The sequence below is a fragment of the Tursiops truncatus genome, chromosome 5 (genome assembly GCF_011762595.2).
Source record: "Tursiops truncatus isolate mTurTru1 chromosome 5, mTurTru1.mat.Y, whole genome shotgun sequence".
Taxonomy (NCBI): Eukaryota; Metazoa; Chordata; class Mammalia; order Artiodactyla; family Delphinidae; genus Tursiops; species Tursiops truncatus.
This window is the reverse complement of record NC_047038.1, coordinates 25,785,699-25,929,877: the sequence shown is the minus strand read 5'-3', so window position 1 is coordinate 25,929,877 and position 144,179 is coordinate 25,785,699. Positions and strand designations below refer to the sequence as shown.

At 38.7% G+C, this 144,179-nt stretch overlaps 1 protein-coding gene and 1 pseudogene across 4 annotated transcripts; both read left to right on the top strand.

Annotated features, from left to right (window-relative positions):
* Positions 1-167: 167 nt before the first annotated feature.
* On the top strand, positions 168-5,672 carry LOC101331108 (lysosome-associated membrane glycoprotein 1 pseudogene; annotated as a pseudogene).
* A 28,081-nt stretch (positions 5,673-33,753) lies between these two features.
* Positions 33,754-127,810, top strand: UGT8 (UDP glycosyltransferase 8). 4 transcript variants are annotated; one of them, XM_073804921.1, is made up of 9 exons: positions 33,754-33,922; positions 49,732-49,894; positions 55,910-56,044; positions 65,153-65,181; positions 66,377-67,200; positions 116,056-116,198; positions 117,878-117,954; positions 120,477-120,696; positions 125,166-127,810. In XM_073804921.1, the coding sequence occupies exons 5-9, from the start codon at positions 66,379-66,381 to the stop codon at positions 125,527-125,529; spliced, it is 1,626 nt and encodes a 541-aa protein (XP_073661022.1). In that variant the 5' UTR covers positions 33,754-33,922; positions 49,732-49,894; positions 55,910-56,044; positions 65,153-65,181; positions 66,377-66,378; the 3' UTR covers positions 125,530-127,810. The 4 variants fall into 4 exon arrangements, with proteins under 4 accessions (XP_073661022.1, XP_019783415.1, XP_019783417.1 ...); XM_073804920.1 differs by lacking the exon at positions 55,910-56,044 and having other exon boundaries at positions 33,755-33,922; XM_019927856.3 differs by lacking the exons at positions 49,732-49,894; positions 55,910-56,044.
* Positions 127,811-144,179: the final 16,369 nt, after the last annotated feature.

The following is a 144,179-nucleotide window of genomic DNA, read 5'->3' as shown; positions in this document are numbered from 1 at the left end:
CCGCATTAGAAACATAAGGGGAAAAAGTGAACACTTATTATCAAACTATAAAACCGAAAATATGTCTAGGAAAGTGTGGGCTATTTAAAATCATTAGATAGTTTTGAACTGAAATCCCTTAAAACTATACAACAAAAAAGTATTTTCCAGATGTCCCTTATACCGATATGGAGAACGTAAAATATACTTCCCTTACAATTTGGATTTTTAAACATTTATTTATAATCATATTAAAATGTGAAGTTTTACTCATTGTTTTAGATATTTAGTCAGGTGAATATCTGACTAATGAATAACACATGGTACAGGAAAAATATATATACATTTTAATTTTAGGTCTTCTGAAGCCCATTGTTCATTTCAGGCTGCCTTACTGAGAGTCCTTGCACCAAACGCCTCTGGTTGCATTCCATTCAAGACAAAGGCATATTTTAGGGATGTACCTCTCACAAAGAGGTATTGATGGACCAGGAATCAGAGTTTGGACAAATGAACATTTCATTATAACACAGCCTAATTGTTAAAGCTCTTCTTATTGAAAAGAATAAAAATTTCATTAGTCATCACAGTAGCTCAGCATGAACTCCTCCTCTTTTTCCCCACAATGCACAGTAAGAATGGCAGTTTTAAGCTTATCATTGAACATTTTGGAAATGTTGATTCTTCCTTCCTTTTGCTCTAAATACGCTAAGAAGTATTTTAGTAACAATTATGAAAAAAATTGGTAATAATTTTAAGCTAAACTTTATACGTGGAATTGTGAAAAAAAATATCAGCGATCACAAGAAAATGCAATTTAAGAGCTGCCTGGAAGGCCTGCTTTTTTCATTTTAGGGCCCTGGCATCGTTTTATGGGATAATAAGTATTCCTAGGACCACCCAAAAACTCAAATAAGATGAAGACATAAGTACTTTAGAAACTATAAAGGTTTTATAGAGCTAAGGGAATAAAATTTGCATTGGTAATTCTTATCTCTATACAGCTTTTAAGTTTAGTATCTTTTCAGCTTCTCCAGGAAAGATATCTATTGATCACTGCCCTAAGTGTAAAAACTGAAACAGGGAAGGACCAAGATACAGTGAAGATCACTAATCTGGCACTCAGAATTCCTGTTATTAATTAGATGATAATGTTGAGTATGTCATGTAAACAACTGACAGCTTAGTGTGTCCCAGTGGTGAAAATGCGGTGGGTAGACTAGATGAAGAACACAAATGCATGGCAACCAATAGCCCTCACACCTGAGTGTGCATTGCTAATTGATCATAGAAGTGGTCTGGCTAAGACAGTGTGGTCTCAGAATCTTTGTTGACAGTACGCCAATCAAAGCTGGCTCTCCAGGAGCTAGACAGTCTCTAAGAGTTTCCTTTTCCAGGTCTAAGAACCTATCGTTGTCACCTGTGAATGTAGATCAATCGTATTATCCATTCTCACCTTTATTGCTGCTCCGCCCTCATCTCCTACCTCTCTCTCTCACTCTGCCTGTGCCAGCCACACTGGAGGTGTGTCTTTGTCTCACAAACTTTGCAATGACTATACCCTCTGCCTTCAATACTCTACTCCCAAGTGTCCACGTGCTCACTCTGTTATCTTCCCCAAGTCTTCACTAATCTCAGCCTTTCAATGGTGTTCACAGGAGTTGGTAAACTATAAGCCATGGGCTGAATCTGGCCCCCTGTCTGTGTTTGTATGGCCCACAAAGTAAGAATGGCGTTTACATTTTCAGTTGAGAAATACATAAGTCAGAAGAATTATATGCTGTGGCACATGGAAATTACATGAAATTCAAATTTCGGTGTTCATAAATAAAGTTTTATTGAGACACAGGCTGCGTTTGTGCTAAAATGGTCGAGTTGAATGGTTATGGCAGAGACCACATGGTCCACAAAGTGTAAAGTATTTACTATCTGGTCATTTACAGAATAAGTTTGCCTACCCCTAGGATACACTTAACATTTTGTTAATTACTGGAAGTACTCACCGGCAATCCTGATGCCCTCTCTTTCCCTCTCAATTTTTAAAAATAACATTTATCACATTGTACCCTACACTGTCCTTGTATATTATGTATACTGTCTCTCCATAAGAGCACAAATTCCATGAAGTCAGAGGATTTTGCCCACTTTATTATCTGATATATTCCCAGTGCCCTGAACAGTATCTGGTACATATTCAATAAATATAATTCTGGAACGAATGAATTATATGGAAGATACCTGCATTACATAGAAATATATTAGATGGAGTTGTCACAGGAGACTTCAGGAGAAGATGATATTTTAGTGTTAAAGGGTACAAAAGACTTAGGGAACATTTTTCCTAGAAAGGGGTACTGGATGAAAGAACATGTGTGTAGGGTAGCCTAGATGTAATGCAGATCCCGGGAGGTAGAGAGGAGGTGGAAAGTAGGCTGAGCCCAGGTTATGGAAGACTTGGAATGTCTGATTAAGATGCTTGGGTATAATCTTATAAAAAATAGATATTTCAGGAAGATCTGTCTGATAATGATATGATATATACAGTATGAGTTGGAGCGGGTAAATTCATGTGAGAATTGTAATAGCCTGGGTTCAGGCTTCTAAGATTGGACAGTGGCAGATGAAGTGAAAGAGAAAGGACACAGGGAGAAAGGAAGGAGTAACCAATGGTACTTCATTATTGTGACCTTTGGTGAAAAAATGTTTTTGTCAAAAATTGAAAGGCAGCAGAAAAGAGAAAGCATTAAAAAATAAAAACCAGTCTGCTTCAGTTCTTTGTAGTTTATCGGATACATATGCATACAGTTCCCAGTTTAAGACTTCTGTAGATTTTTTGCCTCAGAGAAGGCATATATGATGATAAACCTGACAATATAAACTAAACCAATTAGATTTTAGTAGAGTTAGATTAGTTGAACTACTTCAGAATGAAGTCAGAATGGGTTTCACTCAGGTAGCTTAGTGAAAAGCATCAGGGCACACCAAAGCACATAGTTTTAGATGCTGAACTTTCACTGGGGAGGTGGCCTGATTTACCTTTAGTTGTGCCATTTGTGTTAAACAGATAAAAATCCAAATATACATGATAGTGCCTAGATTTTTTTTGTAAAAGTAATAGCATGACATAATTCTAAGTGAAAGACAAGAAAATATCACATACAATTTGATTCAGTTTATGTAAAATTTTATATATACTTTAGATGGAATTTTAGGCTGTATTCTCTTCTCCATATTTTCTGTATTATTTGAGCTTTTTTATCTGCAATGACTATATTATTATTTTTTACAATCACGAAAGAGCTATTTTTATATTAAACTATTAAAAATGACAGGTTGGATGTATAGCAAAAACCTGCATAGATTTGTTTAGATATTAAGAACAGATTCATGCTACAAACTATTTATTTGCTATGAAGAGAATTAGGAAGTATTTAGCAAAGTTTGAGATAATAATTAATGTTCAAATAAGCTGACTGTCAAGTACATTTGAAATGTTTTTAGTCTAGTAAGAACAGGCAATTGACTAAACTAAGATTATGAATTTTGGAAACTAGACCTCGGTCCAACAGCAAAGAATCACTTGTTGCTTGAGTCATCTTTAAAATGGATTATGGTAATCTTTCCTTAAAGGGTTATTTAAAAGAATTAATATAAAGGATATAAAACACCTGTCTAGTGAGTAGCTGTTCCAAAAATGATAGCTATTATTATTAAGAATTGGATAAGTAATAAATAAAATAAATCAGAGTTTGAGAGTCAAGCTACATTTACTTAATCCTTTACTTAATTTGTTCCACTTAATGCCATGAAGTCCTGTGCTAAGTACAGGTGAATACATGTATTATCAAGGGCCTGCCCTGTCTTTAAGATATAAACAATACGTTTAATAAGGTGTTACAGATGCTATGACTCAAGTTCCTATACGACAGAGAATTTAAATCAGGCCACCTCCCCGGTGAAAGTTCAGCATCTAAAACTATGTGCTTTGGTGTGCCCTGATGCTTTTCACTAAAAATATATGTAACAGCACTTCTATTTGGAAGCTGTTCTTTTATTCATCCATTCATTGAACAGTTATATATTGAGCATCTTCCATTTTCAAACATTCTTCTTGTAGCTGGCCCTATACCAACAAAGACAAACAAGATTTCTTCTCCCACAGAAGTTTCAATCTAATGACGGCAGAAAAATAAACTAGGAAAAAAACAGAGAAGATAAATTCAGTCAATACTATAAAGAAAATCAAACATGGTGGTGTGATGGACTAGGCTAATTTAGCTTAGTTAAGTAAGGCTTTTCTGAGCAAGGAGTATCTGACCTGAAACCTGAATGATGAAGCTCCTGTCATGTAGAGAGAGAAAATTTGACAGGAGGGAATTCCAGACTCAGGAAATAGCTAGTACAAATCACCTAAGGCGGGACCAAACTTAACCAGTTCAATAAACAGAACTGTTTAAAACTATGGTTGAAGAAACAGGGGAAAGAGAAGGAAGCTGTGAGGTCAGAGAAGTGTTCTCAACTATAAGCTTGAATATGAACTCCCCTATGTAGCAGAAAGTTACAAAGAATCCTGACATTTCAAAATCAAGGATTTAATTCAATATTCTAGAACACTTGAGGTCATCTACTCTACCTAAGCGTGTAATTCATTTATTTATTCGATCAACAAGTATTTGGGGACTTCCCTGGTGGTGCAGTGGTTAAGAATCCGCCTGCCCAAAGGGAACGCTTCTGTCTCCAGTCTCCTGATGGCTTTTGGAAGAGGCCATATGCTGACCCTCCCAAGTTTCACAAGAAATGCAACACGTTAGTGTCCAGCTGATGCGTTTTGTTTATAACTTGTCAGATACAGGGATTTTCTCCAATTCGAGCTCCAGGGCAACCAAGACTGTGGAATCCGTAACCGACACCAAGGCAGACGTAAATAAAAGGTACAGGTGTGTGAGCAGCAACCAGATCCGCATGCGCAACGTGACCATCGGGCTCCGTGACGCCACCCTCCAGGCCTACCTCTCCAACAACAGCTTCTGCAGGGAGGAGACGCGCTGTAAGACTGGCCCTTCCCGCCCACCCCAGCGGCGCCGCCCCAGTCCTCGCCCAAGAGACCCTCGGGGTCCAAGTACAACGTGAGCGTCACCAGCGGGACCTGCCTGCTGGCCAGCATGGGGCTGCAGCTGAACGTCACCTGCAGGACGAGGGACAACACAACGGTGACCAGAGAGTTCAGCATCAACCCCAACAAGACCACCTTTGTGGGGAGCTGCACAGCTCAGCTGGTGACCCTGGAGCTCCGCAGCAGGAACCAGCTCCTGGCGCTCCAGTTTGCGATTAACGCAAGTTGCAGCCGGGTTTTCCTGCACAGAGTTCAGCAGACGCTGACTCCGCCCGATGCCGGAGACCCCGCCTTCAAGGCCGCCCACCGCCCGCTGAGCGCGCTGCAGGCAGCCGCCGGGAACTCCTACGAGGGCAACGCTGAGGAGCGCGTGCAGGTCACCTAGACCTATTCAGGGTGTGGGTCGGCGTTCCGCGTGGACGGGGACAAGTTTGGGCCTGTGGAGGAGTGTCAGCTGCGTGAGAACAGCATGCTGATCCCCATCGCCGTGGGCGGCGCCCTAGCAGGGCTGGTCCTCAGCGTCCTCATCGCCTACCTTATTGGCCGGAAAAGGAGCCACGCGGGCTGCCAGACCGTCTAGCCGGCCGCCCCCACCCGCCTCGGATCAGCAGCAGCCGCAGGGCCTCGGGCCGGTTCCCTGGGCTTAGATTGTTGTTGAGGGAGGCACCCTTTCTTGCAAACTGGTTTTCACATCTGCTTTATCCAATGTGAAGTTCATCCGGCCACAGTTACTATTCACAAAAGAGCAACTATGGAAATGTCGGTGTTAATTTTGCTAACTGGATTAAATATTTTGCTAACTGGTTAAACATTAATATTTACCAAAGTAGGACTGGAAGGGGGTGGAGGGTAAGAGCTTTTCTAAATGGGCACTGGCTCCACTGTCATTTGGCTTTTTAAGATTCTGGTGTTTGATCGCTTCACTCTTTACTCAGGTGTAAGCCTTGCAAAGGGAGAGTCTCTGGCCTTAATGCTTTGATGGAGGCTGGTAGCTGTGAGCCTGACGCGCTGAAGAAATCAGTAGGAACGAGAATCGTAGAGCAAGCAGTAGTACGAAGAAGATCTGAGAGGCTGGCCCCTCGAGCATCGGTACTCCAGGACGCCGGGTCCTCGGGCTTTCCACTCTCTGCCACTCGAGAGCTTGCACCTTTTAAAATAGAAAAACGGGCGTTGTTTTTATTTACTTTTTTGTAAAGTAGTTTTCCTTCTGTTGGAGGTTTGGGGTGATCCTTTGTCTGCACTGTGTACAATAATCGTTTCACTCTGATTCATCACTTGCAGCTGGGTGGCCTGTGTGCCGAGGAGCATCCCCTCCTGCGACGCGTTGCCCTAAGGATGCTGATAAAAAAGTCTTTTTGTTAAAAAAAAAAGAAAGAAGGAAATCCGCTTGCCAATGCAGGTGACACGGGTTCGAGCCCTGGTCGGGGAAGAAGTTGCCGCGGAGCAACTAAGCCCGTGTGCCACAACTACTGAGCCTGTGTTATAGAGCCCGCGAGCCACAGCTACTGAAGCCCTTGTGCCTAGAACCCATGCTCTGCAACAAGAGAAGCCACCGCAATCAGAAGCCTGCGCACTGCAAGGAAGAGTAGCCCCCACTTGCGGCAACAGAGAAAGCCCGCAGGCAGCAACGAAGACCCAATGCAGCCATAAATAAATAAATTTATTTATTTATATTTTTGCGGTACATGGGCCTCTCACTGTTGTGGCCTCTCCCGTTGCGGAGCACAGGCTCCAGGCGCGCAGGCTCAGCGGCCATGGCTCACGGGCCCAGCCGCTCCGTGGCATGTGGGATCTTCCCGGACCGGGGCACGAACCCGCGTCCCCTGCATCGGCAGGCAGACTCTCAACCACTGTGCCACCAGGGAAGCCCATAAATTTATTTTTTTTTTAAAAGAAATATTTGTAAACACCTACCAAATACAAAACCTTCGAGAAATTTAACCCATAGGAAAGCTCAGGTGTATACACTTTGTGTCAGAAGTTAAGGTCTCATACAGACAGGGAGAGATCACTTCTTGCTGGGCAAATCTGAGATTTTGTGGTTGAGTTGGCATTTGAGCTAGGGTAGGTGGGTAGGATTTAAACATAAAATACAATGATGCTGAGGGACACAAGAAGGCATTCTAGGAAACAACATGAGTAAAAGCATAGAGATAAGTTGTTTAGGTAATAATAGCATGCTGTTTGAAATTCCTCTTATAAAACATCTTTGAGTTTTAAAATTCAACAGATCATTGTGAAACCTAAACTTGACCTTTTCACATTTCTGTCTCCCACTTTCCTTTGCAAGAAATTATGTGTGTGTGTCAATCAGAATCCTGTGAGCTACATCACAGGTGTTCTACATGCATTGAGCAGTAGAATGAGATGAGATGGATAGGCCTTTCCTCCTAACTTTAAAATATAGTCATGCTGGGTCTTCTGCTAAACAGTGAAGTGCAGGAGGAAAGGCCCAAAGTGTGAGGGTCATCAACTACAGAATTCCACAAGGTCTGGCGATCACCAAGGCTATGAGTCACTGGCTAGCCCAGTGCCCACCAGGCCTGGTAAACCAAGAAGTGATGTTAAAGAAGTGGAAGCTGGCTGATTTGTATGAATTTGTTTAATCTGTTCTCAACCAATAACATGATTTACATCAGGTGATATGTTTATGACACCTGGATTCAGAAAGGCAGTCATTTGGTTATGAACTCATTGTTTCCTTTTCAGAAAAATTGACCTCACCCATTAGCCCTTTTATGTAGTCTTCCTAAAGCTTACCACTATCTCCATAATGCCTCCTCAACTGTTCACAAATGTTATTTCACAAGTACCGATGCTTCTCAGATGTCAGGTTTGCAGGGGTTTTATTGCCACATTTCAGGTTGATTAATGTAAGAACAAATAAATAAGGGCTTAAACTGTTGATGCCTCATGGACAGGTAGGGCTGAAGATGGCTACCAGTAGATAAAATAGTTGGCGATAGAACAAGATTATATTTATAATAAAGACACAGGTCTTAGGTCCTAAGTAGTAACTCCTTTACACCTATCCATTTATACAACTTGCAATCTTCTCCCCTCTTGCAGTTGTCAGGCACCTGACATATATCAAACAATTAATACAAATAGGGTTGATGTTTGGGCAAATTGGACAAGAGAAAGATTTTAAGATTTAATTCTAGGGGTCAGTGGTAAAAGGCAGAGTTTTCATGAACATGAATTCCCTAGAATTTCTTCAGCTCTGTCAGTGTCAGCAGTACTTCCATGTATTGATTCAGGGAATGTTTATTGAGGGCTTACTCTGTAACAGTCACTGTGCTAGAAGGTAAAGATCCAATGTGACAAAAGAGAGTCCCTGCATCGCAGAATTACAGAAAAGGAAACTAAAAGGACAATACAACTGATGAGGAAACTTCAGAGGACACAGAAGTAGCAAACCTAGGCTTTGAGTCTCAGGGCTGTCTCCTTGGAAGAAGTACCATATAGGCTGGCATAGATGAGCAGGTGTTAGTGGGTTGATGGACAAGAGGGTCGCAGAGGTGTGAAGACATAGCTCTTTCAGGAAAGCTACGGCTGGAATGTCAGGATTGGGGTCCCTGCGTAACGTCACGTAATATAAATTACGTTACTCTCTCATACTCTCTCAATGTGCCCTCTACTTTTCCTACATAATACTTAACATGACGTGCAATTCTATATTTATATAATTTTAAAAAATGTCTATCATTCCTCTGCTTGTTCTGTTACCCCACTTTTGGGCACGTAGTAAGGCACTCATTTGTTGAATCAACAAGTAGCTGAGAGGTGAGGGAGGGAATAGCAGAAAAGATGCTCGAGAGACAACCAGGAGACAAATTAAGCAGGGCTTTCTTGACTGTATTAAGGAGTCCTGAACCTTCATTCTAAGAGAAGTAAGAGATAAAGAGCTTTGAGCTACTCTTTGCATTTCAGAAAGATCACTTTGACTGCAATGTAAAAAAACAGATTGGAAAAGAGCCAGGACTCAGTCTGTCAGTTACCTGAGCCAGCTGAAATTATATCACTGGGAGTGGACTTAAAAGAGAGTTAGGATGAGAAATTGAAGAGGTTTTGTGATTGGTTAGATAAGGAAGGGGAGAAGAATGGAGTTCTCCAAAATGACTCATAGGTTTCTGGATGGGGCAGCTAAGTGAATCATGAAGTAAAGCAGTGTTTTGTTTTTGTTTTCGGTGATGGAGAAATGAGATTCAGTTGTGAGCATATTAAGTTTAAAATGCCTGTAACGTCATCTAAGAGATGTTCAGGAGGGAGTTGGATGGATATCGGTCTCTGAAGCTCATGAGAGAAATTTTGGCTGGGGTTAGATATTTGTGAGCCATCAGAAGATAAAAACATGAAAGTTGTCCTTTGCTGATGCAGCTGAAAGGATTCTTGCAAGTCCTGCTTCCATGGACAGTCTCTTAAGGGTCCTCTTCTAGGCTGACTCCAGCCAGTCCACGCACAGAGAAATAAATCACAGAAGAAGATTTATAACTTTGGGAAAAATCACATGGTCTTTCTCAGACACTGTAGAGGCCATTATGATGGCAGAGCCAACAAAGTGACAGCTGGACTCTATAGGTCTCTACATCGCAGTTCAAAGTCCATCCTTTCATCTCCTTGCTAAGTAGTGATCCTGTGTTGCTAGTTTTCTTTGAGCCTCTTTGAGTAAGAGACACATACATCAGGAAATCTGTCGGGGCACTGTTATCCTACAATGCCACGCTGAATTAATCATGTCATTCTATTTACACATGTAATTCCCTTTGACCAGAAATTGAAATTGCTTTTCTTATTTGCTACTTCTCAACGTGGACCTCTCATTTCATAACTGCTGTGACCTGTGTAGCGAAAGACTCCATGTGCCTTGGATGTGTTTTGTTTGATTTGTTACACCAACAATGTTTAAAAGAGCAGTTTAACTTGTAGGTGTTATACTTAGGTACAATACAAGTACCATGAAGTTCTTTCATCCTACCTATCTCTGGCATTTATTTTAAATGCACACCTTCTGCAGATATTTGGTTTGTGACCCTTACCCTAAAGTGTTAAGATCAACAACAAAAGCACATACGTAATACAAAAGTAGGCTAACAGAGGAAAAGATGAGCTAACGCGTGGTGGGCATGGGAAGGAGGAATAGTTTATCAAAACCTCCCTACATTTTGCAGAACAAAAATGAATTTGCCATTTTTCCAGGTAGACCTGACAGAGGAAAGTACACCATAAAAGGCATAACATGAAAGAATGAAGCATTTTCAAGGATGTATAGGTAGTAAGGTGTTAATGGTATAAAATGTTTGCAGGCAGTAAAGAAGCATCCTGAATGCCATGGTAAGGGTTTTGGGATTTCCTTAGACAGAAGGGAGTGAGGAAAGTATTTGATGCCACAAAAGAAAATGATCATTCCTTTTAAAAAGAGCTCCTTGGCAGCATTATAGATCATGGATTTGAAGGAAGTAAAGCCAGAAGAACTATTAGGTCATTTTCCATGGCATTCATGTCGACACAAATTCGAAATCCACGCTACTAGTGAAACCTTGATCTCTGAAATCATTTACTATAACTGCCTGCTCTTTAAGTCTCCCAGTAAACACACCCTCATTATTTTTTAGGACTAATAGCCCCTTAATCTTTCTTCCTTGTCCAAGCCTATTCTCCCTTCTTGGCTTCACTCCTATCCCTATTCAGCCTGCAATGTAGGGATCAACGTTTTGGTCTGCACTCTCACCAACACTTCTGATTCCTTTCGCCCCTCGACCTGAGCCCAACCTTTATCTTCCAATCCTCTTACTCACTCTTAGTTAACTTCCTCTCTCTGTTGTTTCTAGTTTCCCACAGCTGGAAGCTAGAAAAATCTCTCTAGAGACCTGTTAAAAATTTTAGAACCTCAACCCAGGCCCAGAGAAACAATCTCCAATGAAAACTGGCTTTTAAAATAATATTCTAGTTGATTCTTTTAATCTGGTAAGTTTAGAAAACAATGCATAGATAAGTCCATAATTCCCCAATAGCAACTCCTCTGAATTTATTCCAGAGCCTTAAAGCTGCAGCTCAGCTCTCCTCCCTAATTTGCCTAAATTTAATGCCGAAAGAATGAAACGACTTAATTATTCTTTATTCTCTTGCAAGGATTCTTTACCCTTCCTGTCCCTCTTATTTCACAGCCTAACCCATCTGTTATAAACTGAACGTTTGTGTTCCTCCCCCCATGTCCCATCCCCCAATCCATATGTTGAAGCCCTAGCTACCAATGTGACTGTATTTGGAGACACGATGTTTATAAATGTAATTAAGGTTAAATGAGGTCATAAGGCTGAGGCCCTGATCTGTTAAAATTAATGATTTCCTAAGAAGAGACATCAGAGAGGGATCTCTGAATCTCTGAGAGACTCCCCTCACCCCGACCCTGGCTTCTGTCTCTTTCCAAAGAAAGGCCAAGTGAGCACACAGCAAGATGGCAACTGCCTACAAGCCTGAAAAAGAGCTCTTACCAGAACCTGACCATACTGGCGCCCTGAGCTCAGACTTCCAGCCTCCAGAACTGTGAGAAAGTAAATTTCTGCTGTCTAAGGCCTCCAGTCTTTGCTACTCTGTTATGGCAACCTGAGCAGTCTCGTAGACCATCCTTTCCTTATTTATGACCCAGGCCCCTCTTATCTCCTCTGAGACAAGCATCTATTTAATTCCTACTAAGTGCACAGCAAGAGAAATTTGGTTCTTGTCCTCATGAAGCTGAGCCTGGGTGGAGAGGATAAGATATTACAAGGTTCACTCTTCCTTTTAGTACTTCTCTTTCTCTCTCTCTCTTTCCTATATTTAATCTCCTTCCCTCCATCTGTCTTCCTTCTCCTCTCTCTCTCTCTCACTCCTCCATGCACAACTCCCTCTTTTTTGGTAGTACTCCCTTCTCCTTGATCCCTGGGCCCTCTCTCTCTCTCCCTTTGAACTCATTCTCAAAAAAAAAAAAAAAGAATAAAAAAGAGAAAAGAAAAAGAATCTCTCCCTCTTTTTAACCTCTCAAGTTACTTGTCGATTCCCTTCTTTCTATAATATTCAGGATACTAAAAGAATTAGTGATCCTATCTTAATATAATCATGTATTTATATTGTAATTTTGCAAATATTTTCAGTAAAATAAACATTTATCTGAGCTGCACACACACACAGAAAGAATAGTCTTCAAAATACATTCACCTTCCTCACTGGCTCTGTCATAAAGAAAGATCTTCTACTCTTATTGTTTTTGTCTTGTTTTATAACCTATTGAAATGTTGACCTCTCCCCACTTGGGTTCATTTCCCTCAGTTCTGATCACTACTCTCCACTCCCTACCAGATAAAGTCTCAAGTCGGACTCCAATTGGCACCTTCCACCATTTCTATCTCAAACCAAGGAATTCACTGTCATCTTTCATACTGTCTGCTTTCCTTTGACCTGACATGCTTTTCCCACCTCTGTTTCCACATGAAAAAGAAACTCTTGCTAACCTATAAGACCAAGCTGACAAACCCTTTTGAAGAAGCCTTACTTGGCCCTTCCATGGCTTATCTCCTCTTGGGTTCCCAAAACACTGGAAATAATTTTAATGACATGTTTATAGGTTTAGTAGACAGGCAGTCCCCTGGTTTTTATATTCCTAGTTCCAGGTACTTATTTAATATTTACTAAATATCTAATGAATGAATAAATTAAAACAAGCTACCTTTTCAGTTCTATCTTGTACCATATAATCCTGTGTTCCATTCAAATCAAACTAGCATTAACATTTGTTTCTTAATACTTTCCCAAATTCATCCCAGAACATACTGACCCCCTCCCCCACCCTGAGACTTGCTTGCCTAACTCCAAAGGCAGTACCTTCTTTACCCATTAAATGAAATTTAAAATGAATATTTTTGCTGTGACAGATAATGCTGTTTTACTGAACCTAAATCACCAGCGCTGGATTTAAAGGTAGAAATGGTAGAAAGATGTAAAATCAGAATTAAACTGTTTCTACATTTCAACTTCAACACTACTGTTGAACAACAACAATTTTTTTGAACAATTAGTGTAACACCAAACACTATTATAACTGTTTTTCATGTGTCACTAATTTCATCTTCAAAAAAACTCTATGAAGTAGAAATTATTATCATTTTACAGATCAGGAAATTAAGAGACAGATGCTCAATAACTTGTGTAGTAAAATGATCTAGGCTCTAGAAAACTAAGATTTGGATCCAGACATCCTAATTCTAGAGCCTGAGTTTTTGACCAGGAAGATTTATTCCATCACCATTTGCTCAGTCTGTATAATCAAATTTCATACATAATCAAACTGCCCTCAAGCAATACAAAATGTTAATTTAATGAGATGTCATGTGATAACTGTAAGACAGGACTGTCTTATTCACTTAAAGATCAGTATTATGGCGAATATGAAATGCATTGAAATATAGTATCTTATCTGATGATTGCTGGGATACAGAACATAAAAATTATTTTTTGCCACATTACTTATAGGTGAAGTAATTCTGCAAGATGTTTACAGAGCATGATGGAGGAAAAATATAGATGTTTTCCTGAAATGAGTTGTTTTGCACAAAGAAGTGGCTACAAACCAACAAACTACCAATTACAATAAAAATAGAGTCTGATTGCCACAGAGTCTGTCCTGCCATGTGTTCTGTAATGACTTAGTTATCCTCCCACTTTTCTTTACTTGAACTACAGTAAGTTCCCTACATACGGACCTTCAAGGTGCAAACTTTCAAAGATGCGAACGTGAGTTCACATGTCCAATCACGTAAGTTAGTTCACGTGTCTGGCATACATTGTCACGTTCGTGCATCCTCTACAAGTGGTTGTACTTTTGTGTACTTTACTGTGCAGTACTGCATAGAGTACAATATCTTTATTTCGAGCCCAGGATGTCCGGAAGCAAGCATAAAAGCAGCGGTGATGTATTTGGTACTGCTAAGGAGTGCCAAGCAACAACAACGGAAACAAAAGCGAAGATAATTGAGAGGGTAGAACGAGGTGAAAAAGAGGTAGATGTCACTCGTTCATATAACATGAATCATTCAACCATCGGCATAGTTCTAAAGAACAAGGACAAGATCATGGAACATGTGAAGTCTGCTGTGCCAATGATGTCGACAATAAAACTGAAGAAGCATGGAAAAGTGATGAAGGAGATGGAGAAACTTCTCAGTGTGTGGATGCAAGATCAGCATAAGCATCAGGTTCTGCTCAACTTAATGCTGATTCAAGAGAAAGGTAAAAGCCTTTATGAAGACCTGAAGTAGAAACACGGTGAAGAATCAGAGGGCGCATCTTTTAATGCCAGCCATGGCTGGTTTCATCAGATCAAGGCTAGAGCCAACCTTCACAATGTAAAAGTAAGTGGTGAGGCAGTGAGTACAAATAAGGTAGCTGCCTGGGAATTTCCTGAAATGCATTGAGAAATTATTGATGCAGGTGCCTATTTACCCTAGCAGGGTTTTAATGTGGATGAGACAGGATTGTATGGAAGAGGATGCCAGACTGAAGTTATATCAGTAAAGAGGAAAAGTTGATGCCAGGCTATAAAGCAACAAATGATAGGCTAACTCTGTTGTTTTGTGGCAATGCTTCCAGCGATATGGAGCTGAAGCCTCTCTTAGTTTATCATCCAGAGAACCCAAGAGCCCTTATAAATGTAACCAAGGGCTCTTCCTGTTGTGTGGAAGAGTAACCCCAAAGCCTGGGTTACACAGGCCATTTTCCAGGACTGGTTTTTCCACCACTTTATCCCGGAGGTACAGAAATACTGCTTAGAGAAGGATGTCCCATTCAACATTCTTTTGCTCCTCGACAGTGCTCCGGGCCACCCTCCATTCATGGACAACTTTCATCCCAACGTCAAAGTACTGCATCTACCACCGAATACTAATGTCGCTCATCCAACCTATGGACCAGGGAGTTATAGTGATTTTCAAGAAATATTATTTATGTCACACTTTTCATCAGGCAGTAAAGGTGAGTGACAAATCTGGAACAACCTTGTGACAATTTTGGAAGCACTATAACATCTACAAGGCCATAAAAAACATTGATTTTGCTTGGCGTGAAGTTATGGCCATCGTCATGGATAGGGTTTGGAAGAACTTTTGCCCGCAGTTTGTTCACGATTTTCATGGATTTGAGAAGGTGGATGAGGAGTCCAAAGAGGTCTTCAGCAACTTAGTGACCCTCAGCGAGAAGCTGAAGCTAGACCTGCAAGAAGACGACTTCACTGAACTTCTTGCTGTGCAACACGAGGAGCTGACTAATGAAGACCTGATAGAATTGGAGGCCCAGAGACAGGATGAAGAGAGACAAGAGGAAGAAGAAGTAACTGAAGAAGTGAAGAGATTCATGACGCAGGAAATGACAAGGGGATTTTCTTTATTTGAGGAGACACTGTTAGTTTTTGAGGCAAAGGACCTGAAGGTAGAACCGTACACGAGGGTTGCAGCAGCCATTCAGAATGCAATCCAGTGCTACCATGTCATCTATGATGAGAAAAAAGAGCTACTACACAGACATCACTGGATCGTTTTTCCAAGAGGGTAGATAGAATTGAATCCAGCAAGGAACCAGAACCTGTGCCATCCACGTCAGGTGTGAGTGAAATTGCAGCTTGCCCTCCGTCTCCTGTTGCTGACGATCCTTCAGCTCTACCATCTCCCACGTCTTCTCCCTCCTCCAGTCAGTAACTCTTCTTTCCTGTTCACTCAGTGCCAGCCCCTGTATGCCAGCTGTTGTACTGTCCTACTATACTTTTCAAGGTACTGTACTGTAAGATTAAACATGTTCTCTTTATTTTTCGTGTTTGTTTTTTATGTATTATTTGTGTGAAAAATATTATAAACCTATTACAGTACAGTACTATATAGCCAATTATGTTAGTTGGGTACCTAGGCTAACTTTGTTGTACTTACAAACAAATTGGACTTATGAACGTGCTCTTGGAACAGAACCCATTTGTATGTAGGGAACTTACTGTACTGCAAAACTTTCCTTCCTATAGCATCCTGTGCTGTTATTTGGGCTTTATTTGATGAGAACACACCTCTGAACACAACAGAAATGTGAGCACTAGGATAAAAGCTTCCAAAAGCTACAGAATGCACTCAAGTTAATTTTAATTTCTCACAGAGAATTCTGGGATGCCAAAGAATACATACCAGTTGGAGAAATTCTGGCCTAAATGAAAAACAGGCCATTTCCAGGAACACATACCCTGTTCATGAGATCTTACCATCACAGAGGCTACAGTAGAAGATGAGCAGAAACAAGGGTCAAAAGAAAGTGAAATCTCCGTAAAGACTAGAACACAGCTTAATAAATTGCTCATGTATTTATCTTCCTGACTCAGGCCTTGCTCTTACCCCTAAAAGACTCAAGGGAATGGAAAGATAGAAAACCTATTGAAAGGGCACAACACAAAGGCTTTTAAAGCCCTCTGAATCACAGCCAAAGCTCCATCCTCCTAGCAGACTAGTGTTTGCCTTTTTACTCCTCAGAGGTGAAGGAGAAGGAGTGTTAGATCCCCCCTAAATTACTAGAGTTTAGACTGCTTGTCTAAAGGTGAGTTAGGAAACAATGTGGGGGGCAGTTAAGAGCCCTGGGCTTCAGTTCGGGAGGCATGGAAACCAGGCATTAACTCCTGGTGTTGACTGGAGGCAAATTATTTCATTTCTTTGTTCATCATTTTCCTTTTCTTTCAAACTTGGCAGTTGGACTAGACCAGAGGTCTCTGTTGTCTAGTTCAGATTTGAGGTCTTATGATTCTGTGAGATGGCTGCAGAACATGATGGAGGAAATCACAGTCAGGATTTCACGGGACGTCCCTGGTGGTGCAGTGGTTAAGAATCCGCCTGCCAATGCAGGGGACACGGGTTCGAGCCCTGGTCCAGGAAGATCCCACATGCTGCAGAGCAACTAAGCCCGTGCACCACAACTACTGAGCCTGTGCTCTAGAGCCCGCATACCACAACTACTGAAGCCCACGTGCCTAGAGCCCATGCTCCACAACAAGAGAAGCCACCACAATGAGAAGCCCATGCACCGCAACAAAGAGTAGCCCCCGCTCGCCACAACTAGAGAAAGCCCGCACGCAGCAACGAAGACCCAACGCAGCCAAAAATAAATAAATAAATAAAATAAATTTATTAAAAAAAAAAAGATTTCATCAACTCAAGCCACAGTGCTACCCTGATGTCTGAGTTGTAGGATATCATTGAGGTATTTTAATAAGTAACCTTCTGCCCTCTTGGGTAGAGTTTAAGACATACCCTCTGGTCTGCTGTACTCAGTGGGACATACATTGTGTTCCAGTTTAAGTTTTTGGAAGGTGGGTGGAATCTTTTCTTCTTGGGAGCAAGTTGTTCCACTTTGACTTCTAAAGGGCTTCGTGGAAATGAATGTTAAGTTTAAATCAGGAAAAGCAATTTTAACACCACACCCTAAAAAAACAAAAATCATCTTTCAGGGAGGTAATGTTTCATCACGTTAGTCAAAAAGCAAATCTTATTAAGATAATAACTTGTCATCTGTGTGTTTAGTCCTTATTTCACAATATAAGGGTAAAAATGCTACAGTGTGTGTGTGTGTGTGTGTGTGTGTGTGTGTGTGTGTGTGTGTGTGCATTTAATGCAGTTGTCAGTGAAAACTAAAAGTAGGCATTTTGACCCAGGAAATGTCAGAATCATCAATCCCAAATTACTGTCATTCAAGACGCTCATCTGAAGTTCTACAAACCTGCCTGATGATCAGGGAACTTTGGGGAACTTTGTGAAGCAGATCATTCCTGGCTTTGTCTCCTAGGGCAGTCTTTCCCAACTTCTCATGCTCTGTAGAAGCACCTGGGGAACCTTTAAAGCTCCAGATATCCAGGCCACGTGATAAAATCTCTAGGGCTTGGCCTGGGTGTGAGTATTTTTTTGTACTTATTTCTGAAATATAATTGACATATAACATTATATTAGTTTCAGGTGTACAATGTAATGATTCGGTATTTGTATATACTGTGACTTGATAACCACAATAGGTCTAGTTAACAATCATCACCATGCATGGTTAACAAATGATGTTTTTCTTGTGAGGAGAACTTGTAAGATCTACTCTCTCAGCAGCTTTCAAACATACAATAGAGTACTAGTAACTATAGACACCATGCTCTACGTTACATTCCCATGACTTATTTTATAACTGGAAGTTTGTACCTTTTGACATGCTTCACCTATTTCGCCTCACCCCCTACCCTCGCCTCTGACCTCAGGCAACCACCAATCTGTTCTTTATATCTATGAGCTCTTTTGTGTTTGTTTGTCGTTTAGATTCCACATATAAGTGAGATCATATGGCATTTGCCTTTTTCTGTCTGACTTATTTCAAGGGCATGAGTATTTTTTAAAGCTCCCCAGTGATTTCAACGTGTAGCCAAGGTTGGAGTGATTAGAGAATGATCCCAGAAATCAAGGGTCAAAGTCCTGACCAAGAATCAGTATTTTTAGCAGTAGCTTACAGGTAATTCTTATGAACACAAAGTTTGGAAGTTATTAAATTTGATATACAAGGATATATTTCAAGTTATTTAAAGAAATAAGTATCCACATTTGACTAACTTTAAAATATATAGTTCGTAATATATATAATATAAAGTTTCTCTTATTTGGGATAAGAGATGTTTTCAGAACCCATGTGGGGTTTAATTGACATTATGTTCCGGATCCTGACCCCATATCACACCTGTCTTCTGGTTCACTCTCACTCTGGTGCACCTAATTAATATTCTAAGCAATGATTCTGTTACATCAGAGCTTCCCAACTGGCAGTTGTTCTTGAAAATGCAGTGAGCCACACCCTAGACCTTTGAGTGGGAATCTCTGAAGGTGGTGTTCAAAAATGTGCATTTCTAACCCTTCAGAAATTTGTATTTCTAAACCTCCTGGGTGGTACCTGGGTACAGCAAAAGTTACAGACTGCGAGAGCCAGAGAAGACAATGAATGGTGCGAGCACAGGAGGCAGATACTAATATCCTGCTCTCACTTCCTCCAGGCAGGGCACCTTTCATAGAGGCAAACTAAGCCACTCTGTGGTAACACTAAAGGAAGCTTTTGAAAGTGTTTGGCTTGTGGACCATGAGCACTGTACATATGAAAGGTAAATATGACTCACAAGTCAATGAAATCGCACCTTGTTACTCCACAAACATACTTAACTCTGTGTAGACACTTAAGTGGGAACATGGCCTAAAATTAGGGAAAGTAGGGTTATCAATACACACTCACTTTGTAGCTCCTTGTTCTTGCGAGGTTTCTGTGTAGCGCAGACTTGAGATGATAAATTCATCTTCTAGAAAAAAAATCTTAAAATTTTGATTATCATCATCCGGTTGTATATTGAGGTATTTTCTTATGTTCACCAAAGATGCCCCCCGCCAAAAGAAAACCCCTCAGGAATAAGTGACCTAAAGTTAAATACTTTTTATAAAATACCCACTTGTTTAACATGTCTACCCCCGTAGAATGTGGGGCAGTGCAGGAACTGTATATTCTGTCTTGTTTGCCATTGTGTAACTAGCCCTTGGCGCTCTACCTAGCGTATACGTGATTGAAAGATTTGATTATTTGAAGAGCAAATGAAGGCTATATATATCACTTGTTGAAAATTCTCCAAATAAGACAAGTTTATAAAAAATTTTCACTTAAACTTATAACTAGAATGGTGTGGAAAACAATAACAGCAGCAGCAGTGACAATCTAGTAACTTTAAACTTGGAAATACAAAGTAAACTCACAGATTTCCTTATGGGATATATTCTGGATAGGAAGTACAGACATTCTAATTATCTATTTTAGATGTGAAAAGTGATGATTCTTAACTCCCTCAGCAAACATCTCAAAGCCCAAATTAGGAGTTGGACTAGTTGCTATTTTTAGCTTTATATTAGCTATGTAATTAATATTAGTTTTTTGTTTTTGTTTTTTGCGGTACGTGGGCCTCTCACTGTTGTGGCCTCTCCCGTTGCGGAGCACAGGCTCCGGACGCGCAGGCTCAGCGGCCATGGCTCATGGGCCCAGCCGCTTCGCAGCATGTGGGATCTTCCCGGAACGGGGCACAAACCCGTGTCCCCTGCAACTGATGCAAGAAGCATAGTGATAAGTGTTGCATGGTAGATAAGAGGAGACTGGTAGGTTACCCTAATTTAGTTCCGGACCTCATCACTTAATAGCTATGTGATCTTTGGTTACTTATACTTGATAAAATTAATTTGCCCTAGACATAAAATAGGAAGAGTGTTAACATCTAGGAGTTGTTGTGAGAAGTGAATTCAATAATGAGGCAAACTGCTTATCATACAGGCACAGATGAGTGTGTGGCAAATGTGAGCTATTATAAATTTTATTTGCATTATATAGCAAGATAGTACCTTGATATATTTTGAGTTAAAACTGCTGACTTACATAACAGATCAGTGGTTTTCAACTTATGAGTCTTCAGTACCTGGGAAGGCTTGGATTTATAGTAACATTCCTGGAAATTAATATGTATATTTCAAGCAGTAAGATTCTGAAAGTATAACTACAGTCATTCATTAATTCGTAATCTTCCCATTATGTTCTGTGTCCCTGTCATTGTAGAATTTACAGTTTAGCAGAGGATAGAGACAACGGAACAATTACAATAAAGTAGTATAAAGGCCAGGATAGGGAAAGTATAGGGGTATAACAGAGATGGGCAACCAACCTCAACAAGGGCTCATAGGATATTTTCCAAGGAAGAGAAGCTTGAGACCCGAGTAGCCTAGCCAGGCAAAGTTTGCAGAGAACACAGGCACTCCACATACTTTATAAAATTAAAAATAAAGAATTTATAAGCAAAAGGTTTTGCACCACTAGTGACAATGGAAAAGCTAGCATTCAAGGAACATATTAAGATCTTCAGATTGTACAGTGAGAATGTTTAATCCTATTTCTTGAAAGGTTTAAGACAATGTCATATAATATCTTCAATCCTTCTAGAGAATTCAGTGGAGTGCTGAGTAGATAAAGCTCAATATATATTTGTTGGAAAGTACAGGTCTATAGTTTTGTACTGTTATGGCTCAGGGTCTGTCTGGTGAGATTGGTATCCATCATACACTGGGGTTATCAGCTGAGTGCCCTGACATTTTAGAACAGAGATTACAAAGTGGGGAAGGAAGTGAATTGTGTTCTATTAATCCATTTAATAATAATCCAGTTTATATACCATATATACATAATTTCAGAATTTTTTATATATATATATATATATATATATATATATATATATATATATATGAATAGCTCTGAACTCTTAACACACAAGAGTAGTGGGGTGATGTTTCCAAGGCTGTTGCATCACATTTTTTTCCCTCTTTGTCCCTGGTTTTGATTGTACATCCATGTGTTATAGAGATCAAAGAATTATTGCTGCGAACATCTTGGTGGAGTTATTGTTTCAGTGTGAAATGACTCTAGATGTTCCTGACTTCTTTTTATCGTTGAAATAACAACTTGACTATACAAGATAATTTTTTGTATTCAGTTTTCATATATGACGTTATTTGTTGTACAATATCATTGGCCAGAAAACCTAGATGTCTCAGTTCAACTGCAGATCTGCCTTTAATGATCTCTTATTCTCTGAGCTAATAAGTCATACCTTGCGTTAGACCATTATTCCTTTATAAAATACATGTGATATTTATCACCAGCCTACCTCCAAGAATTCTACAAATGATTAGTGAGACAATAATTTCAAAGCTGTCTGGTGTTCTCTGGGGAAAATACATTGCATGAAATTAGCATTAAATAGAAGAGTGCATCGGTATACAAATGAGAAATAATGATAATCCTTTACCTTTTATGTACTCTTAAACCTTATTAAGAAGTCAACAGACTATTTTTATAATGTTCTCTATCAAGAGGGAAAAAATGATGAAATAGAAATGTGTCTACATATGTGTGTATATATGTTTTGAGCAGAAACTAGCTTGGGGGAGAATAATTGGAAAACACAGAGATTCTTGACGCCTTAATTTCTGTAGAGACAGTACACACATGCAAAGTGGGACTAATCATAGGATACACAGAATAACCATAAATTGTTCGGTAATCAAATGAGGAAAAAGACTCAGAAAGGGAAAGTTATTTTTCCAAAGTCACACAAATAGAGAGATGGCCAAGAGAGGATACTTTGCTCCCCTTCCACATTAAATCAGTAAATAATAAGCACGTGCCAAGCATCCTTTTCGGGAAATGTAGGAGTGAGGTACAGTTCCTCAGGAATATACAGTTTAGTATGGTTTCCAGCTCTTCATACATTTATATTGTATTAAGAGAAGCAATTTGAAGAAAGGCATGAATGAACTGGGGGTCCTTGTGATAAAAATACATCATTTTGAGACATCCAGAGTGATGTGTTTTATATATTTATATACATATTATATATATTATGTATATAATATATAATATTCCTATATAAATTGGAAAGTTAACTCTTTTGGGAGAACAAAGTAGGGAAATGCAACAGGTTAAAGGTGAACAAAATCTGTTATGAAGAATTTTTGCACTAAGAATAAATATTCATCAAATTAATACAAGCACAGTACACCAAGATACCATGTCAGTTACACGTTCAAAAAACCTGACCATCTTTCACTATTCTATATTTGTCTGCTTTTACAATGTACTAAGTTAAAGATAGGAGTAGCTCTGCATCTAGAGGGCACACTCACCTATACTATTATATCCCTTTCTTTGTGGACTAAATGTCCCTTTTCACAGGTGTAGTTAAAATTAAGCCCAGTCATTTTGTTAGATAAACTAGTTACTGCTACTTCCGGGTAATTTCCATAAAGTACTGGTAAGACATAATTCGATACCTAAAGTTCTAAATGACTTAGTGGTCTAATTGCTTATCTTAGTGCTTAAGACATCTACAGGGGAGAGCAAAGCCTTTAAACCATTAGGGCTGTGTCAACTACTTTACTCACTTATTTTGTAATGTTTTAATGGTTGCGATCTCTATTACAGGTCAAATCCACGGTCAGATTTGCAGTCCTGATCTATGTAATCTGTATTGCTTCTAAAACCCTAGGCACTTATTCTATATTACGAAGCTTCTCTCACAGGAATGTGTTTTTAAATATGAAAGTAGTAGGCAGAATGAAAAATATAGGTTCTATTATGATACAGTTAAGTAAGCTATTCTTCTATAAGCTCACTTTCTAAATACTCTGTGTCAATAGTAAGACTACGTTTACTACCAGATAATAATCACAAAATCATAATTTAAAAAACTACCATTTCCAAGCAAGTGTTCTTCAACCTATTATTTATTTAAATTGACTGAAACTCAAGTATCCAATAGCATTTATCAACTGCCTATTATGTTCTAAGCAGTAGGACAAATGTATTTAATAATTGCGAATCTCGCTTCAAAGATATATTTTCCAAAAAAATTACATTGACTCATAGGTTTGAGGCTAATATTATTAAAAATTGATTTGATTTGAAAGTGGCTATACATATACAAACTGATTTTAAAAATACTTTCAAATGTAACTACCTAAAAACACAGTTGTCCTTCAGCTATGCTTTGGGATGCCCTTCAACTCTGTTTCTATTTCTCAAAGTAGATTTGAAAGTTCCCATTTGGAACTGTTTTTAGAGCAGGTTAACAAGCCACAGTAAACATGTAAGTGTCAAACAGTAATCAGTATCGAGGCTGCAAAGAACAAAAGAGCTTTATGTGGGGTCTTAAGTATTGCAACGTGAGAAACACAGATTTGGCTAAAATTGAAAGAGTGTTCAGGAGAAGAGAAAAAGTCAGGGTCTTATACAGACAAAAGCCACACGATTAAGGTTGTCTGGCAAGAATTGTGATCGACTCTGACCACGAGTCAGGAAATATTTCTCCTTAAGGCATCATGAGGAATTTTAGGATAAGGATCTGAAAGTATCTCGAGTTTCTGGCAGATGTTCTGGATGCCTTCATTAGGAAAATAAGTGGTCAAAAGTCAGATTCTGAGATGTGTGTAAGTCACCCTTTCTCAGTGGCCTCCCGACTCCATTTTAAGAGAACTCTCCTAGCAATACCAACTTCATTTTGATTTTCCCTTTACATAAGAAGTTTCTTAGTAGTCATGTTATTTTTTATTTTTTACCGAAATATGACTTTACCATCTTGACTTGACCCAGTTCACCAGGTTTGCTTGGCTCAGAATAGCATTTATTTCCAACAAGCAAATTCATTCACAAAAGACAAAGATTTCTCATCATTGAAAATGCTCCTGAGAATTGTGCCACAGGCCCTGATGGCAACTTTTCAAGATTAGTTCTAGCTTTCCTTGACTAATGGCTACTGTAGACAGTTTCCCAAGGTAAGGGCTTGGTAGGAAATGATTTATTTGGATGTCTAAGTTCTGGTATTTTTGTTTAAACAACCTGTTTCATTAATTTATGTTACTTGATTAGGCATTGTGAGTTAATGATTTTCTCTGCTATTTATGGTTATTTACAGATCTTATAAACTAACACAGCTCTTATTGCCACTTCACTCCAGCTTTGAAGGGATCATTTGAAACTCAATAATGAAGCATTAAAGGATTTTCAGGTATTTTTATTAATTAATGAAAACCAAGGCTAACAAATATCTCGTACCTATGTCTTAATGATCTTGTGTGATATTACAGACACTAATGGTTTCCTTTGCAAGAGTTAGTTAATGGTCTTATGCCTTTATTAACAGAATCCCTCTCGTCTATGAAACGACCAGAAAGTGGGTGTGAAGAAAGGTGGAATACTTTAAGGAAATACTTAAGGGGAGGAGACTAAAAGAGAAAAGAGGACGCAAGAAAGAATTTCTTATTGTTTTAAGAATGCATGCTTCTCATTAACTTTATGTACACTGCATGAATGCTAGCATGGTGCAGGAAAAAATATTTCCGGAACAAACTTTAATACTATTAATGGGAGCTGATTCTGCAGTCCATTCCATTTTTCATTACCATTTTAATGGTTTTAAAAATAAGCATTTGTTTCATTTGAATAATTCTGAAGGCTCTGGGGCAAAGGACCTGTCCCTACTTGTTACCCTGGGGAGAGTAGGCCTGGTGCATAGTGACAAGGGAATGTGGGAGCCTGATAACAGAAGTGGGCATAATTTGTCCTTAATCAGCTGCTCAGGAATGAAAACTGGCCAGACTCTAGCCAGGACCTCCAAACTGGGTCAAGGCTATGCTTTAAAAATTTTAAATATAATTTTAATTATATTACAGTAGTAGATGCTTAATACATATTTATTGAATGAGTTGTTTAAAGTTGAATATTATTTACGGTGCATTTTTGAAATTGAACATTTTTTCATGTTTTATATGTTCTAGGACATAAATACAGCTTTATACATATGATTAGATTGAACATCGGCACAACTCTGTACAATACACTTACAGGTTATTGGATATTCTCCTATGTCCACTCTTTCTGATGGACTTTAAAATAATTTTCTTGAGTGCCAACAGTCCTAAAAAAAAATAAGCATTTGTTGTAATTAGCTACAATTATTATATGGCTATTTTTCAGTTATAACTACAGAATCCAAATCAGGGTTAATTCTAAGATATTTCAAAGAAACCTGTAATCATAATTTACACCAATCATAATTTTAACACTTCTATTATCTCTAAAAATTATTAGAACTACACAAATGCTTACAATCAAATTGCCTCAGTTTTCTTACCTATAATATAAAAGAGTAAAACAATTGATTAATTCTGAAATCTGGCTGATCAAAATAAAATTGGGAGCTTTTATTTTTAATGATTTTTAAAATTTTTGAATAATTTTAGACTTACAAAAAACTTGCTAAAATAGTACATCGAGGTTTCGTACACCGCACATCCATTTTTCCATAGTATTAACGTCTCATATTAATATGGTACATTTGTTACAAATAATGAACCAATACTAATACATGATTATTAACTAAAGTCCATGCTTTATTCAGATTTTCTTATTTTTTATCTAATGTCCTTTTTCTGTTTCAGGACCCCATCCAACATACATTACATTTAGTCATTATGTCTCCGTAGGCTCCTGTCTGCTGTAGTAGTTTCTTAGACTTTATTTTTCCAAGACCTTTACGCTTTTGAGAAATACCAAGTATTTTGTAGATGGTCCCTCTATTGGAGGTTACCTGATGCTTTTTTCATGATTAGACTAGGGTTATAAGCTTTGAAGAAGAATACTGGAGATTTTTAAAAATATACATTTCTGTATTTCTAATTGTGTGGATCTAGGATGGGGCCTGAGAATTTAAAATTTTTCAAAGTCTCCCCAGGGTTCAATCATTACTTCTGGTGGGTGCTATTTGCTCTGTCTAGTAACAACCAGAGAGTTAATGATTAAGATCTGAGAATCTAATCTTTCTTCAGTTCTGAAAAATTCTCAGCTATCAAAATTTCTTTTGATATTTCATCCTTTCTTTTCTTCTGAAACTCCAGTTACATGTATAATTGAGGTAATGCATTCTCTAGGTCTCTTAATGTTGGTGCGCACGTATATGTGTATGTTTTTCTCTCCTCCATCCTGAATGAATTTCTCAGAACAATCTTCAGATCTACTAATTTCTCTTCACAGATGTATAGAATTTATTCCTTACAATGAATTTTTAAGATTTCTATTTCCTTTTGCATGTCCAAACTTTTCTTGAGATGTTTTTGCCTTATAAATTCAGAATGAATTTTTCATTTTGGTTTTTAATAGATGCTATTTCTTTACTAAGTGTATTTTAAAGTCGTTGTCAAATGATTCCATAAATTAATATAATTTACAAAGAATTCATGCTTGTAGCAAAGCAGTTTTTGTTTGCCTTTTTTTAACCTTAGAGTTCTTCGTTTGTCTTTGGATTTTAGTATATATTTTATCCTGACTGGAGAGGGACAACTTTTTTCTCCTGGTCTGGCCTTTCTCATCTAATAGTTTTCAGGTGCCTGTGATTGCCTTCACCTTGCACTCCTGAGCCACCAATTTAGAACCAAGTTTTATAACTGCTCTGGGGAGATATTGAAGACACCAAAGGTCCATGCAACTGGAGTCGGCTAGCAACTTGATTTGATTCCTAGTTTTCGGTCCTCACACCCCCTGTAACCACTGTTTTCTATGTGGCTAGGTTTCTAGCCTTTTTATTCAGACTCCATTCACATTTGTGGGAGTTCTGGTCCAGCCCTTAGTTCCTCTTCCTGTATGGAGTACTGAATTAGTTATCTATTGCTATATCACACATTACCACAAACCCAGCAGACTGAAACAAGACACATTTATCATCTCACAGTCATGGGTCAGGAATATGAGCATCGGTTACCTGGGTCTTATAACCAGGGATTCTCAAGGCTACATGCCAGGTGTTGGCCAGGTTGCCTTTTGACTGGGGAAGAATATACTTTAAAGCTCATTCAGTTGTTTGCAGAATTCATTCCCCTGCAGCTGTATGACTCAGGACCCCAACTTCTTGCTGGCTGTTGCTTGGAAGCCACTCTTAGGGCCTAGAAGCTGCTCTCAGTTCTTTGCCACGAGGACTCACCCCATATGGCCGCTTATTTCCTCAAGCCTGCAAGGAGAGTCTCCCTTCTCAAGAAGGACCCTCTTCTTTTAAGGGCTTTCACCTGATACCCTTAAAGTCCTACCCACACAGAATAATCTACCTTTTGATTAATTCTACATTACCTGATTTGGGGCCTTAACTACATAAAGGCCATATTCTAGTGGCCAGAAGCAAGTCAAGGTCCCACCCACACACAAAGGGAGGGAATTACAGAGAGCACGATGTCAGGAGGTGAGAATCATGGGGTTACCCTGGGGTCTGTCTGCTACAAGCACCTTTAGTCCCCAAACCACCATCAATGCATCAGTATCTAGTCCCAGAAGACACAACTCTTGGCCCCAGCTTGGCTTCCTGCTTTGCATTTCTGTTCTATTACTAGTTCAGGAAGATGTTTACCTTGTTTCTCACTTCCTCTATGTCTATCTAATTGGTGTGTTTTAGCCTTTTATATTTTATCAGGCATAAATTTGTGTTTGAAACAGAAAGGTTTTGTAAAAGCATGAACATATGAAGCCATCTTACTCCATCAAAAAATTTCTACCTTATCAGGGTTAGGACAAGTTTCTGAAACCCTGGATATGTTTTAATGGTAAAGAAGTATTTATCCAAATGGTTTGGGGAAGATGGATTGGTAGAGAGGATTATTTTTGGTGTGAAAGGATAGGGAATTGGTCAATATAACTGAGGCACTTAAAAATTAGCCGTCACATTTTAAAAAACAATTGTAAAAGTAGTCTACATCTGCTTTACAGCAAGAACCTCAACTTCTAATTATACCCTGGAAAGACCCACTCAATCTTGATGTCCTCACACTACAGAAATAGTGCTGTCACTGACTAGGTTTTTTCCTACCTGGCTTCCCCTTTGTATGGGATATTCCATCAGACAGTTCTTTATTACACAAAAGTAAGGGAGCCAGTGAATGAAAAACAAGGCAAGAAAAGAGATACTCAAAACAGGATTCCAACCATAAAATCAAATACACACAGGTAACATAATGATGTGAACACTAGGGTCAAAGTCCTTAGTGTTTATTGTTTTTCATTGATACAGAAACCTACTTTCTTTGCATACCTTGGGAGGGTCAGGCTTAGGCCTGACACTTATGAACAAAAGTATACTTAATAGTTTCATCTGGGAGTTAAAGCCTGACCTGAGAACGTGACTATTTAAGCACCATGATTTTAAGATAACCATATGAAATGAGTCACAAAATATTGCTAATACCAATCTGCCAGGGCAAGTCCTTTATTTCTTTTCTGAAAATAATACAATTAGTTCTTTATGTTAAAAGGCAGAGTGTATAATTCTAAAAAAAAATGTGGATTCTGGGGGTCTTCTTTAACTTTCCCAATAAATGCAAGTTGACTAGGCAGATAAATTAACAATTACTTAGGGAAGCACACAGACTATGATACCAGGGGGATGTAATCTAGGTCATAACATCTTGATATTTTAGAATTATGTTCAGTGGATCTTAGAGCCACTGTACAAGGGCGATTAATTAAAAAAATGGATGAAGATTAGTATCTATGAAAGTATAAAGCAGATATGGTAAACATGACCTCATTCACCTAGTGCTGGAATATTAGAATTAGTTGGTATTGCCTTGAGTTTGCAGGGTATTAAGGGCAAATAAATTATGATGCTATAATTGTAATATATTATGAAGCTCTTTATTCCCAGGAAGCACCACAGGCTGAACATAGAAAGGCTGTACTATGTAACACCCACGAAATGGTGGGAAAGGAAGCTGTTGCGGACCTAGGCTTAGTTATGTATGATGTCATGTAGTACCACTTGTTCTCTTTTAAAATCTTGGCTGGTATCACTGACAGAGACTCAACATAGGGCTACATAAGAATCCAGGATAGCAAACTTTCCAGTTCTGAAAGGCCAAAGGCCTTAAGACAGATATTCTATCTCCATAGTTGCCCACAACTAACTCTGAACAGGGTTCATCATGAAGTTTTAGAAATTATTTTAAAAGATTTAACTTACTGGGTACTAGATTAGAGAGTAAAGTTTTATTGATGACATTTTCTAATCATGAAAAGAAATATTGCTTTAGAAGGACATATAGAATAAGCTAGTGATGTCTAAGCTAGTGATGTCTATAATCATGTAACCAAAATTATTAAAAGTACAAGTGTTTTTTTTTTTGGCTTGCCCTTTATATCAGGTATTCCTTTAGACAATTCAAAAAATGTATCTTTTGATGAGAATCGAGTAGTTATCCATCACTTCCACAATTCTAGAAATCCCTCTTTGTTTCTCCAATCCTTCTGTTACAATTTGATCCATAGATCAACATTTTCTAAAGAAACCTATAATGCATAATAAAACAGAATTAAGATGAAAAATGAAAAAAACTGCATATATTAAAACTTATAAAAATGAAAATATTTGCACGTATTAAAAAAACGAGATATGGCACTAAGTAGAGTGTATAGTTGAAACCGAAAGCAAGAAGCTGATGTCTGCAAGAAAATAAGAGATGATGGAAAAGGAAAAAGAGCCAAAAGGAGAAGGTGAAGAGGAAGTGAAGGTGAAGGTGAAGATAATCTGCCTGTTTTTATCTTATGGACTTTGTGTATGATTTTCATTCTGTTTGCCCTCAGGTTTGGTGTTCTTACAGTAAGTCAGAGTCTATAGGAAACAGGAATTAAACAAAATAATTGCAACAATTTTAAACTGGATACACAGAAAATTAAGCCCCTCTCATCACTGTGACTTGCCTATTTAGCAGCTGTTCTGGGGGGTAAAAGAGGAGACACAGCAAGGCAGACTGGGTTTATGTGCTTTTTGAATTCCAAGGATTCCCCAAATAGGTTGGATTTATGTACTTCAACATTTTCTCTGACCAAGACTTGAACTCCACTAGTCTGGGTGGACTAGTGGATCTAGTCTGAATAGACTAGTGGCTCAGGGTGTGATCTTTGACTCAGAATTCAATTCAGTTCCCAGTTTTGCCACTTTCCAGTTTGACTCCCCGAACTTCTGCTACTCTGTCTTCAACAGGAAAAAAATAATAGTACCTACCTCCAGGATGTTTAGGAAGATTAAATGAGATCACTCATTAACTTAGCATTGTGCCTGGAATTACACTTTGAAAACTCAAGTAGGAGCCGTAATAATCATTATTATTATTATGGAGAGCAGCATCAAATTAGGCCTAAAGACTTTTTGTGAGCATTTAGACTCTCTATGCTCCTCAGAGGTCCAAAGTAGATAATCACATTTCTTGGGAACTAAGCAGAGCTCAAAGGCCTAGTTTGTGAAGCCAGTGATGTTTCCAGTCATAAGGTACCGCACTGCAATATATTCAGATATTTGGGACTATTAGCAAAAGGGTATTGGAATGTACAGCCACCCATATTTCTCCCCATGATTAAACTTAAATTCATTCTGCTGTATTCTATACTATATGGTCTATATTACAAGGCAAATGATATAAAACTGTACCATTTATAACTGATTAAAGTCCCAGAGTCCATGGTTAATAATCACCAGGCTGAGCTAGTATTTCTCATAAGTCATTGTTATCTCCCGATAAAATCATATGGGCCCAAACTGACTAAAGAACCAGAAGCATTTTTTTTAATTAAACATTTTTAAATTAATTTTTTTAAATTAAAAATTTAAAAATTATCAGTATACTGATACACTTGGTCTACCGAAATAATGAGGGAATTTTAATATCACATTTCACATTGGCTAGGAACTTCCTTACTACAGATATGCTGTTCAATTAAACATTCTATAAACTAAAGCTGATAGGCAGAATTTTGTGTGAATCTGGATGGGAGCTTGGAAGATGGATTAAATATGAAAAATACACACTCTACCTTCAAGAGAAGGAGGAAATGCTTTCATTATTTACTTTATCCAGCCATTCAGTCAATAATATGAAGTGCTAAGTGCTGGTAGATTTTTTAAAAAAGAGAGAGACACTCACCAATTTTCTTTATACTTTCAAGCTCCCAAAATGCAATTCAACTATTTATACAATAACTGACTTAACTTGTTTTAAATTATGGGGTGTCCTCTGTGTGCAGAGCTGTGAGAACTCGATAATCATTATATAAAGAAAGTGGGAGGCAACAGAGAAACCAAAGAAACAACAGACATGGACATATCCACACATAATAGAGCAATGCATTTTCTTCCCAAAAGTCTGCCAAAATCTTATACAATGGTCAGTTTACATGGCTTTATAAGCAAAGAAATGTGACACAGATTTTTAAAAATTTTTCACACAATAAAATTTAACGTTTTCACTTAATTTCTAGTAATCTTTTTTGACCATGAATTTACAAATGCATTATGCAACAAACAGCTTGCAATTGCTTGAACAAGTGCTTGAAGCTTGACACTTGAGAGAACAGAGCTTTCAAAGTAAATGCTTAAATTCTCTTATGTCAGATTGTTACCTATGTTCACATTTTAGGTTTTTCTAATGAAATTAAAAAATAGAGGACAGTAATCTCCTTGGATTAGGTACAAAGGCTGAAAAAATATCCCCTGTGCTTTTCACAATATTTCAAATTTCTGATCTGCAAAGAAAGTAAGCACATTCTTTTCTGAAATCCACATCTGGAAGTCTATCGGTGAACATTCTTTAGTATATGGACTTCGGACCCAGCACTTATTAAACACAGAGTCATAAGTAAAATGAGAATAACAGTGTATGTTAGATTTTTCCCCCATTTAACATTAAGTAATACTATACACAATAAAACATAATTTCCGTTTCCTTTTCTAAGAGTACAAAGTCCCAATCTACTTTTGAAATTCGGTTTGGAGCAAGAAAAGGATGGCCTGACGGCATTTTTCCCAATTCCAATGATTAAACGTATAACGTTCACGTGCAGTGGCAGCATCTTAGCTTCTGGAGCTTACACCCGACATGATTTTTGCTTTTCTTAAAGTTATGTCGTATATATATTTATCGAATACATTACCAATCATGCTCAAAGGAAAAGCCAACAACACTATTCGATTTTCCTGGTTTCCAGGAAGCTCGCACCCTAGGGTCGGACTCTTCAAGGCGCTTGGGCTCTCGGGTCCGAGGCGCCACGGGAAGGGCCGCTCCAGCAGGCCTGGGTACGCAAAGGTGCTTCCTGGCTGGGACGCCAACTTGGCGAGGATCTGCTGTTGGCAAACACAGATTAGTCAGGATAAAGTCGCCACAGACTCAACCAAGCAAAGCATAAATGGCCCTTTCAGCACAAGCCTGCGAGGAGGGATGTTACCGAGCGCAGCAACCCAATTTCTTTTCTCCGGGATCCCCAAACTCGTGTTTTCGAACGCTTTCCGATTCACGAGGCAGGTGGCTTGATCACCTAAGTGCCCCTCACCCCCTTTCCTTCGCGTATTTCCTCCACCTCCTAGCCCAAGTTTGACTTTTTAATGGATTCAGGAGGACTGAGGCAGACTAGGAGGCTGGGAAGGGAGAGAAAGCGCACTACCACCACACCACGCGGATTCGCGCGGTGCTGGTGCGATGAAAAAAGGCGGGCACGGGGACCAGACGGGAGGTTTAAGAGAGGGCACAGGGCACGCCTCGCTGGGGGAACAGGGGGCGGGGCCACGTGCCAGTTCCAGGGTTCCGAGCTCGAGCACCGGAGGGCTCGCAAGCGTCCCAGCCTGTCCGCCGACCGCCGCTCCGCCCGCGAGCATCCCAGTCCCAGGACTCTTAAGCCCTCGCTCAGCCCGCGAGCGCGTGGCACGAAGGCGCGTCCGCATCCATGCCCCAGCCGAAGGAGCAGGAGGTGCTCGCAGCCCCAGGCGTCTGATGCGAGGCTGAGCACGTGGCTGCCCGCGTCGTGCCCCGCTGAGCCAGGCGCGACAGGAGAGGGGCGCGCTCCAGCTCTGCTAGCCGCGCGCTAGGCGAGGCGGGGCGGGGCGGGGCGTGGCCGGGGGGGCGCGGCCGCCCGCGGAGAGCCGCGGAAGAGCAGGCGCGCCGCGGCCGTGAGGGAGGACACGGTTCAAGCTTTGCAGTCAACTGTGAGTCCCGAGAGCCAGTCCTAAGCTAACACACTAACTCTGCAGCCTTCCTCACGACCCCAAGCCACCGAAGGCGGCGACACCTGATCCAGCACACAAACGGGTCCCTTCTGTCCCCGGATACAATTTCGCGGCGGAGACGCACTCAAACTCACGCGCAGCAGCCAAGAGCGGAGGTAAGCGGACGGACCACGCCGCTCCAGCGGGCGGAAGGGGGGCGGGGCGGCAAGAGGAGAGGGGCGTTGTTTGCTCCCTGAGGTGAGTGCCGGGCGGATGGCTGCGACCCAGGGGTGGGGGATAGGGATCCGAAAGTGCAGATGGGGTTGGACTGAGGGGGTAGGGGGTTGGGGGTGGGTAGGGTGTGGGGCGGAGGTGTGTAAAGGAGATCTTTCCTTGCTGCCTCGCTCGCGCCCGTGCTCCTTTCCCGGCCGTATGGCGCCCGTTTGAGGGTCCTCTCGCGTTTCGTGCGTGCAGGCTGAGAGAGGGGATCACCCGGCGTGGATCTGGCCAAGGACCTTGCACTTGACCCCGGAGCTATCGGCACCGCGGAGCCCCCGCCGCCAGCCAGGGATGGGGGCCCGGGAGGTGCTTGGGAAACTCTGCAACTCTCCTCTACTTCGTCCTCTCCCTGAGGGGGAACTAGACCTGGGTGCATTGGGGGTAGCGCGTGTCTTGGGGCTACACACACAGACGCACAGAAACAGGGACCTTTCAGTGCCCGCAAGCCTGTGCGACCCCCGGAAATGGACAGTGGTCGCAGGGTCTCCGCGCGGATGCGGGAGCCATATGGCGTGCCCTTGCTTTAGAGAAGCGTGTGCGGGTTAGGAGGCGAGAGAAGGACGCGCTGCAGGAAGTAGGGCGCCTTCCACGGGCTAGAGGAGCGGCGAGGGGGCCTGGGATGCGTGGTTTGGAGTTGTACGAGGCAAACCGCATCGGAGTGCGACAGGGCAAAAGGACAGTCACGCGTGGCGAGGGGGTTACTCAATCGGTATGTGTAAATTCGCTGGTTTAATGGAGGGTTTATGAAGTTGAGTACGGGGAACGTGCCGCTCTGCAGCACTTCCGTAGGGAAAGTACCACCTCTGTACCTGTACCTCTGGTTCCCATCGCCGAAAAGCAACCCCAAGGGGTGGGGTGGGGGGTGGTGAGGAGGGGAGAAAGTGAAAGAACTTCTGAAAGTACTGGAACTCGGAATACTAGATTGTGTTAACTAGTCATTATCACGGGGGAGAGGGCGTATCGCAAGGGGGAGGAGTGGGTAGCATTCGAGTCACCTGCATTATGAACCAGTGTTAGCAACAGAGGCAGCCTTTTATTTCAAGTGGGTTCCACCCATAAACGATAGGAAAAACACTACTCTAAAAACCTTCGATTTCCCTTGGGCTGTCATCTCGTACAATGAGTTTTTTAAGATTAATGACATGAAGGTGTGGTTGTTTGGCTAGATGCCAAGTGTGCTGTTGTTTCTATTTATGATAATTTCATGTTCAAAGAAAAAATAAGTCTGCACTCAGAATTGGTGTAATTGGTGTGCTTTATTTCCACTTACTCCCAGAAAAAAATGCCACTTGAAGGAAGGCTAGGAAGTGCTTTTTAATTGGTATGTTAATAGTGTTAGGAGTAATCACATTTTATTCCCTGGAGAGTTTTAAATTAATGGAAGAGTCATGCACATCAATATTGTATAGTGAGGGAATCCGAACTTTGCATTAATTGAATTAGATCATAAACCAGACTATTTTTTCTGTCTCAGAGAGAAACAGTGGACTAGCTTTCTCTTATGGAAACTATCTCCAGGCAGTTTGAGATAATTGCTTTTGGACTGTTTCTGTTCGGCAACTATTCTAGATAATTCTAGAGGGAAACACTCAAGTGCTATTTGATTTGCCTGTCACCCACAAGGTAAGGTTGACATCTTGTGTGATTTAGAGCTATAGCAGTGTTTAAAAACTACAATGAAGCATACTTCCGTGACATTTAGTAATAGCTTGATAGTATATTAGTAGCTCGGGCATAACTGAGTAAAAACTGTACTTGTGACTTTCTCGTGATAATACTACTGTAGAGATTCAAACTCTTTTTAAGTCTAAAAGTTCCAGAGCTTTATGCTTGTTGTACTAATGCCTGGTGTGCATATTAGAATAAGTAAACCAATGGAGTAAAAAATATTTGTAAAAAAATTTATTTTTTGTAAAATCTTTTTGTGTGTAAAGAGTTTGAAAGTTCACATTTGATTTGAATTACTTAAAACATTTCATGGTACCTTATGAATAACTATCAGCTTAATTACCATGTAAATATTGATGGCAAAGGAAGAAAATAACCACACTCTCAATTGTCAGACTCCTTTTCGAAGTTATTTATGTGCTTGTTTATAAGATAATATTGACTTGATGCTGTTTAATTCACATTAGATTTCCAAAGTACACCAGGAGAGTAAGAACTTTTGATTGTTTTTGCAATGTCATAGTATCTCATTTATTTGACATTATCTGGGTTATTACTTATTTACATAAGCACATTTTCAAAATAGCTGACCCCTCACACCGTTAATTACTGACACTTTAAAAAGTTAGCTATTAAAACAAGTAATTTCTAAATATTACACTCTTACTTGCTCCCCAGGATGTAAGTTATTTTTTTTTTGTTGGACTGTCTTTATGAACATGAATTCATAAAGAATTGAATAGTGCTATTCCTTGAGGTGTATAGAGCTGTTTTTGTTTATAGTAAATGGCCTCAGCCTGCCTGGTTGAAATACTAGATTGGGGACAGAAGTACTATTCTTTTTTTTTTATGGTTTTTCTGGGTCCTCTTTCTGTTATCAGCTATCACTTTCTGCTGCTGTCAGGCTGTGAGCGGGCCCTGCTGCTCTATTATCTGTTGTCTTTTTTTTTTTCTTTTTTTTTCCTGAAATGATGTGGGCTATTGCTCGAGTATAAAGCCTGCGTAATTTGTGACAGGTACTTGCTGTTCTCATCCTTTGTTTCTGGGCTAGATAGTGAGCTCAATGGCTGAGGTTCCTAGAAGGGTAACTTCTATATAAATGGTTTTAACGTGTTTTTTTAATAGAAAATTTTGTATATGAGATCTTTAGAAGGGTGTCTTGATTTCAGACATTCAGTCTTCTGGAAGATCTTTGCTTTTCCAAGAAATTGAAGCAGGCTTTAAAAAAAGTTTCCTTTTCTTATGGTAGGCCCAGATTGTCTTTGTTTAGGAATACGTGTCCGATGATACTTTACATCCTGCTTTCGGCCATTGAAATTGACTAGCTGTATGTAATGTTGGCACTATGTCTCTACTCTGGAAGCTAGGAATAAGAAGTGTGATTTGATAAGCCTGGTGCCCATACTTGAAGCTAGGTGAATCATTTCAGTATTACTTTGCATACCCACACATGGGGTTACATAATCAGATGAGTTTGAATAAAGTTGTTTAATTTAGTGTTGAAAGCGGTGATAATTATATCTTCCTAATCTAAAGCATTTCACAAACATCCTTCTTTTTTTCAACAAATACTTATGAAAAGCATACTATGCATTGGGCACTATGGTCCTGTACACTGGGGATATGCAGACACATAAGACCATGGGAGGACTCTGGGTTTAAGAGGATTAGATAGATAGAAAACAAGTTGGCTTCAATAAGTACAAAATAATGCTATATGTTCTTGAGTGCTTTGATAGAGAAATGCAGAGTGCCCTGAACAGGCATTTGGAAGTGGCCAGTTCTACATGGGAACAGAGACTAAAGAGGCTTCATAGAGAAGGTGACAACAGAGGAGTCAGTGTAGACAAGGGCAAGATCATGGAGGACTGTTTGCCATCCTACGGTGTGTGGACCATTTTCTCTTCAAGGTTGTTTTAAACAAAGGAGTGGTGAAAACACAGCTCTCACAGCAGTCTAGAAGGATGGATCTGAGGTGTGAGACAGGAATAACAGGTTAGAAGGTATTGGGGTGATCTTGCTAAGAGAAGTTGAGGAACTTACATCAAAGTTGTGGCAGTGAGATGAAGGAGAGACTTTGGTCACGCAGATGTTAAGGTGGTAGAAGCTCTCAGATTAGGTGACTGGTTAGATGGTGGGTGGTATGGGAGGATGGGATAGGGACTTTAAAGGAGAAGCCGATTTGAGGACCAAGGATGATAGAGTTCAGCTTTGGACATGTAGAATATGAAGTGCTTATAGAAAATCCAGCTGGAGATGAGTGTCCGATGGATCATTGCACAGAACTTCTGAGCAGAGAGGTCTGGGCTAGTTAGGTAGGTAGATAAATGGATAGATTAATGGATGGGTGGATAGACTGACTGCTTTAACCATTTTCAACATATAGGTGGTTGCAAAAAAAAAAAAAAAAACGGAAGTCAGTAGATCTTCTAGGGCAGGTTCAGAGAGTAAGATGAAAAAAGAGGCCTGGGGAGATTCTAAAATCAAATTGTTGGCTAGAGATATAGGGAGCAGTAAAGAAGAAAAAGGTACAGAGTGAAAGTCGGGAGGAAAATTAGGGGAGAGTAACTTTTAGTAGCTGAAGGAGGAAAGAATTTCAAGAAATGAGGGGCTAAGTACTAAAATGAGGGGTATCAGACAGTCCTGGTTCTGCCCCTGACTAGCTATGTGACCTTGAACTCAGAATTTAGTTCCCTTTCCTCATTTACATAACGAAGATCAAAGTGTGACCTCCCAGGGCCACTGTGAGGATCAAATGAGATAAAGTCTATCAAGCTCAGTGACTGGAAGTTATCTGGTTTGTGTTCAATAAGTGCTAGCTGTTTTTATGGAAATAGGACTTGGATTTGGTGATAGGGAGGTCTGTAGAGACTGCTGCTTTCAGCAGTACTCGCTCTCAGGGTTTAGGGAGGGTGATTAAAAGATATGTTTCAGATGGAAACTTGATCATATTTATAGCCTTTGAGGAGGAAGCCAGTACAATAGGGGCACTTGAAAATTCTGAAGGGAAAAGAGAGCCATTGGAACATGTTCCTTGGCTAGGGGGCAGGGTTGGCTCAAGAGCTCTGGGAGATGTTAGCTTCCTCAGGACAAGCCATGCTTCCACCAGCCTGGAGGGTCCACAGCATCTTTGTTGCTTTTTAAAAGCATCTGGTAATCAAATCATAGACATTTTTAACATCTTATTTAAGGTTTCTTGGTATTTAAGTGAGTTTAAGTGAGTTCTAGTTTCTCAGATAATATAATAAGGACAAAGATTATTCATTTTAAAAGACTCTGAAAACAAAAACAAGATAGGTGATATTAAAACTGAACACAGTGTAATTTAATGTTTAATTCAGAAGGCATTTCCATGTCTAAGGCATGGAAGGCATTTCCATAGGGTCTTAAAAATCAACACCATGGAAATCAGGTATTAACCTGTGTAATAGGGGAAGGACTGATTTGTAGATTTCTTAAAAAATTGAGCTGACCATAGTAATATTTAAAAATATCTACTTTTGGGGCTTCCCTGGTGGTGCAGTGATTAAGAATCCGCCTGCCAATGCAGGGGACATGGGTTCGAGCCCTGGTCCAGGAAGATCCCACATGCCACGGAGCAACTAAGCCCGTGCACCACAACTACTGAGCCTGCGCTCTAGAGCCCGCGAGCCACAGCTACTGAGCCCACGTGCTGCAACTACTGAAGCCCGTGCGCCTAGGGCCTGTGCTCCGCAACAAGAGAAGCCACCGCAATGAGAAGCCTGCGCACCACAATGAAGAGTAGCCCCCGCAACTAGAGAAAAGCCCATGCGCAGCAATGAAGACCCAACGCACACAAAAATAAAAATAAAGTAAAATAAAATAAAATCTACTTTTTTCCTTAGGATTTTCTCTAGTTGGATGAAGTGATGCTTTATATTAGAGATAAACATCTAAAATTAGATTTCTATTTTAATATGTATATATTTTTTACCCTATAATTAATGGGTATTTTGAAAAAAATTTACATATGTGAATTGGTTTGGGAACCACTCAACAACTGAACATGGTGCATGATGTTTACTAGTTGGTTTTTCGTGATTAACTGGTTATAAATATTCCATTTTAGTTCAAATTAGTAAGTTTGTTTCAATACATGCTTATTAATATTCACTACTTATCATTTGTTTTTATATATATATGTATATGTATGTATGTGTGTGTATATATATATATATATATATATATATATACACACATACATACATATATATATATAATTTTTTTTTTTTTTTGGCTGTGCAGTGTGGCATGCGGTATCTTAGTTCCCTGACCAGGGATCAAACCCGTGCCCCCTGCAGTGGAAGTGTGGAGTCTTAACCACTGGACTGCCAGGGAAGTCCCTCATTTGTTTATATAACGTGTAGCATAGTACATAGTTTTTAGGACGTCCAATAAATGTTTTCTGAGTAAAATGAAATTAGATGTTCAGTATTTTTAAGGTGAACTGAAGTCCATTATGTATGTGGTTTTTAACCTTTGATGACGTTCTTTCCCTGAAATTCTCTAGCTACATTTTTTGTTATCAGGACCTCTCTGTTTTGGAGTTGAGTTTCCGTCTGTTGTGCTAACTCCCTCACAGTGTATGGTCCCACTCTTGCAAAACGTAGTGGGCTGTGCCGGTGATTTTCAATTTAGGACTTCTGACAGTTCCATGTTACATATTCACCAACTCAGTTTTGGACTCTATACTGTCCTGCTCAGGACTCCCTTACAGAGATGACAAGTGCCACATTGAAATTAACTTAGACGTGAGGTCAGCATTTAGGAGTGCAGAGCCCCAACAAAGACGGAACCTTTGGGTTTGTGAATGGCATGGTATGTAGGACAGCCTAGGTCAGTTCCTACTCTGGTTGGAAATTTATGTAAGTATTAAAACATTTGGATTAGATAGAAAGAATGTGTAGTTAGGAACATTTCAGAGATACTGTGTATTTTGATAATAGGTTTGTGCTATTTGTCTGAATTATTAATAATGGAAACAGTCATTATATTGGAGGTGTAATTTCCCTTGACTTGATTTAGAGAACAGAAATGAACCTTTTGGGATTCTAGTCCACTAAATAAATTTACATTGTAACTGATTTGGTAAATATTTGCTTGATTTGGGAATATTATGAATACAAACATGTGTACAATTATTTTGCACTTTTCAATTCTATTTCGAAGAAATTTGATACTTGACACATTTTCAAGAGTTATACTATTTTAGCTATTACATTGGCTATAACTTGCTTTAATAATAACCATGGGGCTGATTTTCCTTCAAGTGGGATGTTTTAGTGTAAACAAAATGTTCCCATGGATTTAAAAACTTTTTAAAAAGTAGAATCAAGTGTACGAATATGCTGTATATTTTTATAATATGTTCCTGAAAAGTAGTATAAAATTTGGTTTTTATAAATTGAATATTTATAGAATTTAAAATTTTCAAAACACTTGAAAGTAAGGCAAAATTTTAACTCTTAAAATATAGGTGACGGGTATACAGATGTTTTCTATATTAATCTTTATACTTTTCCATAGGTTTGAAATAGTCGACAGTCCAAAATATATGAACAGTGATTTTAAAGCATATCCTATTTTAAAGGTACCCAGAGACTTTGCTTATTTAAAGCAATCTCAAAGTACACCTCTCTATAAAAGGAATCCCATTTTGGTTAATCTGTTTTGCAAATTCAAACTTTCCTAATGGACTTACACAACAACAACAACAAAACTTAGGGACACCTCTGTACCACATTGTAAATATACTCAGATACACCATCTTAAGCTTGTAACATACAGGCTTAATCTGATTCTAGACCTCATCCTCACCTTAATATCCCTTATTCAGAAGAGAAGGCATTGACAGGAAGAATTTTTTTTTTTTTTTTAACTAGCAATGGAATAAGCCATCCACTGGTGTTGCCTTCCTGCTTTGAGAGAGCTGCCCTGAGACTGGGCGGATGACACAGGCCCTGCAGTCCCTTGGCTGTGGCTTCTCCTTCTGAGGAAGGCCATGTGCTTTACATAGACTTTGCATGTGTGCTGCTGTACCTGTGGTTCACCTGTACTCGTCAGCCAATCAGGAGAGTGGGGCTTAGAGGAAAACTAGTCAAACAGGTTTGCCTGTCTACTTAGAAGGGGGGGGGAGGGAGCAGTGAAATTTGTGGATAAGGTCAAGGGTGAAACTATTTTAAGGAATATTAATGCTAATCACTGACTCTGTTTTTTCCTGGTTTTGAAAATACTTCAGGGGCATTTGTGAGAATATATCTTAATGGAGCCTAAAGCGAGAGTAAGGGAAACTGGAAGGAGAAATAAATAAGAAACAGGGAATTAGAGCAAGATGGAGAGTAGACAAGGAAAGACAGTAGTGGAGGGGAAGGAAAAAAAAAGAGGAAAAGGACAAGTGTCTCGGTGGCATATGTGGGCTTTGTGTGAACCTGGAGCATCATAACAGGAAACCATAGTATTGATCTGAGCATGAGTTTAATTAAAACCAATAGCTGTGATCCTCAATATCCCAAAGAAGGAACAGCCTACTGGCTTAGGGCTGAGGTTTACTAGGAACGTTGGTGGGAAAATGTAGTTACCATCTCAGACACTACCTTTATGTGGGAAATTCTCAGTTCCTTTGAACAACAGTCAGATGTTACATTCATACAGCTTTTTTGCACTTTGCAAATTGCTGACTCATACATTCTGTCATTTTATCCTCATTCTGCCCCTGAGCGTTGTCCGGTAGGTAGTCACATCTTACAAACCATGACCTGGGGGTGCAGAGCTCTGAAATCACCAGGACAGTCTGCAGGGGATTTGATGTTGGAACCCAGGCTCCTGGCTACTCATTTTCCCATGGGAATCCTGGCTTTCAGGGCTCTCTCTCGTCCTGCTGCCTTCTGATCACCCTTGTTTACTTCCTGCTGTGCCCAGCACGTTCCATTTATTGGGTTCATTTCTCTCTTTAAGCATTTGCTTTAGGATACCCCACACCTGAACTGTTCTTTTTTTTCGTCTGTGCTTTCAAATTCTCATCCTTCGTGGTTTCTACACTCAGTCCCACCTCAGACTGTTGCTTCCCAGTTTCTTTTGCTTTTGACTTTCCTGTCTACATTTGTCCATGATATTTGAACACTTAGTTACATTCATTCTCCCTCTAAGAAGAGTATGCGCAGTTAGAGTGTGGACTTTCACTCTTAGTTTCCCCATAAGACCTTGGACAAACATACTAATCAGAGGTAACATATTTAAACGTAATTGAATGATACCTTCAGTGACTCATAAAGCAGGCAAGGAGGTAAATTCTCTAAAATGCTGTATGTATATTGATGCTTTTTTCCTTTTGTTTATTTTCAAAACCACATATTCAAACTTGAAATGTTCCCTTCCTTTTTTTTTTCAAGTATGGAGTATTAACTCTTTTTTAAAAATTACTTTACTTTTATTTTGCATCTTTATTGGAGTATAATTGGTTTACAATGGTGTGTTAGTTTCTGCTTTATAACAAAGTAAATCAGTTATACATATACACATGTTCCCATATCTCTTCCCTCTTGCGTCTCCCTCCCTTCACCCTCCCTATCCCACCCCTCTAGGTGGTCACAAAGCACCAAGCTGATCTCGCTGTGCTATGCAGCTGCTTCCCTCTAGCTATCTATTTTACGTTTGGTAGCGTATATATGTCCATGCCACTCTCTCACTTTGTCACAGCTTATACCCTTCCCCCTCCCCATATCCTCAAGTCCATTCTCTAGTAGGTCTGTGTCTTTATTCCTGTCTTACCCCTAGGTTCTTCATGATATTTTTTTTTTCTTAAATTCCATATATATGTGTTAGCATACGGTATTGTCTTTCTCTTTCTGACTTACTTCACTCTGTATGACAGACTCTAGGTCCATCCACCTCATTACAAATGGCTCAATTTCGTTTCGTTTTATGGCTGAGTAATATTCCATTGTATATATGTGCCACATCTTCTTTATCCATTCATCGGATGATGGACACTTAGGTTGTTTCCATCTCCTCGCTATTGTAAATAGAGCTGCGATGAACATTTTGGTACATGACTCTTTTTGAATTATGGTTTTCTCAGGGTATATGCCCAGTAGTGGGATTGCTGGGTCGTATGATAGTTCTATTTGTAGGTTTTTAAGGAACCTCCATACTGTTCTCCATAGTGGCTGTACCAATTCACATTCCCACGACCAGTGCAAGAGTGTTCCATTTTCTCCACACCCTCTCCAGCATTTATTGTTTCTAGATTTTTTGATGATGGCCAATCTGACTGGTGTGAGATGATATCTCATTGTAGTTTTGATTTGCATTTCGCTAATGATTAATTATATTGAGCATTCTTTCATGTGTTTGTTGGCAATCTGTATATCTTCTTTGGAGAAATGTCTATTTATGTCTTCTGCCCATTTTTGGATTGGGTTGTTTATTTTTTTGTTATTGAGCTGCATGAGCTGCTTGTAAATTTTGGAGATTAATCCTTTGTCAGTTGCTTCACTTGCAAATATTTTCTCCCATTCTGAGGGTTGTCTTTTGGTCTTGATTATGGTTTCCTTTGCTGTGCAAAAGGTTTGAAGTTTCATTAGGTCCCATTTGTTTATTTTTGTTTTTATTTCCATTTCTCTAGGAGATGGGTCAAAAAGAATCTTGCTGTGATTTGTGTCATAGAGTGTTCTGCCTATGTTTTCCTCTAAGAGTTTGATAGTTTCTGGCCTTACATTTAGGTCTTTAATCCATTTTGAGCTTATTTTTGTGTATGGTGTTAGGGAGTGATCTAATCTCATACTTTTACATGTACCTGTCCAGTTTTCCCAGCACCACTTATTTAAGAGGCTCTCCTTTCTTCACTGCACATTCCTGCCTCCTTTATCAAAGATAAAGTGATCATATATGCGTGGGTTTATCTCTGGAATTTCTGTCCTGTTCCATTGATCTATTTTTCTGTTTTTGTGCCAGTACCATAATGTCTTGATTACTGTAACCTTGTAGTATAGTCTGAAGTCAGGGAGCCTGATTCCTCCAGCTCCGTTTTTCGTTCTCAAGATTGCTTTGGCTATTCAGGGTCTTTTGTGTTTCCATAGAAATTGTGAAATTTTTTGTGCTAGTTCTGTGAAAAATGCCAGTGGTAGTTTGACAAGGATTGCATTGAATCTGTAGATTGCTTTGGGGAGTAGAGTCATTTTCACAATGTTGATTCTTCCAATCCAAGAACATGGTATATCTCTCCATCTATTTGTATCATCTTAATTTCTTTCATCAGTGTCTTATAATTTTCTGCACACAGGTCTTTTGTTTCCTTAGGTAGGTTTATTCCTAGATATTTTAGTCTTTTTGTTGCAGTGGTAAATGGGAGTGTTTTCTTGATTTCACTATCAGGTTTTTCATCATTAGTGTATAGGAATGCCAGAGATTTCTGTGCATTAATTTTCTATCCTGCTACTTTACCAAATTCATTGATTAGCTCTAGTAGTTTTCTGGTAGCATCTTTAGGACTCTCTATGTATAGTATCATGTCATCTGCAAACAGTGACAGCTTTACTTCTTCTTTTCCGATTTGGATTCCTTTTATTTCTTTTTCTTCTCTGATTGCTGTGGCTAAAACTTCCAAAACTATGTTGAATAAGAGTGGTGAGAGTGGGCAACCTTGTCTTGTTCCTGATCTTAGTGGAAATGCTTTCAGTTTTTCACCATTGAGGACGATGTTGGCTGTGGGTTTGTCATATATGGCCTTTATTATGTTGAGGAAAGTTCCCTCTAGGCCTACGTTCTGCAGGGTTTTTACCATAAATGGGTGTTGAATTTTGTGGAAAGCTTTCTCTGCATCTATTGAGATGACCATATGGTTTTTCTGCTTCAATTTGTTAATATGGTGTATCTCATTGATTGATTTGTTTATATTGAAGAATCCTTGCATTCCTGGAATAAACCCCACTTGATCATGGTGTATGATCCTTTTAATGTGCTGTTGGATTCTGTTTGCTAGTATTTTGTTGAGGATTTTTGCATCTATTTTCATCAGTGATGTTGGCCTCTATTTTTCTTTCTTTGTGACATCCTTGTCTGGTTTTGGTATCAAGGTGATGGTGGCCTCGTAGAAGGAATTCGGGAGTGTTCCTCCCTCTGCTATATTTTGGAAGAGTTTGAGAAGGATAGGTGTTAGCTCTTCTCTAAATGTTTGATAGAATTTGCCTGTGAAGCCATCTGGTCCTGGGCTTTTGTTTGTTGGAAGATTTTTAATCACAGTTTCAATTTCAGTGCTTGTGACTGGTCTGTTCATATTTTCTATTTCTTCCTGATTCAGTCTTAGCAGGTTGTGCATTTCTAAGAATTTGTCCATTTCTTCCAGGTTGTCCATTTTATTGGCATAGACTTGCTTGTAGTAATCTCTCATGATCTTTTTTATTTCTGCAGTGTCAGTTGTTACTTCTCCTTTTTCCTTTCTAATTCTATTGATTTGAGTCTTCTCCCTTTTTTTCTTGATGAGTCTGGCTAATGGTTTATCAATTTTGTTTATCTTCTCAAAGAACCAACTTTTAGTTTTATTGATCTTTGCTATCGTTTCCTTCATTTCTTTTTCATTTATTTCTGATCTGATCTTTATGATTTCTTTCCTTCTGCTAACTTTAGGGTTTTTTTGTTCTTCTTTCTCTAATTGCTTTAGGTGCAAGGTTAGGTTGTTTATTCGAGATGTTTCCTGTTTCTTAAGGTAGGATTGTATTGCTATAAACTTCGCTCTTAGAAGTGCTTTTGCTGCATCCCATAGGTTTTGGGTCGTCATGTCTCCATTGTCATTTGTTTCTAGGTATTTTTTGATTTCCTCTTTGATTTCTTCAGTGATCACTTCATTATTAAGCAGTGTATTGTTTCACCTCCATGTGTTTGTATTTTTTACAGATCTTTTCCTGTAATTGATATCTAGTCTCATAACGTTGTGGTCAGAAAAGATACTTGATACAATTTCAGTTTTCTTAAATTTACCAGGGCTTGATTTGTGACCCAAGATATGATCTATCCTGGAGAATGTTCCATGAGCACTTGAGAAAAATTCATATTCTGTTGTTTTTGGATGGAATGTCCTATGAATATCAATTAAGTCCATCTTGTTTAATGTATAATGTAAAGCTTGTAGTTTCTTATTTATTTTCATTTTGGATGATCTGTCCATTGGTGAAAGTGGGGTGTTAAAGTCCCCTACTATGAATGTGTTACTGTCGATTTCCCCTTTTATGGCTGTTAGTATTTGCCTTATGTATTGAGGTGCTCCTATGTTGGGTGCATAAATATTTACAATTGTTATATCTTTTTCTTGGATCGATCCCTTGATCATTATGTAGTGTCCTTCTTTGTCTCTTGTAATAGTCTTTATTTTAAAGTCTATTTTGTCTGATATGAGAATTGCTACTCCAGCTTTCTTTTGATTTCCATTTGCATGGAATATCTTTTTCCATCCCCTCACTGTCAGTCTGTATGTGTCTCTAGGTCTGAAGTGGGTCTCTTGTAGACAGCATATATATGGGTCTTGTGTTTGTATCCATTCAGCCAGTCTGTGTCTTTTGGTGGGAGCATTTAGTCCATTTACATTTAAGGTAATTATCGATATGTATGTTCTTATTCCCATTTTCTTAATTGTTTTGGGTTTGTTGTTATAGGTCTTTTCCTTCTCTTGTGTTTCTTGCCTCGAGAAGATCCTCAAGCATTTGTTGTAAAGCTGGTTTGGTGGTGCTGAACTCTCTCAGCTTTTGCTTGTCTCTAAAGGTTTTAATTTCTCCATCAAATCTGAATGAGATCCTTGCTGGGTAGAGTAATCTTGGTTGTAGATTTTTCTCCTTCATCACTTTAAATATGTCCTGCCAGTCCCTTCTGCTTTGCAGACTTTCTGCTGAAAGATCAGCTGTTAACCTTATGAGGATTTCCTTGTGTGTTATTTGTTGTTTTTTCCCTTGCTGCTTTAAATATGTTTTCTTTGTATTTAATTTTTGACAGTTTGATTAATATTTGTCTTGGCATGTTTTTCCTTGGATATATCCTGTATGGGACTCTCTGTGCTTCCTGGACTTGGTTAACTATTTCCTTTCCCATATTAGGGAAGTTTTCAACTATAATCTCTTCAAATATTTTCTCAGTCCCTTTCTTTTTCTCTTCTTCTTCTGGAACCCCTATAATTTAAATGTTGGTGCATTTAATGTTGTCCTAGAGGTCTCTGAGACTGTCCTCAGTTTTTTTTCATTCTTTTTTCTTTAGAAAAAGAATGCAGTTGTTATTTCCACTATTTTATCTCCCAGGTCACTTATCCATTCCTTTGCCTCAGTTATTCTGCTATTGATCCCTTTTAGAGTATTTTGAATTTCATTTATTGTGTTGTTCGTTATTGCTTGTTTCATCTTTAGTTCTTCTAGGTCCTTGCTAAATGTTTCCTGCATTTCCTCTATTCTATTTCCAAGATTTTGGATCATCTTTACTATCATTATTCTGAATTCTTTTTCAGGTAGACTGCCTATTTCCTCTTCATTTGTTAGGTCTGGTGGGTTTTTATCTTGTTCCTGCATCTGCTGTGTGTTTTTCTGTCTTCTCATTTTGCTTATCTTTCTGTGTTTGGGGTCTCCTTTTTGCAGGCTGCAGGTTCGTAGTTCCCGTTGTTTTTGGTGTCTGTCCCCAGTGGCTAAGGTTGGTTCAGTGGGTTGTGTATGCTTCCTGGTGGAGGGGACTGGTGCCTGTGTTCTTGTGGATGAGGCTGGATCTTGTCTTTCTGGTGGGCAGGTCCACGTCTGGTGGTGTGTTTTGGGGTGTCTGTGGACTTATTATGATTTTCAGGAGCCTCTCTTTTAATGGGTGGGGTTGTGTTCCTGTCTTGCTAGTTGTTTGGCATAGGGTGTCCAGCACTGTAGCTTGCTGGTCGTTGAGTGAAGCTGGGTGTTGGTGTTGAGATGGAGATCTCTGCGAGATTTTCACCGTTTGATACTATGTGGAGCTGGGAGGTCTCTTGTGGACCAGTGTCCTGAAGTTGTGTCTCCCACCTCAGAGGCAGAGCAGTGAGTCCTGGCTGCAGCAACAAGAGCCTTTCATCCACACGGCTCAGAATAAAAGGGAGGAAAAAGTAGAAAGAAAGAGAGAGAGAGAGAGAGGGAGGGAGGAAAGAATGAGGAAGGAAGGAAAAGAAAGAAAGGAAGAAAGAGGATGAAATAAAATAAAGTATGGTAAAATAAAATAATTAAAATAAAAAAAAATTTATTAAGAAAAAAAAATTTTTTTAAGTTAAAAAAAAAAACATCAGACGGATAGAACCCTAGTACAAATGGTGAAAGCAAAGCTATACAGACAAAATTTCACACAGAAGCATACACATACATACTCACAAAAAGAGGAAAAGGAAAAAATAATAAATCTTGCTTTGAACCTCCTCAATTTGGGATGATTCGTTGTCTTTTCAGGTATGCCACAGATGCAGGGTACATCAAGTTGATTGTGGAGATTTAATCTGCTGCTCTTGAGGCTGCTGGGAGAGATTTCCTTTTCTCTTCTTTGTTCGCCCAGCTCCCGGGTTTCGGCTTTGGATTTGGCCCCGCCTCTGCGTGTAGGCCGCTGGGGGGCGTCTGTTCTTTGCTCGGACAGAACAGGGTTAAAGGAGCCACTGATTCAGGGACTCTGGCTCACTCAGGCCAGGGGGAGGGAGGAGCACGGATGCGGGGCGAGACTTCGGCGGCAGAGGCCGGCGTGACGTTGCACCAGCCTGAGGCACACCGTGCATTCTCCCGGGGAAGTTGTCCCTGGATCCCGGAACCCTGGCAGTGGCGGGCTGCACAGGCTCCCCGGAAGGGAGGTGTGGATAGTGACCTGTGCTCGCACACAGGCTTCCTGGTGGTGGCAGCAGCAGCCTTAGCGTCTCATTCCCTTCGCTGAGGTCCACGCTGTTAGCCGCGGCTCGCGCCTGTCTGTGGAGCTCCTTTAAGCAGCGCTCTGAATCCCCTCTCCTCGCGCACCTGGAAACAAAGAGGGAAGAAAAAGTCTCTTGTCTCTTCGGCAGGTCCAGACTTTTTCCCGGACTCCCTCCCGGCCAGCCGTGGCGCACTAAGCCCTGCAGGCTGTGTTCACGCCGCCAGTCCTCTCCCTGCGCTCCACTGGAAGCCCGAGCCTCAGCTCCCAGCCCCGCCCGCCCCGGCGGGTGAGCAGACAAGCCTCTCGGACTGGTGAGTGCTGGTCGGCCCTGATCCTCTGTGCGGGAATCTCTCCGCTTTGCCCTCCGCACCCCTGTTGCTGCGCTCTCCTCCGTGGCTCCGAAGCTTCCGCCCTCCGCCCCCCGCAGTCTCCACCCGCGAAGGGGCTCCTAGTGTGTGGAAACTTTTCCTCCTTCACGGCTCCCTCCCACTGGTGCAGGTCCTGTCCCTATTCTTTTGTCTCTGTTTATTCTTTTTTCTTTTGCCCTACCCAGGTACGTGGGGAGTTTCTTGCCTTTTGGGAGGTCTGAGGTCTTCTGCCAGTGTTCAGTAGGTGTTCTGTAGGAGTGGTTCCACGTGTAGATGTATTTCTGGTGTATCTGTGGGGAGGAAGGTGATCTGCGCGTCTGACTCTTCCGCCATCTTACCCCTCTCACCCTTCCTTTGTTTTTAAATGAAATGTTCTGTATAAACTGCTGTATCATTTAGTTAAAACAGAAGAAAAAAGTTGGTCTGTAGAAAGGTTATATATAGTTCTTTGAACTCATCATTATAAAATTAATAATTGTTTAGTAGATTTTTCTTTTAAAATTTACCTGGGGCTTCTAATGGATGGAAGTGTATTCACAGCTAATTCTAAGAAAGGCTAATAAGAGGAAATAATGACAGAGATAATTGCTATTTAGTTTCGGGTTTTTTTTTTTTTTTTTTTTTTTTTTTTTTGTGGTACGTGGGCCTCTCACTGTTGTGGCCTTTCCTGTTGCGGAGCACAGGCTCCGGACGCACAGGCTCAGCGGCCATGGCTTACGGGCCTAGCCGCTCCACGGCATGTGGGATCCTCCCGGACCGGGGCACGAACCCATGTCCTCTGCATCGGCAGGCGGACTCTCAACCACTGCGCCACCAGGGAAGCCCTATTTAGTTTTTAATTTGGATTTATATTTGAATATAAATATGGCTGATGTCAAGGAATAGTAGTTGGAAAAGAGAATGATTACACATATTAGGAAGCTGTGACTTCAGAAGCATTTAAATGCTCCCTTCTCCCCCCACCCCCCAGTTAAGACGTTTTATAGCGATTAGCCAGAAGCACAGGCTGAGTTCTTTTCCCTCTTACCAAAGCTCTCTGGTTCAGAATGTCTCCTCTTCCATCTCTTCTGGGCAGGGCAGTAGGAGTAGGAATAGGAATAAGAAGAGATTTCAAGAAATCTCTTCAAAGAAAGGAAATCAATGGGTTAGGAAAGAATATTATTAATAAGAAGTGATGCCTGACTCTTATTTGCCAGTTTTAAATAATTCTTGAGAGCATTGAGAGGTGATTGTTATTTTGACTAGCATATGCTTTAGAGTATACTTTTTGTTCACGTTTCTAAACAATGCTAAATATGCAGAAACAAGGGCCTCTGGCTGTCCTGCTCCCTCTTTTTGCTCTCTCACTGTTTCATTTGTCTGCCTTTCTGGAGATAATGTCCTTGCCTTTGGCGGGGAGTTCAGAAGAGAAATCCCAGTGAATGGCTTGCAAATTGTCAGTAGGAATGTGGGTAGAGGTGTGTTTGGGGGGCTGGGGGAGGGTGGTAGAGTCTGCCCATCAGTAGAGTAGGATCTAGTCATTTTATTCAGATCGTCCTGTATAGTAGTTGTCCAGCCTCTATACGAGCCCAACTGCTTTATGCTTTCTCATCATTATTTTTACCAGTAAAAGTAATTTAGCTTATCATTTTGATACTACATAAATGTAGTACTACTCTTATTCCTACTCTGCTCACAAGGCATGGAAGGGGAGACACTTTGAACCAGACATGTTGAATTCCTGGAGGTTTGTCTAGTGAGCATCTGTAACATATAAGGATTAATCCAGGGACTTCCCTGGTGGCACAGCGGTTAAGAATCCGCCTGCCAATGCAGGGGACATGGGTTGGATCCCTGATCTGGGAAGATCCCACATGCCACGGAGTATCTAAGCCCGTGCACTATAACTACTGAGCCTGCTCTCTAGAGCCCGTGAGCCACAACTACTGAGACTGTGCTCTAGAGCCCGCAGGCCACAACTACTGAGCCCATGTGCCACAACTACTGAAGCCCGCGAGCCTAGAGCACATGCTCCGCAACGAGAGAAGCCACTGCAATGAGAAGCCCGCACACCGCAACAAAGAGTAGCCCCCACTCGCCACAACTAGAGAAAGCCTGTGTGCAGCAGCAAAGACCCAACACAGCCAAAAAAAAAAAAAAGAAAGAATTAATCCAACCATTCGTTCACAGGCAGCCTATTATATGATAGAAGTCTTCTGCCATAGAGCCAAAATACACGGTGGCTTTTCAAATCTAGTATAAAATTGAAAGGTTTTTATGTATAAAAGTGTAAGAAGGTCATTAGTAAGGCTTTTCAAAGACTGCTGATTTGCTTTGTGGATCCCAGAATTCAAGAAAAAGCCTGTTATCTGGCATGTGGCAGTGGCAACTTGGGAGAGTCTTTATGTGGTATAGATAAGAGATACTGGATTAGGACCCAGGAAACCTGAGTGCTAGTTCCGACTCTGCCAATGAGTAACTATGAACTAGCCAAATGATGCTTGGCAACCACCCGCTGGAGACCTTGTCCCTTTCTCTACGAATGAGAGGGCTTGGACTCAGTTATCTTTAGTTTTTAAATTGGGACTGATTTATTACATAAAATATGAAAATACATATTTTAACATATAGTTGGCATCATTTCATAACAAGCATATTATGTGTGCAAGACCGTTAACAATGGCAGTGATATACAAAATACTTCCTTAGACTTGCCTCATTGTGTTGACTATCAAGTCTAATCCTAGATGCTTAGAAGCCACAAAACTACATTTTTACTTGTTTGTAAGGGAGTATCAGAGAAATGCATTCTCAGCCTACCAAAATCTTCCTCTTCTGGAGAACAATATAAGGTTGCTGTTTTATCTGATCCTCCATAACAACCTTCTCTTTGTGATTTGACTAGCGTTTTATGAGACAGCAGTGGGGAAGTTTGCTATTTGTTCACTCTACAGGACTTGCAAGGAACTGAATAGGGAAATATCCAGAATTATTTTAAGTTTGTTTTTTGGTTATATTTGGCCAGACATTTTGGGTCCCAAAACATGTTTAAGTTATCACATGGGGATTTATTTTGTGACTCTTATAATGTTAATGTAGATAATGTTAAAAATTTGCTTAAACTAGTGATATTAAACAAAGGATATTATTAATAATAAGAGAAACAATCCCATGATCTTTTGTGATCCTAGTACATTTTCGAAGCCTTAAGATTCTCTAAGAAATGGTGTATTGAAAAGCTGTTTCCCACACATGTGATTTTGTCCCATTGTGGGAGAAGGTAATTTGATCTGCATTTCCTCCACATTCATTGTGGTATTCTGCTAATTAAATCCCAATGAAAGAGTTATAAAAAGTCCTAATGAAACATTTTAAAACATTAATCAAACATCAGTTTTTTTTTAAGAAAGCATATACCTATGAGAACCTAAAGCCTCATACAAACTCAGTTGTACGATTTATGAAAATTTTCTCATTTGTTTAAGGATGAGATCAGAATCAAAACAAAGAATTTCCTTATTGTTTGCTGAATGTTGATCACATGATGCAGAAGCATGGAGATAACTGGTACCAAGCTGGTCTTAAGGAGGTGCAGAAAAAGAAATCCACACTGTATCTGTGGATATGGGTATCTATAAAATTGTGGTTTTTAAAATTGCAAACTTTTTTCTCTATCAGTGATTCTCAAAATGGTCCCTGGACCAGCAGCATCAACATCCCTTGGGAATTTGTTAGATATGCAGATTCTTGGACCCCTCCCAGATCTACAGGATCAGAAACTGAGGACAGGCCTAAAAGTCTGTTATAACAAACTCTTCAGGTGATTCTGATGCATACTAAAGTTTGAGAACCACTGATCTATGATACTAAATATAACGAGTTCCAGTTTTCTCATGTGATGAAAAAATTTCTAATCATTTTAGGGACAAAAGAAAAATCTAGTATAAATTTCAAAATGTTTTCCTGGTTAACACTTTTCCTGGTTAGTTTTTATAACCTAAATTCATGATACTGTATATTATTTACTAATTGGTTGTTTAGGGGTATTCAAGTATTCTTAGTTTTGCCAACACACACACACACACACACAAGCTCCTCAATTTATTAAAAGACAACAAAGTGGGTTGGATTAGTTTACTTTTGTGTATTTTGCTATGACTTTGTGAAAGTGTAGCTCACTGGTTCTCAATATCATAATCCCTTGGGGAGCATCAAAAAGAAAACAAAAAACTCTAAGACCTAGGTAGGCCTCACCTCCAGAAATTCTGATTTTTAATTGATCTAGGTTGGGAGCGGCAGGTTTTCAGGCGTCTCTAGTTTTCACGGGCTCCCCAGATGATTATAATGAGCAGTCAGAGTTGAGAGCCACTGGAGTGGAGCTGTTTGTTGGAAGATTGGCTCACCTACCAAGATATCAGTTCCTTAAAAAAATTGCATATTAAGTCCATTAAGTCCTTTCGTTATTTTAAGCAAATTGTCTTTTGTTTATGTGTGATTGAAAAACAATTTGTTTTCCAGTAGGTTATTGGTATTGTTGACTGGTTGACCTCATTATTGATCATGTTTTATTACTCTTCGTTCTACCTCTCGGCTTGACTCTAAATCTTTGCTTACTCACAGTGCGGTGTGCACACCTACAGCGTCTCGTGTCACCAGAGAGCTCGTCAGAAAGAAATCATTTGGGGCCCCATACCAGACATACTGAATCAGAATTGCATTTTAAAAGCATCCCTATGAAATGTGTCTTCACAGTAAAGATTCTCTAGAACATAAAGTTTAAAATCAGGGTGAATTTCATTTTTCTTCATTTTTTTTCCTCAGCATCCATTGATCTGGTCTTAACTACTTTTGTGAGCCAAATCATATCAGTCTCATTAAACTTATTCTTAATCCCATTTTTCAGTAAGCTTTAGAATTGTAAGCATGTTCCAGACCATCTAATTTAATATCTTCACCTGGCAGGTGAAGCGAATTAGGTGCAGAGAAATTAAATAACTTGGCCTAAATTACAAAGGCTGTGGATTTGGGCGTCCATAGATGCATGCCATATATATATTTATTTTTTTCCTTTAATTATAGGGACTTCATGATAGGGTCACTTAAAATGATTTTATTATCATAATATAAACAACTTGAGATGTGAGCTACCTGAAAAGACAGTCTTAGGTTACCTAAATATGACACAGATCCAAAACACCAAAATTTTAAATACACGTTGACATTGATTTAAATTATCCAAAGGGACATTGCTAATACTTTACTAATACACTAATATTTCAAATTCTCTTATAATTTGTATAATTTAGTGATAATGGTAAAGTAGAATATGTGATATTAAACTGAATGAAAATTGAAAGGTACCGCATGTCTTTATAAATTACTAAAACTGTATTCACACGCTCCTGAGAGATTGCAGGCACTTTGTCACAGGACATTTAAAAATACTTGGGGAGTGTTTATTTGTTTATTTTGGGTTCCTCGGGATCTGTGGTTGGGCATTGTCATTTTCTGAAGCCCCAGGACAGTTGAGCTTTATCAGGTCTTTAAATTTCAGATCCACACGTCCACTGCATCACTTGTATTTCTCTTATTGCACATAAGGATTAAGTATGAGATCCCTGTCTCTCAATCTGGTGGTTGAATTGCATCAAGATCTCCAGCTGCTTCTTACAATTGCAGGTTTGGGGATTTGTCCCCAGACTTCATAATAGCCTGTGTGTTGAAAAGACCCTGGAATCTGCATTTTTAGTTAGCACCGTGGGTGTTTCTTTTGGATGTGAACATTTCAGAATCGTTTCATTAGGCGATTAAATTTGTGTTTAATATAGTTAAATTTAATCGCCATCATTGAGCATTAATTGGATACATATAATTTACTGAGTACTGAGTGCAATGTCGGTTGGTATCCATATGATCCTATTTTTCTTTTCTCTCTTATTTTCTTGTTTTTTATCTTACCTTCCCACCTGATGATTTCAGAGAAGGATCCCAAGTGGGCCTGGGCCAGCTATCACTGTTAAGCGAATAGCATCGAGTTTCTCATTACAGCTTCACTGCCTGTACTATAGATGTCTGGGAAGAGGTAATTGCAGATACTGGCAGTGTAGACAAGTGGTAAGTACAGCTAACCTGGAGTGTTACAACAGCAACAGCAACAGTAAATGACAACAAAAACATTCCCTACAACTTCTCCTTCAAAAGGAGGCTTTTCCTGTACCCCTTGGCACTCATCAGAGGACCAAGTGCAGAAATGAATTTTTTGAACTTTATTGCTAATGGTTTATTTCCTTCAGTAGTTTGCATTTCTCTTAAGCTGTGCACTTCCAAACAAATAAACGTCTTGAATTTTTCTGAATGAATCAAAACCATTAATTTAATAAAGTGGCAAATTTTGAAAATCTGTTCTCTCTTTTTATTAACTGCCAATAGCCAACCGAATGTAGGGTTTTTACCCAGATTGCCCTCTTGATTAATTAAAGGTGCCAGACCACAGCTTTTGTTTTTGGTGGGAATCATTAGCCAACAGCAGGTGGCCTTAATTTCCTGAATTATCTCTCCCCATCACCCACCCCAAGTCAAGGTGTTCCCACTTCACAGTGTGATTTTAGGGGACTCCTTGCTTTCATAGTTTAATTGCAAATAGATGGTCATAATTAACTTCAGAACACAAGATATTGTTTACTTATGAAAGATGAATGTTTAAACCTGGGCCGTTTAACAACTCTGTAGCAATAAAGCTGAGTTTTCCCCCAGTTTGACCACAGTTACAATATGTTTTTTCAGCTTTGTTTTCTTCCTCTCTTTGCATGGTGGGATGAAAGTGGATTAAAAATGGATATGAAGCTCTGCAATATACTAGATAATTTCTTATCTCAGTCTTACTCTCAATCATATTCTCATCTATAAATGGGAACAACTATTTTTGTCTTTATCTCAGTATAAAATGAGGTAATACTCATAAAGTCTGTGACGCAGGGAAGGTACATTGTACAGCTCTTTTTACAAGCTGCTGTTTATTGGTAGTTTTATGTTAGGATATAGATTTCAAGCTATGGGGTGACCAGCTCCTTCTGGTTTGCCCAAGACGTTCCCAGTTTTAGTGCTGAAACTCTGCATCCTGGAAATGCTGTCAGTTCTAGGATGGTTGATCACCCTAGTGCTGGAAACTGTCAAAATAACAGTGACTCTAAGAAGGTAGTTGAGTTGTCTCGCAGATGATGGTTACAATGGGCAGAAGCAGGCAGAGCTGATACTCTGGTTCCACAGTGTCAGGTGTCTTTGTTGTTACACCTTTCCTGGTTTGTACTTCTGTGTCGTGGTCCAGGATGTTAATCATTATTACGTCCTCATTCCAGCCAGCAGGAAGGTGAAAAGGGAAATCTCTAGGTGTATAAATTAGAATTGCACATATCACTATGCTTCCATCCCATGCCCATTTACTAGAACTTACTCATTGTGGCTAAAACTAGCCCCTAGAGAGGTTGGGAAATGTCCTTAGTCTTTTTGGCTATGAGCCAAGCTAAAGTAGAGGATTCCATTACTAGAAAAGAGAAGGAAAATATATGCCACAGCTGTCTCTTACATGCCCATACATGGCATCCAACGAATTCCAGTTTCCTTTCATATTCTATTGTTATTTAATAAGTGGTAATTTTCTTGGCCATTCACAACATTGCTGTGAATGTGTAGGAAGTTAACAAATAAGATGAAAAAAGACCCGTAGACTTAAGGAAAAGCTGTAATGAATCTGTGCTTTAACTTGATAACTTTCTCCAACTGCAGTATCCATTACCCCAGAAATTTTCTCCATGATTGAGATGTGTAACTAACTCCAATGCCTCAAGCCAACCAAAGCTTTTGATTTAGAATTTTATTCAGAAGTAAAGCAATAGATATAATTATAAATTCATTCATTTAAAATTAAAGGACAAAAATGAGGCCATTAGTGGAGGTGCCTGGGGTCCAGCTACGTATCCTGGTTCAGAATCACAATCGCAGTCATTCATTCAGTAAATCTTTATTGAGCACTATGTGGTTAGGCAATGGGAATAAAACAGTCATCAACTTTTACTACAGTTTCTACCCTTTCGGAGCTTAAATTGTGCTGAGAAAAATAGATTTTTAAAATAAAATTTACATTTATTTAAAAATACTAGTAATGGTGCCCAATTAGTTTTTACTTTGCTGGATTTATTTTTATTTTACTAGATGGCATTTTCCAAGGCTTTACTTGTAGAAGGTGCTTTGAAGAGAGATGAAATTACTCAACAATATTTCATATAGTACCAAGGTCAACCTGTGGTGGCAGTTGTGACTGATACATTTTCTCTTATTGCAGTCCACATAATACTAAATGCCAAGGAAACTTAAAAGCACAAAGAAATTCCGTTGTTCAGCTTGCTAGACTACATAATCCGCTTTGAGGGCTAAGTCACTCACTTCATTTTTCTAAATAGCCCAATTCACCACGTACAGACATGATCTTAAATTTCCCATTAGCTCTTGTTTTTCCTTTAATGTGAAAACACTTTGATTACTTCTTGTTTAAAATGATAGACTGTGAATCGCTGAGCTGCTGGGATGGTAGGCTGTCAAAACCTAAGTTCTTTCCTTTGGTTTATGTGCTTGTCATTTTTTCTTCCTATATAGTTCATCCTCATGTATGCTCAATTCAGGGTTATTAACGATCCAACTTCAAATAGAAAAAAACAGAGAAATGATTCTTTCAAATGGTGGCCAAAGGTGATGCCCCCACTTTTTTTAAAAAAATAAGTAGATGGAAATAGTAAGGTTGCCAGAGGTCTAGTATGGTGTTAGGCTCTGGTGTTTGCGAAAATGGGAGCAATATGGATTCATGAAGTCTATTTCTCATCTTTAAAAATCTCAGTGGTATGTTGGGGTGTTCCTGTGTTAAATGTTAGCGTATGTGAACCATTGTTGCTTAGGAGCAGGAACAATATATAGCTAATCTGATTTGTTTCTGGTGTTCTTAAGGGTTTACAACAATTCTGGGGGGCCTTGGAGGGATAACTTTTGCAAATGAGTGTTTTGCACATGCAACATTTAGGTACACCCCGATATCCGTGTTGTTTTGCCCCAATTAATTCACTCTTCAATGTTGAATGGCTTCCATATGGTGAGGGGTGGGCACACTTACTAAACTTGGCATGGTTTCTTGTCTTGAATGCAGGCCTAGGAATAATTTTTATGTAAAGAAGAAAGGGCGACTGATGTGCAAAATGAAATTTGTTTAGAGTATTTGCATGTGGATTTTCTTCAGTATTCTGGCAGTGAGGTACCGTCAAGGAGCAGTAGCGTCTCAGAAGCCAAGAGAGAATTTGGAGCAGGTAGGGGATCAGTAGTATTTAGGGTGGGAGAGAAGTCCAATCAGATAAGTGCCGGGAAAAAAAGGGCATTTGTGTGAAAGTTAGGAGATATTTAGTGCCCTCGGCAATGAGTGTGCAGGCCGAGTTGCGGAGCAGCCAATGGCAGGCTGTAATCATTTGGAGCTTAAGTAGGGCCCAGCAAGCAGAGACTGATGTTTTCCGACACTCGACTCCAAAGGGAGAGTGAGTGTAAGGCATGCTCAAGGGGCGTGTAAGTTGAAGGAATGTGTCATAAATATTATATATTTTTGGTAGAAAACTTCAGAGATCTGGAAATATATAAATAGGAAACTAAAACAATATCACTCAATCTGACAATCGAAATTTACTATTGATAACTGTTTGATATTTACTTTGTTGTCATTATAATCATTTTATGTATGCATATATCGAGTATATGTATGTAAAATTTTGTTTTCTTGCTTCCTTATTATGTTATAGGCATTTTCTCACAGTAAAACTGTTTTACAAATCATGGTTTTTGATGGTTCTATGGTTTTCCATTATAAGATATACCATACTTTGATCAATCCTTTACTGCTGGATTCTTAGGAGTTTCTGCCTGTTTGCTGTCGGAAGTGAATGCAGGGAATGTCTTCGTACATACATGTTGGTAATTCTGATTCGGGATAGCTTCATAAATGTAAAATAATGTGCCAGTTGTTTTTCAGAACACTCGTGCCGATTTACATTTTCACCAACTGCGTAAGACTGCTATAGCCTTGGCAAGGACTGAGCCTTATCACTAAAAATCACATCCTTGCTGATTTCATGAAAGAAGAAATCTCGTTTGTTCATTTGTTCAGTCATTCAGCAAGTTTTAAGCTCCTTGGACTAACTGGGAGGTTGAGTTCAGACTGCGTGTGGAGGGATGACGTGCCCAGTGCCACCTGTAGGGTGCACGGGTGAGGAGCCATCTGCCACCTCCCATACGCCAACATTAGGAGGGTTTTAGCCCGAGTTATCAGCTCTCACTGCTCGTTAGGCAGGTTATCCACTTTTTCTAGAGAACGGATCTTCATTTTTACTTCTGGGGGTAAATGCAGCAGCCCCTGCTTTGCCTCTTCGGGAGTGAAGGGGAGATGTGATGGATGGGAAGCGCGTTCAGTCCCTCTTGAGAGAGCGCCTCCCCTTCATTTCTTGCTCTTCCCCCCCTGCGCTTGCTCTTCCAGTGTCCTCTCAAGCTCTCAGCCATTCTGGAAGCAGTTTTCATCCTTGCTGCAGGCTTTCCCTCTGTGTGTTCTGGGCCATGACTTCCTGCATTCTTTTCTCTCAACAAGCTATTTGTCAAATTTTTGACACAAACGGTGTCACAACTCCATTCCGCTGATGACTGTAGTTTTGCCCATACCTCACCTGCTCATGTCAATTCTCAGAGGTATTAGGTATTTATTCCCTTTTATATTCTTTACTTAACTCCAAAGGAGCTTTGGGAGGAAAGGAGTAGAAACACTTGGGTTCGGTCAGCCCTCCTGGACTGGAAACCTTTGCACTAGATGTTTTAAACATTCTAAAAATATTGAATGATTATGTAACAGAATCGAATAATAGTGATTTTTTTCCTTTGCTTTATGCTCAGAATTATCTTTCACTTTCCAGAGATCATTTAAAGCTCAACACTCTTAACGGCTTTATTAGAAAAAAAAATTTTGACATTATTCTGTCTGATTTACTTTGGGGAAACTCTAAGGTAAAAAATGTAGTGATTTTGTTTTGCAAATATAAAGCCAGCTTTTCACATTTCATATTGAGTGAGTTGTTCTTTCTTCGTTTACTTGTACTTCCTTCATCTCATATTATGTTCATATCAGGAAATTCTTACAGGCTGCCTACTGTGATCCATTGATTTGACTCAGGATTCTTGGGCTACTTCCGTAGTGTTTTTATTTTGTTTTTTTAATTGAAGTATAGTTGATTTACAATGTGTTAATTTCTGCTGTACAGCAAAGTGATTTAGTTCTCTCTTTCTCTCTTTCTATATATATATATATATATATATATATATATGCACATCCTTTTTCATATTCTTTTCCATTATGATTTATCTCAGAATATTGAATATAGTTCTCTGTGCTATACAGTAGGACCTTCTTGTTTATGCATTCCATATATAATAGCTCGCATCTGCTAACTCCACCCTCCCACTCCATCCTTCCCCCACTCCCCCTCCTCCTTGGTAGCTGCAAGTCTGTTCTCTATGTCTGTGAATTTGTTTCTGTTTTGTAAATAGGTTCATTTGTGTCATATTTTAGATTCCACATATAAGTGATATCATATGGTATTTGTCTTTCTCTTTTTGATTTACTTCACTTAGTGTGATGATCTCTAGTTGCATCCATGTTTCTGCAAATGGCATTATTTCATTCTTTTTTATGGCTGACTAGTATTCCATTGTATATATGCACCACACATATACATAGAGTGTTTTAATTACAAAATGTATTTTAATGTTTACCTTTCTGTCCCAAGTCATTACTGTTTCTTTTTCAAAAGTGTATTCTCTCTTCTTGCCTATTCTAACCAAGAAACATGGCTATAGTTTGGACAAATTCTTAACAAAACAAAGCCATCCAGTGGAATTTTGAGAGGAATTTATTCAGTGCATTTATAATATGGGAAGGATTAGCTTTTTTAGAATATCGTATTCCATTATAGTATTTCTATACACTTAGTATTATTTCCATGTATATCTTCAGGGAAAGACTTGCCATACTTAGTATAGCCAAAATACATATATCCTTTTAAATTAATTTTAAAGGTATTTTATATACTTTATTGTTACTGTGAATGAGATCTTTTTTCATCACATATTATTTAAAAAAATACTTATCATTATTTTTATTAAGAAAAGAGTAACACGTGTCCAACGTAGAAAAAGTTAAATTACAATCCCTTACAATTCATACTATCCAGAAAAAAACCACTGCCCTTTGGTGTTTAGCATTCCTATGTATATATACGTATATATCTTTTACAGAGTGCTACATGCTATAAGCATGTTTAGTAACCTAATCTTGAATATCTTTCCATGCCATTAAATGTTCTTTCACAGGGTTGTTTCGGGGCTGCATTGTATGCATGAACGACAATTTATTTAACCAGTCTCCAGTTGTTGGGAATCTAACATATCTCGAAATGTTTGCAATTAGTAACAGTCTTCTCCTGCCCTAAATAATGGCTTCATGAAAATGCTTATAGAAGTTAAATGTCTATTATGTATATTGCAGGCTGTTTTTCTAGGATATCATGTTTCATTTAATTTTGTTTATAGTGCATTTAATACATCCACATCCTTTTTTTTATCATCTAGTTTATTTTCTTTTCATTATTTTATTTCAGGTTGCTTTAAAATTTTTTCTTAAACTAGTAAACTTTACTTTTTAGAGCAGTTCTAAGTTCACAGCAAAATTGAGCAGAAAATACATAGAGTTTCCATATCCTCCCTCCCCCTGCACATGCACGCCTCCCTCCGCTATCAACATCTTGCACCACAGGTACATTTGTTTTGATCAGTGAATGTTGCCACATCGTTATCTCTCGAAGTCCATACTTTACAGGGTTCATTCTTGGTGTTGTGTAGTCTGTGGGTTTGGGTAAATGTATAATGACATGTATCCACCATTGTAACATCTCACAGAACAGTTTCACTACTCTAAAAATCCTCTGTGCCTCCACGTGTTCATCCCTCCCTTCCTTGCAGCCCTTGGCAACCACCAATCTCTTTAGAGATTGCCTAAATCTCCACAGAAATTTGCCTTTGCCAGAAGCTTATGTAATTGGAATCATACAGTATGTAGGCTTTTCAGATTGGCTTCTTTCATTTAATAAATATACATTTTAATTTCCTCCCTGCCTTTCCATGGCTTGGTAGCTTATTTCTTTTTAGTGTTGAGTAATATTCCATTATATAGGTGAACCACAGTTTATTTATTCACTTAACGTAAGGTGGTGTACTTGGTTACTCCCAAGTTCTGGCAATTGTAAATAAAGCTGTTATAAACGTTCCTGTGTAGGTTTTTGTGCAGACATCTGTTTTCATCTCCTTTGTGTAAATACCAAGGAGCACAATTGCTGGATCGTATGGTAAGAGTATGTTTAGTTTTGTAAGAAACCGCCAATTTGTCTTCCAAAGACTGTTTTGCATCCCCACCAGCAATGTATGAAAGTTCCTGTTGTTCCACATCCTCTCCAGTATTTGGTGTTGTCAGTGGATTTTGACCATTTTAATAGATGTGTAGTGGTTTCCCATTATGTTTTAATTTGCATTTTCCTAATGACATATGATATGGAACATCTTCTCTTACGTTTATTTGCCATATGTATTTTCTTTGGTGAGGTGTCTATTGAGGTCTTTGGCCCCTTTTTAAGTCAGGTTGCTTGTTTTCTTATTGTTGAGTTTTAAGAGTTCCTTCCTTACGTATCTTGGATAACAGTCCTTTTATCAAATACGTCTTTTGCAAATATTTCTCCCAGTCTATTGCTTATCTTCTCATTCTCTTGACCTTATCTTTCTCAGAGGAGAAATTTTAATATTAATGAAGTCCAGCTTATCAATAGACACATTCTGATACTTCTGGACTAGCAAGTATCTCACCGTTTGTTGGTAGTTGCGTTAGTCATTCTGTTATCCATGAAAGAGATAGTTCTGAGGTTAAAGTGCTGTTGTAATGCTTCATAATGAACTTTGTATTTGAACAGCGAATAACACGCTTGTGCAAATGATGCTTCTTTGTTGGTGATGTCTTTTTTCATGAAGACATATGCAGGCCTAGTAGACATTATTTTTAGAAGATATTTTATCACATGAATATTGGTATTTCTGAATAGTTACTTTTAGAATTTTTACGTACAGAATCTATGTCCTTTTTCTAACCTTATTTTGGTACAGTAGCCACTAGTAGTAATTTAAAGTCAGTTCCTCAGTCACACTAATCATATTTTAGCTGCTCCCTAGAGGCTACCATATTGGACAGTAAGGAGATAGAACATTTTCATCATCACAGATCATTCTATTAGATGGTGCTGTTCTAGAATGTAAGCAATTGTGCATTAAATCGTCATTTTGTGCAATTTCTTTTTACTTTGCAGTAGGTACTAAAATAAAATAAAAAAGGGAAAAAAATAAGAAACATGGTAAAAGGATTTGTTTCCCTACTATTATTTTTTTGTTTTGTTTCTTAGTGATTTATGATAAAGTAATAGTTTTAACTGCAGCTGAAGGAACTGAGTCTGCTCAGCTAAATGCAAAACACAGTCAGCAGAGCAGTTGCCTACCATTGGTCCATCATCCTGTGTGTCTTCTTGGACATGCATGTAGTAACAGGCACTATTAACCACAGCAGTGGACAGTTCTGCTGTAATAGCTGTTTCTACATAAATCTCACTCCTAAAATTAATAACATGTCTACTTAAAATTCCTAATTTTTCCTCCTTGGCATGGGAAGGAGGCTACACCAGAGAGACACATTGGAGAGACAACACAGGAGAATAAAGACCTGGAAAGTTTTCTCCAAGATTGGTTGCTTAATTTTCTTCCTTCAGTGACCTTGTAATTATAGAATAAACTTACTTTATTGCTACATAAACAGTGTTTTCTCCAAATTTATTTTTTAAAGCCCTCACGTTAATTCAGGCAACATTTAGCATAGACTTTTATATGTTTATAAAGCATATTACTTCTGTTTACTCTTAATGATGTAGTATCATTTAGAAATGGTTTGAAAATTTCCTTGTAATGAGAGAGGGAAAAAGCACCTGGAAATATTTATAGTTTAATCTTGGTATTGGAAGAATCTATCATTGCCTGCTATTGATTTCTTCTTTTTTTTTTTTTTAGGTTGCTTGCAGTGTTTGAATGTTGAGAAGGTATAGTTGTTTAAACTGCATTTATGTGGTGGGAATTTGTACAAGTAGGATGATTAATATATGATAATGAGTAAAAATAGATATTGATTTGGTGATTGCATATAAATGTATTTTGAGTTGTTCCTTGAAGTAAAAGTGTCCAATTCTCATGGGTGACTATTGTTCATATCTTTCCCTATTTGGAGGCTAATTTAGAGTCTAAGAAAAAAATATTTTGGATAGGTAGGGGGAGTTTGCATACTCTATGGCCCCCATAGGTATTATTTCTAAAAAATGTTAGAGGATGAATCTAACTATTGTATATACTCTATTAACACAAAAGCATAGAAGAAGCATTAGCCATCAAGGATACAGCCATCATCTGACTTGCCTTTTGCACCTGAGTTACAGGTACAACACAGGAAGTGTAGTCAAGGACATAGTCACTCATCAGTCACTTCTTTCACAAACATTTACTGAGATGCAGTTAACTTTCTTGAACTTTTCTATTAAAAGTTTCTCTTCTAGATAATGTCCTGAAATGAATCAGCAAATTGATATAAATTACATAAACAGAGTCTGCCAGAATGCTTAAGGGTATTTAGATAAAGGAGAAAGTCACATTCAAGGTCATTTTTTTCCTGTGGAAAAGTGTATTTTCTATAGAATTACTACTTGAAATAATTATTTTCTAAAACATAATCTTTTTTTGATATGCTTTAGTCATAACTGGGAAGGTTACTGCTGTGATAAAAAGCTTTAAAAAGAGACATACATGCTGATATACCTGGAAATAATAAGTCTTGGCTCTAATTCCTGGGATTAACATTGATGTTCAATTAAAAGATAAACAGATGTTTCATAGATACCTCATAGCTATTATTCAAAGAAGAGAGATCTTTTGTCATTCAATCTTATAGGTTTCGTTTCAAATTTAAAAAAAAATTAGTTCTCCATTATTGATGCAATTGTGTGTTCCAAAACTGATACATTTTAAATATATTTCAGTCTATGCCAGTTTTGCTGTCAATTCTATACTTTGAAAAATACCTTTCAAAAATAAAGAGGCAACTAGAACAAACATTGGGATAATTTTTAAAAGTGATCCTTAGGCAAAGTACTGGATCATCAAATACTTTGAAAAAGTGTCTTTGTGGTTGTTTTGAATGATAAGGGTTGCATTCTGGTTTCAGTAGTTTTCTGGTTGTCATTTCAGCTATGAAGTCTTACACTCCGTATTTCATGCTCCTGTGGAGTGCTGTTGGGATAGCGAAGGCCGCCAAAATCATCATCGTGCCGCCAATTATGTTCGAAAGCCATATGTACATTTTCAAGACACTAGCCTCTGCCTTGCACGAGAGTGGGCACCACACAGTGTTCCTCCTCTCTGAAGGTAGAGACATCACGCCATCTAATCATTACAGCCTCCAGCGCTACCCAGGGATCTTTAACAGTACCACCTCGGATGCTTTCCTGCAGTCCAAAATGAGGAATATTTTCTCTGGGAGATTGACAGCAATCGAACTGTTTGACATACTGGATCACTATACCAAGAACTGTGATATGATGGTTGGCAACCGTGCCCTGATTCAGGGTCTAAAAAAGGAAAAGTTTGACCTGCTGCTGGTGGACCCTAATGACATGTGTGGATTTGTGATAGCTCATCTTTTAGGGGTTAAATATGCTGTATTTTCAACTGGCCTTTGGTATCCTGCCGAAGTGGGCGCTCCTGCCCCATTAGCTTACGTCCCGGAGTTTAACTCACTCCTCACAGACCACATGAACCTGCTGCAAAGGATGAAAAACACCGGCGTTTACCTCATTTCCAGATTAGGGGTCAGCTTTCTGGTTCTTCCCAAATATGAGAGGATAATGCAGAAGTACAACCTGCTGCCGGAGAAGTCCATGTATGACTTGGTCCATGGGTCCAGCCTGTGGATGCTGTGTACAGATGTAGCACTGGAGTTTCCGAGACCCACTCTGCCTAATGTTGTTTATGTAGGAGGGATCCTCACCAAACCAGCCAGCCCACTACCAGAAGTAAGGTTTGCTGAGCTCCTTGGGAATCTTTTCTAAATATAAATGTCAGTTTGTCAGCTTTGAGTTTTGAAGAGATAGAGCTGGGCATTGTCGGGTAACAAATGCTATTCTAAAAAGTGGTTAAGACACAGAGCCTACCAAGGTCCCTTTATCTGTGGGTGCCTCACTCCCGTGGAACGCATTCCTACGTCAGAGGAGCATTTCGGTAATCCCGAGAGGCCACTCTGCCATATGGTCAGTAGACTGGAAAGTAGATTTTTGATTAAGTTATCACTGTAGTATAACAGAGAATGTAGTTAGATAGTTCGTTTTAATGAGTGTGAGTGATTTTGCTTTTAATTAAACACAGAGATCCTTCTATCTCCCCCAGAAAGCACAAACACAGTTGTCTGCATCTAGGTTAGGTCCCGTGAACTCAAATAAGTAGGATGACGTGAGTAGTGGTTCTTCTTTCAGCAGTCCTGACCACTAGAAAGTTTATGTCCAACATTGAAAATGAGGTAGTAACTTCCATTCGCCTAGGAAGCTAACTAATTTTAAGTTAGTAAGCAAATGTAACTGTTTAAAGAAATCATGCCCCATTGTGATTTCATTTCAAAGATGGAATTAATTATGTCTTAACAAAACCCTTCTACTCTGAGTCAAACCTGAATTCTTTTTGCTGGCTGAGCTGTCAGCACGTACCCTTGTGTTCTGTTCTCCATCCTGGTTTGTTTTTTTATTAGGTATCTCAAACTGGCAGGAGCCGTATTGCATATCGGTTGTTGTAGGGGATTTTCTAACCTCAGGTTGATGCTGGATTTAATCTCAACATCTAATGGCATTTACCAGAAGTGTAGGGCCTGTTCTATGATTTTTGCTATTGCAACCATTTCTACTCTTAAAATTCTTAAAGTAGCCACTCACGACAACTGTTAAATTGTTCATCCCTAACTCTGGTCACTACATTTAAGAAAAAACCTGCCAGGGCCTTGATGAAGAGTAAATCTAGTTTTTCTCCTATAGGTATCAGGTAAGCACAATCACTAGGCAGAATTTTCTCGTGGGGACATAAGGTGATTGGAATATACAGCCTGTAGACTTCTTTAACACCTCCATTAGAAGCATATTTAATAAATAATACTTTGATATATTTCATGTAATATGGAGAAATAGAACTTGCCAGATCTTTGGCCCATAAGCCCTAGATGCCGCTGGTAGAGGCTGTGAGAGTGAGCTCAGGCCTTCTCTCTGACACCAGCTGTGAAGGATAGGGGTTAGTCTCAGCATGTCTCAGCCATTTGTGAATTTACTTAAGCCCACTTCGAATCCCACATAGTCTCTGCCAGAGTCACTGTGTGATGTTTTATCCCTTTCCTAAAGGTAACTAAAATCAAACTTCAGAAGCAGCTTCCAAGAGACCTGGAAGCAAGTCTGTCTCTGCTTTAACTGAGTCGTTCGTAATGTCAGGCAGATCAGCTGTACTCCCTCAAATCTTCATCTTTTCCCAAACAGGGTACTGCCCTTCTGCTTGCTCCTTTGAGTTTTTGTTCGAATGCTATCTCCCTTCTTCAGGTTGAAGAAGGAACCAATAATAAGGAATCTTCTGATTGCCTTTTTTTTTCTTCCATCCCTGTACATTTTTCTTGAGTTGTAGCGGCTTGAACTATATAAGTACAGAATACTATTGTATGCTTAGTCAAGTAGCATGGGTCCTTATGCCTGTTAGTTTCACTGTGGTAGTCCCCCCTTATCTGCAGCTTCAGTCATCCTCGGTCACCCACGGTCTGAAAATATTAAAATTCCATAAATAAGCAGTTCATAAGTTTTAAATTGCACATAATTTTGAGTAGCTTGATGAAATGTCACATAGCCTAGCTCTGTCCCGCCCAGAATACCCAGCCATCCACATGGTCTGCTCCTGACATCCAGCCGTTGCCATCGTAATGGCTCCATGATCCAGCATCGCTTGGAGCAGATGATCCTCCTTCTGATGTATCATCAGAAGGTCAACAGTAGCCTAACTCTGTGTCACGGTGCCTGCGTCATTCACCTCACTTCATCTGATCATGTAGGCATTTTATCATGCCTGCGTCATTCACCTCACTTCATCTGATCACATAGGCATTTTATCATCTCGTGTCATCACAAGAAGGGTGAGTAGAGTACAATAAGATATTGAGAGAGAGAGAAACCACATTCACATAATTTCTATTACAGTATATTATGATCTATTTTATATTAGTTATTGTTGTTAATCTCCTACTGTGCCTAATTTATAAGTTAAACTTCATCGTAGGTATGGATGTATAGGAAAGAAAAGGTATGTATAGGGTTCAGTACTATTCAAGATTTCAAGCACTCACTGGAGGTTTGGAACATATACTCTGTGGATAAAGGGGGGGCTACTCTACCTTGTTTTACTTTAAAAGCATCTTTTGTGTGCTTTTTGGAGCTTCATATAAGGTTATTACCCAAAATGTTTTCTGATTTGCCATGATTTCTAGTTTGACACTGGCTTGACCTACTTTGTGGGCTTTCCTGTTCTTTTTTCCTCTTTGGGCTTTTTGTAATGATTCTTTTGAAAACGTGCTCTTTATTTACAATTATTGCTTTAGCTCTGACAGTTAGTTAGGTGCCACACTCAGATACATACACATCTGGCATGTGCATGTGTTACGTATGTGGACCGGATACGTATATTATTATCATGGAAAATCTGTTAGGTTGTAAGTGTGAAGGGCCTTTTTCACTTCAGTGTGCCATTTACAAAGTTCTTCAATAGGGAGTATTTTGAAGAATGATGTGTCTTATCCTTTCATATATTCCTCACACTAGTGAGGCTTTATAAGTGTAGGAACACGTGTGTTCCTATTGCGATTTCTCTAGTAGATTTGTCTGATACAGTAAACTGTACCTCAGGTTTCTGAAAGTTAATGAGTTTCTCAAATGCCGGTATTACTTACAGGTCATGGTTGTGACACTAAAATAATAGAGCCCAGCAAGTGGCCTCCTAGAACACATGATTCACTAATAACAGCTTAATTGTTAACTGCCTTGGTATCTTACACTGGCAATGGATTAAATTTTCCAGATGTCTGGAAATGATTTGACAGTGGGATTTCATTTCACAACCTGGGATGAAAAGATAGAGAAAATGTCTAAAAGACATTTTCCAGGAGCTTTCATAATGTTTGAGCCCAAAGAAACTCTAGAGAGCATCTAGTTCAGCTCTATTTTTCCTCCTCAAAATACAAAAATTCGTTTGTCACACAGGAGATGAAAAGAATTGGAGTGTCTCGTCCAGGCCAGAGTCTGTGGCACAGCCAAGTGAATTGTTTTGCTATTAAACAAAGCCAAGTGGATTGTTTTGCTATTAGTTAGATATTTTGTCAAGCTGCCTGCATCTCTTGTCACTCATTTTACTCATTTACACATTTAGAGTGTATACAAAACTATGCAGAGACAATTTTGCTGATCTTTATTTGCTATCTCAGAGATTGTGAGGACTTAATATGAGAGTCACATTACACCATTTGGACTCTTCCTTGTGCTTTACAGATGTAATGATAGAAATCAGGCAGAATCCAAATGCTTTTGATTACAAAATGTTGCATTGGTGTAGAGTGAAGAAATTGTCTGCCTTGATAATAGAATCATTTCTAAATGCATACGCCTAACTTATCATACTATTTACTACCGGGCTGCCTACAGTAGGAGGCCTTAAAATGTCCTTAAGGGGAAGAGGTTTAGGTTGGATTATATCCATATAGTGGCTTATCTCTATCTTTACAGGGTGGTAGAGAACATGGAAACAAATTAAAAAAATAAAAAGCTTTACTTAGGTCACGAAGGAGGTCTGTAAATAGATCCCTATTTGATTAGGTCCTTCAAGTATTAAATGTGAATGAAATAATAACATCTTATAGAGGGTGACTGTAGCTTTTAGTGGTTTGATTAGGGGGTAATAACAATAATACTACCAAAGAATAGTACATTTACTTAGGGAGTCTTTTGATGATTAAAATTCACGTTTCAGGTGATAATTTTTAGGTGATTTCCCATTGGTGGGAAGTGGTCTAGCCCTGTCAAGCAGTTGACCTCAGCCACTTTTCAGCTTCTATAGCCCTGAACCGTAATTGCACCTAATGGATTGTACCTTAATTATTGGTTTTTCACACGGCTTTCTCCCTAGCTAGGGTGTGGATGCCATAAAGGGTGGACACCAAGGTGGGTAACCTCTGTACCCTGAGTGCCTGGAAAATGGTAGCCACTCAATGAATGTTTAAATGAATTGCATCAAAGAGAAATAGTTGCCAAAAAATAGGTGATTGAACTAGTACAACAGTGTTGTTAATATTATAACCATTATTTGTTTATTCCAAGTTATGTCCAGATGCCATTGCAGCCATTAAGTAACCAAACTTTCCAGGTTAAGTTATTTTAATAAATTAGAATAGCCACTTAATGATACTGATATTGAGAAAAGGAGATCATCATACGTTACCCAACTGGTGAGCTAAATGGTCTCTACTATGTTCCAAACATACATGTGAACAGGGCTAGTAATGCAAGTCAGGCCAGCTGTTGCTGTGTCAAAGATGATTTGGGGTGGTATGGCACTCATTTGGTGGACCTCAGAGGTGCTTTATGGCCAGGCTAGGAGTATGAAAGGCATTTTCATTTCACCATTTGTAGAGACATTCTTAATTTAGGGAAACACAGTCCTGGGGAAAGATACAGATAAGAGATAAACAGATAAGAAAGAGCAAGAGGCCAAGGACAGTGTCATGAGATACTCACTGTTTGTCATTTTGTAGTTTGCCTGAACTCCCTCACAGAGAAAGGTTTGGGGGCAAAAAAGGGACATTGTGCAATGGATTCATTAGATTAACCCACTTGTGAGAAGATCAGGTCATGAGAAGAAGAATAAAACCAAGAAGCGAGACAGTGGCTTTTTTATTTAGTTTTCATTGAGTCACCTAGAAGCCATTACTTATTATTACATATGGAAATGGAAAGCTGGCTCCCCAAGAGTGAATGGATATCTAAGCTGAGTTATGGGACCAGAGTCCTTGGGGCTAACAGTTTGATCCAGGGTTGCACGGCAGATGTGGAAAATTAAGGCTATTTTAATAGTATGTTGCATATAAGTTATCTCTTGAAATATAAAGCTAGAGATAAAATTATAACCATTGTATCATATTGATTAAAATGTCCCCTTTTAAATAAGTATCATTTAATCAAAATATATATCTTTTATAGTAAGTTCCTTATGTTGGATACCATCACTCACAAGTAATTTTTTAGGATGTCTTCATCCATGCAGTACTACTGTGCTATATTGGTAGCTGTGCAGGAATCGGAAAATTGAGAACTCTAATATTTGGAAGAGATGAATGATTTAATTCCAATTACTGATTCTTAGCTTAAATATTCACCACAACATGATAGTTGGGCATAAATAATAGATTCCCTGTGGGAACTCAGTAATGTGAATGTTGTTGCAGATATTTCTTGCAAAGGTTTTGTAGGTTGATTATATATTTTTGTCTTTATTGTAGTAAGAAACCAGATTACCTGGCTAAGTGAATCTATCCAAGAAGTAAATCAGGCACTGTTGCAAACATCAATAAGTTACTGTTTAGTTCACTGATAGTGGTAATTTTCTAAGAAGCACTGTAGTTTTAAATAGCTTATCAGTTGCTTCTGTAAGCATCATAGGCTTAAAAGGGTTTCCTGATACATTAGGAGACCCGAATATAATTGAAATTGCAGAGTCTGACATGATTTTTAAACACCTTCCTCCCTCTGCTGTTAAGTGTTTAAGCTTTAAGATGCCCTGCAGAATTGTTTGTTTAGATATTAATTCAAATGCTGGCGATGTCAAAGGAAATATTTTTTAACTGATCATTTTCTACAAATGATAGTTCTCATAATTAAATTGCTTTGGCACCAGTTTTTAGAATGATATTCTTCACAAATAATCTCATTCCAAGCCAAACAGTTAAATTGCTACTGTCAATGAGTTTGTCAGATCTATTCCTGAGTGCAGATTTTGACAGAGAGGATGGAGTGAGCACGAGCTTCTGAAGAAGCAGTGGCACTGGAGACAAGCTACCTATTTCATAGTTTGTTTACGGAATTTTTTATACCAACTTTCCAGGGGCTGCGGCAAAGTAGCAAAGTGGAAAAACATGGGCCTTTTCAGCCAAATGGTCCTGGCTTTTAGTCCTGGCCTTCATAAGACTCTTTCGGACAAGGGAGGGAGTCAGCCTCGTTAAAATGAGGACAGCAGTGCTTACCTCCGAGGGTTTCCATAAATGAGCGCAATGGCAATAACTAGTGGTGGTAGTTGTTGCTCTTATTATTGTTGTGATAACTCGTTATTTAAGATGCTGTAGTTACTGAATCACTATCACTTGCTGTCGTCCACCTGGCAGATAGAAGAATGGTTTCAGAGGCGTAGGGAGTACGTGGAGGAAGTGTCTATGGTATCACGTCTACTCATTTTAGGGGTTGGCACTTGGTACTTCTACTTCCATCTTGGGGATGTTTATTTCCCTTTCTTTCATTGTCTTTCTCACTGAAGTAGAATGAAAATGACAAGTGAGATAGGTGCCCCTTAGACCGTCTGAGTGTCTTAAGAAATGAGCAGAAGCTGACAGGTATGTGTTGTAAGGGCAGGAGAATTAAGGAAGTAGCCCTCTGGTACTTTCGAATGCTGGCTTCTTCAGGTTCAGTGATCCTATCTGTGGTTTTTCAGTCCTTTAAGTGGAGGAGCAGGGATTCTGCTCCTGTTCTGCCGCCTCCAGGCTTGTTCCTTCTCCTTCTGGGCTTCCCATTCCTGAGGGACCTTGGGGGAAGCTCCAGACGAATAAATACCTGCCTTCTAGACAGAGATTCTACCCAGATTCTCCTCCACACTCAGGCCCTGCTGAATTAGATTATTAGATGAGGTAACCCATAACCCTCAAAAAAAAAAAAAAAAGTTTGAGATTTTCTTCTAAGGTCTAGAGTGCAGACTGCAATCAACCTCGGTGTTTATCCTTACTTCTTCCTATATCTCTATAGCCTGCCCAAGTTGTAGCTTTTGTGTACTGTAATTCCTTCACTCTCCGCAGTATTGTTTAGATCAGAATCTCATCACGTTCTTGTTAAAACATGGATTGTAGGGCCAGTTAGGAGATCTGGGATGGGTGTACTAATCTGTAACAAGTTCCTAGGTGATGTTGATGCTGCTGGTTTAAGGACTAACCACATTTACATTCAGACAATAAGTGTGAACTGTACATTTTAATTACATTATGTAATATATTTTGTATGAGAATCATTTTTTTCCTGATCATTATAGATTTTTTCTCTTCTAGAAAATTATTTTCAGTATAAATTGTACCACCAGAAATGTATATACATATCTAGATTTCCCTTGCTTTAGGAAGCAGATCTACATAGAACATCCATGTGCAGCCATGTTAATAATAGGTAAGGTCTTCAGTACTAAAGTCCTTTAACTTTTCTCCCTATTTTCCTTTATCTCTATCACTTTTTTTTTAACATCTTTATTGCAGTATAATTGCTTTACATTGTTGTCTGAGTTGCTGCTGTATAACAAAGTGAATCAGCTATACATATACATATATCCCCATATCCCCTCCCTCTTGTGTCTCCCTCCCACCCTCCCTATCCCACCCCTCCAGGTGGTCACAGAGCACCGAGCTGATCTCCCTGTGCTGTGAGGCTGCTTCCCACTAGCTATCTATTTTACATTTGGTAGTGTATGTGTCCATGGCACTCTCTCACTTCATCCCAGTTTACCCTTCCCCCTCCCTGTGTCAAGTACATTCTCTATGTCTGCGTCTTTATTCCTGTCCTGCGCTAGGTTCTTCAGAACCTTTTTTTTTTTTTTTTAGATTGCATATATATGTGTTAGCATACGGTATTTGTTTTCCTCATTCTGACTTACTTCACTCTGTATGACAGACTCTAGGTCCATCCACCTCCCTACAAATAACTCAATTTCATTCCTTTTTATGGCTGAGTAATATTCCATTGTATATATGTGCCACATCGTCTTTATCCATTCATCTGTCAATGGACACTTAGGTTGCTTCCATGTCCGGGCTATTGTAAATAGTGCTGCAGTGAACATTGTTGTACATGACTCTTTGAATTATGGTTTTCTCAGGGTATATTCCCAGTAGTGTGATTGCTGGGTCGTATGGTAGTTCTATTTGTAGGTCTTTTTTTTTTTTCCGGTACGCAGGCCACTCACTGTTGTGGCCTCTCCCATTGTGGAGCACAGGCTCCAGACACGCAGGCTCAGCGGCCATGGCTCACGGGCCCAGCCGCTCCGCGGCATGTGGGATCTTCCTGGACCGGGGCATGAACCGGTGTCCCCTGCATCGACGGGCGGACTCTCAACCACTGCGCCGCCAGGGAAGCCCTATTTTTAGTTTTTTGAGGAACCTCCATACTGTTCTCCATAGTGGCTGTATCAATTTACATTCCCACCAACAGTGCAAGAGGGTTCCCTTTTCTCCACACCCTCTCCAGCATTTATTGTTTGTAGATTTTTTGATGATGGCATTCTGACTGGTGAGAGGTGATACCTCATTGTAGTTTTGATTTGCATTTCTCTAATGATTAATGATGTTGAGCATTCTTTCATGTGTTTGTTGGCAATCTATATATCTTCTTTGGAGAAATGTCTATTTAGGTCTTCTGCCCATTTTTTGATTGGGTTGTTTGTTTTTTTGGTATTGAGCTGCATGAGCTCCTTGTAAATTTTGGAGATTAATCCTCTGTCAGTTGCGTCGTTTGCAAATATGTTCTCCCATTCTGAGGGCTGTCTTTTCATCTTGTTTATGGTTTCCTTTGCTGTGCAACAGCTTTGAAGTTTCATTAGGTCCCATTTATTTATTTTTTTATTTCTATTTCTCTAGAGGGTGGGTCAAAAAGCATCTTGCTGTGATTTATGTCATAGAGCGTTCTGCCTATGTTTTCCTCTAAGAGTTTGATAGTGTCTGGCCTTACATTTAGGTCTTTAATCCATTTTGAGTTTATTTTTGTGTATGGTGTTAGGGAGTGTTCTAATTTCATTCTTTTCCATGTAGCTGTCCGGTTTTCCCAGCACCACTTATTGAAGAGGCTGTCTTTTCTCCATTGTATATTCTTTCCTCCTTAATCAAAGAGAAGTTGACATATGTGTGTGGGTTTATCTCTGGGCTTTCTATCCTTTTCCATTGATCATGATTTCTTATTTTGTGCCAGTACCATGCTGTCTTCATTACTGTAGCTTTGTAGTATAGTCTGAAGTCAGGGAGCCTGATTCCTCCAGCTCTGATTTTCTTTCTCAAGGTTGCTTTGGCTATTTGGGGTCTTTTATGTTTCCATACAAATTGTGAAATTTTTTGTTCTATTTTTGTGAAAAATGCCAGTGGTAGTTTGATAGGGATTGCATTGAATGTGTCGATTGTTTTGGGTAGTAGAGTCATTTTCACAATAATGATTCTTCCATTCCAAGGAAATGGTATATCTCTCCATCTGTTTGTATCATCTTTAATTTCTTCATCAGTGTCTTATAATTTTCTGCATACAGGTCTTTTGCCTCCTTAGGTAGGTTTATTCCTATGTATTTTATTCTTTTTGTTGCAGTGGTAAATAGGAGTGTTTCCTTAATTTCTCTTTCAGATTTTTCATCATTAGTGTATAGGAATGCAAGAGGTTTCTGTGCATTAATTTTGTATCCTACTACTTTACCAAATTCATTGATTAGCTCTAGTAGTTTTCTGGTAGCATCTTCAGGATTCTCTATGTATAGTATCGTGGCATCTGCAAACAGTGACAGCTTTACTTCTTCTTTTCTGATTTGGATTCCTTTTATTTCTTTTTCTTCTCTGATGTGGCTAAAACTTCCAAAACTATGTTGAATAATAGTCATGAGAGTGGATAACCTTGTCTTGTTCTTGATCTTAGAGGAAATGGTTTTAGTTTTTCACCATTGAGAATAATGTTGGCTGTGGGTTTGTCATATATGGCCTTTATTATGTTGAGGTAAGTTCCCCTCTATGCCTGATTTCTGGAGAGTATTTATCATAAATGGGTGTTGAATTTTGTTGAAAGCTTTTTCTGCATCTATTGAGATGATCATATGGTTTTTCTCCTCAATTTGTTAATATGGTGTATCACATTGATTGATTTGCATATTCAAGAATCTTTGTATTCCTGGGATAAACCCCACTTGATCATGGTGTATGATGCTTTTAATGTGCTGTTGGATTCTGTTTGCTAGTATTTTGTTGAGGATTTTCGCATGTATGTTCATCAGTGATAATGGCCTGTAGTTTTCTTTCTTTTGGCATCTTTGGATTTGGAATCAGGATGATGGTGGCCTCATAGAATGAGTTTGGGAGTATTCCACCCTCTACTCTATTTTGGAAGAGTTTGAGAAGGATAGGTGTTAACTCTTCTCTTAATGTTTGATAGAATTCGTCTGTGAAGCCGTCTGGTTCAGGGCTTTTGTTTGCTGGAAGATTGTTAATCACAGTCTCAATTTCAGTGCTTGTGATTGGTCTGTTTATACTTTCTGTTTCTTCTTGGTTCAGTCTTGGAAGGTTGTGCTTTTTCTAAGAATTTGTCCATTTCTTCGTGGTTGTCCATTTAATTAGCATATAGTTGCTTTTATTCTCTCATGATCCTTTGTATTTCTGCAGTGTCAGTTGTTACTTCTCCTTTTTCATTTCTAATTCCATTGATTTGAGTCTTCTCCCTTTTTTTCGTGATGAGTCGGGCTAATGGTTTATCAATTTTATTTTCTCAAAGAACCTGCTTTTAATTTTATAGATCTTTGCTATCATTTCCTTCATTTCTTTTTCATTTATTTCTAATCTGATCTTTATGATTTCTTTCCTTCTGCTAACTTTTGGGGGTTTTTGTTCTTTCTCTAATTGCTTTAGCTGTGAGGTTAGGCTGTTTATTTGAGATGTTTCTTGTTTCTTGAGGTAGGATGGTATTGCTATAAACTTCCCTCTTAGAACTGCTTTTGCTGCATCCCATACGTTTTGGATCATCGTATTTTCATTGTCATATGTCTCTAGGTATTTTTTGATTTCCTCTTTGATTTCTTCAGTGATCTCTTGATTATTTAGTAGTGTATGGTTTAGCCTCCATGTGTTTGTGTTTTTTACATTTTTTCCCCTGTAGTTTATTTCTAATCTCATAGCTCTGTGGTTGCAAAAGATGCTTAATGCAATTTCAGTTTTATTAAATTTACCAAGGCTTGATTCGTGACCCAAAATATGATCTATCCTGGACAGTGTTCCATGAGCACTTGAGAAGAAAGTGTATTCTGTACTTTTTGGATGGCATGTCCTATAAATATCAATTATGTCCATCTTATTTAATGTATCATTTAAAGCTTGTGGTTCCTTATTTATTTTCATTTTGGATGATCTGTCCATTGGTGAAAGTGGGGTGTTAAAGTCCCCTACTATGATTGTGTTACTGTCGATTTCCTCTTTTATGGCTATTAGTATTTGCCTTATGTATTGAGGTGCTCCTATGTTGGGTGCATAAATATTTACAATTGTTATATCTTCTTCTTGGATTGATCCCTTGATCATTATGTAGTGTCCTTCTTTGTGTCTTGTAACAGTCTGTATTTTAAAGTTTATTTTGTCTGATATGAGAACTGCTACTCCAGCTTTCTCTTGATTTCCATTTGCATGGACTGTCTTTTTCTATCCTCTCACTTTCAGTCTGTATGTGTCCTTAGGTCTGAAGTTGGTCTCTTGTAGACAGCATATATACAGGTCTTATTTTTGTATCCATTCAGCCAGTCTGTGTCTTTTGGTTGGAGCATTTAACCCATTTACATTTAAGGTAATTATCAATATGTATGTTTCCTTTACCATTTGCTTAATTGTTTTGGGTTTGTTTTTGTAGGTCTTTTCCTTTAGTTATGTTCCTGCCTAGAGAAGTTCCTTTAGCATTTGTTGTGAAGCTGGTTTGCTGGTGCTGAATTTTCTTAGCTTTTGCTTGTCTGTAAAAGTTTTAATTTCTCTGTTGAATCTGAATGAGATCCTTGCTGGGTAGAGTAACCTTGGTTGTAGTTTTTTCCCTTTAATCACTTAAAATATGTCTTGCCACTCCTTTCTGGCTTGCAGAGTTTCTGCTGAAAAATCAGCTGTTAACCTTATGGGGATTCCCTTGTGTGTTATTTGTTGCTTTCCCCTTGCTGCTTTTAATATTTTTTTCTTTGTACTTAATTTTTGATTGGTTAATCCATGTCTTGGCATGTTTCTCCTTGGATTTATCCTATATGGGACTCACTGTGGTTCCTGGACTTGATTGACTATTTCCTCTCCCGTATTAGGGAAGTTTTCAACTATAATCTCTTCAAATAGTTTCTCAGTCCCTGTCTTTTTCTCTTCTTCTGGGACCCCTATAATTCGAATGTTGGTGCATTTAATTTTGTCCCAGTGTTCTCTGAGACTGTCCTCAATTCTTTTCATTCTTTTTTCTTTATTCTGCTCTGTCGTAATTATTTCCACTATTTTATCTTCCAGGTCACTTATCTGTTCTTTTGCCTCAGTTATTCTGGTATTGATTTCTTCTGTAGAATTTTTAATTTCATTTGTTGTGTTGTTCATCATTGTTTGTTTTTCTTTAGTTCTTCTTGGGCCTTGTTAAACATTTCTTGTATTTTCTTCCTACTATTTCCAAGATTTTGGATCATCTTTACTATCATTACCCTGAATTGTTTATCAGGTGGACTGCCTATTTCCTCTTCATTTGTTTGGTCTGGTGGGTTTTTACTTTGCTCCGTCATCTGCTGCATATTTCTCTGTCTTCTCATTTTCCTTAACTGTGTTTGGTGTCTCTTTTTTGCAGGCTGCAGGTTCGTAGTTCCCATTGTTTTTGGTGTCTGCCCCCAGTGGGTAAGGTTGGTTCAGGAAGGTGTGTAGGCTTCCTGGTGGAGGGGACTAGTGCCTGTGTTCTGGTGGATGAGGCTGGATCTTGTCTTTCTGGTGGGCAGGACTGTGTCCGGTGGTATGTTTTTGGGTGTCTCTGAACTTATTAGCCAGCCTCTCTGCTAATGGGTGGGGTTGTGTTCCTAACTTCCTAGTTGTTTGGCACAGGTTGTCCAGCACTGGAGCTTGCAGGTCGCTGAGGGGAGTTGGGTCTTAGTGTTGAGATGGAGATCTCTGGGAGAGCTCTCGCCGATTGATAATACATGGAGTGGGGAGGTCTCTCATGGTCCAGTGTCCTCACCTTGGCTCTCCCACCTCAGAGGCTTATGCCTGACACCCGGCTGGAGCACCAAGACCCTGTCAGCCACATGATCAGGTACGTGGGGAGTTTCTTTCCTTTTGGGAAGTCTAAGGTCCTCTGACAGCGTTCAGTAGGTGTTCTGTAGGAGTTGTTCCACGTGTAGATGTATTTCTGATGTATTTGTGGAGAGGAAGGTGATCGCCACATCTTACTCCTCCACCATCTTGAAAGTCGATCCTCTAGGGACTGTAACATTTGTTATTATGGTTTTTATTTTTTAATCTTCCAATCTTTTTGCTCATGAAGGGAAGACCCACACAGGACCTTAAGTATGCTGAAGAAATGGCAAGATTTAGGTATTGCCAAATTTGGGGGACTATCCTTCTGGAGAAGATGAAACTATCACTTTTTTTTGTTTTACAACGTTCTAAAAATATTTTATCTTAGGTTAATATACAGCACTGGATCAAAACAGGCTATGATTTTAATGTAATATTACAGAAATGCCTGTTTCTAAAATCCTAAAAAGTTATATGCTGAAATTGTTTTTGTTCTTATGTACAATCTTATATCCAAAATCTAGTAGCAAGCAGAATGTCATTTACTTTATGTAGCATTTTGTAAATGCTCACTACCCATTAACATTTCTTTGTATTTATAATATATCAATATTATAAATATAACAAAATGAGAAAGGGTTTGTTTTTTAGTGTCCAATCTTTACATTAGCTTGCTTACTCAGAAAATACAGTTGACCCTTGAACAACACAGGGGTTAGGGACATTGACCCTCCTTCCTCTCAAAAATCCACGTGTAGGGCCTCCCTGGTGGCACAGTGGTTAAGAGTCCACCTGCCAATGCAGGGGACGCGGGTTCGTGCCCCGGTCCGGGAAGATCCCACATGCCACAGAGCGGCTGGGCCCGTGAGCCATGGCCGCTGAGCCTGCGCGTCCGGAGCCTGTGCTCCGCAACGGGAGAGGCCACAACAGTGAGAGGCCCGTGTACCGCAAAAACAGAAAACAAAGAAAAAATCCACGTGTAATTTACAGTTGGCTCTGTATACACAGTTCCTCTTTATTTGTAGTTCCTCATTCACGGATTCAAGCAACCACGGATCGTGTAGTACTGTAGTATGTACTATTGAAAAAAATCCATGTGTTTGTGGATCCATGTAGTTCAGACCCATGTTGTTCAAGGGTCACGTGTATTTTTACACTGCGACAACCACTTTTATGTTTTTACTTTGAAGGCATCTCTCTTGCAAGTTAACAAACCCTGAGCTTGCACATAAGGCCCTGCCTGATAAACCCAGTATTGTCCTGGAGCTGAGAGTTGCTTTGTAAAGGGTATTTTTGTAGCAAGAAAACAGGACAGATAGCCAGAGAGAAATAGGCATTGAAGTAGTGGGATGGAATTTTTCAGGTACTTCTTAATCCAGAATGTATTCTAATTCCATCTGAAATCATGGAGTATAGAAAATTCCTCCTCACACAGTGTAGAGGGTGGCAGGACACTCACAATGCCTGTACTCAGTAATAGGAATTGGCACCAAAATGAAAATGATAAAAGTATGCAGACCAGAACCCTGAGTATTTGTGGTGGAAGACCTGTTCCTTAAACCCTGATCACAAAGCAACTGTGGGATACACATACCTCCACCATTTTCTTTTGGCTTTATATCAAGGTATATTTTTGTAAAGCAACATTTATTGCTGTTTTAGGAATCACTTTTAGTAGGAGATTTAAGAATTCTGATTCTATCAGTATAAATGTAGTCAGTTAGTCAGTCTCTTAACAGAGCATTCATTCTAGAAAGTACTGTGAGAGGGAGGCACGTCTTCTTTTTTCCTAAAAAAGTTTGTCTACTTCTGAGAAGAGTGCCTGTTAAAGTTAATACTTAGATTATTTCACATGGGTGGCTTTTTGTCAGGGTGGCCTTTGGGAAAATTGGTGCTCAAATGCAAGAAGGGAAAACTTAATGCCATGTTCAGGATATTATTTATTTTCCCTCGATTTGCTTCTCTTCTTTTCCCCTAGATATATGATAATAGTAAAAATAAACCTGTCAAAGTAAGCTGACCTCATTTTATACATCTTTGAATATAGCAACTACTTAATAATTGTCTGTTGCTTTGAATTGTTTTATGCTCAATTAGATCTAGAGAAAAGTCCTTTTGATAGTAACTGAAAAGATTTCATCTGCATAGATCTTTAAGAAAGTCACTAGGCTCTGAAAAACTGAAGACCTTTCAGAAAGAGTAATGGAAGAAACTCTTTGACAGCAGTGCTATCGGCTCAGTCATCTTTTATATCCCACCCACTTTCATACCTAGTATTGCAGCACTTTGCGAAGTATAGGCCCTCGTACATACATTTTGAATTAATATAATTTCGAGTTGTAAAGGCTGATGCGTTTGCCCAATTTATTTTGCAAAAGTGGGATAAAATTGTTTTTATATTGTAAATTGCCAGAGTTTTTATCGGTGAAAAGCAGCTCAAATGTCTTGATAAATATTATTAAAACCTTGAGGCTAATAACTACGTTCCCTGCCTACCCTTGTCAGCCCAGTGTGAGGAACAGCTAAACCAACTTGATGTTTTCTTTTTCACTGCAAAGTCCTTTGAGAACTTTTCCCTGTGTGTGGCAGGGAAAAGGTTTTGCAAAACACAAAGGGATGGCCACTCATAAAAAGGATAGATAGCTATTTAGTTATATATTCAGTGCATGTTTATTGAGTTCCTAGTATGTGCCTGGCACCGGGCTAGTAATGTTAAGTGCAAGTTAGTTTCTTTGTGCTGCTTATAGTCTAATGGGAGAAATGACTAGTAAAGATGTAGACAGATTAATAAGATGTATAATTTCGATGCTGAAGTGCTGGGAAGGAAACCAACAGGGTGCAATGATAGAGAACAAGGAGACAGGGTAGGGCCTTAGGAGAAGGTGGAGCCAAGGGGAGGAAAGCTTTCCAGACAAAGGACACACCCATCCTCAGGGTGGAAGGCACTTGCACTTTGAAGACCCCAGAAAAATCAGTGAGGCTGAAGGCGTGAGGCTAGGGCAGGTGGCTCAGCTGGGTTTGGAGAGGTGAGCAAAGATCCTGCCACTAAAAGGGGTTTGGATTTCACTAGATGAGTTTAAATGTGATTGGATTTGTGTTTAGAAAGACTCCCTCTGGTTGCTTTGTGGAGAAAGTATTATAAGAGAGGAAGAGAGAAGACAGGAGGACCGAATGAGTGCATGTTGCTTTTTTTAGCTCAGGAAAGAGGTGGGTTGATGGATGCGGAGGTGGTGAGCAGAGGGATGATTCCAAGTATACCGGGAGGTAGAATTAACTGGGATCAAATTTGGGGAGTGGGGATACTTCAAAAACAGGCAGGTTTCCTGCTTAAATAACCAGTAGGTGTCATTTCCTGGATGGGAAAGAGTGGGGGATGAACAGATTTTTGAGGGAAAATGCATTGTTCAGGTCGGGACATACTGAATTTGAGAAACCTGTGGATGTCTGAGTGCAGATGTTCAGTTGACCTTTGAACATGTGAGCATGTAGTTGATAGGAAAGGCCAGGGCTGTGTATTCAAAGGTGGGGGTGATCTTCCAGAAGACAGTACTAAAGTGGTGGGAATAAATGAAATTACTTACGGAGAAGTGTAGAGAAAGAGGAGGACTTAGGTTTGAGCCCCTGATACTCTATCATGTAGCAGCTGGGTAAACTCAGAGGAGCCTCCAGGAACTCTGAGAAGTCAAGTGGTGTTTTAGAATCCAAGGAGTGGGTGTTTCAGGAAGGGACGGTCCATCAGTTATCATTGCCACCAAATCAGGTGTTTCCATGTGTTAGTTGGGGACATATACATGTGGTTGTATGTCACCAGACAACTTTAATTGTTGCCAAGTAGATAATAGCAGCAAAGGACTTTAAAGTCATGCTCACCTTTAAGAATCAGCCTTGCATCTGCTGCATCAGTCCGTTGGTAAAGTTGAAAGAGCACCCACTGGGAACCGGACAAATATATACAGTTGACCCTTGAACAACAGGGGTTTGAACTGCGTGGGTCCACTTATGCGCCGATACAGAGGAACCATAGATACAGAGGGCCGACTGTAAATTATACTGGGCTTATTGACTGCGGGGAGGGTTGGCACCCCTATCCCCCAAGCTGTTCAAGGGTCAGCTGCGTATTCAGAGTCTCTGGCTAGGTCCTGGAGAGATCGATTTCTCTTTGTGGGCTCCTGTTTCTTTGTCACTAAGCCGTGGGTGGGTGAGTGGATGGGGATTAAACTGGTTTTTAAAGGTTTTTCCACTTCAGTGATGGTGTGAAATCGAACATATTGAGCACCATACATACTTTAAAATCCAGACTTATATTCTTAAATTAAAACATTTTTACTTTTGGTGCAATTAATGTTGACAGAATCAAAGTCAAGCAGACCTCTCTGTAGGTGTGTTTTAAGTCCTAGTTCATAGAAGTGGAGGCTTGCAGAGAGTGGACAAGGGATAGGTATGAAAGAGGATTGATTTTGCAATTTACATATGGTGAAGCTTTTCTTGTCTGGTAAATCATAATTAGAAATAGTATTAAAAGAAATAATTTTTGCTTTTTAAAAAGCTGATTAACATTCAGTTCATCGTTTGGTTTTATTTTGCACAATACACAAAATACATCTTTTTCAGGGAATATAATTGAATTACCACTTTTATTGAAGGATATTTTCCTGAAGTGTAATCTTAAAGAGAATTTTAAAACACATCAAGTCATACACATAATGTGGTTTCTTCTCACCTGAAAGATTATATCTTTTAGTTTTTAATGAAAATTTGTGAATGGATTTTGTAAAATATTCTTCTCAAAGGCAAAAATTGAAATGATAGGAAAATGCTTAAAGCCTTTGCAAATTTGATTTCATTTTGGTAAAGTTCATACTTAGTTGAACAATATGTAGAGCAATAAAAAAAGGAAGGAATTTGCCCACTACGTTGCCAAAGCTTAGATGCGTGAAAACTTGTGTTAGTTATACATAGAAAATATACATAGAAATACGTATAAGATTGAGAACTATCATACATCTGAGGCACGAAACAGAAACCTGCTTTCTGTTAACAAAGCCTTACCAGATAAGGTATTTTTTTCTCTTTACAACTTATTTCAATTGAGTTTTAAGTAACTTGCTTCATAAATAAAACTTCAAACGAGGTTTATTTACTGGATCTTTACAGATTTAAAGGGTAGAAATTTATGCTGACACGTAATTTGGATCACTTTTCTATTATGAAGATAGAAAAGTCGCCATTGTTTTAAACTATTTAGAAGTGTTAGGTGTTATAAGGACTAAAGTAAGGTAGAGATAAAAAGTGGAGTTATTTATCTACTAGTTTATTATGTACAACTTATTTTCAGTTGAATGTAGAAAAATTCATTTTATTCAAAAAAGTATATAGGTTTCCTATAATAATGTTTGAATATAGGTTATCCCTCTAGACTTGCTTAGTAATTGTCTTTTTAAAACTATGATGATTTAATGGCAATCATATGTAATATGTTATTTATGTGAGTTAAACGAAACCAGCTACTTAGATTAGGCTAATTTTGTTCCTAGTCCAAATAATTTTTCAACAGAGATGAAAAATACGACATAGCTGTTAGCTTTATGCACACATTGTACATAATCTGTGCTTATATTGATAACTTTACTTCTTTCAGCTGAATAGGGCCTCTAAAGTTTTATATCCAGTATTTGAGTACTTTTGTTTTTCTCTTTAAAAAGTCAGTATTAGGCACTACTGGTTACTACCAGCTGAAGCCTCACACAGCTGTGTATTTAGCATTTAATCATGCTAAGAATTGCTAATTAGAACATCAAACTGGACAAAGCATACCCAGTGGAGTCGAGACAATGCCATTTTTGTTTGAGAAACATAAATAAATAATCTTTACGCAGTAGTGGTTTCATTAATAAGCTTTTGTGCCGAGTATGGAAAGTAGGCAATCTTTAGCAAAATGTTTTAACCCGCTGGGAATACTTTATCAATATCATCCTTTCACAGAAATCTATAATCCCTCTAAAATGTGGCCAGCCTTAGTCAGAACTGTCAAGTTTACATGTGGCTTATCGACTTCTCTTTCTATTCTTCACTTTCCTTATTCTGTTCCCTTTCAGTAACACCCCCCAACCTGACAGCCACCCACCACTAAACACACACAGACTTTCTACTGCTCTCCTCTCCTCTGCTGTGTTTTACCTCTGATTTGAACCCCGCTGTAGCCCCTTCAGTCAGCCTTACTGTGGCTCAGGCTGCCCAGTGCTCCCAAATCAATCCCCTTCTCCTTTTCTTTTTGTTAAAAAAAACACCTTGTTTCCAAACCTGAGATGCAGTTAGCTAGCTGTAGTGTAGATGAGAACTAAGAAGTTTATTCAGTGCTGTGTTAATGGCTGATAGCAATGTTAACGTATTACCTTTCTAGGAGTAGTGAATATTTTATACTGAAATCGGAGGTCTCGTGTCAGTAAGACATCAAGTCAGATGAATCAATACCAGCAGCATAACTAGTCTGGTTAGGAAAAGGGAAAGATAATGGCTCCAGAGAATGAGGGGCACTTGCTGGGTGTCCCTAATATCAGTTCTTTTTACCCACTCACGTTATACGCTTAAAAGTTCTAACTTATTCTGGGAACGCAGCCATTTTAGCTCTTTACAGCACCGGATCTCACAGTCCTCGTGAGTTTAAGTGGTCATAGGAGGGTTACGGGGCCTGATGTGGTGCTAATACAATGGGTGCTTAACACTCTTGTAGATTTCACAGATTAAATAAGCCAGACAAATACTATGTTGAGAAGCAAAGATGTGCAGAAAATATTTAAATGCATTGAAAATGTTTAAATGGCACAGATTTTGTTGAAAATATTTCCTGTTAGAAGGATGCATTCGGGGAAGTACTGAAGTTATGATTGTCTGAAATTCAACAAATACATACTTCTTAGTTTTTTCTGTTGTTGTTTGTTTTTAGCCTTTGTAGACTAGCTCTGCTCCACTAATTCGTATTATTAAACCTATGTCCTTGTAAGTGGCAGAAGAGTTCTGGAATTCGAGAGACTGAAGTGTCCCATGACTGCCACTTGCTAGCTTTGTCACCTGAGCTTTCCACGTCCAGTTATTTGTAAAAGGAGGGGGATAATAACATTTTTGTCTATGTCAGAAATGTTCATTGAAGAATGAAATGGTATTTGTATCTATAAATTGCAGAGCATTATATAAAAGTAGAGGATTATTGAGCCATTTCATGGGAACTATACATTATGGATTTTAAAAGATATATATTAAGATGAGCTGCATTTTTAAGAGAACATTTAGTGGAGAACCAAAGGTCTGAGTTTTAGTGCCATGTCCCCCACTAACTTCAATAACAAACAGGCTTTTTCTGGCAGTTTTGCTTATCTGGATGAAAACGAAGAGCTAAAATCTAAATCGAAAAGACATTTGGGAAGCCAAAATGTCCGGGAACTAAAATTCATACACTCGACTCACAGTAGATACCCTTAGACCTTCTTCCCCCAGAGTTAATTCACTCTAATTACATACCTGTAAAACAGCTGGGTTATTTTATTTCTAAGACTATGGAAGATTAAAAAAGCAAATAAATTTTTCATGTTGGCATGCTGAAAATAGTGAAAAATAACAATTGAATAATCTGGCAGAAAAAGGAGACCCCTTCCGAAACAACTAGAAGAAGAATAGAAGTAACTGAAAGAACATAGCCCTCTTGGGCCATTTAGTGTTACAGACGCTAAGGACATCGCTCTGTTACAGTGACACAAAAACAAAATTAAGTTCATATGTTATATATTCCCTGCATAATCAAAGAATGAAGTGTGCATAGCACCATTATTAGTCCATCCACCAATAATAGGCTCTAGCTATCATGTAAACTAAAGTACCCAGAAAGATGCAAATTCACAACAGGCTTCAGATAGCTTGTATTTGTACTTAGGTTAAGGGATCCAGAACCACTTCATCAAGATAGGCCCAATTTATTCATTTGCAAAATGAAGAGCTTGGGCTAAACTAACCTTTAGAATTACAAGCTAAATATGTAACTTCATCTATCTCTTCTACCAGAATAATATTGTATACTTTAAAACTCAGCCACATTTCTTGAAATCAATTCTTACATAAACTATATATATATATATATATATATATATATATATATATATATATGATAAAGACGGAATAGCATGCAGTACTTGCTTTTCACTTAAAAACACAAAAAAAGCCTTTCATCTTTAAGATCAGACCATAAAATAACACTTAGACATTTTTAAGTTATTTATTCATTTATTTAACAACTATACATGAAGCACTTTCTTAAATCCATAGACTGTGTTAGCTCCTGGGAATAAAAGAACTTAAGTGTGGTGGAAGAGACAGATATTAAACTTCTAATCACATTAAGTGATATTTGGAAATGCTCTGAAGGAAAACATAGGTACCTAGAGAATGTGGCATTAGAACCTAGGAATAACAAATAGTGTCCATTAGGAGCTTTTAGCTGGGAGTCCCAAGTCCACTGCAGTTTTTCTGTCCCTGGGTTCTGGATCTGTGCTATGAAATGCTTACAGGATAAGACCACTGCCTTATAATAAGACCCTCTGGGGAATGCAGAACTAAAGCTCCTTCAAAGGAGTAATAAGGAAAACGTCAGGCTGGGCAGATTTGGGGGCATTCATTTCTCCTTCCCTCCCTCCCTCCTTCCTTCTGTCCCTCTTTTCCTTCTCTGCCATTCTTTCCATAATAATTTATTGAAGGTCACCATGTGTGAGGCACATTTTAAAACTCATCTCCTTTGACAGGAGCAAGGTCCTCCTGCCACCACCGTGGCTGACATTTTAGGTCGCTCTGACGTTTGATTCATGCTGAATGTTCTCTACTTATTGGAAAGTTACTCCTTCCCACTAGCTGCTTGTTTGTCATTTTTCAATTTCACTAAGTTTAACAGGTTGGCTGTCACCAGCCATGCTTAGGTCCAGCATCATTTTTAGACATCTCTTACTGCAGAAGGTCTTCCTGAGCTTCCATCCCAAGCTCACTGAGGATCTCTAAGGCTCATAGACTTTCCTACTCTGATGGGGATCTCACCTGAGGACATTATTCATCCTTATAAAAGAAAATGCCCAGTCCTTCATACCTATATCCTTGTTTATTCACTCACTCACTTATTGAGCAGTATTTGTTGAGCCCCTTCCTTGTGCAGGATACTCCATTAGATGCTGAGGATTCAGAGTAAAACATCATAGTCTCTACACCTCCAGAGGGTCTTACGTGTAGTCTGTTAGTTTTATAGCCCATTGGGATTTCCACGCTGGTTCCACTTGTGAAAGAAAACCCCGAGTGGAAGTGAAGGACAGCAATCTCTAGCTCTCTGTCACCTTCTTTATAGACTCCATTCACTTATATCATTCGTTCATCAGTTCTGTTAGCAAATATTTATTGAGGGTTAGACGTTATTCTGAATGCCATGGCCAAGTAGTATATGAACCATGCCCTCCATTAAAGGAACTGGAAGAGGCTGCCATCCCCAGACCTGACCTTATGGACATTCTGATGTCCCAGCTCTCTTGCTGAACAAGGATTTTCATATCCCCATTATGCCTAGGCACACAGTTAAGGCAAAGAGTAGGATTGGGTTTATGCACTCAGAAAGTGATGCCAGGAAAGGCAGCCTCCTGTTAATATGGAATGAAGAATCTCTGCCCTATAATCTTTACCATCTGTTTGCTTTGCCTTTTTTTCTTTTATTGTCCCTTGACTTTTCCCGTAAGATCCAAGTACCATTCCATTTGGAAACCATCTTTGTTGGAACTGATGTAAGGAGGGCTCCTGCTTCTAGAATGGACTCAGGCTTTCAGGCCAGGCACTATGTTTTAATCATGGTTTCCCTGTTATTAGTTTTAGGTTATTGGGCAAGTTATTTAATTTCTCTGAACCTCAACTTTTTTAATCCATGAAATAAGAAAAATAATCCCATTGTAAAGATAAACATGATAAGTTGTAAGTGCCTGGCACATGTAGACTTATTTTTCCTTGGCTGCCTAGCGTTGTCTCCCAGAAATAGAGCTGATAGGAGGAAAAGGGGATCACAGGTAAGCACTGAACTGGAACGGAGATGACAGATGCTTTATTGGATTCATTGTTGACTTTACTTTCGTGTGGCACTTACTCCACTTTGGTTTTCACTGTTTTGATCTCATAGATTGATCGTTTTCATGTATAGAGATATTAGAAAAGTTTTTAAGAATTTTCCTTAGAAGAGAAACATTCCTCAGGTTCCTACATCTATAATATTCTTTAGAATGAATACATTTATAGCTGTTGACTCCAGTAGCTGCTCACTGCCATCTAAAATAAATAAGAAAGTATTTAAAAAAATAGTGTTAAAGTAAAAAATATATATATATACATAATGTTCTAGAGCCATATATTGCTGGATTATATTTAATTTGAAGATGTAGCCTAGAAAATACCACCAAAAAGACAGGATAGTCTCACCTTAAAAGTGAAGCCCTAATTTTTCTGGCACTTTAATCATTACTGTTAATCTTAGAGTAATTTCTGTCGAGAAATTCTGGTAAACTTTTGATTGTCACTGTGTTCAAACACGACAGGCAAAAATCTAAATTTAAAAGCTAAATTAATAGCCTTTAGGAGGGCTAAGGATGAAGTTTGAACTAAAAATTTGCAGTGAATCTTTGTCAACTAATAATCAGTTGCTAAAAAAGGGATCACAAAAGCCCTACTGTTGGTGGCTTTGTTATCTTCATAAGTAATAATGTTACTTTAAAATACAGCATCAGTTTTAGTTTATTCCTTCCTTTTCTTCCAGCCGTGTAAGAAATCTGTCCCTCTTTGCTCAACCTCATTTTGTTTCCATTACTATAAACAAAGCAGTACTTGACTTTGGATTATATTAAATTTTGGTCTGGTGACAGTTCTCAATGAGCCAGTCATAGATTCCAATTCATATGAGTGATGAGAAAGCTATGTCTTACGTAAAATATTTGGTCTAGAAATTTTTCATAATGTTAGTTAAAAAGAAGAAAAGAAAAAAAGAATATTTGATGTCTCTAAACCTCAGTGGATGTTAGCTACAGCTTTATTCATATACATTTATATGACTGGTGTTACGAGATTAAGACCCCAAGTGTTTTGACAATATTTACTGATTCATAAAATGAGAGATTAACCATTGAAGTAAATTAATAGGAAAATGAGAGAGGAGGGTGGAGAAAAAAATTGTTAAATTTTTCAGACTTAATTTTTAAGAGCAGTTTTAGGTTCACAGCAAAATTGAGATTTCCCATATACCCTTGCTTTCCCATTTTCAACACCTGCCTCCAGAGTAGTACGTTTATAACAATTGATGAACCTTGTGTCACATCATTACATCATAACCCCACAAAGTTCATAGTCTACATTAGGGTTTACTCTTGGTGTTGCACATTCTGTGGGTTTTGACAGACGTATAACGACATGTATTCATCATTATAGTGTCATACAGAATAGTTTCACTGCCCTAAAGTGCTATGAACTCCACCTATTCATCCCCCCCCCCCAACTCCTAGCCACCACTGATTTTTTTTTTGCTGTCTCTATAATTTTGCCTTTTCCAGAATGGCATATAGTTGGAATCATGTAGTATGTAGCCTTTTCAGATTGGCTTCTTTCACTTGAGAATATGCATTTAAGGTTCCTTTATGTCTTTTCATGGCTTGACAGCTCGTTTCTTTTTAGTACTGAATAATGTTCCAATGTCTGGATGGACCACAGTTTGTTTATCCACTTACCTACTGAAGGACAACTTGGCTGCTTCCAAGTTTGGGAATTATGATTAAGCTATAAGTACTTATATGTAGGTTTTTGTATGGTTATAAGTTTTCGACTCTTTTGGGTAAATACCAAGAGTAATTGCTGGATCAGATAGTAAGAATATTTTTAGTTTTGTAAGAAACTGCCAAACTGTCTTCGAAAGTGGCTGTATTATATTTGCATTCTCACCAGCGATGGATGAGAGTTCCTATTGTTCCACATCCTCGTCAGTACTTGGTATTGTCAAGTGTTTGGATTTTGGCCATTCTGATAGGTGTGTGGTGGTATCACATTGTTTTAATTTGTGTTTCCTTGACAATATAGAATGTGGAGCATCTTTTCATATGCTTCTTTGCCATCTATATATCTTCTTTAGTGAGGTATCTGTTCAGGTCTTTGTCCCATTTTAAAATCAGGTTCATTTTATTATTGAGTTTTAAGAGTTCTTTGTATATTTTGGATAACAGTCCTTTATCAGATGTGTCTTTTGCATTTTCTCTTAGTTTGCAGCTTGTCTTCTCATTCTCTTGAAATTATTTTTTATAGAGCAGTAAGATATTAATTTTAATCAAGTCCAGCTTATCAGTTCTTTCTTTCATGGATCATACCTTTGTCATTTTATCTATAAACAGTCATTGATATACCCAAGGTCATCTAGGTTTTCTCCTATGTAATCTTCTAGGGGTTTTATATTTTTGTCTTTTACGTTTACATTTGTGATCCATTTTGAATTAATTTTTGTGAATGGTGTGAGGTCTGTGTCTAGATTCTTTTTTTTTGTATGTGGATATCCAGCTGCTCCAGCACCATTTGTTGAAGAGACTGTCTTTGCTGCATTGTATGCCTTTGCTCCTTTGTCAAAGAGCAGTTTGTGTGTCTATTTCTGGGTTGTCTGTTCTGTCACATTGACCTATTGGTCTATTCTTTTGATAATGCCATAGTGTCTTGATTACTATAGCTGTAAAGTAAGTCTTGAAGTTGGGAAGCATCAGGTTTCCAATTTTGTTCCTCTTCTTAATATTATGTTGGCTATTCTGGGTCTTTTACCTCTTTATATAAACTTTAGAATCAGTTGATATCCACAAGATAACTTGCTGGAATTTTGATGGAATTGCATTGAATCTATAGATTAAGTTGGGAAGAGCTAACATCTTGGCAATATTGAGTCTTCCTGTCTGTGAACATGCAATGTCTCCTATTTATTTAGTTCTTTGATTTCATTCATCAGAGTTGTATACTTTTTCTCACATAGACTTCATACATATTTTGTTAAATTTATACCAAAACATTTCATTTTTGAAGATGCTAATTTAAATAATATTGTTTAATTTCAAATTCCGTTTGTTCATTGCTGGTATGTGTACGGGAAAGTGATTGACTTTTGTATATTAACCTTGTATCCTGAAACCTTGATATAGTCACTTATTAGTTCCAGGAGATTCTTTTGGCCTTTCTAATCATCATGTCATCTGTGAACAAAGACAGTTTTATTTCTTCCTTCCCAATCGATATAATTTTTATTTCCTTTTCTTATCTTAATGTATTGCATCCCCATACAGTGTCAAAAAGGAGTGGTGAGAGGGGACATCCTTCCTTTGTTCCTGATCTTAGTTGGAACGCTTCTAGTTTATTTCATTTAAGTATGGTGTTAGCTCTACAGTTTTTTGTAGATGTTCTTTATCCAGTTGAGAAGGTACTTCTCTATTTCTAATTTACTAGCAGTTCTTATCATGAATGGGTGTTAGATTTTGTCAAATGCTTTTACTGTATATATTGTTATGATCATGTGATTTTTTGCTGTTTTAGCCTGTTGATGTGATAGATTAATTTATTTTTGAATGTTAAACCAGCCTGGCATGGCTGGGATTTTATTAGATTTTTAGAACCTAAACTAGATGCAATTAAACTTGAAGAAATTACAGGGTCTAGATTTCTCCATTGCCTGAATTAGTCTTCTCATCTTCATTTGCAATTTGACAGAAAAAGGAAAAATTGACAGTCATTATTTTTCCATCCATCTGTGCATATTACAACATGATGGATAGTTTAAAAAGTTAATTTGAAATGTTACAAGATGAAATTTAATAGTTTTTAAGCATGTGGAAATTTCTTTTAAAGGGAAAGAGATAAACATCAATAAGAGGAGGAAATGGGCTCATTATGTTTTATAAGGGAGTATACATGGGAGTTAGTGCTACCATCAAGCTGAGTAACAGCCTCCTCTTGTTAAAATTGGTAACTTGACCCCCAGGTATTTAACAGAATTGTGAGGTCAGATGCACTAATGGCTGGCAGAAAGCTCACGAGCTTTTCCAACTTACATTAACCTTGGTGGAACTTTTTTTTTTTTTGCAGTACGCGGGCCTCTCACTGTTGTGGCCTCTCCCGTTGCGGAGCACAGGCTCCAGATGTGCAGGCTCAGCGGCCATGGCTCACGGGCCCAGCCGCTCCAAGGCATGTGGGATCTTCCCGGACCGGGGCACGAACCCGTGTCCCCTGCATCGGCAGGAGGACTCTCAACCACTGGGCCACCAGGGAAGCCCTTGGTGGAACTTTTTTAAGCCATTTATATCTTTGAGATACTGGTACTTGGAGCCTGCAGGTTTTTCATCTGTATTAAGGGGAAACTAGCTACCTTATAGTGGTATTTTGCAGTTTAAATAGGATAGTAGAGTAAGTAAAGCACATTGTTTCATGCCATGCCCAGCATATACTAGGCATGCAGTAATCAATAGCAATTAGCTTAAAGCAAGAAAAACATACTGTTATAATATTTTAGTTCAAATTTTATTGATGTATACTTTTCAATATGAGATTCTTTAGCTAAACCTGTTCTTTTTACCAACTTATTGGGCTATGAATATTTTGCTTCCTGAATTCACTTCTCCATTTTCACTTGAATGAGCAGCTGTAATGAACCACCCAGTATGGACAGCTGAATAAACTAGCACTCAACAATTCAGTAAATAAAACATCATTTTATTTTTTTTCTCTTTTCTCTCTCATCTGCTTTAGTTTGTAAGCAACAGGATTTAAGTTTGCTGTTTGACTTTCTGTTGGTATAAGAGAAAAATGTATTTATTTAAAAAATGTTGTTTTAAAGTCCCGTAAAAAGATAACTTATAGAAAACTTAATAGGGTGGAATTGTCTAAAGACACTATTTTCCTCTTGCATTTAGAGAAATTCCTTTTCTTTAAAAATTTTTTTTAATTAATTTATTTTTGGCTGCGTTGGGTCGTTGTTGCTGCGCATGGGCTTTCTCTAGTTGCGGCAAGCGGGGTCTATTCTTCGTTGTGGTGCATGGGTTTCTCATTGTGGTGGCTTCTCTTGTTGTGGAACACAGGCTCTAAGCGCGTGGGCTTCAGTAGTTGTGGCGCACGGGCTTCAGTGGTTGTGGCACGGCGGGCTCTAGAGCGCAGGCTCCGTAGTTGTGGTGCACGGGCTTAATTGCTCCATGGCACGTGGGATCTTCCCGGACCAGGGATCAAACCCGTGTCCCCTGCATTGGCAGGCGGATTCTTAACCTCTGCGCCACCAGGGAAGTCCAAAAAATTCTTTTTAATGCAGAATATGGTGTTGTCTTTTGTGTATATTACCGGTGGCCCTCTGAGATAAGATGGGATCTCTGATATGTATCACACTTTAATCAGAACAAAATTAGAAAGAGCTGACCCTTTAAAAGGTTGTTGTTCTCCAAAATGGGAAATCATTTTTGGGGGGCCTAAAAGAAAAACAAAGAAGCTTGCTTTTTGTTCTTGTTATTTTAATGGTGTTTTAGTTTGTAAAATTGTGGCTTAAGGTCCAAGGTAAAAGCTGTGAAATGGCGGGGCCCAGTACTTAAGATGCACAGTCACATTCTCTCTGACTTTTTTGTTTAAACATTAAGTTATAAAACCAATTCTGGATGCAAGATGATGGCAGTGGCATTGAAAGCAGCTTCTAGGCCATTAGGCACTTACGTTCAGAAGGATGGAAAGAAATACTATAACCGTTAAGTTTAAATTTTAATAGTTACACAGTATTGGTGAATGATAAAGCACCTAAATAAGGTGGATGACACCTAACTACAGTTGAGACAATTAGTTGGGAAAATCCTTGGGGGCAAAAAAAGTCCTTAACCATAAAATAACAGGTAGAAGTAGTTATGTATTTTGTGGTATTCCATTTGGTACTGATAAAAAGGCCTTTGTGGGGCTTAGAATAAACGTTATCACGTATTCCCGAGTGAGGTTAGTATTACTTGACTTTTAAATAGCTTCTTCCTGCCATTACTGTAGAGTAAGGTACTATTTCACAGATAAATCATTCAAATTTATTTCCTTCTGACAGTGCTGAGCTCGGTATTTGGTATATACATAGTAGGTCCTCAGTGGATCTCTGTTGGATGCATGAACGCACTTGTAACTTTTATGTTAGTTGCTTAGGTGGAAACAAAGACTTTAAGTATAGTACATATGGAGTTATAGAAAGGGAATCACTTTGGCTAACTTAGGCATTCTTTTTCTTTTTTTTTTTTTTTCCCTTTTTTTGGTTTTCAACCAGATGTTGTATTAGAAATATACACCAAACTAAATCTTGCACAATAGCCAACCAACCACATGCATTCCTTTTTAATATTCTATTGAAAGCCATGACACATCAAAAGTGAAATAACATATTTCTTAAACTACTTCAATGCATCTTTCTTCCTGGTTTCAGCAAATACTGGTGGTTCTTCCTTGGATATGTTTTCTGTCCCTTTCTGTTCCATTTTATTTTCCCATTCCCATTTTCTGCAAATTGTAATGACCTCATGTGTGACAATTACAAAGGCTGCTCACCTTTTTCCCAGACTCACCCTTCAGTCACAGTGTCCTTCTTCCCTGAACCTAATCTACCCTAAAAACAATGACTAATTAATCTTCAAACAGTACAGCACTGGTATTTCTCTCTTGATAAATTCTGTGTGGTTCCCATACATAAATGATTAAGTTCAAAAACCTGATACTTGGAGTCAGGACTACCTGCTTACCTTTCTAATTTTATTTCTCACAATTCTGGTCTGGTCTGGTCTGGTCCCCATTTTTATTTTATTTCTCACAATTCTGGTCTGGTCTGATCTGGTCCCCATTTTTAACATCACTTCATTTGAAAGACTTCCTGAACCCTTAGATACTTTTATCAGAATTCCATAGTCTATGTTAGCACATCATATTGAATTTGCAAGGAATTATTTACTCATCTTTCCCTCACTGGACTACGAGTGTCCTGAGGTAGACATCTTGTTTCATCATTTTGGTGTCCTTGGAGTTGGAATATTATAGGCCTTTCATAAACATGCACCAAAAGAACGAGTTAATGCAACTTATAATTTGTGGTCTATGCATTTTTAAATCTTTCCCTGCCTAAGATGTCCTGTCCTTGCTTTATGCCTATTAAAATCCCCTATCTCCTTCTTTCCTTTGTTCAGTTAAAGCTTACTGAGTGTTAAGTATCTGCAAGATACTCTACTGGGTACTGAGTATGCAGTGGTGAACATGCCTCTCTGCCTGGTCCCTCTATAGCTGAAAGCAGTGTGCTTGCCTCTTCCATTAACAATTTGATGTGCCCCTTTACTGGGGCTCATCACATCGCTAGTTATTTATTTGGGTCTTAATATTGCTCACGTGCTCTTAGCTCATTAAAGTCACGTCAGCTTCTACTATAATTAACTATTCATAAAACACCTACTACATACAAGGCTCAGAGATACAGACTTCCTAACCATCATCAGGAACTGAAAGTAAATAAGGATGCTTTGTGGAAGGAATTCAGACTGTATTTATAGAAGAAAAAATTTAATGAGCAATTAACAAGTCTAAGAATTGGTCAGAATTGTTAGGAAAGCCGTTGTAGAATTCCTTGAATGGGAATAAGCATCAAGAATTTCACTACCAAGGGTCGTTGAAAATAATACTGGTGGATGTCCTTTGGTGTGGGCTCACCATGAAGAGGCATGACGTTGAGTGATTTACAGGCACCGTTTCATTTCATCCTCCTGCTTATTACAGGACAAATCTGTGGAAGACCGGTGAACACAAGCAGATATCCCAGCTCATGTATAGCATAGTATTCTTGCTTATTATTATAGTTATGTCAATTCAGTGTCATTTGTTTGCCAACTGGGGAAGTTTTCTACCATAAAGAATCTAAACTGTAATGAATTTAGCTTTTCTTCCAAAGTCCTTTGCCTATTCAGTACCTGGGCATATAGAACAGAACACTTCTTGGTTTGATTCCCTTTATTTATCTTCATTATGTAAGATGGAATGTCACTCCAGCGTATTGAGCTCACTCTCAGCAGATCAGTACGTGGTGACGCTTATGTGCTTTACTAACATTCGGAAGCATATGAAGAGTATGCACTTCTTACCTGTGGTGCGGAAGGAGGATTGTGTCATGAACATGTATGCTCAGTAGCATCACTTATATGTGTCTTCAGACACACAGATGACCTATTTTGTATTCTTTATATTTTTTCAGTCAAATCAAATCCAGGGTACTATTTAGGCTGTATGTCACGGTTTTGGAGAAAGGCCTTTTAAAAAAATCCTTCCATTATGACACAAGAATGAGATTTGACATAGGTGTACTTTTAGTCCAATTTTGTCATGTATCATAATTAAAAATACATTTATGAAGAAGAAGCAGTTGGCACATTTTTAAAAACTCCATTGGCTGTGCTTCAGGTGGATTAATACATATGCACTAAAGCAAAAAAAAAAAAAAAAAGAGAAAATAAGAAACACAGTGTTTACCAGTAACAAAATAAGTTAAGTTTTTTTTCCCATGAATATCACTGTTTTTCATTGCCTTCCAGTGCACTGCAAAGGGGAAGGTAAAATGTAGGCTTGGAGGATATAACGCAACATAGTATCTTTTCATTGATGAAGTAAAAAAAATTCTTTGTGGATTACTTGGATTAATATCTTCAATTTACATAACATTATTCTTCTGAGGAATTTAAAATAGTCTGAACTGTCTCATAGACTATATGGCCATACCACCATTTCATAATAGAGGGCACTAGAACTTAGGACTGGAACTCAGTTCTAGCTCCACTTCTGATTTCCTGGTTTCAGTTTATGTCTTTCTTCAGTTTCTTCAATTGTAAAATAAATTAGTAGGACTGTCATGAGTTTTAGCTCTTCAGACTTTGTGATGCTGGCGTGAGGTTGGATTTTCAGGTGCAACTCCTAGTCACCAGGGTATTAGAGATTGATGATATAGTATGGGTAGAGTATTCTAGCTTTAAATCAACCCAAATGATCCAGAAATTAGCATTCTTATTAATAATTTGCAATGCGGTACTTCTTAAACCTACACCACAGAGTAATGAATTTGTTCACCTGGGTGATACCGGGAAAACCATATGCAGTCAGCCATAAACATGGACACTTATTTGAAGTCTCCTATTTTGCATTCTTCTTCATAATTGCATTACTTAGGAATTATGTTTAACACAAAAAACAGAAAACAAATAAATAGTTGTGCACAATGGAAGTGTATTTTTGTGTCACAAAAAGGAATTTCTGGGCTTCCCTGGTGGCGCAGTGGTTGAGAGTCCGCCTGCCGATGCAGGGGACACGGGTTCATGCCCCGGTCCGGGAAGATCCCACATGCCTTGGAGCGGCTGGGCCCGTGAGCCATGGCTGCTGAGCCTGCACGTCCGGAGCCTGTGCTCCGCAACGGGAGAGGCCACAACAGTGAGAGGCCCGCGTACCGCAAAAAAAAAAAAGGAATTTCTAAGGTTGGCAGTCCAGGGTGGTATGGCAACTTTGAGACGTCAGCAGGGAACCAGCTCTCTGTTCTGCCATCCTGGAGTGCAGCTCTGGTCCTCATAGCCAAGATGGCTGCTGTGTTCCAGCCATTGGCAGGCCCAATTACTTCCTCTTAACATCTCATTGTCCAGAACATTGGCTGCTCACCTTTTCATGCTCAGCTTCAGCTAAGGCTGGAAAATGTCCTCTTTGCCTGGGCTGCAATGAGCCTAGCTAAAAGCTGGGAGTTGTTACTAAGGAAGTAGAGAAAATAGATATTGCTAGGCAACTAGCACTCTCTCCTACAATCTTATACCTTCGTTTTATTATTTTAAAAAAAGGACTTTAACATTATTTGTAGATTAAAATTAACATTCCAGGATGTATTTATTTTATGGCTTTGTGGTGTGGGCATTCCCTCCTACACCTGGGTGTTTCCTCACTTTGAGAAGTACAGATTTATATGTGATTGTTTAAATTCAGTAAACACTGACTAAAATGGTATGTGAACTGTTAATTAAAAGCAGCAGTGTTTTGGACCAGTGGATTTTGAGTTTTGTGTTGTTGTTGTTGTTTTTACCACGCTGGATTGGTATGCAGAGATTTTTCCCAAGCTGAGCTGGAGATTCTGCATTTGCCCTGAGGACCTGTTGTGCGTAGGGATCACTGGTTCCTCTTTTCCCAGGTGCTAAATTCTTTACTGTGATTCCAGCTGTGTGGTCACATTCGTTGCCTTTTGAGTTGCATTATTTCAAAATGACCAGCCTTGGAACCCTTTTTCATATCACTTTATCTGCACGTTCTCCTCTTGGAGCAGATTACAGTATTACAAATAGCACTTGTAGAGTAATTTTCCCACATTCACATTTCTCTTATGTATGAGCTATTTTTTTAAGGATTGTATGCTTAGAAGCCATCTGTGTACAGCTACTACTTACAAATATATTAAAGCTAATTTGTCCATTTTTACTTTAAATTAATATATGTACATTCTTACATTTTTTTGCAATACTTAGTCTAATATTGTGACTATGATTTCTAATTCCATGAAAATAATTTCTTTCTTGGTGTTGTTTTTGACTTTTGGTTGTTGGTTTTTCATCTACTTTGAGGATTATTCAGTTTGTCAGAATCAACTGTCAGGTAACAGGAATCCAAGATGAACTCACAAAATTGGGGTGGGGGGGCGGTTTGTTTGTTTTTTTAACCTTTGAGCCCTCTGGCATATGTTCTTTAACTGACCATGTTCATTTCTTGCTTTTCCATAGAAAGGCTTTTTCTGCTGTAGATGTGCAAACTCACCTCTCTTCAAAAACTCTTTACTTGATCGATCCTTGAAACATCTGATCTCTGTTCTTCGCAGTATTTCTTCTGTACTTTTGTTCTCAGTTTGCCTAGTCTCAGACATATTTTTAGAACTAGGTGAGATAGTTGAGATTTTTGCCCGCAAACTTCCTCGTAGCTGTTAATTCAGAGGGAAAATTGGTTTCCCCATTTTCCCAATTTTCATTTTAGTGGATGATCATCATAGAAATTTTCCTTTGGAGCCACATAGTGAAATAAATCACGTATATCAGGAAAATATGTGAACAATTGGACTTAAGATTTGGCAAGTCTTTATTCTTTCCATTTTTCCACAATTGAGAATACTTGAAGACTCCTCTTCTAAGAGAAGTATTACTTAAGCCCTTTTCTTTAGCCATGTTTCTCTTTTATAAGATAAAATTCTCACATCTTTTAATTTTATGTGAAATTTAAGACAATTTCAAGACTACAAACAAATACTGGCTGGTTTTCCATACATACATCACTTCTGCTCTCTTGCTGTAATGCTCTGTTAGGGGCTTCCTTCATGTCTCCTCTTTTACAAACATATTTCAGATTCATAAACTCTTTAAGTTGCTTACATTTAAAGATATGCAGAGAGATGTTTTATTTTTAACAGATGCAGCAAGTCCATGCATCACTAATGCCCAGGAATAGGAGTAGAGAAGGTGAATTTGTTGTCCCAAAGTTCCCATTGGTACAATGTTATCCATCACAGCTAGGTTCTTACGGCATCTCCTACATGACCTTTAAGTTAATTATTTATCCATAATATCTTTGAAGTACTGAAGTCAACATCAGTTATCCTGAGTTACCACGTATAACAATAACATTTTGTGAAAATGCACATAGATTTCAGAAAAAGATTTACAAATGAACCTTAAGAATAAACCTGTTTATAGGTTGATGGCTGTTTGCATGGGTTTGGTTTAGTAAAACAATAATGAAAACTTAATGTAACCCATCGGATAGATATATATCCAATGAATATTTATTGAGTGTAGATGAGTCATGGGCCGTACACTCCTTTAGGTGCTTTGGTATTCAAGGAAGTTATAGTCTGCTAAAGGAGATGATATATGTATGCAAATAATTTTATAACAAGTTCAGATGTGGACAGTACCTAATGGAGATGTAAAGTACTATCAAGAGAAATATAGAATAGATTCTTAAACTTGGCAAGAGCAGAGATTGATGTAGAAGGTGGTGTTTGTTCTGACCTTGAGGGGCCTGTTGAATTTGGGTAGCTAGGAGTACCATGATGCAGGGGAAGCAGAGAACCCAGTTACCAGTGAGAGCAGGATGGGATAGGCTAAGAGAATGTGGAATGATCTGGTGTGGTTCAGGGTCAGAAGTGAGAAACAGACTGACCTTGCACTGTCAATGACAATTTTAAGATTTTTCTCATGGATAAAGTTAAGAGAAATTGGGTACTCAAGCACTGAGTGGAGAGTACTTGAATAAGACTTTTAAAATACACTGGTTCAGGTTGGGCAGTAAACTTTTGAGAGGGCCCAGGCATTAGGACAAAAAGCATATAGGTGAGAAAGGAAATTTGGGGTTTCTTGTTCAAAGATAGACTTCTACTGCAAGCTTCTCTAGGAGCACAGTGGTTAATTGTGTTGATGGAAGGAAGTCATGATAATGGTGAACTAGGAGAACAGATCAATCCAAGTTGTAGTTCCACAGAATTGACTTGAGAGTATGAAGATGCTGAGGGAGTGCTCCTGGCAGAGCATGCCTGGAGAGAGACCAGGAAGCGTAACAACCCACACAGTCTTCTGATGATTATCCTCCATTGGTATAGCCTTTGCTGGGCCCAGCTAGGATTTTCATCTTATTCTGAGCTTCCCTTTCTCTATCCAAGCAGAGAGTGAGATTTGTTTCGTAATACGTAGGGTGAGTGCATGGAAGGTTACACAGTCTAGCTGGCACTGTTACCGTGGCTCTGCATGTTTCTGCCCCAGGGAGAAATGCTTTCCCTGAGATGACTCACCTACTCATCCCAGGATCAATGAGCCATTGCCCAGACCCTTCTGGGTCATTGGCTTTTTTTTTTTCTTTCTTTTTTTGCCATACATGGGCCTCTCACTGTTGTGGCCTCTCCCGTTGCAGAGCACAGGCTCCGGATGCGCAGGCTCAGGACGCGCAGGCTCAGCGGCCATGGCTCACGGGCCCAGCCGCCCCGCAGCATGTGGGATCTTCCCAGACCGGGGCACGAACCCATGTCCCCTGCATCGGCAGGCGGACTCTCAACCACTGCGCCACCAGGGAAGCCCTGGGTCATTGGCTTTGTTGCATAGGAGGAGTCGTACTTCCTGAAGAGTTGTAGAAATAGATTATCTAAAGGCGGAGTGAGATGGAGGGGAAGAGGTGGGTCAGTTCCTAGTTTTCTAGTCTGTATAGCCTCTTACCCCAAGCTGACAGCCAGAGGAAACCAAAGACTTCTGCCTTCTTCACAGCCATGTGCACCACTCATGTTCAACATGGAAAGACACAAGACTTAATGGAAATATCCATTAGGTCCTAGGATTCAGTCTCATTGCATATTTTGGTATTTGTCTAGCTTCTTATGTATGTATTTAGGCATTTGGGAGAAGCTGACTCAGGTGCACTTTGATGCTGTCATTGACCTGCAAGGATCTAATTGAATGATTTACCCCGGAAGTGATATGAACTAGACTAGTTTTTGCCAGTTTTTGCATTTACTATTTTTTTTATAGGTTTAGAATCTAGAAAGATCAATATCTGTATTATAATATCAGAAAAAGGGAGATTTTCTTTGATTTATGAAGGGATTCTTCAGTTGCCAAGGAAATTTTTTTTGACATTTTATTTAATTGAACTATCAATGTGTTTCCAATTGGTTTTGGAACTGTTAGCATACAAATTTTCATTGCTTGTTGCCACACTCTTCCATTGGAAATTCAACTCTGAAATCAAGAATGAATTTACAGGGTTTCCCTGGTGGCGCAGTGGTTGAGAGTCCGCCTGCCGATGCAGGGGACACGGGTTCGTGCCCTAGTCCGGGAAGATCCCACATGCCGCGGAGCGGCTGGGCCCGTGAGCCATGGCTGCTGAGCCTGCGCCTCTGGAGCCTGTGCTCCGCAACGGGAGAGGCCACAATGGTGAGAGGCCCGCATACCGCAAAAACAAAACAAACAAACAAAGAATGAATTTACAGAAATTTAATGTAAATGCGTATTTTGAAATTATTTATTCCTAGAGTCTCCCATTTCCCCAGCATAGAGGGAAGAAATGGGGCAAAGGCAGTATTTATGCGATGCTGATAGTGAAACTTGTGCATCTGACCTGGACTGTGACATTCTGGGCAGGGAACCATGTCTTGCTCTTTTGTATTCCTGGCCCCTGTTACCTGGAGCAAAGAAAGTGACCAGTACAGTTTAACTGTTGCTGAATTATTGATGACATGAATATGACTGCAGATTAATTAAGGGCACTGTACTCAGTCCCTGTTGCTAATATCAGTACACATCAAAAAGGGAATGTGGCTATAAGAATTATTTTGGAAAAATACCAGGTAAATATTACATTTTTCTCTATTGAAGTATTGACGAGGGCCACAGGTCCATGGCTCAGAATTAGGTTATTTTGTATTATTGGGCCTCACCTTTATTCATCATCTTATTTTCTTAGAAGAAATAATTTAGATAGGTTGAAAGTCACAGAATAGGTATTCAGTGACTGTCAGTTACTTCCTATTCTCCCAGTCTTTTCTGAGAAAAAAAATGCTATGCTAGGGACTTCATGTGGATCTCTTAGCCCTGTTTTTAGAGTCCAGCTGTGACTCTTGAGAAACTAACCAAATGAAGATCTATTGAGATATTCCAGTTACTAGAGCTGTAAGGACAACTTCAGTGGCATTTAAACAACCATTTCTCTGGCCCACAGAGTCTGTAGCTGAGGAATTCAGGCAGGACTCAGTGGGAAGGGCTTTCTCGTGTTTCCCATTTATCTGCAGCCTTAGCTGGACAACTTGAGAACTAGAAGCTGGAATCATCTGTAGGTTCATTCAGTCACATGTTTGGCTGTTGATATTGGCTGGTGGCTGAGACTTTGGTTTTGGCTGTTAGTTAGAACACCTACTTGTGGCCTCTCCACGTGTGGTTTGGATTTGCGCATAGTGGTGATTGGGCATCAACAGTGCATGTTCCAAGAGAGAGAAGCAGTTGGCATCTGTAGCCTTTTTTATGACCTCGCCTTGAATGTCACGTAACGTTACTTCTACTATATCAATTGATCAGGAAAGTCACAGGCCTTCCCAGGTTCAAGGGGTGTGGACACAGCCCCATTGTGGGAGGGAGCAGCAAGGTTCCGAAAGCATGTGCAAGACTGGAACTAATGCTTGAATTATTGCTGGGAAAATACAGCCTGCCACACAATATACTTCCCACGTCTTTTGCTGTAATTTTCACATATGATTAATAATTTGCATCTTTCGAGGTTGTTTTTACCTAACAGCCTACTTACCGATTCCCTGTATCTAGTTGTTTGTTTGTTTGTTTTTTTAATAACTTGCTGTTAAATGTGTTGATCACATGCTGAAATTGATGGAGGGAAGTTTAAATTAAAAAATAAAAATTAATAGATTATCTAGAATTTTTGATTTGTATTTCCCAGTGAGGCAATTATAGGTTTGTTAATACTTTGGAGAGCAAATAGTTAGGATTTATAATCCAATTAGATTGTAAAAGGAATAAAATGACTTCATCCTTCTTTTGCACAAGTAAATAATGAATACTCACCTTCTAGGTAATTTTTTCCAGTTTCTTTTTGCTGTGTGCTCTTTCGCTCTTCTCTTGCCTTTAATTTTAATCAAAGGCATCTTAATTCAGACATATAGCAAAGACGTACTTGTCAGTGAACTACCATGTCCATTCTTTATGTTACTAAGCTATATTTTGTGATAGGACAGGGAGTTATACAGATATCTTATACAGGAATTTCTCAGTGGAAAATAGTTCTAAGAAAAATAAAAATTGGTATGGACTCCCTTTCTCAAACTTGCTTATTGTGTTTTATATCACCTTCTTTTCGGCCAGGTGCTAGTTTTGCTGGTCAGGAAGTCATTGTCTTTTCTGCCTGAATAGCACTGAATTCAGCGAGTTAGACTCCAGAGAAAAGCTCAGCTTCTCTCAGCTTGAAGGGTGTCTGGAGAGCCCAGCAGGGGACTCCACGGAATTAAAGCCATCAGATTAAGTAGGAGTCTTTCTGGAATCAGAGTAACTGATGGTCATTTCGTGGTTTTGATTTGCTTTGGGGTCCTCCCTGAAGGAACTGGATTGAGTATAGGGCCCACTCAACCCTTTGTGGGGTTCCCTGGGCTACAGCTGCAGGCGGGTGCCATGGGTCCTCTGCACTCCTACTTACTGAACTAGGGGACCACGTTCTAACTAGTGCTCTGAGCAGAAATGTAACTAATTTATTCTGTTAGGTATTCTAGACCCAGAATCTCTTTTTCTCACTTCTTAAAGAGTCCACTGTGTCGCCGGTTGTCCATGACACTCATGTGTTTCCCCTTGATGTATTTGAGAGCTCTAAAAAACTGTATCTGCAGCCCAATTTTCCCTCCCAAGTTTTCTGGTTCCCACTGCTTTCTAAGTAGTTCCACTTGGATATTACACAGAAATCTCAATTCATTACGTTCAAATATAAACTCTTCTTCTTCCCCCCTCCTCAGACGTGCTTCTCCTTATAGGGTTCTTCTCTTGGTTAATTACAGAATTATTCCAAGCCAGAAACCTGAAAATCATGGTAGCCCCATCCTCTCCCAACCCCTCACTGTCTTTGGTTCTAACAAACACCCACCTGCACCCACTCCTTCCTCTTCTCAGCCTTAGAGCCTCACCTTATCTCCCCTGGTCTCCTCCTGCACCCGTCTCACTCTACTACAGCCATTTCCCTTGTCCACCTTCACACTAGACATGAATTTTGCCTCCTTCATCGTGTCTTTCTGGCATAATATTGTGATTATCACAAAGAAACTTTCATTTTGCTTTTTCTGGAAGGAAAGAAGGCAGACGGGTGGACTGGCTGGCAAACCTACCTTTATTTTCTCCAGGCAGGCCATGTAGTTAAACTCTAATTTTAAAATGCCCAACGTTCTCTTCGTTAGTTCAAATTCTAGGGAAGAGACGGTGTTACTTATCTAAGAAACTGGATGGAAAAAATAAAACAATGCATTTATTGTTTATTTTTTAAGGATGTAGATTACTACTGCCTTTCTTGATTTATGAAAAGAAATAAGTAGTGAGCACCTACGATTTCTCACAACCCAGGAAGAGAGAAAATCCTGTGCCTAAACTCACACACCACAAGGTATGTGATGTGTGTCCTCTGAGAGAGCACATCTCACAGAGAGTTAGTATCCTTTGTGAGAACTTTGATAAATAACTATGAGGTGAAGAGGATATGCCAGGCACCGAGGGGCAGGCTATATTTGAAGAAGGAAGAGTAGATGAGGGGTGGAAACCTGATGGGAGGTGGGGGTAGAAAGTTAGGTTGTGGCTACATTGTTAAGAATGTAAACTCTCTGGGGACAGGAATTTTTGGTGATAAATTTCTTCTTTGGTATGTCTCAAGTGCTTAGAAGAATGCCAGGTATGGTACACGGCAGGTAGTCAATAGTATTTGCTCAATTAATGAATGGACGCCTCACTTGCCGAGGCACTATTTGATAAAGAAGTATTTGTTAGCCATGGTCTTTTTTTTTTCTTTTGCGGTATGCGGGCCTCTCACTGTTGTGGCCTCTCCCGTTGCGGGGCACAGGCTCCGGAAGCGCAGGCTCAGCGGCCACGGCTCACGGGCCCAGCCGCTCTGCGGCATGTGGGATCTTCCTGGACCGGGGCACAAACCCGTGTCCCCTGCATCGGCAGGCGGACTCTCAACCACTACGCCACCAGGGAAGCCCCATGGTCTTTTTTTTTCCTGCAGGAATGTGAACGTTTAGAGTTGATAGCAGATTGTTTTGGAATGTTCCAGGATCACAGATCTGTATACTACACTCACATGTGCCAAGACAACATACACCTACTGTTTCTGCATCTTTATCCCTCCCTTTCATACCCCTGTCCTCCTTGTCTGTTACAAATCCTCATGCTCAGATCTCTCTCATCCTCCCCAAACCTCTGGATTCTTAATTTCCTTTTGTAACATAAGAAAGATTTAGCTGTCACTTTTTGCGTTGATTTTTTTTTTTTTTCCTGGTGAGATTTTCATCTTTTTACACCCAGTGGTTACTTTCCATAGTGCCTGGGTACCTTGCCATGATCATATCCTTGGGACATCCTGACTGTGTGCAGTTTCTTGAAGCTCTTAAGAGCCTTGAAAATTTAACTGTCTTCAAAGTCAAATCAGGGTTTCAAATTTTGCTTACTTCTTTTAATTGTAACTGTAATGGCAACAATTAAAAGCCTTATGAGAAAGAAAAAAGATACTGCAGAATCTCAGTGGAAATGAATACACCCTTCTAGGTACTTATTACATCCCCCTGAAAATGTTCGCTGTGTTAATGAAGGCATCTTCTGAGATTTTTTTTTTTAATAGAACCATCACCTTGACATTGATCACTCTATTGCTTCTTCAGGTTAGTTGTGGCTTAACTCCTTTGGATAATCTTAGAAATTACTTGACTGTTCTGAAAAACTGACAACTATATTTGATACTGCATATAAAACATTTTTTATACTTTTTCTCATTTATGTATTTGTTTTAACTGGCTTTATTCTGAAGGATCAAAAACATGGCGAAGAGAGTATGTATAATTCAGAGAAAATGTCTTGGTGCAGAATAACTTTATTTTTTTCCTTTTCTCAGTGTGGCTATCATTTCAGTCCATCATCTGTGTGCTGCTTCTCAGACTTCCTGCCCTGGGAAAATAGCACCATAATTTTTATGTTTCAAAGCACTTTTATATATTTGATCCCATTTAATCTTCACAGTGCCCCTGTGAAGTATTATCAGCATCTTTTAAGAAGAGAAAGCTGGGCCTCAGAGAGAATAGGCACTTGATGGAGACTGCACAGCAATCTGTAGAATTGGGGTTTAAACCAAATTCTTTGCCAATTAACTCAGTCAAAACAATAGTTGGTCCGTTTTCGTTTTGAATGGTAACTTTTATATTTTCAATGGTATTTTTAATTATTGTTTGTTTACCAAGTCTTGGTTAACTATCTTAGCAGTAGTCAAAAGATCACGTTTGATGTCCCGTGGTGTTTTTAAAACATTTTATATCAAAAATGTTCATTATTATCTTATCTACTAGATTTTGCAGAATGAATATTTCAGTTCTGTGCAGCCCACCTGACCAAATTGGAGCATTCTTTGTATCAGGCCCTTTAAAATGGGAAAAGAGGCCTATTGATATTGGTGTTGGGAACAAGAACAGAGGTCCCAACACCCACCCCCCTTCTCCCATCACCATCTCTGTGTAGGATTCTCTCACAGTCCAGGCATTCTTTGCCTCAGAATGGATGGGGCTGACAAAGGATGCAGTGTTATTGGTGTCTCCACTGCACTGGCCCCCTCTCAAGGCTCTATTTTGTGGGGAGAAAGGAGTAGGTTTGGGTCACAGGCTGCCGTCAGGACAGATCTGGTGCTAACCTCCGCAGCGCAGTCTGTCCCCAGGCTCTGAGCTGTTAAAGATATCCTTAGGGGTCTGTCCACATCCTGATGTCCTCAGAATTAAGCCTAGACAGGATAGAGGGGGGCCTGTACCATCCACCTTTTCATTAGATATTCTTTCATTGATTCTGAAGTGATGATCTTTTAAAAGTCTACGTTTACATTTCTGGAATTGGGATGTGTTTTACATTTGTACAATTAAGAGGAAGTTTTGTTTTTGGATAGGAAGCTTAAGTGTATAAAAAAGGAGAAAGGAGTCGCCCAATGATTGTCTTCTCTGAAAGTCTCAGAATCTGCTCTCTCCTCCTTCTTAGAATATTTTTTCACTATCCTCCGTGTCTCGACATTCACCATGTCAAAATATTACCTGAAGTTATTGGAAGTTTTAAATTCTGGGGGCGTTTGCTGCCCCAGTCTAGCTCTGGTACATCTCTTGAGTCCTGTTCCACCCCCATCTGCTGTCTCACAGGGCCAGGTTACATTACCCGCTCATCCTGAACCGCGCTCCAGGGAGGGAAGTGGGGAGGGGGAAGATGATATACTTTTCATTGCCTTTTTCTTCCAACAACCAAGTCAAGGCATTTGGTGTATAATTACTATAGGGAAAGGAATCTGGCCATACCAGGAAACGCATCATGTGGACCAGGTTACAATTGTTAAAAAAAAAAAAAAAAGCAAATATGTTAATGTATAGTATTTGCTTATGATAAATATGTTATCCATATTTCCTTATTATGCTACTTTTTTCCACAAAGGGCATAAGACGCCTTCCCTATTTAACTCTACAAGAAGATAAAATGATTATTCTTATTGCAAGGTTGTCTTTTCAAAAGCTATGTATATAAAATTATAGCAAAGTGTAGGTAAGTATCTAAATTGGTTACTTTAATTGCATAGAAATGGAAGTAGTCATGGTAATAAAGTGAGAGAAGCACCTATGACTATTGTTGCTTTCCTGCTCAGTACTTGTTCTATTCCTGTGACGATTTTGCTTTTACTTACATTGTGGAAATGACAGAGTTTTTCCCCTGGAGAATGAGCAGGAAAAACCGTAGAGACAGGCTCTGGGTTTGGGCCTGTGATGATGGCTGAGAGCCTGGGAAACTCAGCAGAGCCCGGACATCCATGCTCTGTTCCTGCCCTGCCATCTAGTGGAGCAGCGAGCGTGCAGTGCTGGCCAATTAAGTATAAAGGACTGAACGCAATTACTAAACTCGTGCGGTACATGATGTGAGGTGTGTATTCTGTACATATATGCACGAGTATCCATAACATACATAAGAAAAAGTGGTACTGCTAACAAATGGCAGTTGATGTGTTTTAAAAAACAAAGTCCTTAAATGAAAAGTATTGAGAAATCTATCACTGCAAATATTAAAATGTATTATAAAAGAGCAGTAAGTAAAACTCTTTGACACGGACACAGGAATGGATGGATAGATCAGTGGAAGAGAATAGAATTTAGAAATTGACTGAGAGGGTGGCATTTCAAATAAATGAGGACAAGATGAAATAATACTCTGTAGTGTTGAGAAGGCTGGCTGTTTGGTTAAAAATAAAGATGGATCCCAGTTTCATTCTTTACTCCAAAAAAAGTCTGGTGAGGAAAGGTTAAAACTTAAAGAAATGAAACTATGTAAAATTACTAAAAAAAAAAAGGTAGAGCTATTTAAAAGATAATCTTAAAGTGGGAAAAGTTTGCTAAATAATTGGAAAATAAACCCAGAGTTCACTTAGGAAAAGGCATTTTATCCTTCTAGCAAAACAAAATAGTTGACAGAAAATTATAAAACAGTAATACTTAAAGGGAAATACTACAGTCAATTCTTAAGTTAAAATCAATTAAGTAATAGTATATTGACAGCATCTAATAGAGTACTATACAGACGACCGAGAGAACAAGAGATGAAAACAATTTGAATTTACGTTTCTCTGATTATCCGTCTGAGGCTAAGCATCTTTCCATGTTTTATGCCGTATGCTCTCCTCCTGTGAAAGAGGTGTTTTCTCATGTTGTTTGCGGGGTTTTTTTCCCTCATTATTTTGTTTTAGATAGTAATTCTTTGTTTTGTGTGTTACAAATACTTCTGCATCTATTTATTATTCTTTTGCTTTGTAAAATGTCTTTCATACTCTAGAAGATTTTTGTTGTTCTACAGTCAGATCTGTCAGTCTTTTCCTTATGACTTCTGGAGTCTGTGACTGGCCCAGGAAGACCTTCCCCACCCAAATACACGAACATTATCTTTGGGGGTTTTCTTCAAGTACTTCATATATTTTAATTCAATTTAACTTTTTAATCCTTCTGTAATTTGTGTTAGTGGAGGGATCTAACTCACTATTTTTTCTGAATCAGTAGCTGGAGGCCTCCTTTCTCCGCTGATGAAAATGCTGACTTCCTATCTTCCTTCTCCTAATAATGAAGACATGCACTGTGATGGTTCTAGATTCTAGAGTACATTTTAATATCTTGAAGGGTAAACTCTGTTCTTTTTCAAAAATTTCTTGGCCTCTCTTGTACATTTTCTTTTCTAAATGAATTTTAGGCTCAGCTTTTCAAGTTCCATAACAATCCTTTTGGAATGTAGGCTGAGGTTGCATTGAACTTAATTTTATAAAAAATCAGCATCTTCATAACTTTGATGTTTCCTTCCCAGCCCACGTTACATCTCTCCATTTGAATAGATTTTCTTTTTTGTCCTTCGGTAAAATTGTCTTGTTTTCTTTATGTGCATCCTTAGGTTTACGCTAGTCTTAAATATATATTATTTTTGTTGATATTGTGAGGGTTTTTTTTTTTCAGTCCAATTTTTTAAGTTGGTATTTGCCCCAGGACAGGGGGTTTCTAAAGTACCTATATTTTTAACAGTGGTAAATTTCTGGAATTGGGATTTTTTTTTTAACATTAATTACATTTATTATGAAGGGGGCGGTTTAGTGAAGAGTTGTTATTAAATCAGTTTATATTTTATAACTGATGGGGTCTTAAATTCCAGAAAATACGGTACATATATATAGAGTTGAGATGCCACCTGGCCTTCCAGCCCTTTGGAGACCTAAGCACACTTTTTGTGAAGTTCTGGTTCCAAAGTCTTCACTATAAGTTGAGCAAATTCTAGATCCCTTCGGCCTCTGGCTCTATGCTACCAGAAGGTCACTGTATCAGCCAAACCCCAAACCCAGCCCCTTCTATGTTCTCATAAAACATGAGTCACACCAGACATTTTCTGAGTTGAGGCTGCAGATTGGCGATCACAGATCACGGGGAGGGGTTACATCCCCAAGCGGCCCAGTGGCCTCTGCCCCTCACTCTCTCTACTCCGACCTCTCACTCCCCTGTTCCATCTCCAGCTAAGGACATGGCAGTGGGGATATCACCTTGGGGCCTCACTCTCCCCTCTAAGCCAAGTGCAGTGTTATCTTCTAAAAATGCTGAGTACTTTCCCTGGAGGGAACCATGATGAATAAAATTTTCTCTATTCCCTTCCATACAAATAAAGATTATATACTTGAATGTATTCTTGTTACGGCTAATGACTATGGTAGGAAAAAATCTGGAAAAATAGGTTTATGGATTTCATTTTATATCATGCAAAACAAAGAACAAACATGTATACAAAGAGTCAGTTGAAACTCAAAGACCTTTTAAGTCCTCGGGAAACAAAATTTAAATGTTATTCCCATAACGCTTAGTATTTCTGAATGTAAACATTTTGCAAATGGCATCGACCCTGAAATTTTTCTCTTTAGAGAATTGGATAGTAGGTGATAAATTATTTGAAGACAAATCATAGGGAGAAAACACCATATGAATTCAGATTATTCTACTGTGCAGCATTTATATTTGTTCTAAGTATATCTGGCTTAAGACTATATATAAATTGAAAATTCTAAATTGTTTTGTTTTGTTTCTTACTTTGAATCTACAAGTTACGCTGTTAAATTTTCAGCACGTGATAGTCTTGGTAAATGTGGTAGAATATAAGTTAAAAGCTTTAATCCACAGTTGATATATTCTCGATTTCTTTTATATGTTCATAAACAAATAGAGTTTCCTGGAAAATGAGGTGTTTTGATAAGGTTTTCTTCCCTCCCAAATAATTATAGCCTATTTTACTCACTCAGTAGCTGGAAGGATGTACCTCCTTTCCATCATCACTCTTGGTCATATAATGACACTATTCACTAATTCATTTGAGGCATAAAATGTGGTCCCCTCTTTCCTGCTAAGAATATAAGTGTGATAGAGCCAGTTAACACAGATCTCATTAAGTGAGAAAAGGAAAAGAAAAGGGAAAGAAAGCAAAGAAAATAAAGACATAAAGAGGGCTAACATTCCATATAAATACTTAGTATTGAGCTATGTGGTGATGCTATTGCGATGATACTACTTACTGTACTGCTTTTTTTTTTTTTTTTTTTTTTTTTTTTTGCGGTACGTGGGCCTCTCACTGTTGCGGCCTCTCCCGTTGTGGAACACAGGCTCCGGACGCGCAGGCTCAGCGGCCATGGCTCACGGGCCCAGCCGCTCCGCAACATGTGGGATCTTCCCGGACCGGGGCATGAACCCGTGTCCCCTGCATTGGCAGGCGGACTCTCAACTATTGCACCACCAGGGAAGCCCCTTACTGTACTTCTTACCTCCCAGCTGCAAATCAGATTATGCCAGAAAGTGGTGTGAAATGCAAAGAGCACGGGCGACACAGTCATCTTGGTAACTTCATCCTGAACAAGAGACCTACCGGGTCTGCGAGATATAACAGTGACAGCTCACTCTGCACATTATGAATACACAGTGCGTTTGTCCCATTTCCATGACTATATTATGGCATAGGTGTTGCCAGTAGACAGCATGTTTGTTTTCCTTACAACAGAATTATGTATTCTTCAAAGTGCTGTGGCTTTATTCATTTTTATATGGGAAACTGAAGCTCAGTGTCTTTGACAAAGACTTATTCAAAGGGATAACTTACCATAAAAAAAGCTGGTGCCTACAGAATAAAATAAAGCAAGGGTGGCATCCCTTAAAACGAACTTCTTTCACCTTCAGTTAAATCAATAATACTGGTAGAAATGTGTTAATGTGTCTTCCTCTGAAATGAGTATTCCTGAAATTTGACAGTTGTCCCTATTTAACATCAGATATGCCATGGCCCCTTATCTATTAGCTGTAGATGGACATGTTTGAGAATTTAGCATTTTCCCACAAAATGAGAGAAAGCTTCTGCTCAGAGATTTCCAGAACCCCTGGATGCCTCACTAGAAAATACGGTACATATATATAGAGTTGAGATGCCACCTGGCCTTCCAGCCCTTTGGAGACCTAAGCACACTTTTTGTGAAGTTCTGGTTCCAAAGTCTTCACTATAAGTTGAGCAAATTCTAGATGCCTCATAGAAATATGCATGATTTCTATTCTGTGTGAGTTGAAGAGATAATTAGAGAAATAGTAAAACTTGTTAGGCCTATGGATGTTTGGAATTATTAGCTAATTCCTTCTCTTTCTCAGTCATTAATACAGTATGCTCTTCAGAAATGAAAATTATCAAACTTAGACCAAGATAAAATCAGCCCACTCCTAAAATAAAAGTCTCCCTGGGTGGGTGTGGTGGGGTGGTAGTTAATGTCTTTGTCATGTGTCTAATCTTTCACTTACGTCCTCATACAAATTTATCTCTGACCGTATTTTAAACATGAGTTTCAATTTTTTGTTTTTTACTTCTGTCTGAGCTCTTAGGTCATTAATTACTGATTTTTTATTGTTGTTTTTTGATCTTAACCAAATTAACTACCTGCCCTCCTTATTTTAGTTAGCATTATTCAGTGAAATATTTTTTTAAAAAAGCAGTTATCTAAAGGAAAATATTATATTATCTTCACTATTTAATTGTTTAAGAAAATTATCTGAAGGCTTTTTAAAAACTGAGCTGTGATGACACTGATTCTGAGCTGTGTTACTCCTTCATAAAATTAACTGCCACATTTTGATTTGCAGGATCTCCAAAGGTGGGTCAATGGTGCTAATCAACATGGCTTTGTCCTGGTATCTTTCGGAGCTGGTGTCAAGTATCTGTCAGAAGACATTGCTAACAAACTGGCAGGAGCTCTGGGGAGACTGCCCCAAAAAGTGATTTGGAGGTAAGGTAATAATATAGGTTGTTTCTTCACTCTTGATTTCCATATCCTCTTACTTAGCCCGCAGGTCTGAGTAAAGCACAGCCCATTGATTCCCTGGCAATATTAGCAGGATGCCTTTGACTTTTCATTTTGTTTCTTAGTGTATCGAAATCTAGGGATTAACTTATATAATACTCTGTGATGGTTAAAAAGACATCTAGCCCATAGCATAAAAAGAAGATCTGATGCACAATGATGTATTCTTGTGATGGGTGCATTTTTATGTTACCCTCATTTACCCTTCTATTATTTATTATCACTTAAAAATGTGTAATTGCATGCATTTCTGTATACTCCTTCAAGTCAGTGTTGGAATGAGGAAAAAATGATGGATGAATGATTAAATTGGTAAAATATTTCATGGAACCTTTTGGGCTCCCACTTTGTCTATAAATACTTCCGATTTCCTTTATCCAAGAGACCAGGCCTTTAAAAATACAGTAACTTGGGCTTCCCTGGTGGCGCAGTGATTGAGAGTCCACCTGCTGATGCAGGGGACACGGGTTCGTGCCCCGGTCTGGGAAGATCCCACATGCTGCGGAGCAGCCGGGCCCGTGAGCCATGGCCGCTGAGCCTGCGTGTCCGGAGCCTGTGCTCCGCAACGGAAGAGGCCACAGAATTGAGAGCCCTGCGTACCGCAAAAAAAATAAATAAATAAATAAATAAATACAGTAACTTGCCAGTTAATGCTAGTCAAAACAGACCCCACTTCTTCTTGGAGGCACTGCCAACATGTGTCTGTCTCTGGAGTTTCTAATGCAGTGTCTAAACTTGGATCTGGACACTTATTGTGTATTTACTTAGTACCTGTCCCCACCATTGGGCTCTAGGGATACAGCAGTGATCAAGGTCAGCCCCAGTGTGAAGCCATTACAAGTAGGCTCTGAGTAATAGGGGTTTTTCCTTTGTAACAACTGTGGAAGGATTAGCTCCTCCTTATCCTGGCTAAGCTATGAAATGGATACATATTTTATTCCAATGGTTTAAGTCTTCTCCCTTTGGATTCCAGTCCTATTGGATTTCTTCTATTAGGCTTAACCCAGAAAGTGCCCCTTCTACTTTATTTGGAACAGTTTTGTATCTGCTTATTTCAAACTCTTGCCATTCTCTCAGTTGATAAGCACTGTATGGTTTATCTTTCAAAGATCAAGGCAGGAAACAGCCTAATTATGTCCTTTGCCCCACAGAACTGTCTCTGGGGCCCAGCTAGAGAAGAGTACTTCCTGCTTTCTTCCAATTCTCAAGCCTTCCCTCAGTTTCGGGGTGTCCAGATGGGAGCTATTGACTGCCCAGTGGTGGCCCTTGCTGGTCGTTCCTGTTTCACCTTCTAGCTGGTAGAAAATGACTTTCTAGCATAGGGTCATTTGGTTGCTATGTCCCCCATCTCTGTGGATAGGGGAGGAGAGCTGAAGGAAAATAGATCTCAGTATAATCAGAGTGTTTCTTATTTATCCCTCAGTCAATGAAAATGTGAAAAAGAAACTGAAATTTTTGTTGTTACTAAAACATTTCTTCCCTCTTAAGAATGTCAACGAAAGATCATGTAACATTTATTTTAAATCCAAAAATTTAACCAGAGAGTTCACACAAGGAGTAAAGTGTGATTTTTTGGAAGATTCACAGTCTGGTGTAAATTTCAGGTTTTCTGGAACCAAACCAAAGAATCTGGGAAACAACACCAAGCTCATAGAATGGTTACCACAAAATGACCTGCTTGGTAAGTCAGTGACATGTGGGTGCTTACTTGGCTTTTAGATTTTAATTGTGTAAATGTGAGTTTTACACTCGAGTGGCTTATACAATACATGTATGGTGTATGATAGAATCATTATGTTATCTAGTGCGTTAAGTCCTGGATTTCAGACCAACAAGTCAAACCTTTAGTTATTGGCAAATAATTTTAAAGTATAATCATTTAGGCCTATAAATTAAAATTTTTAGACCAGTCACAAATTTTAATTTTCTGAAAAATATACTTAATACTATATAAGCTAGTGGTGAGTAAAGTTATACCTAGTTATGTCGATCAGCTAAAAGTAGTAAAATTAAAACAGTGAAAACTTAGATTTATGTTATAGTTTTACTACAGATGTATCCAAGAACCCAGAGACATTTGAAATTATTCATTTGTTTGAAACCACAGAGAAGCAGAAAGCCAAAATAACAGTCAACTTACTTTAACTTTACTTGGATTATCTGCCTAGATTTTACCCTAAATCACTGGGCACTTTTGAACACATTATTTCTTTTGATTTATTTATTTCTTGGGGTTCTGATCCTCAACTCAAAATTAAAATACCAATTATATGCATATCTTTTAAGATATCTGAATCTGAATCTAATTCTGTTTAATAAGCACAGATAGTAAAATGTAAATTGTTTTATTCATTAAATCTCTAGGAAAATATAAGGCCATATTATTCTTTAAGATATTACTTATTAAGGAAATTATAAAAATGTTACTGATTTTGGCAATATCGACCATCATTTGTTCAATAATACTAATCTAACAGATTATGTAAAAGTAGCTTTAAGTTATATTCTTAAAAATAGACTTTTAAAGAATATCTTTTAGAAGCTAAATTGACCCCCTAAAAACCTGCAAATTGAATTTTGTAACTAAAAAACAGTAAGTATATAGATAAATAATTCCTTTTGTTTAGTTTATTATGTTATTCTGTAAATGGTAAAACTGAGAAAAAAATAACAAGACAGTTTACCTTTTTTGATGTTTGTATTTTTTTTCTTTTTTATGTCTTTACTATTATGACTTCAGATTCCATAGAAGGTAGGAAGGAAGCAGTAAATTTAAATAAGATATCTTGACCATCAGCCATCTCATTTCAGCAGGGGCACAGCTGTCTGGGAGCATCTAAATTGGTCTTATGGGTTTTTTTCTGCGAGGCTCTACAGCGAGGTGTAGCTACACCCAGAGGCCCTCCTCAAGTTCACATCTCTTCTGGGTTCCTCAGAATCTCAGCTCTCTGCGTTTTCTGACATTAGCATCCTTTTTAACTCTAGCCATGACCTTTGTGGGTCCTCTGTTGGTTTCTAACTATGCTCAGAAGATTCCTCCAGGATGAAAAGCAGGAACCAAGTCAGTGTCTCTCCCCTCCCCTCCTCTCATGACACTCCCCCCTGCTCTCCATACACCAGCTCTGCATTATTTTTCACTGCTGGGCTTGGTGATAATAAAGTTTTGTTTAAAGAAAAAGGGTTGGTTCTACTACTGAAAAGAAAGTTTGAAATCCACTGCGAGGGTAGATCCCTTAGTTGGGCTGAGTTGAGAAGCCGCTTGTGGGTCAGAGCAAGAGACACTGAGTGACCAGCCTGCTAGATGTTGAGGTGGGAGAGTCCTGGAGCCCCATTGAGACCCAGGTTCACACACAGAGTTCGTTTTTTTACTTGATGTATGTTTATCTTAAATGTTTGTGTTTTTGCAAGCTATAATTCCTTTCTGGCCATAGAGCACCTATCCTGAGTGCAGTGTTTCTTTGTCTTACACTTTTTATGCAAAACTTTCTGCTCAGAAGGAGATCTGGATTTTTAAATACCTCATTAATTTTGATGAATTATCTCTTTTATCTCCATGACAGCTAGATGTTACGTGATGTCCCATCTCTTACAACTAACTTTTGTAACTGTCGTTCCCTACATGTTTTTATACCTAAAATGTAAAATCAGACCCTAAGATTGTGTAGCACAGGTGCTGATATGACTTGAATGTTGTAAATGCTAAGCACCATACAATGTTCCTCTTTGGGTAAGCACAGAAACTCTTCATGGACATCTGGAATCCAGCCCCACATTTTTACATATTTTTTTTTAATATAGATAAATGCTTGAGTAGCCAGAAAGTGAGTGTCTGTGTTTACTAGAATGTGATTGCCCCCTGGTACTTTTTGTCATTTCTTGCTTTCATTGATATCCTGTTAATTATTGGCCGTTTGAATGCAGTTGATATTTGTGTTTTGGGAGAAGATATTATGATATAATTCTTAAAGTTATAAATATTAGCTTAAAAATGGCTTTTAACTGATATATGTAAATCAGATAATTATGTATATAACAAGCATCGTAATTGGTATAGAGCAGTAATCTGTGAAACTGTGCCTTTAAAAATCCTATATCTGAAATGTATGTTTATTATAATATCAGCTTTTAAGAAATTTCTGGAAAATCTCTTCCTAGAACAATACACAATATTCTAAGTTGTTTTCTTTTTTAATCCTTCTTTAGGGCATTCAAATATTAAAGCCTTCCTGAGCCATGGTGGTTTGAATAGTATTTTTGAAACTATGTATCATGGTGTTCCTGTAGTGGGAATCCCACTCTTTGGAGACCATTATGATACTATGACCCGGGTACAGGCAAAAGGTATGGGGATACTGCTAGAATGGAAGACAGTTACTGAAGGAGAGCTGTATGAAGCACTAGTGAAAGTTATCAATAATCCCAGGTAAGGTTTCAATTAATATTAAAGCAGATGAAATATATATACCACAGCACATTGTCAATAGCTGATTATTGCCAGTAGGTTGTCAATAAACCAATTATAGAAATATCCTTTAGATTGCTGTGTATAATGCCTTGTGCCTGTTTCTGTCATTTGGAAAATAGAAATAGCAATCATTTGGCCAGCCTTGTATGACCTTGAATAATATTCTACCAAGGTTTGACAAACTAAGGAAAAACTACCATGGGAACCATTGGGTCCCTACTGTGTGTCCATTTTTGTGTCCTTTATCTCATTTTGATGCTCATAAAACTATATATCATCGTTCTCCTTATTCATATTATAGAGATGAGGCACTTGAAACTCAGAGAGCTTATGTAATTTGCCCATAGTTACAAAGCTATTAGAGTAGGAATTTGAACCAGGACTGTCTGATTCCAAAGCTGGTGCTCTTGATACTGCCTGGTGCTGGGTTTCCCTAGTGCGGGGCGTCAATGAAATGCCGAGATTTTTTTACTCAGGTGAATGACTAGTCAGAATCTTTATTTTATTTTTTTTCTTAAATTCTTGATGTGTCTTGAGTTAACCCAGTTCACAACTGAGCCTGAAAGAGTAGAGAGTTGGCCTGTGTAGTTTTAAAACAAAGCAACACTATTTCCCATTTTTACGTGACATTTAATTGATCTTGCCTTTCAAATGGCATTAATGTCTGAAGAGTGTGAGCTTCTTCTGTTTATACCCAGGGTAGATGGCATAACAGTAGACTGAGAAACACTGCAATATTCTAAGAAACAACCAACAATAACAATTCTTTCATATAACGCGATGTAGCTTTTAGGTAAAAGGCTGGGTTCAAGTGCACTGCAGTTCAGTATGCTGTCTTATGTGGGCTTGGAGGTGGCCTTTGTGTGCTGACCCCTTAGAGGATCCAGTGTCTCGGTCACAGCTCTTGGCACTTGGATCAGTATGTTTGCTGATCTGAGGTACCTGACTGTGAGATCCCTTCATCTGTGTTCTGTAGCCTTTCTTTTAAAAGTCTAGTGTTTTTTAAAATGTGATGTTCTTATGGAAGATGATATGTATCATACAGGCTTTTAAAGGAAGATTTGTACAATGCAGCCCTCAAGTAGAGTTTGTAGAGAGATAGTGGCAGAGCTGCCGAGATTGGGTCGGTTATGCAGAAAAAGCAAAAGTCTGGATCATCCACACAAAATCAGTCTGGCTGTGTTCTGTGAGGTGTAGAAGGGGCCAAATCAGAGACCAGGCTATAGTCTTAGGTCACACTGCGATTAAATCCCAGCTATGCCATCTTCAAGTATACATATGTGCTTGATTTCAAACTAGGTTTTATTTTGTTTAGTGAATAAATTTATATTCTTCCACAAAGTATCCATATAAGATAAATAATTAGTTATTTGCATATAACCCTTGAAAAGTTTAAATATTTAACTAAAGCCTTTTGCACATTCAGGGTAGGAAGATGTCTTTATTCATTGTAAAAATGACAATGATTCAGGTAGTATGTTCTTTGCTAAAAGTAATTATATGTAAACTTAAGGCATTTATCTTTTTTGTTTCAAATACATGATAATGTTCCATATTTAACATGCCATAATTATTGAAAAGGCTGATTTGATTCACTAATATTGTGTCCAAGATATTCTAGTTTAAACCAATAGTGCTAAAGAAGTATCACTTATTTCTTTTTTACTCAACTTGAACCATGTCTTCCTTCTTCCCATACTAGTTGTTTGGGTTTATTTACTGAAAGCTATTGCTTTTGTTCTTTGGAAGGAATTCTTTTGAATCTGGAGATTTTATTAAAGCAAGTTGTAGAGAAAGATGGGTAGTTAATCCTTATGAACTTAACACATATCCAGCCCTTGGTTATTACTTTTTTTTTTTTTTTTTTTTTGTGGTATGCGGGCCTCTCACTGTTGTGGCCTCTCCTGTTGCGGAGCACGGGCCCAGCCACTCCGTGGCATGTGGGATCTTCCCGGACTGGGGCACGAACCCGCATCCCCTGCATCGGCAGACGGACTCTCAACCACTGCGCCACCAGGGAAGCCCAATTATTACTTTTGATAGGAGACACTTTCCCTTTTGTAAAATAAAATGTGCAAGTCACATGAGCCCCTTACAAGGTAATTTGTTTTATTAAAAGTAATTTTATCCAAGACATTCGAAAGGAGAGTTTAGAAGTGGCCTTAAGTGACCATTTTAATCACACTGTTCTTTTTTTTTCCCCACAAACTTTATATTCCTACTGGTAGAAATTTTGGGTTGTCAAGCAAACTATGCTGAAAGGACAATGCCACTTGCTACCTCTGAAAGGGGGAATCTTGGAAAATTGGGCCGGGCAGTGACTTTATGAGTCTGCTCTTGGGGAGAGGTAAAGGTCTGAGTGATGAGGCCCTACTCCATACTCACGTAAGCTGAGGCAGGTAAGGACTGGTTCTGGACCAGTGAGCCTATTGGAATTTCATAGGTGGCAATGAAGCCAGAGTCCCTGCAGAAGGATCTTTGTCACATGCAGTCTGTTTAATCATCTCTAGAGAATGGGCCATAGTCTCATGACATTAAGGTACCTGAGGACCAAGATTGTTTTTAATCCTCCTTCTTCTATGTTAAAATAGAAGGTTGAATTTCATTTTCTAAGATACCATGTTTCACTTCCGTATTTTAAAGATGCCCTTTTATCCTGTAAGAATTTTTCCACAAAACAGAGTAATCAAAAGTTTCTAATTTACCTTTTGCCATTGATTAGAAATAATGATAGATTACAAAGCAAGGCCTCTTAATAGTACAAGGACTATTACAGGGATGGCCTCTTAATATTTGGGTGAGGTTTTACACTTTTAAACCAACTGGGTTTATTATATAACAGTAATTTTGTTGTAAGGCTAGGATGACACAGAAAATGGGCTTTTTCTTTTAAAAAATTTACTTATATAAGTATTCAAAATACAAGAAAACAATTAACAACAGTTTACAGTGTTCTATAGTTTTTTCACAAACTTTTCAACACATGGTAGACAGTATGGCTTAGGAGAAAGATCATGGACCCTGGGAGGCAGGAAATTATGGCCATGAGGGCAGTCTTTCGTTTTTGTATTCGTTTTTTTTGTGGTACGCGGGCCTCTCACTGCTGTGGCCTCTCCCGTTGTGGAGCACAGCCTCCGGACGCGCAGGCTCAGCGGCCGTGGCTCACGGGCCCAGCCGCTCCACGGCATGTGGGATCTTCCCGGACCGGGGCACGAACCCGTGTCCCCTGGATCAGCAGGTGGACTCTCAACCACTGCGCCACCAGGGAAGCCTGAGGGCAGTCTTTTGGATGATCTTCCCACCATCAGTCTCTTCCTTTCTTTAATCCTATCCCTGAAGCTCTGGTTTAAAGCCAGTCTCTCTGATTTAATGGTCTTTGATTCTAAGAACAGGGCTGCATATCTTGTCATTCTGAACACACGTGAAGGAGACTCACGTTCCAGTCTAATTTCCAGCCAAACACCCCTGTGCTACATACTCTTTCCAAATAAGTTTGTTCTGGGCATACTCTTGCCCTCCCACCTTTATTACTTAGTTCACACTCTTCTCTTGGCCTAGCAAGTTTTCACATGTCCAAACTTTTGTTCCTGTATAAGGCACAGCTCAAGGGCCACACCCTCCATGATGTGTTTTGTAATCCTTCCATGTGGAAATTATTTCTTACGTTTGAACAATGCAAACTCTAACCAGAGATCCATGCTCAAAGGGGCTTTGTGCCAAAGATTGGCATAGAAATGTACAGTTAAATATTTTTGATCCTCTTTAGCTGATTTTTATCAATCATTTAAGAGTGTTCTCTTTATATGTATGTACATACATATACATGTATGTATCTCTACTGCATATAATGTCACTCACATATGGCTTCATAGTGTTTGTCAATTCCTTTTCATCTGTTTACTAAATATAATAATCTCACTCTGTCAGCTAGTGCTGTTTTAAATCAGAACAGAATTAAATGTCACTACTAAAAGGAAATGGTGTTGGGACAAAATTCTGCATTTTTTCCCACCGTCCCTCTGTTTTAGAATCTAATAAATTCACTCCTCTTCCTGGTTGAGACTCATTGATTAATAGTATTTAAAAGCATATGAAGAGAAGGATTACGTGTATATAAGAGGCATGGTCTAGTGTAGAAGGAGCATGGGATTTGGAGTCAGAAAAACTTGAATTTGAATCTCAAATTTGTAATCATGGTCAGGTCACTTGGTCTCTCTGATTTTCATTTTCCTTATCTGTGTAAAATTTATTTTACTGTGTTAGTATAAGGTAATGTGTTGAAAGCACTTATCACAGTGCCTGGCACATACTAGGTACCTAATACAGGATAGCTATTTTTATTATTTTCCCCATTTTTAACTTTAGGGAGTTATGATCCTGAGCCTTGTAGCTACATGATCATTCTGTGTCTTACCTCCACCTCATAGCTACCGTCAGAGGGCTCAGAAGCTTTCAGAAATCCACAAGGATCAACCTGGGCACCCTGTCAATCGGACTGTCTATTGGATCGATTACATTCTGCGTCACAATGGAGCCCATCACCTACGTGCCGCTGTCCATCAAATCTCTTTCTGTCAGTATTTTTTACTGGATGTTGCCTTTGTGCTTTTGCTTGGTGCTGCCTTGTTTTACTTCCTCTTGTCCTGGGTCACAAAATTTATCTACAGTAAAATCAAAAGTTTGTGGTCTAGAAATAAGCATAGCACAGTTAATGGACATTACCATAATGGAATCCCCAATGGCAAGTATAAAAGAAATGGCCACATTAAACATGAAAAGAAGGTGAAATGAGCCAACAGCCCACCTGATAGTAACAAATCTGTTCAGTCATTGAATTTTTATTGCTATAATTTAGTCTAACAACTACTAAAGGGAAAACATCAGTAAACAATTCTAACACTCCCTTATCTGATCTTACTAATGAAATTCTGTGGAATTAAGATGGCTGTAAAAAGCACAGACCTAAAATGCAAAAATGTATTTTATGCGAATACTGATGCAGAGAGTTTTGGCACTGAACCTTTTAGAAGCCTTAATTATTTAAATCAATTAAGTGACCGTGTCAGACTTTAGTTTTAAGTCTTGATATATGTGTGTCCCAGATAAGGAATGGTTTCTTTTCTCTTAAAAAAGATTTGTTTGTATATGTATGTGTGTGTGTATGTTTCCTAATTAAGATTATTTCAGCCAGCTGCTTGTTACATTTGTTGACGGTACAACACATTCAAGAATGAAATAGAAAGACGGTTAGGATCCAGACGTTTCTCTTCTAGAATTTCATATATGGGGGCTCAGAACACTACCATGAAAGAACACTTTTCCCTCAAAACTGAATGCAGAGGAAGAAAATGAAAAGATAGATGACACCGGTTTTTGTACTTTTAGGGTTTTTTTGTTTATTCATTTTAGGTTTTTTGTTTTGTTTTAGTTTTACTTTTCTTACAGACTGTGGATACTTCTGGGGGAAAAAACATACAATTAAGTAAATGTATAAATTGGTTGTCACGTTTTACTTCTATTTTCTCCCTACCAATAATTTGCCTCTGGGAGAATTTTATAGTTTTTTTCTATTTCATTTTAATGAATAACAGTATGTTAAATGTATAATTAAAACAAAGCAACAAAGCTCTGACTTTTGTTCAGAGTACTGAAGATTACTGCTTCTATGGCATCTTTAAACAGGGTTGTTATTTGAATGTTTTGTAGCTGTTTGATGGCTTTTCTGTAATGTAATTTTTGAATGTTCAGGTGTGGTATTTCCAAAGTTTTAACTTTAAAAAACCACCTCCTTCATCCTATTTTGTTGTCTGGGCCACACAGTCTGTTACATAGGTGCCAACATTTAATTCTTTTCATTGGAACATTTGCTTTTCTCCATATTGGTACCTGCTTTGTCTGAGAGGTTTGAGATCTGGTTACCAAGTCAAACTTTACATGTTATACAGAAGTGACAGAGAAATTGTACTACTTGTTTGTGAAAATGAGTTCCCACTCCCCTCCTCACTGCCTTCACCCTCACTTCAATCCTTGTGGCTGACATGGGACAGGAATAGTATTCATTTGAGGATAGGGGTACAAGTCACAGACATCACAAAATCAGGACCTCCCAACTGAACCGTTCACTTGCTGGCAACTACGAGTTTATTCCCTGTCATTCTGTTTACTTAGCATTTGCACTACACATGTTGAGTGTATGCTTTATTTATTTGTAGTTTGACATCTTATGTCTGACAGCTGACAGTAGAAAAATACAGCATCTACCTAATGACGTTCGCTAACATGGGAAGAGTTGTGAAAATTCTAGAATGCTTAAATCCTTATCATACACTATGACATACAACTTCATCACACTCCCACCAGGAGCCACTCTCCTGTACTTAGAAATAATGTCACAAGTAGTTTTCTAGTGTACAATGCAGGCAAATATATTGCTGTCTGAATACTTGAAGAAATGGTATTACACATATAAGCCTATTAGTTATACCTTTTCACAATCTTATAATATTGCCGTTAAAAGGGAAAAAAGACACAGGCAATGAATGGTGGGATGGCAACAGGACTTAGAGTGTATGAATGAGTTGATTTTGCTTTTTTGGAATTGGATAAAGGTGACAGTAGGCATTCACTGGATGATTAAGCATAAATTAATCTCCACTGTGATAAAAACTTAAACAATAAACATTATTTAAAAATAGAGAAATGTTGTTGGAATAAAATTTTTATTCAGATTTTATTTCACAATATTATGTAAATCCATTATAAACATGTTTCTGAGACAGGTCTCCCAACCTTTATATGTGTATATGAGTGTGAAAACAGTGTTACATGTGAGAATTTTTTTAAATTATTATTAAACAGAGGTATTTACCTTACAAGTACATCAACATGGATCTTAAAATTGTCCCATAATTAAGAATGTTAAGTGTAGGTATTTACTGATCATTGTTGTTTTTTTTTGTTTTTTGTTTTTTTTTAGTAAGCTTATTGTTAGCCAGTTTTGGTAAATAGAGTGATTTTAAATTTTCCACGCTTGGGCTAGATTCTCTAATAAAGTAAAGTTTTCAAGAAGGTATTTATTCATTTATTTTTTAAAAAGAACCTCTGCAAGTATTTCTGTCGCTGGTCATTATATCAAATGCAAATGAGAATTAAGACATCAATCGTTTTTCCTCTAGAGCCATAACTTTTAATATCCCTCCACATAGACGTAGAGGCAGAATTTGAATGTCCGGGATTGAAGGGGAGTGGTGTTTAGGTTAAAGTGGTGGTTTATGATTGAAATTGGAGAAAGCTAGAGATTCTCTCTTGAGGATGTAGACACTTTGTATTACAATCTGGGGACATTCTCAGACTCCCAAATACAACATTGATACCTTCTGGCAAAGTCTCTGGTGGTGGTTATCAACTTAGGTTTGGGAGTACTGTCCTTAATGAATCGCCTCTGAACCTTACCTATCCAACAACTTATTGACCACATCTCCTGCTAGATTGTGATACACAACACCCCTCTCCAACTGCTGAAATCCACCACGCTAGATCCACAGAGGACTCCAATTCAGAAAAACCTATTCAGGTGATCTGCTATCTGCCCCTGCCCTCCTTCCCTTCTAGGAACCAGTAGTGGTGAGGCACTGCTGAGACAAGATGTAGCATCCTGTTTTTTTCCCACCCATTTCCTGTTTCCACCAAAACTACAAGAATATTTATGCTCAGATGACCTGTCTCAGTGTCATGCTCCCAGCTTTGCCTTGTAATTAGGCAGATTAGACATTATAATTGGACACTGTGGGGCATAAAACTTGTGATGAAATTAACACGAAAGAAGTTCAGTTTGTTGTTGTGAAACATTTTGTGGACTGTTGTTATTTATAAACGGTAAGAACCTTCTTTGAAATACACAACTGTAGTGAATTGAAGAGAGAATATTTATTTATAAGCAAGAACTCAGGAACTGCCATGGAGGGGTGGGGAGTGGAAGTGACTTGACGTTCAGTGGATGCCTGTCCCATTGCAGACAGTATGCTGGATACCAGGGGAGTTTACAGATGATAAGGACAGTCTCTCCTTCAAGGAGCTTGTGATCTAGTGGGAGACATGGACACCGAAGTAACTATAATGTAAAGTGCTGGGGCCCATGGCAGATGTATGTGCAGGGTACTGTGGGAACACTTGGGAGGCAAGAATACATGTCATAGAAGCCTCTCTGTGTGCACCAGAGAATCCACACTCACTACTGGCTTGTCTTGTAACACAATGTCCATGCCGTTAATTGCTTCCTCAGGAACATCCTCATGAATTTATTTTTTGAATCAGGTATTGAATTCAAGCTCTGATTGTCTGAGGGTCATGACTTTGAAGGCTTACCCCAACATTTACTAATCTTTAGCTTTTGAATTTCTTATTTGTATGATGATGGTCACCTCATGGGCTTTTCTTGAATACATATACACACACCACACACACATACACACACACACACACACACACACGCACACATACACTGTGCTGGCCATTATACTGAATGTTTAATACACTGTGTGTGTGCGTGCATGTGTTTGAAGCATTTAGCATAATGGCCCGCACAGGATGAGCCCTCAAACCTGTGGTATTAGTCATGGATATACTGAATACACTAACTTCTTTCACATCATCGTGCTTTCAGTTTTTGAAAGTTGTTTAGAAAAATGTGTTTTATTCATTTATTCAACTATTTATTAAGGCTTCTATTCACCTGGTGGTATTTTAGGTGTCAGTGGTGCACTTGGCTCTCACAGTTATATCTTGTCCTCTCTTTTCATAGCTCAGCTATTCACCAGATCCCAAAATCCTGCCAAAATGGAATGACTCCACTTTGAAAAGGTTTAAAAATGAGAGAACCAGTATAAGGTGACAAAAACGACTTCAAGGGATAATACAGTGATCTGTTTTATTATTGGAAGTATAATTATTTTCATTCTTGTTCCTAAGTAATTCAGCTGGTTTATAAATATAAAATCACATTAGAGAATGCTTATTTGCAATTGGTGTTATCAAAAACAATTTGAAATAGAAAACTTTTAAATCTTATATGACAAAGTTTAAGAATTATGTGAATGCTATTAAAGAGCTTCTTATCCTTCTTACTTCTGAGACAGTATAATTTTTAGCCAGCTTTTAAAGGCATATGTTTCATGCAAAAATGCTAGTGAAAGTTTTTGCAGAGAGCAAAAACATTTTTCTAACAAATTTTAGCTAGTGGTGTCTTAGAAATCTATACAATTAAGACATATGTCAAAATGACATATTGTCATTTTTCTACAAATTCTGCAAGATGTTACAAGTTCCTAATCACTTGGGTATTTGGGCTTCTGACTTGGGACCAGGGTGGGGAATGGCATGAATGGTCTTATTTTTCAAGATATGGAAACCAAAAGGCACACTATAATTATGTAATTTGCACTCTTTACTTTTGGGTAAACAAGACATAATTTAAGAAAGAATTAATTCGTATAACCCACAAGATTACTGATAATATGCCTAGTTAGTGTGATAAAACCAGCAGATTTTTTCCAGCAAGCAAAATATTGATATAATCCAAGGTCACGTTGAAAAATCAAAACTACATGTAAAATTATACTATGTTATTCAAATAAAACAGTTATAGTGTAAATCTACTCAAAGAAGTCTAACACCAACATTAGATATCTCAGGTATTACAAAGCATTTTCATTTATTAAATAATAAAACCTGAAGTCCTCACTGAATTTTTTTTTTTTTTTTTTTTTTTTTTTGCTGTACGCGGGCCTCTCACTGCTGTGGCCTCTCTCATTGCGGAGCACAGGCTCTGGATGCGCAGGCTCAGTGGCCATGGCTCACGGGCCCAGCCGCTCCGCAACATGTGGGATCTTCCCGGACCGGGGCACGAACCCGTGTCCCCTGCATCATTAGGCGGACTCTCAACCACTGCACCACCAGGGAAGCCCCCTCACTGAATTTTATACAACTAAAAATATTTCATTGCTGTGTTAGTTTCTATCTACAGTTAGTTTTGACTCTTTCAGTAATGTATTTTATGCAGTAAGCGATTGTTTCTTATTACAAAGGCAGAGTTAGCTTGAATTTAATATAAGATCTACACTTTTAAAAGGTAATTTCTACTAAGCCATTAAATCCTTAGTCCTAATATTAAGGTCAATTTTCCATCCAGGTCAGATATAAGTAAAAGACAATGTAACAAAAAATAGTTTCTTATTGAGAGCCTAGTTACAAACAATTTTGCTGTTGAAGGATCTATTACTCTTAGCACAGCACTGCATTAGAATGTCAAAAACTAATATGAGAAAAAAAATGTCATGAAGAACTTAGGGGTAAAGCAGGAATAAAGACGCAGACCTCCTAGAGAACGGACTTGAGGTTATGGGGGGGGGAAGGGTGAGCTGTGACAGGGCGAGAGAGAGTCATGGGCATATACACACTAACAAACGTAGTAAGGTAGATAGCTAGTGGGAAGCAGCCGCATGGCACAGGGATATTGGCTCGGTGCTTTGTGACAGCCTGGAGGGGTGGGATAGGGAGGGTGGGAGGGAGGGAGACACAAGAGGGAAGACATATGGGAACATGTGTTTATGTATGACTGATTCACTTTGTTGTAAGGCAGAAACTAACACACCATTGTAAAGCAATTATACCCCAATAAAGATGTTAAAAAAAAATAATAAAGTGAAAAAAAAACAAAAAAAACCAAAAAACTAATATGTTAGGAAGACTTTTATATATTTATGCTAATTCTGCTTTAGCTACCCTCATGAAACTGTAGCTGAAGTCCATGAGTATTCCTTACTTTTAGCAGAAAATGGTAACTTCGAGTATAAACATATTAGGTAACTAGCATGTAACATTAAATTTCAAGTTAACGATGATGTGTGGTGTTATATTTCTGAGTGATGTCTAGGCATTTTGTTCTCAAATCAGAAGAACTGATAGAGATCAGGCATTTAGAAAAGCCCAAGGCTAACATATAAAAATCATCAATTCTGCTTCCAATCCTGATTCTGCCCTCTGTATATGACAAGTTCACCTTATGAATAAGAAGGTGCTTCTAGGTGCTTAAATATGCCACTGTGAACAACTGGTTAAAGCCTTGGCCAATAGAAAAAAAAACAAGTACAAATGTGTATATATATATATATATATATATATATATATATATATATATGCATTATATAAATATATAATGTTAATACTAAGTATGCGTATGTGTAGTTAACATTTAAATTATACTAAACAATTCTTTAGAATTAGATTATAAAAATTAACTCAAACCAAAATTTCTTCACCTATTTTTTAAATAATGGTGGTATTATAAACTTAAAGTTTGTTTCAAAAGAAAAACTTCTTTGAAACTGAATGATATTCAAAAGAACTAGCCAGTTTTAGCATCTAACTCAGATGCACCTCTGTAACACTTCTTGCTAAAATATTGTGGAAACCAGGATGAAATTGTTATAAAATAAAATCAAGCTACTGCTCTGAATATATAGTCTTCTTTCTGGAACTTCCATCTTCTTATTTATTCTAGAGTAAAAAATATTTTGAGATTTAAAAGTTTAAACTAGATCCTAGTTATGAATAATATTTTCTCTTACAGTGAATTCAACTGACACACAATTTTTCATTTAGGGTCTCAAGGAGATTAGAAAAGGAAGAAATTCACTTATGTACCTCTGAATCTATTTCACAGATCCAAGAGAATGGATAAGCCAGCGTTGCTGTTTGTGAAAGCGCAATTAACTCCCCCCGCCCCGTACGCGGGCCTCTCACTGCCGTGGCCCCTCCCGTTGCGGAGCACAGGCTCCAGATGCGCAGGCTCAGTGGCCATGGCTCACGGGCCCAGCCGCAATTAACTTTTGAGTTGAGTGTGTTGGCTTCCGGTTCCAGATTTCATACTACTTATTGCATAAGCTGCCTTCTTCCCTTCCTTGCTTACCATCTTCTTGCTTCCAAGCTTTCAGTTTCCTCTCTTGGGTTGTCTACTGTTCGATGTTTTCTAAGTTGCCCTAGCATTTCCAGGTTTATGGTGCATAGATTGTGCTTATGTATATAATGATGCCTTTGTTTTTTAACAGAGTATGGAAACCCAATTGGAAGTTCAAGCATTCCAAATTGCCAAAGGCCAAACTGAGAACATGTTCAACTGTGTTAAAAAATATTTTGTCTGTCACAGATATAGAGAACAAACGTATGGGCACCAAGCGGGGAAAGTGGCAGGGGGTAGTGATGGTGGGATGAACTGGGAGATTGGGATTGACATATATACACTAATATGTATAAAATAGATAACTAATAATAACCTGCTGTATAAAAAAAATAAAATTCAAAAAACATATTTTGAACTAGCTGAATGTCATTTAGGATGGAAGTTCCATTAAAAACAATGAATACACAGATGGTGCTTCTTCATAGGTTTGGGAAGAATGCTGCACTGACTAGGGCACTGTGTAGACCTCTGGCTGGGGGACCCTGTAAACTGGTTTGGGGTGTAGCTTAGGGATCTTTAAACTGTCAAGCCATGTATACCCCTTCTTACCTCCCACTTGGTCAATCAAAGTTTTTATATAACTGATTTGTACAAATAGAGACCTGAACTTTCCCCCATGGGAGCCTGCCTCATAATCTTTACTGGAGCTTCTAAAAGGATCTTCTGCACCAGGATGCGTTTTATCTCTGATTCTCTAACTCTCATTTATTTAGCATCACTCATTGTCCCTGATATTAAAAGAAGATGCTGGAATGCAGCCAGTTGTCACGTAGAGCCAGAGATAGGCCCAGGCCTGATAGGTGGCAGCCATTCAAGAGCTTAGCCTAGGATGGCGGCATGTTCATCTTCCCTGTAGCAGTAAACAGGTGTGGGGAACAAAGCAAGGATGTCCTGGGAAGGAGGCAGAAGTTTCAGATCCATGACTACCTCAGAAAGGATGCTTTGGATGAATGGTTCCTCCAGCCATGCAATTTGTATTTTGGAATGCTAGCCCATCTTTTTTTTTTTCTTCTTCTTCTTCTTCACCGAAATAAAGGTGGGACGGGACAAAATCAAGCAAAGACCTTTAAAGTCTTGAATACAGGACCCAGGGAAGTCAATGGGATTTGGCAAATGCAAGACCTTGGTGGTATCCAGGCGTCTACAGCCATGTGGGTCCTCCTATGTCATAGATGTTTTCACCATGCAGCAGATGTGATCCCTGAGAATGTAGCTACAGCACTGGACGGGCAGGTAGGGTCAGCTCATGTGTTTCCATGCCAAGATGGGACGGTTCAAAACAACTCTCTGCTGACTATTGTATATTTTCTCAAATGAGAGGGAAATGACAGCAATTTAATAATTTATTATTCTCCAGTTTTAAAAGTAAATAGATTGAATTTAGCATTTGATTACATGGAATTTTGTTTTATGGCCAAGTGTGTTCTATTAATCTCCCAGCTTCGGATGTCAGCTCTAATGTCTTCAAAAAATTTAGACCTAAAAACGTCTCCTTTTTTTTCACATCAGAATTTTCTCATTTAATTGACTGAACACTTCCTTTCCATAGCCACCATATTTCCTTCTGCTGTTCTTCACATCACTGGTTAAGAAACTACCCCTAGATATTTAATGTAAGTGTTTTCAAATTCCTTACACCATGGAGTCTATGAAAACTAAATAGAAAAGAAGCAGATGAGGGAAATAGTATAATTTTAAAAGGTGCTTTAGATTCTGTATGATTTCATTTCACTTACATTGCTTTAACTTTTTATTCTATCAATGAATAGTAAGTAGCCTTCTAGTTTTGTTTTTACCTCATTGCTTTCTACTAGTCAAGCTTTAAAGTTTCAGTCTTAAGAGTGTCATCCTAAAATCCTTTAAGCAAGTACAGAGGAACACTAATTACTATGTCTTTCCTTAACCTCCAGAAGACATAAACCCTCTACTCATGCAGTTAAACTGATTTGTTACTCTATTTATCATTGCATTTGGCATGGGATGCCATGTTTATTTGTTACTTTAGAGGTTTTCTTATAACCTTTACTTTTGGATTTAATTTTAAACTAAAAATTATAAGTTTTGGGTTACTTAGTTTGGGGCTGTAATACAGAATGCTGTTCAAGGCTACCTGTCCCCTGGCCTTCACCCATGTCCCAGCCCCTGAAGCCCCTTAACAGTCAGTCCAAATGCTCTTATTAGTTCAACATAGGAGAACATCTTATTGTTATCAGCATCAAATAGCTCCAGTAACTCTTGTTCTGGTGTCTCTTCTCCTAGTAGACTTTCTATTTCATTGTAAGTCAAACATCCATTGGCATCGTTGTCAGCACAGTAGAAAAAGATTTGAAGATCTATGGAAATGAAAGACTTGATTTTTGGTGTTAACTCAAGCATCTACCACCCATCAGAACAGTGCTTTGTCCTCATTGGATTGGTGCTTCTGTTCCAAAGATATACCTAGGTCATTTTTACTCCCCACCTGGGCTTTTGCTGTACATTTCTTTAACAAGTCAATTGTTCCTTACCTTCCTTTTAACACCAGCTTATCACTTCTCTTTATTCTACTCTGAATTATCTGATCATTTACTTTAATACTTATCCTTCTGTTATCTGTGTTCTCAAGGTGTTTTTATAGTTAAACCATAAACTCAGTGGTTTTATTGGTTTCTATTTGCTTCATTCATTAATATAAGCATTTTAATGAAATGATTCTTTTTCATGCATACTACAGTTTTTTATGTATCTATTGGATCTTTATTCTCTACTAAAACTGTTACCAAACTGTTACCAAAAATATCCATCTGACTACATTGTAATCTTTTTATCCCAAGCCCTTGAATCATTTGCTTATATTCACTTTCTCCCTCCTATTTTTCTAACGCTTCTTAATGTTACATCAAAAGTAGCCTACTCTTTTTGCTACCAATTCTGAACATACCGACATCTCCTATGCTAAGTTGGATGTGATCTATAACATTTAATTTACACATAATCAAAGGTTGTTTCTTCATTTATAGCACCACTAAATAACATTCCTTTGTCAGTATTCTTTTTATCCTCTCCATCTCACTGATCTCAGTACTGCCTTTATTAAAACACAATCCAACATTGTTTTCTGTGTTTCTAAAGTGCCAGGCACTCACTGTACGTGCCACTGGGAATACAAGGATGAAGAAGCCACAGTCCCTGACTTGAAGGAGACAAAACCCGCAAGTAAGCAGCTTCAGTCAACAGGGGAATTTATATTGTAATTAGGTATAGACAATATGCTGTTGAGGCATAGAGAAGAATGAGGGAACGTTCCACCTGGGGCTTGTTTTAGTTGAATTATAAAGAATGAATAGAAGTTCAGCAGGCAGAGAAGTGAGTAGAGGTAATTTGGGGAAGGCATGATCCTACGGTGGATCGTGAGTTATGCAGCAGTGCGGCACAGTCAGAAACGGCAAGTAGTTTGTTCTGACAAGACGGTACGTGTTGAAGACGGGATGGCCACCATACTGAGGACAAATATTTTCTGAAAACTGTCTTCCCTTTGGATCTTCAGTTAATCACCCTCAAATGTAACCTGCATTGCATTAGCTAGGCAGTAACTCCCCCCCACCCACCCCAGGCCTGCGTCTGTGCCTGAGTGCCGAACACCTGGTCTTATGGCCCAGCTTTCACCACTGTTGGTGTCAAGCTTCTTGTGTTACACATTATTTGACATGATGTAAAGGCCCTTCTATCCTGCTAAATTGTAGAAAAAGACCAGATTCTAACACTCTTAAGTTTACTTGCGCTTGACTTAGGAAATCTGCAAAATAGTTGTAATAAGTCCAACTTCTTAGCTAGTTTGAAGGAAAATGAGTTCTTTTCTGGTAATGAAAGGATTCAGCAAAATCCTGCAATTACAGTTACAAATAAATTTATAAATTATGTTTATAATTTATGTTTTGCTTAACATGGTAAAGAAAACTAAATGTCTAGGAATATTGACTGACAGAGTGCTCGAGAAAGACAGTGGCAGAGTAAGCTTTACGATTATCTAGGCAGTCATGGGTTAAATGTGAGTACAGCAGTTATGACCTAATGTTGTCCACAACAGCGAAAGAGAAATTACTATAGCAACAGCAGTATTGTACAAGAAATATAACTAAATGTTCTATATTACAATTTTTAGAGCTTTTAAAGGTAGCCATGTATATTATCCAATTAACACTTGGTTTTTTGGAGTTTTGTTCGGGGCTTTGTTTTAGCAGTTATTACTATTTTTATTAATCTCCATGTCACAAAAGCTTGTATTCCAGACACCAAACTCAGGTCCCAGAATCAGATCAGCTGTGGCTCCTAGAGCTTCCCGAAAGTGCAGAAGGAAAGGATAGGCAAACTCAACTGCAGGACCGTTGAAGGAACTGCGTGTGGTAAATGAAGCAATCGTGGCATCTGACTCTTAATAGTTAGCTCTCTTCTCAGATTCACTTTTCTCTGCCAGTGGGTGAAGATAGTTAGGCTATAAAGTTAAAGGTTTCAGGAAAATTTTAAGAAGCGTGTGCATGTATCTTCTAATGCTTTTTAACTAGGGTTCGATTAACTTGTTCACGCTCAACAGGCCTATGCTTGTCTTGCAGCTGGCAATGAGCGACACTCCTTCTCAGGGAGGAGGGGAAATGAAACTTTTTTTCCTTGATCTTGACTCATTTTTGGAGAGAAAGTGAGAAAAAGAGGCTGGGGAAGCAAGCAGCTTTAAGTTTTCTTTCGATAGAGGCCGATAATGGTAGAACCTTCTGATAGATTCAAAGCTCCAAGGTTAGGTATTGATGTTTTGGATCATGTTTGGTTCCATATGAAGTCCAGGGATGCATTTATATAAAGGTTAAAAAAAATAGGATTTAGCTCTCTGATATGTTGCCAAACCTGGGTATTTAAGGTAATAGAGCTGGCTGAACAAGAGTAGCTGGGCTGGGAAAACGGAGGCTGGCTTCATGCCTGTGCACGAAAAGTAATTTAAATGTCCACTCGAAGAGAACCTTAGTTACATTCTTCACTGCTTCTCCCACTAGAAGTTTTGTTTAAGTGGTTTTGACCCAGAGTGAATCAAAAGTTCCCTCTCTCCACATTATGTCAACGACTTCTTCTGAAAATAAAATAAAAGATACAAACCACTGTATGCAAATCATCATTAATTTCAAACAAACAAAAAGTATCACTGATTTTATTTTACACTCGCTTTAAAGAACGTGAGTCAAATCATTCCTAGAGAATGTTCTATTTTGGGCCACTACGTTATGATTAGGATGATAGCTACTTGGCCAAGATTTATTGAAGGTTATGCCTTAATATAAGTTTCTGTTTAAGGAAGCTGGATTAGTGCCCTTCAAGGTTTTTCCAAATATTGGGTGGACCACCTGACAAATGAGTATCATATTTGCTTGGTGTTGTCAAAGCCACTGACGTTTTCTTCCCTCCTCTTCAATCATCACCTCCAGCCAAATCTGGGCTTTTTATCATGGAGACTCTCCATTTCTGAAATATTCTACGCCAGTATCTCACTCTTTGGCTTAGCTTCCTGTTATTCCAGTACCCATTTCTACAATTTATTGGTGTCCAGTTCCATAACTGGACAGTTCCATTTTTTTCCCTCTCAATCTAAAAGTTTCTTCCTGGAAGTATTTTCTTTGATACTAAGTCTGAGCCTTTGATCCCTAACTTAAAAATTCTGTTGTCTATACTGACAAACTCTTGCCTTTACTATCCTGCTGCATCCATATAGCAAAGTCCAATCCTGGATCAACCCAACCACCTGTGTTCTTCCCTCCTGTACCTGGATTGGTAAGCAATGCTGGCAAAAATCAAATAGCCGCATAGGTTGATGCTACTGAAAAATCAAGCTCTTCATTTTAGTTGGACTGCCAATGATACCTACTCATCATTTGATTTGTTCCATTTCAGCTCTCTGATTCTCCATAGCTATTTCAAACCTTCATCATTTTCCCCTCAGGTCTTTTAACTTGCCAATTTACCCACATTGGTTCCAGTGGATGAACTTGCTTTTGCTTTACTGAGAAAAAAGATGTCCACAAGGAAGTGTTCCTTCACATCCTGCCATTTCTCCTAACTCGTTCTATCCATACCTACCTTTTTCTTCCTTTCTATAGTTTTCAGTGAAAAAATAACAATGTAACAAAACAAACAATAACAAAACTCACACACATTCCCTCTTAGTGTCTAAATTTAATTTCATTATCTAGACTCCACTTTGGAATTCTTCAGTTTTGTCATGCCATCAAAATATGTGAATGAAAATATCTAGGAGGCATTTGAATAAACTCGGGAAAGAAAACCTGGCTGGAGAGACCTCCTTAGGATTCAGCAACAAATAACAGTGGTATTAAATCATGGCAGAAGAAAAGTCCTTGGCACATAGAACGCACTCAATATCAGCTGCTTCTTGTCCCTAGTCCCCTAATCACTTTCTCTTCCTTGTTGCCTCTCTCAATTATTGACATTAGCATTAGTAAATCACCCAAGCCATGAAAGCTGGATCATCTTAGATTCCTTCCTTACTCATCACCTCCCTTCCAACAAGAATGTCTTGCTAGTTCTGCCTCCCTAGCATCTCTTGAGTCTTTACTCTTTTGCCATCGTCTTACTTTGGAGGGTTATCTCTTACCTGATTTATTAGCCACACCTCCCTAATTGTTCTTCCTGCTTCCAGATTTCTTTCTTTACAACCTATCTTTCTCCTACTTAAAGAATGATCTATCTAAACATGCACAGTTGATCATGTTACTTCTTATTACTCGAAGGCTTTCAATAGCTCCCTATTTATAATAAGATAAAACCTAGACTGGCACATTAGACCTTTCATTGATTGGTGCTTGACACCATCCCTAAACTTATTTCTTGCCACTTACTCTACCATCTCTTCAGCCAAATGGAACTACTTGTAACTTCTCAGATGTATTATACTCTCTCTAGTAAATATAAGCGTTAGTATTTCTTTCCCCTCTTCCCAATTCTGTCCTGACCTTTTCCTTGGCTAACTCTTAACCTCTTCAAATCTCAGCTCAGAAATTACCTTTTAGGTAAAGACTTCTCAGTCTGAGTTATGCCCCTGGCCCCCAATTTCTCTTCTGGTTTTCTGTACTCATGGCTGCTGATCGTAATTGTTCACATATTAGTTTCTCCACCACAGACATTGTATTAGAGACTTTTATATCTGTATTTCCAGTACTCATAACAGACCTGAGACCTAGGAAGCACACATAAAGTGTGTATTGAATGAATGAAAGAGCATTCTAATTCTTTTTGGTCCTACTGCCTCCAGATCAGTGTGCTAGGAGCTGGGATAAGAATTTGGGGTGGGGATAGGGCTAAACTTATGTTTGACGAGACAACATAACTGTCACCTTTCGAGCACTCTGTCTCAAGTAAGATCTCCTTCCTAGCTTTCTCCTAGCACTAAGCATATGTTTTCCTCTCTCCTACTGAGCTTTGAGTTCCTCCATCGAAGGAACTACATCTGTCTTATTCACTGATGTATAGTTGGTGTCTTACACAGGATAGGTTCTCAACAGAGGCTGTAGAAGTAACTAATTAGTTAATTCGCTTCAGGGGAAAGTCTAGGGGAAGAGTGGGAGAGCCTCTGTTTCTTTCTTGAGTCCACATTGTTCTTGATTTTCTAAAGATAAACTTTTTTTTCTTTGACACTCTCCGTTTGTGTAGTAGTTACCTTTCTCCCTTGTTGCCCTGATTAACTTATAGATGTTACAAATTAAGGTAGAAACACACTGGCTTTCCATGTTTAGTGGAAAACATGAATCGAATATATTGTATTTGCCACGATTTTATACACTGTGTGTATAATTACGTGTTATAATATGTGGCGTATATATTGTATCTCAATAAAGATGTTATTAAAAAATAAACCCATGCAAATATATCATTTTAATGCAAATGGAAAGCTTAAAATAATAACAATTTTAGCCATGTCAAAGGCAGGCAACCTACAGTCACTTTCTTAAGTTCTTTAATCACTATTTCCCCCATGTTGGAAGGCTTTGTTATCTTTTGATGAACTGATATTAACAGGTTACTCATGAATATCCAGATAATATAAATTCATCAAAAGTTTTTATAATTGGACAAGTTTCACTCGTAGTCTTAGTGTGGCTTCATTTTATGCTTCTAAAACTTGGATACTAATCATTTAAGTTCACGTAATTTTTGCTTTCATTTTATAGAATTAACTATATAGAGTAGGGATGCAGGACAAAATGAAGAAATTACACTTTTCAGTTATCCCTAGCCTTAGAGTTATTTTAGAGTTAAATATACAAAAATATATTGAATGTTTCAGCAAAAGAAAAAGTATATGTACGTATAATTAAAATTTGGACATTTAATATTTATAGGATAGATATTACTAAAAATAAGGCAGGTGATTTGGAGACAAACTACTTCTTACTTGTTGAACCTTTTCCAGGTGATACGCATGGGCACTCAGCCTTACATCAAATTGTAAGACTTACCTGTTGGGATTCTTTATGAATGAAACGACTGTCTTGTGTTTCTCTTCCAATATTTCAGAATCTACTACATCTTTAGGATCTCGTGACGCTGGTTCTGGAACAGCTTTTTAAAGAGAGAAAAACAATCAGTGACCTTGGTCTAAGAGAAGTGGGAAATGGAATAGTCACATATTTGGTGTAGGGTATCTAGGCAAACAAAATGTGGGTCTAACTTATCACGCTATAATCATCTCACCAAGTGATCTGGAACAGAATGTTTAATTCCACGCTCTTTTCAGTTATACGTGTTCTCACAAGTTAATGTTTCCTTTCCTTCTCCCCTCTTGGCTTCGTGCTTTTCTGTGTGTGTTATTCAGACTCCTCAGCAGGATAATCCACTTCTTTGTTTTTTCAAAGACACATTTATTGAGCTCCCACTCTGTGCTAGGCACAGGACTGTGTGTGTGGATACCAGGTTGAATAAGACATTGTCTTTCGCACAAAGACTCTACTGTCTAACGATAAGTTTGACGGAAAGAGGTTTTTTCGAAGTGTGATGTTGTAGAAGGTGCCCAGGTTGAGAATTCTAGTATAATTAGTATTCTTAAATGTAGTTTCAACCAACTCTCTTAACAGATAGCCATGGTGACAATGACAGACATAAAAAGAATAACTCCAAGTAGTTCAAGAAACCAAGCAACAGCTACCCATTCGAGAACTGTAAAGAGAAATTTTGACTAAGTATATTGATAAAACATCAGATGGCATGATTTGAAAGACTCCACTCTGCTGCAAGAATGGAAGATCCCCAAGGGTTTTGGGGGTCCTAGAGAATAGGAAAGGACAACTTGCTGAGATTCACTTTGTGAATGAATGTATATGAACCCATATAAATGCTCATATGATATGAGTTAACATCCCCAATTTTTCAAACAAACACAATACTACTTCAACACTGGACTTCGTGAGAGTGATAGCTCCAAGAGCATCTTACAAACGAAGTGGAAGCTCTCCTACTCAGAGAGGGAGGCAGGGCATGAAGACAGCAGAAATTCTCACTTCAGTCCAGCAAAGGCGCATTGATGGACATTACACTGCACTAACTTCCAGATGTGGATCTTCATCAAACTCTCCTGGGAAAAACCAACCCCGTCTACTTACTCACCTGGGAAAACTCATTTCCCAGCCCCACACCTGCTCCAGAACAGCTGAATATTGCTGGAGAAACCACAGAGCTGGTCAGCCTCCTGACCCCAATCTTAATGGGCTGGTAACACTGCCCACCCTTCCCTCTATGCTTTCTTGGTAGATTTGCTATTTTTACATTCTCTTTTATTAATCCTTCTACAGTCCCTCTTCTCCCTCAGGTTCAGGTGATGATTTTACATCATACTTCTTTTAGGAAATAGAAGTAGTCATGAACTTCCTCACGTACTCTACATCAAATCTACCAGTCTTCCCTGCCTCTGTATCTGCATTCTTTTTGCCTTAGTAATTGTTAAAACGCACCCGGTTCCCATCAGAAGTCAGTTTCTCTCTACTTGCAGTTTGGATCCCAGTCTGATTTTTCAGGATTTTACTACTGCAATTACCCATCATGTTTCCTGTGCATTGATTTCTCTCCATATATATCCCCAGCAGAATAAAAATATTTCTTGGCATCTCCTGTCTTTAAAAAAAATCTTAATACTGTGTTTCCCTCCAATTAATTTGTTTTTCGCTTTATCTTTCAATGCAGAACTTCTCAGAAAGGTCTCCCTATTCTTTATGTAACCCACTTTTGTTGGACTTCCTCCCTCATTATTCTATTAAACTGTTTTTTCCAAGACCTCCAATGACCTCCATCTCGTCAGACTCAAGGATCACTTTTTGTCTTTATCTTATTCAAACTCAATCTCTCAGAATATTTGACATAATTCCCTCTGCCTTGAAATAATTAATTTTCTTAATTTTTCTGTCTCCATCTCATTTTCTATAAAGGAGAACATAGTACTATGTTTAACCTGTGTCATGGTTGTTGTGGAGGCTAAATGAGTTAACACAGGAACAGAATTTAGAATGGTGCCTGGCATATGGTATTTCTCAATAAATGAAAGCTACTATTGTTTCCTAAGATGTGCTATCCTGTTTCCCCTCCTAGCTCAGTGACCCTTTCTAGGTTTGATTTCTGCTACTCCTCTGCTGTGAGACCTCCAGATGTGGGAGCGCCCCAGAACTGGAGTCCTGGGCCCTTTTCTCTATCAGAACTCTCTCTAGGATCCCACAGAACATCATGCCTTTGATTATCATACATACGTTGATGTCCAAAATGTATATCGTCAGATCTTACCTGTCCCTACAATTCTCAACTTAACTGTCTACTTGGCATCTTCACTTTTCAGTCTGATAGCACTTCGAATTTAAAATGTCAGAAACAGAATTTTTAGTTTCCCCTGCGATTTTCCCATTCTGTATACAGTACTAATACTTGTCCAGTTACTTAAACACCTCGATGGCTATATTTTTCTCATTCGCCAATCAAACAGTGAGGTCCTGTTGCTCTACCACTGGGAGTTTTCTGAAACCTTTCATTTCTCTCCGCCTCAGCCGTGATGACCTCTAGCTTATTGCACAAGGCTCCTAAAAGGTCTCTCATCTTCCATGCTTGGATTTCTAATATCTAGTTTCTACTCAACAACCAGAGACCTCTTTAAAAAACATCTATCCTGCCATGTCACTACCCTATTGAAAGCTTCTAAATATCTTACTTAAATATCTTCCTAAACATCTTACTGTGGCCCACCTGATCCTACTGTTCTCGCCATGACCTGTGCTTTCAACCAGCTATACTACACTTTCCACTTTCTCAGTGAACTTCAGCCTTACTGGACTTTCTGTGTTTCTCATGTCTCCCCTAAGGGCTTTGCACTGCTGTTCCGCCCCTAGAAGGCCCCTCCTTCAGATCTTTATCTGAT

Excerpts from the sequence above, each read along its gene's own strand:
- UGT8 (XM_019927858.3), top strand. The coding sequence starts at position 66,379 with ATGAAGTCTTACACTCCGTATTTCATGCTCCTGTGGAGTGCTGTTGGG. Across the intron at positions 116,199-117,877 it reads CCCCAAAAAGTGATTTGGAG|GTTTTCTGGAACCAAACCAA; the intron begins GTAAGGTAATAA and ends TGTAAATTTCAG. Across the intron at positions 120,697-125,165 it reads AAAGTTATCAATAATCCCAG|CTACCGTCAGAGGGCTCAGA; the intron begins GTAAGGTTTCAA and ends TCCACCTCATAG.